The sequence below is a fragment of the Hydractinia symbiolongicarpus genome, chromosome 7 (assembly GCF_029227915.1).
Source record: "Hydractinia symbiolongicarpus strain clone_291-10 chromosome 7, HSymV2.1, whole genome shotgun sequence".
In the NCBI taxonomy this organism is placed as follows: Eukaryota; Metazoa; Cnidaria; class Hydrozoa; order Anthoathecata; family Hydractiniidae; genus Hydractinia; species Hydractinia symbiolongicarpus.
Genome location: NC_079881.1, coordinates 7,241,367 through 7,370,086, shown reverse-complemented (window position 1 = coordinate 7,370,086; position 128,720 = coordinate 7,241,367). Strand labels below are relative to the sequence as shown.

At 33.0% G+C, this 128,720-nt stretch overlaps 3 protein-coding genes across 3 annotated transcripts; 1 reads left to right on the top strand and 2 right to left on the bottom strand.

Annotated features, from left to right (window-relative positions):
• The first annotated feature begins 77,141 nt into the window (after positions 1 to 77,141).
• On the top strand, positions 77,142 to 85,487 carry LOC130649541 (myosin-9-like). Its single transcript, XM_057455835.1, has 12 exons — positions 77,142 to 77,282; positions 78,593 to 78,841; positions 79,254 to 79,340; positions 79,772 to 80,018; positions 80,410 to 80,501; positions 80,830 to 80,991; positions 81,424 to 81,594; positions 82,223 to 82,384; positions 82,861 to 83,019; positions 83,699 to 83,878; positions 84,211 to 84,380; positions 84,926 to 85,487. Exons 1-12 carry the CDS (start codon positions 77,256 to 77,258, stop codon positions 84,996 to 84,998), a joined length of 1,779 nt encoding a protein of 592 aa, XP_057311818.1. The 5' UTR covers positions 77,142 to 77,255; the 3' UTR covers positions 84,999 to 85,487.
• Positions 85,488 to 87,610: 2,123 nt separating this feature from the next.
• LOC130649540 (putative sodium-coupled neutral amino acid transporter 10) lies at positions 87,611 to 98,771 on the bottom strand. Its single transcript, XM_057455834.1, has 12 exons — positions 98,013 to 98,771; positions 97,703 to 97,820; positions 95,686 to 95,731; positions 94,991 to 95,084; positions 94,668 to 94,805; positions 93,971 to 94,092; positions 93,679 to 93,781; positions 92,542 to 92,641; positions 91,760 to 91,851; positions 90,389 to 90,506; positions 89,975 to 90,090; positions 87,611 to 89,498 (listed from the first exon to the last, which is right to left on the bottom strand). Exons 1-12 carry the CDS (start codon positions 98,094 to 98,096, stop codon positions 88,518 to 88,520), a joined length of 2,112 nt encoding a protein of 703 aa, XP_057311817.1. The 5' UTR covers positions 98,097 to 98,771; the 3' UTR covers positions 87,611 to 88,517.
• Positions 98,772 to 112,768: 13,997 nt separating this feature from the next.
• Positions 112,769 to 126,921, bottom strand: LOC130649144 (uncharacterized). Its single transcript, XM_057455370.1, has 13 exons — positions 126,785 to 126,921; positions 126,092 to 126,334; positions 123,097 to 123,386; positions 122,014 to 122,183; positions 121,149 to 121,329; positions 119,954 to 120,146; positions 119,133 to 119,483; positions 118,319 to 118,397; positions 117,806 to 117,852; positions 116,123 to 116,377; positions 114,407 to 114,459; positions 114,305 to 114,332; positions 112,769 to 113,478 (listed from the first exon to the last, which is right to left on the bottom strand). Exons 1-13 carry the CDS (start codon positions 126,846 to 126,848, stop codon positions 113,354 to 113,356), a joined length of 2,079 nt encoding a protein of 692 aa, XP_057311353.1. The 5' UTR covers positions 126,849 to 126,921; the 3' UTR covers positions 112,769 to 113,353.
• Between the last annotated feature and the right edge of the window lie 1,799 nt (positions 126,922 to 128,720).

Genomic DNA, 128,720 nt, shown 5'->3' with positions numbered 1-128,720 from the left:
TTGGCAACTGGCAATTTTTATAATTAAAAACAATTGTTTAATGTTACCGCGCAATTGACCTTGTTGTAACATAAAAACACATGGAGAAATGACGTTATAGTGGGTCTTATTATTATTACTTGCTTGTTGCATGTTACGTTACCCAAATTTTTGGTTGATAAATGAAAAACTTATATGTAAGGAAACATTGTACTGACTGTGACCCCATTTGCGTGGCTTGTGACCACACAATTAGGATGATGTATATCTATTTCTTTTCAAACTCAAAGATCAAAATCAAACGACCCTTCCCCAAGTTTCTTTTGTCAAGATACATGTAGTCGTAATTAAGTAAAAAAAAACACAGTATTTAATTTTTTATCACAATGTTTTATAATATCCTATGTAAAAATTATTTGATTATACAATAGTGTGATGCAAAAAAATACGCAAACAACTTGGTGGTGGAAAAGTTTATGATCACTGAGGTCAAAAGTAAGAACTTAAATCATCTGAAATATCAATAAAAATAACTGAAATTTGCAGAAAAGTTCCATACACATAATGAAGATTCATGATTTATTCGATATGAGTAGTTACCGTGATTTTAACTTAACCCTATTCGGTCCGGAGATTTTCGAGCATACTATGACCGGCGGAATTCCCCCCCCCCAATAACTTTTTATAGGGTTGTTTAAAATGAATCAAAATTAGCACACTTATAGTACGTCATAAAAGGAACAAAATGGCAGCAATAAATATTTGCTTGCGTCAGCAAATTTTCTGTGACATCATCAGAGGCTTGAAATTTGTTAATAACTGCCACTACTGCGTAAAATTTAACAAATTTTGTTCCGAAGCGGATTTTTGCATTCTGTTTGAAGTTTCTGAAAGCTAAATAAAAGTTACTTAACATATTTTCCGGTTTTTACGTGGTTCGCATCAAAAAGTGCCAAAAATTGCCCGAAAACCCGGTTATTTCCTATTTTTAAGTAAAATCCGACAAAATCGGGAAATCGGATTAATCACGTGTCCAAATTATGCAAAATGATTCTTCTTAATAAAGCAAAGTTGTGTTGCAAGTTTGAAGTTTTAAAGATAATCCTAGCAGGAGTTATTGAATTTTCCCCATTATAAGGATTTCATAGAGATTTTTAGGGGTAGTTTCGAGTAATGCACAATATCAGGGCCTCTGAAAGGTATGGGACCTAAAAACTTCACATTCAGGTGTCTAATAGATAAATATTGAAACTAAGTAAGTTTCATAGCCATATAACAAAGCAATAAGTAGTAATTACAAAAAACAGCAAAATATAGCAGTTTTTAACAAACGCAGCTGCTCGTGTTGTCTCTGTTCCTTTGTCAAAACAAACTTTCGATTTACTGATATTTAATATATTTTACAGAGCTCATTTTCAGAATAGTTAACATTTCCTTTCATTAGAAAATGAAAATAAAAAAGTAGCAAATTCTTCATAAAAAACTAACTATTCAAAAACAGGTTGTCAAGACGTCTATGTAGTTCTGAAGTGTGTATAACACTTTGTACCTTTTTGAGTACTACGTTAAATACACGCTTTTCTTCGTAAATTGCGTGGATTGAGCTTATTAAATTGCTTCGTAGCCCCTTTACAGGAGCTTTACATTTATTCACCATGTTTTATTGCTCTCGACATATTTACCGTAAAGTTGTAAAATGAAAAGCACATATTAAATATACCCGAATTTTTTTTTTATGTACCCCTGCTATATCTCAACTTTGTCAAACAAAATGAATGTGTTTTTTAAAATCCTCTCATGAGAAAAATTTAAATAACCTGGTGAAACAGTGCTGTCCTAACTTTGTATTACTTGACCTTTGCTTAAACAGTACAAGTCCTAAATTTCCGAAAACGTCACCATAACATTACAAAAACAACTACCAAAACAACATTTTCACATGTCAAATTTACTTGAAATTTTATACATACACCAACTCAACGATGCTGAATATGATCCTAAAGTCAAAACATCAAAATTCTAAAATTTTAAAAAACATTCAATTCGGGAAACATGTATTGGTCACAACGAAGAACTAACTGGGCAAAATTCGAATGGCAGGTAATGGCAGTATGGTGTAATAAGGAGCTAGGCCAGACTAAAACGTTCCCAAAGTATTCTCAAGCCATGTTTAAAAAGCATTGGATATGTAAACGTTTGCTGAGTGGACGGAAACGTAAAAGTAAAGCGATTACGCGCAATTTTGATTTGAAAATTTTTGAAATGTTTTTGGCCCGCTACTTAATTAGTCTTACCTGTAAAAAAAAGAATAAGAAATAAGTCGTCTGCCTTTACAAAGACAAACCGTTTAAGGATATACTGCGGGATGTACTTTGTTTTTCTGATTCAGTTGCAAACCCTGCACAGTGAATTACTTTTTTTTAGAAACACAGGAAGGAAAACTATCCCAAATATATCATTTGATCGAATATCCTACCGCTAACGACTGCTTTATCAATATTTGTCCCTTGTTCGTGTGATTAACTTTACTTTGACTTAAAAATGAACTATACATTAACAAATGATGTGCTTATTCGTCGGTGTCTTTGAATCCCACACACCAAGTTAAATGATTGGATAGTGTGTTTTTTTTAAAAAAGTCCTAATGTTGCATAACCTTCAGAAAGGCTCTTTATTTTAACAGTCTGATTAATTTATCTCCTAATCGGTCAATTAATAAGTCATTCTGTTTTGAACACAAGAATTACTTATTTGTAAACTAAAAAGTCACGCGAAATTGTTCACTCGCTTCAAATAAAATGTCAAATGTTAAATGTTAAAACCAAACAACAAGATGGTAGAAATAGGCTACTATTAATTACGAAAAAAATAAAACGAGTTTAAAAAAGTTGAAATATTTACGAGTAAAGCTTTTTTGTTGATACCTAACTGGTTACGCCAGCAAGAACTTCCAAAATTACAAATTCAGCTAACTTATTGTCAAAAAAAAAATAAATAAAAATTACGAATTCTTAAACATACTGATTATTTTACCGGGATTGGAGTTCACGTATTAATAACTCGGAAGGCTAGAAAAAAAGTCATTTGTTCCTTTAAGGGACAGAAACACTCATAAATCACTGGCAATTAAGGAGGGAATTTGTTCTTCTAAAGAAAAGTATGTTAGCGAAACCAAACCTAATGAGAGTTTTGAAAAGCATGAAAAGCTACAGGGGGAATTTGATCCGGCGGGGTACACCGTGATTAAATCTGCTCATGTTTTTTCTTGAAGAATGTCCATCTAAGAACAGGAAACGTTAAATATTAGAGACATTTTGAATTAGACAGTTCATACCTACAATCAATGATTAATTAGATATTAGGTTTCTGCGCTTATTGAAGTGATGTAAGATAAGTTCGTTTGTGGTTTTCTCCACACCTTTTTATCTGTACATATGTGAATTTGATTTAAGTTGCTTATATAGTCTGATGTACTTAATGTACGAGAAGTCTCACTAATAAATATTTTAACTTTTTAAACCCGTTTTATTTGTTTCATCAACAATAAAATTTTATTAGAAAGATCGAATACTGAAAAGTTATGACTATTGAAATATAATTTTGCAAGAACAAGGGCCGTTTTAATCACTTTACAATAAAAGCACGAAAAAAGGGACGCATCGGCAATTTAATTTTTGGACAGTATTTCAATAGGTTCCATGGTGTTTTTTCAATGCACGATTTCTGACGCAATTAACGAAACTTTATATTAACAACTGTGCAGAGGACATATGTTAGTTTGCTCATCAACAAGTATGTATTTCCAAACGCAGGATACACGTAGTTTAGAAATATAAGTTTAAAAATATTTTCTTGGACGTACAAAAGGAAAATTATTTGAGTATGAAAATAATATTTTAAACATTTTATGATAATTTTAGACATTTCACATAACCGAAACGTGTATTTCTTACACTGATATAATGGTCTTGGATTTCGAATGTTACGATAAAAGGAAATGCCTTATTTTCATAAATATGGAAATTAAAAATATTTAATCGTTTTAGGAATTCCATATCAGCTTAAAAACTAGATACCGTAATGATCTAAAGAAAAGTATGTTAGCGAAACCAAACCTAATGAGAGTTTTGAAAAGCATGAAAAGCTACAGGGGGAATTTGATCCGGCGGGGTACACCGTGATTAAATCTGCTCATGTTTTTTCTTGAAGAATGTCCATCTAAGAACAGGAAACGTTAAATATTAGAGACATTTTGAATTAGACAGTTCATACCTACAATCAATGATTAATTAGATATTAGGTTTCTGCGCTTATTGAAGTGATGTAAGATAAGTTCGTTTGTGGTTTTCTCCACACCTTTTTATCTGTACATATGTGAATTTGATTTAAGTTGCTTATATAGTCTGATGTACTTAATGTACGAGAAGTCTCACTAATAAATATTTTAACTTTTTAAACCCGTTTTATTTGTTTCATCAACAATAAAATTTTATTAGAAAGATCGAATACTGAAAAGTTATGACTATTGAAATATAATTTTGCAAGAACAAGGGCCGTTTTAATCACTTTACAATAAAAGCACGAAAAAAGGGACGCATCGGCAATTTAATTTTTGGACAGTATTTCAATAGGTTCCATGGTGTTTTTTCAATGCACGATTTCTGACGCAATTAACGAAACTTTATATTAACAACTGTGCAGAGGACATATGTTAGTTTGCTCATCAACAAGTATGTATTTCCAAACGCAGGATACACGTAGTTTAGAAATATAAGTTTAAAAATATTTTCTTGGACGTACAAAAGGAAAATTATTTGAGTATGAAAATAATATTTTAAACATTTTATGATAATTTTAGACATTTCACATAACCGAAACGTGTATTTCTTACACTGATATAATGGTCTTGGATTTCGAATGTTACGATAAAAGGAAATGCCTTATTTTCATAAATATGGAAATTAAAAATATTTAATCGTTTTAGGAATTCCATATCAGCTTAAAAACTAGATACCGTAATGATCTAAAGAAAAGTATGTTAGCGAAACCAAACCTAATGAGAGTTTTGAAAAGCATGAAAAGCTACAGGGGGAATTTGATCCGGCGGGGTACACCGTGATTAAATCTGCTCATGTTTTTTCTTGAAAAATGTCCATCTAAGAACAGGAAACTTTAAATATTAGAGACATTTTGAATTATACAGTTCATACCTACAATCAATGATTAATTAGATATTAGGTTTCTGCGCTTATTGAAGTGATGTAAGATAAGTTCGTTTGTGGTTTTCTCCAAACCTTTTTTTTGTACATATGTGAATTTGATTTAAGTTGCTTATATAGTCTGATGTATTTAATGTACGAGAAGTCTCACTAATAAATATTTTAACTTTTTAAACCCGTTTTATTTGTTTCATCAACAATAAAATTTTATTAGAAAGATCGAATACTGAAAAGTTATGACCATTAAAATATAATTTCGCAAGAACAAGGGCCGTTTTAATCACTTTACAATAAAAGCACGAAAAAAGGGACGCATCGGCAATTTAATTTTTTGACAGTATTTCAATAGGTTCCATGGTGTTTTTTCAATGCACGATTTCTGGCGTAATTAACGAAACTTTCTATTAACAACTGTGCAGAGGACATATGTTAGTTTGCTCATCAACATGTATGTATTTCCAAACGCAGGATACACGTAGTTTAGAAATATAAGTTTAAAAATATTTTCTTGGACGTACAAAAGGAAAATTATTTGAGTATGAAAATAATATTTTAAACATTTTATGATAATTTTAGACATTTCACATAACCGATTTCTTACACTGATATAAAGGTCTTGGATTTCGAATGTTACGATAAAAGGAAATGCCTTATTTTCATAAATATGGAAATTAAAAATATTTAATCGTTTTAGGAATTCCATATGAGCTTAAAAACTAGATTCCGTAGTGATCTAATTAAGCGCCCAGCATTTCTTAAGGCCCCCTCCCCCTGCAATAAGCGCCTAGGTAATTCCCTCAAAGTTCAATAAGCACCTAGCACTTATTAGGCGTCCCCTTGAATAAGCGCCCACCTGACAAAAGGAAGTGCTTAATCGAAAACTACCTTGCGAAACTGGGCGCTCATTTACAAATTTTACTTTCTTGAATTGAGAACACTAGAAAGACTAAAGGTTATATTGTTACATCTTTTGTTCACTTTTATTTTACATGAATAAATAACACATTGGAAAATACCGTTGCCTTTAATTAGTACAACATTAGGAAAAATTTATTAGCGCCCAGCATTTTTGCAGCGCCCCTCGATTAAGCGCTCATGCAAATAATCCAAAAATTTAATAAGTGCTCAGGGCACTTGTTGGGGTCATTACAGTATATGACCATAAAACTATTTTGTTATGTAAACAGTTACGCATAATACCTGTTTAAAAATGCATCACCTGCAATTTGTTTTTTTTCCTGGAAGAATATATAACACTAGTCTGTAGCCCGTGGAAAAATCCACGGGTTCGCCAGTCCTTTTAATATCTCATTGCGTGCGTCTCGCAACTTGCGGTACCATTTTCCGTGACAGAAAGACAGACGTATACAGGTATTATAACATAGACTAGCCGGGAGTAACATATGTATTCAAGATTTTTTATTGGAAATACCAATTTAGCTACAGAGATAAAAATGCAACATGGTATACCAATGTTCACAATTGGCCAAAATCATGCCTAGATTTTTTAAACATGTCCTAAACCGTGTTACACATAAGTAATACGCGCAATACCATTTTCCAAAAAAACATCTAAACGGTTTAAATAAAATCACAGGAAACAGCCCGTCGTTAACACCAGACAGAGCACTAAACAGATAAGCCGTGTCATATATGAGCATAGGGTAATACTATTGGCCGAAAATCTTTATCGGTTCGGTTTTAACCTGACCGTATTTAGAATTCTCTAATTATTATTGTAGGAATATTATTGTTAGCCAAACTACATTTGCCTACTTTAACTGTTAGTTAGAGGTGGCTAAAGAGCTATAGTTATATACCCACAACAACAAATACAAATGAATAATAGTATACCAAACTAAATGAAACTTCAAAACAACACGAATAAGTAAAGCTAATTATAACTGGTTGGCTTACGAAGAGTGTATTTAAGATTTGTACGTGGCTTAAAAAACGTAAAAATATATACCTTGCATTAACATGTGAAAACAGAAAGAAAAGAAATAGAGAAGATAAAAAGGTCAAATTGAACTGCAAACTTGACCACATTACTTCCAAAAATGGAATAGTCTCCGTAGCATGTTGTTTATTTATCCGGTTCTGGCGTGATTCCGAAATTATTCCGAAATGAAGCGGCGTCCAACCGAAAAACAGATGTCCGTAAAAATTGAGCTCTGCACTATTATTCCGAAAAAGCTGGGCGCAACTATTTAGAACAGACACAATACAACCATTATTAAAGAGACATAACAATCTTACTTCTCTTGAATGGACTTTTGCCAGCCGTTATGTGAAAAAAATTTGACAAATCCAGACGGATTGTGCGCCAAGATGGAATGGTAGAAATGGAGTTGAAAATATCCCACATTTCCTACTTCTTTTTCATCAACAAATTTGTGTCTTTAAATACGATTTCTGGGCACCTCTCCCTTTAACGTTTGTAAACCGGAGCACTACCGGATGGAATATTTAATTCTGTGTTATATTGACATGTCAAAGTTGAGATTTGGCCCTGGTGTTATGTCACCCTAGCTGCTGACAAAATTGGTTTAAATGGAAGGGTCGCATCTCAATGGACAGTTAAAGCAATGCTTAGGCGACATATTGGAGATATTGCGTACTAATACACAACAGTCCTTCAAACGTGACAACATACGCTATTTCTGTGTTACATTGACGCATTTTGAACTTGTCCATGTTGACGTGGCGATATTCAATAGCAGACTTCAAATTTAATTGATCGTGTTCATACTCTTGTAATGTGCTAATTCTTGCTAATGCCAACAAGATCAATTTTACCCGAACTGCTTATTTAAAACATGAAATAAAAAAACTGCTTTTGTTTCAATATACATTTTAACCATTGTAGATAGCCAGATAGCCTTCCTAGGAAAGTAACCAATTATAGAACATAGGAAGCTGTATCTTAATAATTCCAGGCAGTATAGCAATAGTTGGATTTACAATCTTAAAATGTCAAATGATTTGGCTGTTTCATGGATCGCCTTAAGAAAACTTTGTTGCTCATGTTTATTATTTTCATTGTTGTTAGTTTGCAATTTTAAAACCATTACAAACATATAAACAGACATGGTAAATGATATAACCCTTTCCTTGAAGCGGTACTTTATTTATTCTCCTTTAACGTCGTCAAATTGTACTCTTGATATAGCTGCAGCTAAAACACTATGAAGCCTACTTATCTCTTGAAAAAATTCATATCGGGAAGATTTTAGTTTCCATGTCAACAGTATCAAACATTCATTGTTACGATCTAAAACTTGTCATTTAGACGTCTATTTACAGCAATTACAGCGTAAGTACAATTATCATTAATTCATACAATCACTAATTCTCAGCTTAGTTTTCTACACCCTACTATTCTTTGTTATGACTTCATAATCTGCGGTTCTGACAAAACACGGCGCACTACGCGCTCTATGAACAAACGCCTTATTTTTATTAACTCTTCAGCAATAGCTGTATGTCCGTTTGTGTAAGAGAAAGTTTCGTGCTACGTAAACATTAAAACGCAATTGTTCACCATCAACTAGTCCTTTTATTACAGAACGTGTTCCTATAATATTTTATAGGCCTGTCCAAATCGTATCAAACTTGGCACACTTATAGTATGTACTTTAAGGAGCAAAACAACAGCAAATAAATTTTACTGAGACGTCATCAAAAATTTGAAATTTCTCCAAAAATACTAATAGCTGCGTAGAATTTAATTATTTTAGTTTTAAAACGAATAATAACATTTTGTTTAAAGTTTCTTACAACCAGATAAAAATTACTTCACATATTTTCCTTTTAAATAATTCAAATGAAACTATGTCAAAGGCTGCCTGAGAATCCAATCCTTCCCGATTGGACTAATTACATGTTCAATTTTTAATGAAAGATTCGCATTAATAAAATGGAGACGTGTTATGAATTTTAAGGATTAGGGTATAAGGATATAAAGCCAATATCTAGGAAGGCCAAGCGAGGTATGGGACCTACCATCTTGGAAAAAAATATTGAGAAAAGTCGATCAGTCACTCTGCAGTTGACAGGTTGCAAAGTCGCTAATTTTGCACCCAGTTAGGCCTGGTAGAAAGCCTTGAAAAGTTGGTTGGCACATTTTCTAACACGCCCACGGGGCAAAGTAACCCACGTCGGAGCCCACGAAGGCCTTAAAATTGATGAAAAATGACCTTGCTGACGTCAGCAACTATTAGCACATTGTAAGAACTTGCACATTACTAAAAATGCTGAAATTGCCATGTTAAGTGAAATCTTGAATCCTTTAAACCAAACGCAAAGATCGGAAAAAAGAACAACGGATGTTGGAGAACAAAAAACGATAAAAGCATCGTAACTTATAACTTTTTTCCCTTAAGATTATGCACTGCCTTGATATGGCACTAAAATACATATATGCAAATAAAAGACATCAATTCATTAGAAATTTGAGCTATTCATGACAAAATTTTGATGCTAGAATTATGATGGAGAAACCTAGGCTACCAGGTCCTTTTCTTGGTTTCTTACAAAATGTGTAATCGCTTTGTAGTCAACATTTTCACAATAGAGGACAATGACTTGCATTTTCGGGATGCAATAATGTTTATACTAAATCAAATCTAGTTTTCTAGGACGAGTGCAAGTCACAAAACACAAATGACGCAGTTAAACTGCCGGGAAAAATCGATGTACTCATTTTCTAATTGCTCGAACATTTGAATTTCGTCTTTTGATTGTATAGGATACATTCTTTCATCAGTTGGTAACCTTAACAACACAGCTATATTGCATTTTTTCATTAAAGATTAATAATAATATCATTCCATTTTCTCATATTTTTTTGCATCTTGCAGCGTGCAGATATTAGTGATCTGATCAGAATAAGAAAACAGTCCTTATTATTGCACTCCCTTTACAAATCATAAATTCTAATGCATTTGAAGATTATAATATTACAAATATTATAATATTTATATATAATATATATATTGATTTGTTTGTCTGATTTTTTGTGAAACAAATTTTGCGACTTAGCTAGTACAAAACAGATCTGGTTTTGGTTGCTGTTATTCATTATTAAGTAAAACATATAATGTTAGCAAGAAGAGGGAACAAATAAAGAACAATGACCGTTTAAACAAGATAAATATCATTATCAAAGAATATGAGGCATTTAATAAATATATTACATTTTAAATTCTCCCTTCCCTTTTTAAAGCCGCTACCTTCTCTCTTTTCAAATTCTTTCGAATGAAAAGAATCTCTTGGGCTTAAATGAGTGGAGATATCGTGGAAACGTAGGCCAGATAAATGCTTATTAACAAGGCATATCTTTTATTGATTACCATTGACGATAAGATTATTGCTAAAGCATAAACGGCAAGTGGCAAAGTTACATTATTTAATTTACAAAATCGTATCAAAAGCGTTGCATTTGTAACTGTGGATCAACTATTTGAACTGCATCTCTGGTTAATTGAATCAGTTATCGTTATATCAAAAAATAACAAACCGCAAGTTACCATTGCCTATGATTTTAGAGAGTACATTTTTTCTCTAGCGATTATGATATAGGCATCTTACAATTATGAGTTCACCTAATAACCATAGTGAGCACTTTTGTACCCACATTCCTTAGGCTTGTGGAAAATTAACTTACAACGGTATTGTGTAGGTTTAATAACTCAGTATAATAAACAAACTAACCTTACCTGGTATTGATCTTAGTTGATACCTCTCTATTAGATACCTGAACGAAAAATCGAACCTTTTATAGAGGCCCGTTACTAATCTTTCATAAACTTAGCAGATTAGCCACGATAAATGTTGCTTAGCTGTGTCGGATAGCCACCCATCGTGAGGCAAATTAGGTGTTTGCCAATTTTCTTGATCTCTGATAAACAATTGAATAACTTAAAAGCCTTTGATGTCTTGGTAGTTATAGCAGGATCCATAGAAACATAATAGAAACGAATGAAAGATAATATACTCTTGAAAAGTGTTCGTGTATAGATGTAGAGTTATTGATAACTGATAGTGAACCTCACAAATTAGCAAACAAGCATCCCATGTGTGGAAAACTCACCTGGAATTAGTGTGTCAGCAACAAATGCTTCAACTAAATCACACTAAAGGTAGATATTTTTGTGATCAGAAAATTTCGCGATCCTGGTGACTTTTAACAATTTGTGTAAAAATCACTAAAAATACAAGATTTCGTATTACCGAAGAGAAGCATCTAAAGAGTATTCGGAACTTCTATGCCTTTTTTTCATTTATAGCAGCTCAAAGTATTCTTTTCAACAGTAACCTTACAGCCTTTAGTTCCCTTGTAGACAAGAAAATGTGCTTTCCAAATAAACCACCTCCCCAAAAAACAACAAAGTAATCTCCAGTTGAAATCGCAAATTAGATAACAGTGAAAACTCCCTACCTAATTAATTTGTTTACATATAGAATTTGCTTTTTAATTTGCGTGGGTGTAAGTTACTTTACAATCTTACCGAATCTAATTTGTCAAATCCTGACTTTGATTTCCATATTTAGATAAAAGATCTGCCTACACACGTTCGTAATGGCTAACAGCTGGTACTGTTGACCCACGCAAAATCATCCTCGAAATACTTGCAAAGTAGTACCGGTTAAAATAGTATTAAGGGGACAAAACACTCGTAGTCATTTTAGTCAACATAGAATTTATGCCAACATGTTATTTGGTCGTATTTTAACGAACAGTGAAAACAAGAGGAACTAAAATATGGAAAAGAAGATTTAACCGAGGCGTAATCGTGCTTTTTGAGTGGTGGTATTTTTACTACCCTTATTCAATTCAAGGAAAGACAGATGTTGTGATTATGGAGTTGGGAACAGCAACTGACCAATAAAAGGAATGAATTAAGATTTACTTACTTACTTACATCATATTTTTTCTATTTTTTGGAATTTCTAATTTTTTATTTTTATTTCTCTGAATTTACTTTTATTATGTCAACGAATATATATTTAGATCAAAGGAGATATTTATAACAAAAAATATATTCCTTCTCAATAATTGAGGACTAGAATTTAAAAAAAACATTTTTCGGAGTTTTCCATCTTGCATTTGACGTGTCAAGGAGCAAGGATAAGTATTATAACAAGAGACCCAGTGGTGTCAACAATTTCTATGATCTGAAAGGATGTTTCTTTCTACAAATCTAAAATTATCAAAATTATTTTACCAGCCACGATAAAATGTAAAAATTACTACAGAAATAAAGCTTTTCACATCTGTTCGCAAAAAGAGAGGGCATAGGAAATTCCAGCTTGTTTCTAATCTGGGACAGGGATTCACCGGTCTACTTGGAAAGCAAAATAAAAAAAAACCCTGAAATATATTACTTAAACGTAATAACGAGATTGAGATCATTAAAATTTTCCTAATTTCAGGCATCTCACGATATGTTCTTTTTTCTGTGGAGAAGCTTAATCTAAAGTCATTATCTTTACAAACTTGTACATTGTATTGATTCACATTACTTTTGTGGATAACAAGGAGGTTCGCGCCTTCCAAATGAAGGGAGACATAATGTTTCCATAGGTTGTTTAATAAACTATGCAGCCTAATACCGTTAAAAATACAATTATAGGGACATTATAAAATTATGCAATGAAAATATACAGCATAGATAAACATTTTTTAAATGCCATTCGGATAAAGAAAATAACGCTTTAACTGGCTCGTTTCCATCGTTACAATCTTTGTTATGCTGTTGTTGAACATGCCGAGAGTCTCATTAGAATTATTTTGGACTTGGTTATTATTCCGAAACAAATATTTTTTACCGAATTGACTTAAAAAACTCTATGTATATTTGATTTTGCTTGATAAAAAAACGACCTGAAACGATAATGTTGACCTTTTTTCCAGCTCTTATTTCAGGTAACATTTAATACTGACACACTTCCTAATAACGTTTAAAATTTCGTTCGCGCATGCTCCTTACCTAGATTCTATAGGGTATTTTCTTATTACCTGTGACAATTGTGATATGGAAACCATCCCTTAACTTTATGGCAATCCATTGCATTCAATTTACGAGGTAAATATTTGCAGCAATAAGATCTTAGCTTTGAACTTGTAAACAAGTAGATAAAACCAGGGGATGTCCAACTAATGACCTATAACAAGATTTTCTTATCAACAAAACATCAAAATAAGGAAAGATTACATCTTAAGTGGATGTATCTTTTTTTGGATGTTCCAGTAGTTGAAATCCTGCAATGCACAATGTACTTTGTCGTACAAAGCAAAACATTATTAATTTTCTTATGTTACATAAGGCTCTTTCTGGATTAGACAAAATAATAGAAGCAACACGAATTGTGCAAACACCCAGTCTGAATATTCCGCATTTTTTTTTTTTTTGTTAACATCAGCTCAAAAGGATTTTTTTTATAAAACAAAACAATTTTCCAAATTACAAAAACATGTGTAGCTGGAGAAGCAAATTTCTAATCACGTGTGAGTTTAATGAACAACCTAAAAAAGCAATATTATGAATTTTATTGTGATAGCAACGGCTTAGTAACGGTTTGATTGTTTTGCACCAGCGTGTAGATGAGCATGTTTTGAAGCATTCTTTGGACAGATAACCTTCGAATTCAAGGCGGATATTTTTCACATTTTTAACTGGTTGCACTTTTTTGCAATTTTCGTCCAATAACTCTTTTAAATGTTTTTCCTTAATTATTTCGATTTTGTAGTACGTTTATGAAATACAACTTCAATTTTTTATCACCCCGTGTCTTAGATATTCTCAACCTGATATCAATAATCAGTTTCTAATTATAAAAGAAATATTTTTCAACTCGCTATTTGGAAATGATAATTTAAGAAACAAAAGGTGAATTCCTTTGCGGTTTTGCGGGGGAAAAAAACCCAGATCTTTTTTATCAATGGAAGTCGTGATAACAAATGTGTTTAAACATAACATATGTTTTTTAAAAACTTGTTAAAAGTGATCATCCGTGTTCTAGCAACTGTTTTTACCTGAATGTCCATTTAGAAGAAATTTGAAAAAATAAACATCGTTATCACTTGCAATATGAAGGGTGCATCCTGCAGTGAAACCACGGATATCGTCTTATGGATATATGAAACAACAGAGTTACGCTCTTTTTTTTTGATTAATCAGCCCTATGGAGATAAACCATATGTTGTTGTTTTGTTTACATAGATATTACTGAAAGGCTATAGTCACTTGACTGCTCTATCGATAAATGTTTAAATCATGAACTCAGCGTAAATTCAGTAAAGATCAGAAAGTTGATAATGTCTTAAGTAACACATCCATGGCCAAAAAGATACTATAGATAACTAGCTACATATCTTTTTTTTTATTTTCAAGCAGTGCAGATGTCTAAAAAAGGGAAGAAATAATGATTTTCAGTTTTTTTAGCTTGCTTGCCTTTTGAATTCCTTAACTGTTGGTAATTATTTTCTCCTAAAACTATGTCTAGCATTTTATCAAAATCGTACTAAATACTGTAAAATAATTTTCAACAGTTATTAATCACTGCTCTACTTTTTTAGTTTTGTTCTGCAGTTAGACATTCCTTTCCAGATGATCTTCTTTAGTGGAAAATCTGAAAATTTATACCATGCATTGTGCAATGCAAAACTTATGTGTGAACCACAACCTGTAATATAAAATATATTTTATATATATATTTTTTTATTTATTTATTAATTTATTTGTTTATTAACGAGCAAAATCTATATTTTTATTCTCCTTAGTTCTATGTGAAATACTGTACCTGCGTTGTATATCCTCAAAACTACAAATCTAACTAAAGCACTTGATGACCTTACATCACACATTTCTAACCTCTTGTAGAAATCCCTTTCAGTAATTGTTAACAAGATTGGATATGAATACTTTTCCCCAATAGAAGAAATGAGTTCAACTTTTAGACAGCGACCGTGGTCTTTTAAGGACTCCATCCACCTTCGCAATAGATATCCTGCTATTAAATCCCAAGATAAAACGACAATTGGATTTAAATGCTATGAATCTCGCATGTAACGTACTTCTATGTCTATCATCAACAATCATAAAAAATCTCTATTTGGCGCATCAAATTTGCAGCTAGCTTCTTTACACAAGTAAGGATTAAATGATGCACTTGTAGACTTTCAAATTTCTGAATGCTATAAAATCACCTTTGCTTGCGTTTAATTGCAACCCAATAATAGAAAATCATAAAGCCGGTGACCTATGAAGTTGCCCTAACACATATTTTGCTTGTGAAAAGTTTCGGCTCCTACACCAATTGTGTTATCGCCATCATAATAGAATATCAGAGCAGAGCCACATCATAGTTCAGAATCTATGACCCTTGTAGCACATTAGAAAAAAATTATTCCCACAAACTAAAGACCCCATTAACATTTATTCCCTTAAAGCGCTGCTCCAAATAGCTCCAAATCTAAGATAATGAACGAAAAGAAATTTCGAACTTAGAAAGGTGCAACTATCAACTGAGTCAAAAAACAATGACTCAACTGCTCATCAGAAACATCCGTGTTAGCCCCGTGAAGGTTTTCAGGTGACATACCTCCCTCTTGACAATCCACACCACTCCTTAGACTTTAATCGTTCTACAGAAACATGAAAGAATTTCATTTCGTTCACATTCATTTAGATAAGTGCAATTTATTCGCTGCTATTTGGTGTTGCTGCTATTTTGTGGTGTGTAGATTCGTATTTATGAACATTTTAAATTTGCATACATTGGTGAAAACTTCTTATATCGTGTTTTAAAATAAAATCATTTACCACGTTCCACAGCAATATCGTGACACATGTTTTTGAAGGTACTCATTCTACCGTTTCCTCAAAATAGTAAAACCTGTTTAAGTAATTTAGATACTGCTGGGTGTCTGTGTTTGATAACGGCTGATCGCAAAAAGAAAAAGAAGACTTTTAAGAAAATAAGGAGCAAAAGTGTAATTTTGATAGAGGTAAGTAGGTGCTAAGTTAAGCTATACAAATCATAAAAAAAAATGTTACGATGCGGAAGGTATATTTTATCATTATGCATGATCGTTACCTTGTCTCCCAAGCAAGAGAAAAAAATTGTCAGCCATTGTGCTGAACTCTACTGAGCCGTGGTTCAACCATTTGAGTTTCTGTGAATTGATAGCTAGCATTCCATTTTTGACGATTTTAAAGAATTTTTTAAAAATTTATAAAACATATAATCATAAAAAATGAGTATCTTACTTTTAAGTATCGAATAAATTAAAATATGTATCGAAAATAAGTAATTTTCGGGCGCTGATGGCAAACCAAAAGCATCGATATTTTAAGAGAAAACTTTTGTATGTCTTTTCAGTTAAATGACAGGTGACTGCAATGCCAAATTTTTTAGCTCTTCCCTCTAGGCTACTTCCCTTCAGACAAAACTTCAATTTTTTTACAAGCTAAATTAAACAAGCAAATGAGTTAAGTAAATTTCTCATCCCAACAAATTTCTCAATGTAGGGGTGAGGGTGTGACTGATCGCGATGGCAAAATCTATAAAACATTTCGCACTACAGTGAAATGTTACAGCAAAAGGAGCTAATAACATCCATAATGAAAACTGCAAATTCTGCCCAGAAAGTAACAAGTAAGTAAACTTTAGAAAAACTGTTTCTTCAATAAAACTCATGAAAATATTACTATCTTTTCAGTTCCCACCTTAAGTTAGCCTTGTGATTAATGATAAAATTTGTCGAATTCGATAAATTGAATTGGACAAAATGATTTTCAGGTTGCTAGCTAGCTAGCCAGCTATTCTATAGCTCAAGGGCAAATGGATATCGGATATCGGATAGGTAGCATTTTGACGTTTAAGCTATAAGAAACAATTACTCTTACCTGATGCAAACTAAACAATTTCTAACAAATAGTATTAAGTTCAGTTTCACGTTAAAGTGCTTTTCACCAAGGCGGTGTTTTGTCCATGAAATCTTCCGGCTACCTAGAAAATATGTTTTATTTTTTAGACAACTTTGTTTGTTGTGTGAAGTTGCTATGAAAGTTGCTATGCTATGCTATGCTAAATCGTGTTTAGCTTCTTGCTGTGTCGACAATGCTCATTGTCTAGTCAAAGTCCCCTGCAATTAGCAGCATAGTTGCCATGACAAAATTAGTACACATCCCTTAATGAAAGCTTAATTAGGCGGCACTTTTGGCATTAACTTGTACAAATACCCTCAATAAATGTGCTAATAAAAAATATCTCAATTAGACAGCACATTTAGTACTGATCTTTTTTTCATGGCAAATGCTTAGCAACAATAACCAAATCATACTGCTTGGTTGTTGTTCTGACAAAAGCACAGCTTGGAACCTCGACCTCCCACAATCAAAGCAAATCTTTTATTCTACTAATAAGAAGCTTGATTTGCACATTTGTAACACCCCTAATTTGTTTTTTAACTACTTATTGGGGAATGCAAGACTAGTTATTTCGACTACTACGCTACGAAATGGCTAAAAACATATTAACCAAGTTATATTTTTTGGTTATCTATTTTGCCGCTACGGAACCCCAAACCAAAATAACCACATTAGAGACCTAACTGTATATTGCAAATGTTTGATTTTTTAAAAGAAAGTGAATTTGCCCGATAACAGCACCAGGTATCACACACAACTATTGTTCTTACCACCCAACAGAAAGAAAATAATTTACAAAGAGGTGGCAAGCCATCGCAATGATGAACTCAACCTGTTAGGTCTTTAGAAATAAGCTAGAGGTTGTACTCCTCTAGAGAAAATGCCTCTAAAAGCACAATTCTCTCTTTTTACAAGGAATTAATTAAAAAATATAAAAAAATAAAAACACACATTTGAAAAAATGAACAGAACTTTAACCAAGGGCAGATGTAGGCAAAATGGTACCGGAGTAGCGAAAGTTTGGGTTACCGGCGTGTTTCTTACTAAATCAATAAAATCATGCGCTATTCTTTGCTTTGATTTTTGTTGATTCTTTTTAAACAATATGATACATGCTAAGCAACATTTTACGACAAGTTGAATGTTAAGAAAAAGCTTACCATGACGTTTTTGTCCTTTTTAACGGACTTTAAACACTTTTTCTCATTTCGTTCTTTAAATATCCGTAATATTTAAAGTGAGTAAATACTTATGGAAGTTTTGAGATTTTGAGAGATTTTAGCTTTTTGGTGCTTTCGATAATCTTAAAAATTATCATGGCTATCCAAATGTTATACTTCAACTGAGACAAAGAAAATAATAAGTTTTATATTTCCGTTTTATAGAATAAAAATTTCTTAGTGTTAAAAATTTATTTTTGTATTATTACGCTTATTTGAGATAACATTTAAAGATTAAAATGAAATGCATCAAAACACAAATTTTAGAAAATTAAGAAAGAGAGATCCTGCTTTAAAAGCATTTTTTTAAGGTTTGCACTTCAGCTAAAAAAGATGCTTTAAACTTAATAGTATTACTTTGTTAACATCTAGCCAATCCTTACGGTTGCTTAGCCATCTTTAAATAGACAAATACATTGGAAGAATTAGATTATAATGAGTTTCTAGGCGTGAACCATTGTAATATACTTTAAAACACCACGTCATTTCGGTACTTGTGAATATGCTACGTCATGATTATGAGATACAGAACAGCAAGCTGTAGTGATTCGATTAGTCTAATGACTCTTATTTTAAGTGGTAGAGGTTAAACCCTTTAAAGATCTCTATGCAAAGCAAGATCTCCCTTTTACAAGGATGGTCTGTACAACCAAGTTTCAAGACAGATCTGAAATAATAAAACGATATTAAAGCTTTTAAAGCATTTTGATTAAAATTATATTTCTTCTGTGATTACAATTGAATCACAGAGCTTAAGACTTAACCATTTATGTCACTCAATGTATTACCGACTTTCATACAGCGCGGTCTGGCAACAAGTAAAGCGCTTGTAGGGAAAAATTTTTTATTTTAGACTGTTTTTGTTTGACTCGATAGCCCGGTCAAGTTTCTCGGTCACTTTCTCACAAAGAATTATTTGTGTCATACGGAAAAGGCAGAAGTGTGTAACGTTCTTTTTTTAACTCTTTCCATTTTATACAACAGTTTTACTTTTACATAACGTGTTGATATGGTGCTTCTAGTCCTCTCTGTGGTATATTAAATTTATTAAAATGCTTAAAGTAAAAACAACTTACAGTGATTAACTTTAAAAAAGTTCAAAGTTGGATGATGGTAAAAAGGGTATTTTTAGCTAGCTAGCTTATGTGGCTGCAGAGACAGTGAGCATGGACTGAAGTACTTGTTAAAAGATACATGACACATCCTTTCCTTATAATCAACCTTTAATATAGCTAGATGGCTGAAACAACCAATGTAAAATGCTTGGCTATGGCTACCCTAGAACAAGGGCAGCCAAACATGAATTAGAGCTAGCTAATTGTAGTAAAAGTCATGATATGGATAATCATCAAAGACCATTGTCAAATTCGAACGAAAGGTTAATAAAAATGTCACACAACTGCATATGTAGCTTATATACACTGTCTTTAACTTCACCGACTACATAACTTTATGGTTTAGCATCTCGTAAAATAACTTTAAAAAAATTTTTATTGAATGGAAAGTCATTGGATGAAAAGCGAATTAGTAAAAACATTCAAACAACCATATAGCTACTATAATTTTGTTATTTTGATGCAGACAAAGACGTGAAAAAAAGACATATTGTCAGATAAAATACAAGAAAATAATCTACAGACAGTCAGGGAAATCCTCTTAATTAAGCTGTACAGCTCAATTTAGATGTCGGCGTAATTAGGATGTATGATGCAGTCTAATTAGGCGTTTTACAGCTTAGTTAAGATGTACAAAACTTTGATCGTCTAAAACACACATTTAATTGAATTTTAACATCTAACTAACTGAATAAATCCAATATTTACGTGCATATAAACATCTCCAATACATTAGTTTTTTCGTAGCACCCCAGAGATCCGCTAAATTTAAAGTTTTAAAAATATCCGCTTAAATAGGATGTATCTCTGTATTTATACATTATTAACTAAAAGATTATAAGTCAAATGTTGACAACACAGTAATGTTATTTACTGCGAAAAAAGAGATGTTTAACTTAGAAAGAGACTCGCTTTCAAAACAAAAGTAATAAAACTCTAAAAGAAAACTACAATAACAACTTGTTGTACACTGCTTATTTTTAGGAACTTTCTGTTTGACAAAAAAAAAATGATTTCTTTTGATATTTTTCCTACATAAAGTACGAAAATTAGTTATGTAAAATTAAGCTAGTCATTAATTAAAACATAAGGAAATTAAGTTAATTATAAAAGAAATAGTGTAGCATATTTTAATTTTTACAATCCGAAGTTAATTTTTGTCAGTATACACAAGTCTTTTGAACGAATTTTTGAACGAAATTTCAAAAGTAATGATTATTGGAAATGACACATAGAAAAGGCTAGAAGCATTTATAGTGCACTTATGAGATTTAATTATAATCACAGAAGAAAAAGAATTATAATTCAAATACTTTAGAAGCTTTATTATCATCTTATTGGTCTGGCTCTGTCTCGATACTTTTATATCAAGATGTCGTGGCATGTTTCACAAATACCGAAATGACGTGGGTTTTTAATGTTCATTAAAATGCATTACGCCTAGAAACTCATTATAAACTAATCATTCCAGTGTAAGCGTCTACTTGACGATGGGTAAACAAGCATAGGGAGTGCCTAGATGTTAACAAGGTAATACTATTAAGCTTAAAGCATCTTTTTCTTCTAGTGAAGCTCACTCCTTGAAAAAATAACGCTTTTAAATCTCTTTTTCTTAATTTTCTAAAACTTGTGTTTTAATACATTTTAATCCAACCTTTAAATAGTATCTCAAATAAGCGTAATAATCAAAAACAAATTTTATCAAGAACGCTAAGAAGTTTATATTCTCGATCTATAAAATATATATAAATATAACGAAAACATAAAAGTATTTTCTATTTTCTCAGTCTCAATTGTAAGAATAGTATATAGTAGTAACCATTTGGGTAACCACTATAATTTTTAAGACTCCTGTAGCGCTGCTACATTACCATCTTTCTACTTTACACAAGTTGTGGTCTAACATATACCATTATGTTTTATGAAGAATCAATAGGAATCAAAACTATGAATAAGGTACCATTACAAGCCGTTGCTAACGCAAACTTTCGCTACTCCAGTACCATTTTGGCTCACAGAATGTTGTCTATTAAAAAAAGATTAATGTGTAAGATCTCAGACACTGCCAATAATTAATTATTAGTTTTGTCTGATGCACACTTGTATATTGTTGATAGGCAAGTTTTGCTCCTTTTACAAAGACATGACATTTGCAACATACAGTTGGGTCGCTGATGTTTAAGGCTCCGTAGCAGCCTTAAATAGATCACCAAAAATATAAAACTTTGTTAATATTTTTTTAGCTATTTCGTAGATGCGTAGTAGTCGGAATAACTTGTCTTACATTCATCAATAGGTAGTTAATACACCAAACCATGGTGTCATATTCGGCGATTTTCGTTCTGCAAATTATGCAACATTTTGTCTCCGAAATTTTGACGGTAGGTAAACTTTGGAAACAGTTGATTTGACGTGGTGAAAAATGGCTGAACTTTTTTTATCTGGCTCTCGAAAACGAATTCGATCACGTTGTTATGCTGTGAAAGGTTCAAGTAGTGACTATTCATTAAGTAATGTAATATGAACTGATTATAAAAATAATTTCATCAATTTTCCACATTTTCACATCACCCGCCTATTCGAACCCAGCGTGGTCGAAACACTCCGGCACTGTACATGCAACCCTGAGAATGAAGTGCTTTAATAGATGTGGCTAATTCTTACGGAGAATAGACGATCGTTAATGCAAGCTCCGGTCGTAAGCCTTTCGGCACAAGCTTTATCTTCCCTAATATCTTAGATGATACGATTTATGCCAGCGAACCAACAATAAAATATGTAAATATAAATGGTAGAGAAATACTGCGCCGCTTGGTAATTTACTTGATATTTTAGCAAGTGAATTTTTATTAATTTTTCCGTGTTTTACATACCTTTACCTACCACGTTTTCCTACCGTGTTTCTTCAGCATGCGCAGTTGACACCTGGATATTCGTGTATTGTGAAACACGAAACAGGATGTATCTGCTACAACTCTCAAACAATTGTTCAAAACAAGCTTCTCAGTAGTAGAATAAAAGATTTGCTTTTATTGTGGGAGGTCGAGGGTTCAAGCTGTGGTTTCGTCAAAACAACAGCCAAACAATCTAATTTGATTATTGTTGCTTAGCATTCGCCATGAAAATAAGATCAGTGCCAAATGTGCCGTCTAATTGAGCATATTTCTTATTAGCACTTCCATTATGGGGATTTGTACGAGTTTTTTTCATGACAACTATGTGTGACGAGAGCACAAATTAAACAGATATATGTTTCTTTGCTAACCACAGGAAATCTTGACTAGACAATAAGCCATGTCGAGACAGTAAGGAGCTAAAAACCATTTAGCATAACATAAAAACTTTCACACAACAAACACTGTGGTCTAAAAAATAAACCAATTAAGATAGATTTTAGGCTTTGGGAATCGCCAAATTTTAATATCTTGTTTTATTTTAAACCAATCTAAATAGAGGTCGTATTGGGTCCTTTACGGTCTATTACGAATGAGGGGTATTCTTTTGGTAGCCAAAAAATAACATGTTCGAGACACCGCCTTGGCGAAAAGCACTTTTATGTGAACAAGAACTGGATACTATTTGCTAGAAATTGTTTAGTTTCACCATCAAAACGCATCAGGTAAAAGTAATTGTTTTCTATAGCTATCTAAAACGTGAAAATGCAACCTATCCTTCACCGATCTTCATTTGCTATAGAGCTACAGAATAGTTGGGTAGCTAGCTAGAATAGTTGGGTAGCTAGCTGGCCACTTGAAAATTATTTTGCTAGCCACCTAAAAATCATTTTATCATTAATTAGAGTTTTATGAATTAAACATATCGGAATTGAACATTCTGCCCCATCCACCTTTTCAATAACCCATAAAGGAAATGAAATGCAAAATTTCAAAGACGTTTAATTATATAGTTTCAGTCTACACGTTAATTTAGGGCTAACGTAACGTGTGGTCTGGAAAGGTAGTAATATTTTATGAGTTTTATTGGAGAAACCGTTTTTCTAATGTTTACTTATTTGTTATTTTCTGGCCAGAATTTCCAATTCTCAGTATGGATGTTATTAGCTCCTTTTGCTATAACGTTCTCCTTTAGTGCGTAATGGTTCAGCATCATATCATTCTCACTTGCTGTTTGTATGTCTATTGTCTATTCTAATGAAGAAACTTCTGTTCATATGAAATAATTGAATTAACTGATTACTGAGATCTTGATATTGCGCACCTAAGATGTTAACAATCTGATATCTGATATCTTACACAACTAGCCCCATATTAGGGGCTGGTTGTATAAGATAATATGGTCAAGGTCCAAAACTCGAAGGCATAGCAATTGCGAAAGTACATTTTTATTTTTACTTTTTGAAATAGATTAAAAACACTTTGTATTAAGGTTATGTCAATGTCTTTATATTTTTGCCACAATTGTTGCACGTTTGATTTTCACAGAATAGTTGTATTAACTGCTTCCTATGGTTACTCTAAATTACTGTGTTATCGCCCTCTTGTTCATATTGTTAATACTTGGATTTTGCCATCGCCATCAATCCCAGCCTCTCCAACAAATTTCGCTTGTAATAAAATTAAAGTTTTGTCTGAATGGAAGTAGCCTAAGGAAGAGAACTAAGAACAGTTTTGCATTGAAGTCACATGTCGTTTAACTGAAAAGACATACAAATATTTTCTCTTGAAATATCCATGTTTTCTATTTGCCTCCGTCTGAAAATTATATATTTTCAATACATATTTCCATTTTCTTCAATTGTTAGGATTATATATTTTTTAAAATAGGTAATGAGTTCATAAAAGTCGTCAAAAGCAGCATCTAAATAACTTAAAGGGGTTTTAGCCAGCTTTCCGACATTAATTATTGCTCTGAATCATCGCCAATTCCGAAGAATGGCGTCTAATACACAGATCACCCAAAAAAGCAAATTTTCAGAAAGTATACATGCCTTAAAACCCCATCTAGACCACTTGCTTATGAATAATCATTTTTGCATTACGGATTTTCTATTTGGAATAAAAATTTCCTGAAACTGAAAACACTGACTTTTTTTGTAGTGAGATATAATTATTCCGCAATGTATACGGTTGTCAGTAGAATCCAAAGTTTGTGTTGCTGAGCAAGTAAGTCAACACATGAACTTTTAACACAATGCTAATAATTCAATGAGAAGGTAAAATGAATACCTTTAATAAAATTTTAAATTCTCGGCTGGGTATATATGCCATACTCATGCCATATTTTTGCATGTTTAAAAAATTGAAAAAATATAGCTAACTAGTGGTCCAGACCAACAGAAACCCACAATTCTTTCGTAAGTACTTATTCTACATCATGTTTTATAGGTTCTTTCACATAAAAGGTTTACATAGCTTTCAACATTTCTTTTTATATTGTATTTTATCGTACATTAGTACATCGTCAAAAGTTTACATTCTTTATTTCATACTCTTTTGTGTTGAAATTCTGTCATGTTTCTGTAGAACAATTAAAATTTTATATCAGTTATTTAAGGAGGAAAGGCCTGTAAAGAGGAAGGTATGTCACCTGCAAACCTTCTCAGGGCTAAGGCAAATGTTCATATTGAGCAAAAATAAAAAGTAGAGTAGTGATTAGTGACTGTTAAAAATGATTTTACAGTAGTAAAATTTTGAAAAAATACTAAGAATAATTGCCGAAGGTTAAGGAATTGAAAAGACAAGCCAGCTAAGCAAACTGAAAATTCCCTTTTTAGACATCCGCACTTATTGAAAAAAAAGAGAGATGTAGCTAGTTATCTCTAATGTATAAAAAAGTTTTTGTTTTCCATGGTAGTAGCTTATCGCCCAAGAAGGTGTTACTTAAAACATTAACAACTTTTTCGTCTTTAATGAATTTAAGTTCGTATCCCATTTTCTTCACTCAATCAAAAAACGATTTATGATTTGAGAATTTATTTATATAGCATTCAAGTAACCAAAGCCTGCCAAAAGCAAATATCTTTCAGTAATATCTATGTAAACAAAACAACATATGGTTTACCAACAATCAAAGAAAAAGAGCGTAACTCTGATGTTTTATATACCAATAAAACGATATCCGCGGTTTCACTGCAGGATGCACCCTTTATATTTTGAGTAATAATGTTGTGCATTTCGAAATAGATGGTTGAGTAGCAAAACTATTAATTTTAAACGTTATCTCCTACGTCAACGATCATAAAAGAAAGAAATGAAACAGCATAAAACGGTGATTCTTTACAACGCTAATGATCACAAACTTCTTGCAACAGTTCTTGATTATTGTTTTTAAATGAAAGAATTTTTTTCTAAACAGACATACAAGTAAAAACGTTGTTAGGGCACCCGCGATCGTTTTAACACCACGATCACTTTCAATAATCTTTAAAGAGAATATCTTAAAGAAGTGCTGAAACACATTTGCTATCTTGACTTCAATTGTTAAAAAAAGATCTGGTTTTTCTCCTGCAAAACCGCAAAGGGATTAAACTTGTGTTTTTTAAATTATCATTTCCACATAACTAGTTGAAAATGATGTCTTTTACATAATTGAAAACATAAGATTGATATCGTGTTAAGCTATTTTTAAACTAAGATACACGGTAATTTAAAATATTTAAAAATGTTATTGGACAAAAATATAACAAAGTGAAATGCTATCAGTTGAAAATGCAAAAAATATCCGCCTTGAACTGGAAGGTTATCTGTCCAAACAATGCTTCAAAACATGCTCATCTACACGCTGGTGCAAATAAATTAAACCGTTACTAAGCAGTTGCTATCACAATAAAATTCATAATATTGCTTTTTTAGGTTGTTCATTAAACTCACACGTGATTAGAAATTTGCTTCTCCAGCTACACATGTTTTCGTTATTTTAAAATTTTTTTTGCTTTAAAAAAATTCTTTTTGAACAGATGTTAAAGGAATTTTTAGACTGGATATTTTCACAAGTGGTGTTGCTTCTACTATCTTGTTCAATCCAAACAGAGTCTTTTACGACATAACCAAATAATAATGTTTTGCTTGGTATGACAACGCGCATTGTATATTGCAGGATTTTAGTTACTGGCAAATACAAAAAAAAAAGATACATCCACTTAAGATGTAAACTTTCTTTTTTTATGTTTTGTTGATAAGAAAATCTTGTTATAGGTAATTAGTTGGACATCCTCTAGTCTTATCTACTTGTTTACAAGTTCAAAGCTAAGATCATTATTCAGTATTAAATGTTACCTGAAATAAGAGCTGGAAAAAAGGTCAACATTATCGTTTCAGGTCGTTTTTTTATCAAGCAAAATCAAATATACTCATAACAAAGATTGAAACGAGCCTTAAAACAGTTATAGCGTTATTTTTTGATTCGAATAACATTTAAAAAATGTTTATCTATGCTTTATATTTTCACTGCAAAATTTTATAATGTGTCTATAAATGTTAAACGGTATTAGGCTAAGCAGTTTATTAATCAACCTATGGAAACTAATGTCTCCCTTGAGTTGAATGGCGCGAACCTCTTTTTCAACTACGAAACTAATGTGAATCAATTTGATCTACAAGTTTAAAAAGGTGATGAATTTAGATTAAGCTTTTTCACAGAAAAAAGAACATATCGTGAGATGCCTGAAATTAGAAAAAAGTCTTAATGATCTCAATCACGTCATTACGTTTCAGCTTTTTTTTTTATTTTGCTTTCCAAGTAGACTCAAACTTCCCTGCTCTCACATACTCGTTTATTTCCGTGAATCCCTGTCCAAAATTAGAAACAAGCCGGAATTTTTTATGGCGTTTTTTTTCTTTCACGGACAGATATGAAAAGCTTTATTCCTGTTACTAAACAAATGAAGTATTTTTTACATTTCATCGTGGCTGGTGAAATAATTTTGATAATTTAGATTTGTAGACAAAAACATCACTTCAGATCATAGAAATTGTTGATGCCACTGGACTTTTTGTTATGCTTACCGTTGTTCCTTGACACCTTAAATTTTAAAAAGGTCATATGCTTGAAAATGTTTTTTTAATTCTAGTCCTCAATTATTAAGAAATAATATTTTTTTTGTTAAGTATCTTCTCTGATCTAAATATACGTTTCTGTGACATAATAAAAGTAAATTAGAAAATTATTAATTAAAAAATTAAAAAAAGATGATGTATAATTTTTGATTTCAATTTATTCCTTTTATTGGTTAGTTACTGTTCCAAACTCCATTATCATATCATTTGTCCTTTTCAGAATTGAATAGGGGTAGTAAAATTCGACCACTCCAAAACTACCACTACGCCTCCACCCTAAAATAGAGTTAAATCTTCGTTTCAATTTCTTAATCCCTCTTGTTTTCACTGTTCATTACAATACAAGCAACTGACACGTTGGCGTGAATTCTATGTTGGATATAATGAGTTACGAGGGTTTTGTCCCCTTACTATTATTTTAAGCTTGGTATTGCTTTGTTTTAATATGAGAAAGATTTGCGTGGTTCAGCAGTAGCTGCTGTTAGCAATTACAGAAAGTGCGTAGGTAGATGTTTTATCTATATATGGAAATCAAAGTCAGTATTTAACAAATTCGATCCGGTAAGATTATAAAGTATCTTACACCCACGCAACTTTGTAAGCAAAATCTATATACAAACAAATTGCGTAGGTGGGGTGTTTTCACGGTTTTCTAATTGGCGATTCCAACTGGAGATTACTTTTGCTGTTTTTTTGGCGTGTGGTTTCTTTAAAAAGCAGATTTTCCCGTCTACACAGGAACTAAAGGCTGTAAGGTTACTGCTGAAAAGAATACTTTGAGCTGTTATAAATGAGCGAAGTCATAGAAGTTCCTACTTTCTTTAAATGCTTTTTTTTGGTAATACGATTTCTTGTAATTTTAGCGATTTGTGCACAAATTGTTGAAAGTCACCAGGATCGCGAAATTTTCTGATCACGAAAATATCTACCTTTAGTTTGATTTAGCCGAAACATTTGTTGCTAACACACTAATGCCAGGTGAGTTTTCCACACATGGGATGCTTGTAATCAATAAGTATACATCTGTAAGCGAATACATTTAGGAGTATATTATCTTTCCTTCGTTTCTATTATGTTCCTATGGAAACCACTATAACAAACAACACATCAAAGGCAAGGCTCTTAAATTATTCAATTGTTCATCAGATTGGCTCACGATGGGTAGCTATCAGGCACAGCTAAGCAACATTTATTGTGGCTAATCTGCTAAGTTTATGAAAGATTAGTAACGGGCCTCTATAAAAGGTTCGATTTTTCGTTCAGGTTCTAATAGAGAGGTATCAACTAAGAACAATACCAGGTAAGGTTAATTTGTTTATTATACTGAGTTATTAAATCTACACAATACCGTTGTGAGGTAATTTTTCCCAAGCCTAAGGAATGTGGGTACATAAGTGCTTACTATGATTATTAGGTGAAATCGTAATTGTAAAAATGAAGCCTATATCATAATCGCTAGAGGGAAAATGTACTCTCTGAAATCCTTGGCAATGATAATTTGTGGTCTATTTCTTGATATAACGTCATATCTGATTCAAATTAGGGGATGCAGTTCAAATAGTTGATCCACAGTTACAAATACAACTCTTTTGATACGATTTTGTTATTTAAAGATAATTTTGCCTCTGTGAAAAAGTAAATATTTGCTGCAATCTATTCCAACGTTCATCCTGTAACAATAATCCTCTCGTCAATGGCAATCAATAAAAGACATGCGTTGTTAATAAGCATTTATCTAGTCAGCGTTTTCCACGATACTTGCAATAATTACTTAATTAAGCCCAAATCAGAAAGAAAGAAGGCAGCTGAAAAAGGGATGGGAGCATTTACAATATAATAGTTTTATTAAATGTCTCATATTCTCTGATAATGATGTTTTTTCTTGTAAACCGTCATTGTTCTTTGTTTGTTCTCTCTTCCTTGTTAATTTTATATGTTTTTCGTAGTAACGAATAACAACGAGAAAAACCAGATCTGCTTTGAGCTAGCTAACTTTAAATGTTTGTTTCGTAAAAAATCAAATTAATGACAATATTATAATCCCCAAGTGCATTAAACTTTATGATTTGTAAAGACAGTACAACAAGTAGGACTGTTTTCTTGTTCTGTCAGATCCCTAATTTCTGCACGCTGCAAGACGTAATAAAAATAAGAAAAAGGAACGATATTATCCTTATTATTAATCTTTAATGAAAAAATGCAATATAACTGTGTTGTTAAGGTTACCAACCTATGAAAGTATGTATCCTATATAATCAAAAGACGAGATTCAAATGTTCAAGCAATTAGAAAATGAGTATATCGAATTTTCCCAGCAGTTGAACTGCGCCCAGGGGCGGATCTAGCAAATTTTCTTAGTAGGTCATGACGCTGCGCCTCATGACCTACTAAGAAAATTTTAATATACAGCTGGGGGTCTTGGGGGCGCTGTAAGCTTTCACTAAAACGGGCTTTGCGAACCCTGAAATAGGTTTAAACGGGAACAAAAAACAACCTCGTATACAGACGTTTTAGACATTGATAACAGAAACAAAACATTCTCATAAATATTGCAGCCCCGTATAAACACTTCAAATAGAAAACAAAAAGCCCTGCGGCTTGAAGATTTCGTCATTAGCTCGGAAGATTCTAAAATTTGAAGTAGGCCTTGAAAACGGAGAATAATGGGGTAAACAAATCATTGAGTATCTAATTCTCAATTATTATTGTAACTAACCTGCAATGTTAAAATACAACTTAATATATAAAAAATTAAGAATAATAATTTTTACAAATATATAGTATTCTAAAATAATAGTAAAAACTTTAACTGGATATTTTCAATACTGATCTGGAAAATTCTGAAAATTCCAGGATACAAATTTTGTTATGTATGAACATGATTCGAATATATTAACTTTTAAACAAGTTTAATTTTAATGAATTATTATTCAATTAATTCAGCAATAAATACATATTAGCATTTGAATATTTCAGTTTTTATGCCTTCAAAATATACTCTCTTGTTAACGATTCTTTGAAAATGCTGATGGCGCATGGTTGGATAACAGCTGATCTAAAAAAGAAAGTAGTTTTAAAAATAAGAAACATGAATACAATTTTACCATAAACTGGATTAACACCAGGTTGTTTAATTATCTCTTTAACCTCTCTTTGCCTCTTTGATTTAAAGAGGGAATTAAAAAGACACAAATCAATGCCATGTGATGCACAAGTTATATTATGTATATAAATACATGTATATAAATTTAACCAAGCTGGCTTTTGATATCTTTATTAAACAGGTAACGTACTAAGCAGGCGATACATTACTGTAAAGTCTGTGGACGATAACAGGATGTATTTTGTCGAAATCGATTAATATTGAATTCAACAATATCATTTATTATCCAAATTGTTGAATTTGAATTTCTTCTTGGACAGTCTAATTAGAAAAGAATCCGTCATTGTTTTGTTTGACAAATCCAAAAATTTCAAATTAAAACAAAAAAAGGCAAACAAAAAATTAATAAAATTGTCAGATTTTTTACAAGATGTTTAATTATCTTGCATCGGCTAATTAGTTCACCCTGACTGTTTGGTGCAAGCAACAATGAACTTTTGTCATGCTTTGACAACTTTTCTGCAGAAAATATAAAAAAATCCTGTGACGCTTTCGTCTCTAACAAACTCTCATAAAAACACGATTTTCACCTCCTTTTTTACGATATTGTAAAACGATGGAAAGCCGTAGAAACGCATGTACAATTGAATTATCGTAAAGGTGTATTCTTACCTGATAAAATGCATGAGTTTAAAAAAAATAGCATTTAGCTCCCTAGCTAGCTACATAAGCTACTACGATATGGTGGTCATAGTAACAAAAACGCATGGCTAATATAGAAACAACAAAAAATAAACATAAACAACTCACTTCGATGTAATTGTCCAACTATCCTTCTCTCATTTCACATAGGCAGCAAGGGATACTCTCCATAGCAATTTCTTCGGATAAAACCATAAGTAAGTTGTTTTGCAACACTTAATTTAGCGTATATTTGAGGTAGCTCATCAAAATATACGTTTTTGAAAACTAACTTTACACGCTCTCTCATGCTCTTGCAAGCCATTTTGAGAACGGAAAGAATCTTCCATATGCCCTACTGATATTTATACCAAAGCGCCCTACAAGCCTTATTAATACATAGAAACTATTTTGACAGGTTTTTTCAGGACTGTCTGACTAAAAATAGGTCAGGCTGAAATAGGTTGATTCTTGTCCACGGGATAACCTAGAGCCAAGACTGGCTGACTTCAGAATTTTTGACTAAAAATAAGTCAGGCCCACATCGGTTGATTCTAGTGCACGGTGAAAGCCTAACGGGATAACCTAGAGCCAAGACTGACTGAGTTCAGAATTTCTGACTAAAAATAGGTCAGCCCCACATAGGTTGATCCTCAGTCAAAGGTAAAAGCCTCACGGGCCAAGACTGGCTAACACAGGTCAGGCCAACATAGGTTGATCCAATTCGCGTTATGAGATAGTAACGAAAAGTAGCAAAAACAAGGCGGAATATTTCGATCTTCAGATTCCGGGTAAGTTTGACAGAATTCCACTTCGATCCTCTGCATTTCTTACTACGTCGCGTGACAGGGTTGACCTAGTCTAAATCCGCGCCTGGCGCCATTTGTGTTTCTCATGCTGGTCATTTACACTGCTGTCATGAAACCAGATTTGATTTAGTATAAACAATTATTACCTCCCGGAAATGCAAATCATTGTTCTCTATTGTGAAAATGTTGCCTACAAAGCTATAACGCATTTTGTAAGGAACCAAGCAAAGGTCTCAGTAGCCTAGGTTTCTTCATCATAATCTTACCATCAACATTTTGTATGTGATACCTAAAGCATGACGGACATTTTCTGCGTATCTAAAAAGTCATGAACAGCTACAATTTTGTTGAACTTTTGTCTTTTTTCAAATTGTGTAGGAGAAATTGCCATGTCAATGCAGTGTATTATCCCAAGGTAAAAAATCGTTTCTTTTTTGCAAATTTTTGATAAAGATCTATGACAATTTTATTTCTTTTAAAAGGTCTGTGGTTGCAGTAGGAAATATGGGACATTTTAGATTCCGTTTCCACCATGCCATTAAGAGAAGTAAAATTGTTATTTATTATATATAGTTCCGGAAAATATGATAAATTGCAGGTTGTGCATATTTAAACAGGTGTTATGTATAACTGTTCGCATAAGAACCTGCATTATACATAATTTCTGAATGTATCACATTTCCCGTGACATATATATGTTCGATATACTTAACCTATTCGGTCCATGGGGGGGGGGGGGAAGGGGGGGGGGTGCGGATTCCGCCCCCGCTCACGGCTTTTTAAATAACTCCTTATTGCTATGTTATATAGCTATGAATTAACTGACTTTCAATATTTATCTATTAGACATTACTCGAAACTACCCCTGAATATCTCTATGAAATCCTTATATTGAGGAAAACTTAATAACTCCTGTTAGGACTATCCCTAGAACTTTAAACTTTCAACACAACTTTGTTTTATTAAGAAGAACCATTTTGCATAATTTGGACACGTGACTAATCTGATTTCCCGATTTTGGCGGATCTTTCCCGAAAATCGGAAAAAGCGGATTTTCGAGCAATTTTTGGCAATTGTTTACGCGATCCACGTAAAAGCCGGAAAATATGTTAAATAACTTTTATTTAGCTTACAGAAACTTCAAGAAGAATGCAAAAGTTCGCTCTGGAACATAAGTAATTATATTTTATGCAGGTAGTGGCATTTTTAACAAATTTCAACCTTCTAATGACGTCACAGAAAATGTGCTGACGCAAGCAAAAATTTATTGCTGCCATTTTGTTTCTTTTAATACGTACTATAAGTGTGCCAAGTTTGATTCAAATTGAACAACCCTATGAAAAGTTATTGAGGGGCGGAGGCGGATTCCGCCCCCTCCTGGCCATAGTATGTTCGAAAAACCCCGGACCGAATACGGTTAATACTGTGTCAACAACGTAACAATTATCACATAAGTAAAAATTTATAGGGATCCCCTCCCTGCCGATTGTTTATTTTTAACACTGCTTCCATTAGTAATTTATTACGAACAGCAAAGCAAGAATCAAGACCCATGTGATATTTAAGTCACATGTAATTTAACTGAAAGTATCTAACCTTGCTGTTTCTCTACCCAATAAATCCACACCCCACAACTAGTGATTTCAGATTCATTTCGCTCTACTTATTTCACCTCCCCTTTCCTCCTGCTTTTGTCCTACTATAAATCAATAAGTTTGTGCCAGACTTTTTGTATCTACCATGGAGAAGCGTTGCTGGGATTATCAAGCTCAGGGTTCGATTTTAATCACTCTCCACTCCTGCTTATTTTGTGGTATCATAGCATTAAAATATTTTATATTTTATTATAATATTTTCGTGCTTTTATTGTAAAGTGATTAAAACGGCCCTTGTTCTTGCGAAATTATATTTTAATGGTCATAACTTTTCAGTATTCGATCATCAGACAATATAAGCAACTTAAATCAAATTTACATATGTGCAGATAAGAACTTATGTTACATCACTTCTCAACAACCGCAGAAACCTAATAGCTAGTTAATCATTGATTGTAGGTAAGAACGGTCTAATAGAAAATGTTTCTAATACTTAACGTTTCCTGTTCTTAGATGGACATTCTTTTAAAAAAAACATGTACAGATTTAATCACAGTGTACCTCGTTGGATCAGATTTTCCCTGAAGTTTTTCATGCTCGTTCTATCCAACACACAAATTAGGTTTGGTTTCGCTAATATACTTTTCTTCAGAAGAACTCATAAATTGCTAGTGATTAATGAGTGCTTATGTCTTTTAAAGAAACAAATTACTTTTGTTCTTGTCTTCCAAGTTATAAATACATGAGATCCAATGCCGGTACAATAATCAGTATTTTTAAGAATTTGTAACATGTTTTCGCTTTGGGACAATAAGGTAGGTTTTTCCTGGAGTAACCAGGTAGGTATCAACAATTTTCTTAATGTACAAAAAGCTTTAATAATAAAAATTTGAACTTTTTTAAACTCGTTTTATAATTTTCGTAATTAATATTAAAGCTGTTATTTTTACCTTTTCATTGTTTGGGCTTCAACATTATATGTCACGCCATTGAACAATTTCGCATACCTTTTTAATTTACGAATAAGTAATTCTTGTTTTCGAAACAGAATGACTAATTAATTGACCAATTAGGAGTCGATTAGATGAATTAATAAGATTGTTAAAATTTTCTGCAGATAAATTTGAAGTAGGTTTACCTTTCTAAATTCGGTTATGCAACATTAGTACTTCGTTAAAAAACACTCTAACCAATAAGTTCCCTTGGTGTGTAGGATTTAACGATAAAACTTTTGGCTGTACTTCAAAAACACCCACGAATAAGCACATCATTTGTTAGTGTATAGTTCATTGTTAAGTCAAAGTAAAGTTTATCACACGAACAAGGGACAAATATTCATAAACAGTCGTTGGCGGTAGAAAATTCGTCCAAATCATATATTTAGGATAGCTTTAATTCTTGCGTTTCTAAAAAAAGTAGTTATCGACTGTGCAGGGTTTGTAACAGATTCAGAAAAATATACCGTCCTGACCATTTTGTACGTCCCGCAGAATATCCTTACAACAGTTTGATTTTTAGACATACTAATAATAAATATACTTTGTACAGGCAGACGACCTATCCCAATTTTTTGAAGTTTATAAAACTAATTTAGTATCAAGCCAAATATGTTTCGCAGACAGAAAGTTTGTCAATTAGAACTCCTTAAATCAAAATAGCGCAAAATTCCCACCCCTTTACAATCATATTCAGCATCATTGAATCGGCGTGTGTATAAATTCTCAACTTGATTTGACACGCCAAAATGTTGTTATGATGTGTTACTGTTACGGTGAAAGTCTTTTCTACTTGTACTGTTTCAAGCGGAGGTAAATTAATACAAAATTAAAAACCTGTTATAACAGGTTATTTGTTTGCTGTATGAATCTAAAGGTTTCACATTTTATCGAGTTTCCCGTGAGGATTTTAAAAATCATATTTATTTTGTTTGAAAGTGGTTGAGAAGTAGCCGAAAGCACACCAAAAAGAAAACTATACTTTTATGCTTTTCATTTTTCGACTTCTCTGCAAGTATATCAAGACCTGCAGTATTTAGAAAAGCCAAACTATAAAAAACATAGTGAATAAATGTAAATCTCCTTCAAAGGGGCTACGAAACGATTTAATAAGCTCAATCCCAGTAATTTACGAGGAATAGTGTGTAATAAACGAACTACTTAAAAGGTCAAGGTTCAAGTAATATACAAACAAAGACGTCTAAACAACCTGTTTATTTTTTGAATAGTTAGTTTTGTTATGAAGAATTAGCTACCGTTTTATTTATTTTTTCTAAAAAAAAAACTTTTTCCTTAAGTAAGGCGGTAAAATAAGCTACGGTCTGTAAACTATATTTAATAACAGGAAATCTAAAGTTTGGTCTGACGAGGGAAGAGAGTCAACACGCAGAGCTTTATTTGGTAAAAATGCTATCGTAATAACTTTAAGAAGGTAATTAATACCTCTTAAAATATTATAAAGTCATTTTTGTTGTTTAAATTGGCTTTATGTACAATAGATTTATATGTTTTTATGCAAAATTTCGAAGGATGTAGCTGGCTAACTAGTTCAAAAGGTTTAAAGTTTATTTTATAAGAATGTACAAATTAAAATCATGGTAACTACAAAAATTAAATAAATCATGAATATCCAGTATATGTAGGGAACTTTTCTGTCATTTACAGTTAAATTTGCATGCCCAACATGATAATAAAGAAGATTTACGTTGTTACTTTTGTCCTTAGTGATCATAAACGTTTTCATCGCCACCAGCTCAACTTACGTATAAGTCACTAATAACAAAATAAAAAGGTAAAAATAATTTAAGTTCATTTTACAGTAAAATTACACTAAAAACGTTTAGTGAAATCGTATTTTATATCTATCCTTTCCTAGGAGATTATTGTTCATAAGGTAATCATATTTTTGTAAAAATATTCATTCCAATTTTTTTTGCATCACGCTATTGTATAATCATAAAATTTCTACATAGGATATTATAAAACAGTGTGATAAAAAAATAAATGTTGTATTTCTTTTTTGCTTAGTTACGCCAACATATATGTTGACATAAGAAACTTAGGGAAGTGTCATTGATTTATGATCATTTGGTTAGATAAAAATAAATATACATTATCCTAACTGTGTGGCCACAAGCCACGCAAGTGGGGTCACATTCAGTACAATGTTTCCTTACATAGAAGTCTCTCATTTAATATTATAGTCAATTCTGTGGTAACATTAAACACTGGTTTGCAATCATAACATTGCCTGTTGCCAAAGAACATTTAGAGTTTTATAATCATGGGGAAAGCATTTATGATAGAGCTATACTTTTTAACTTTATTATTGATAATACACTATGAAATATAAAGAACGAATACATTTTTGTTCACACACTCACAGGTCACTTTTCATGTTGTAGAGTTTTATCAAAATCGTCTGTTAATTTTGATTAGACACAAGCTATTAAAGAAGAATTTATAGAAATATAACAAATAATATTGGCTTTGTTTGAATTTTTTATGTGTAGATATATAAACTGGCATGTTTAAATTATCAATATCTTTACAAGGTCATGAGAAAATCTACGTTGTAATTTGAATTCTTTTAGGATTTGTATGAAAGTAATGTCCAACCTCCATAATATATTACTGATACAGTCCAATATCAGAAGCTTTCAAACTCAAAAAATTGACCATTTATAATAGGTATATCAAATAATGAATATTGCCACATTTCTATGAAGTTAAACCATGATTATTTTTTAAGTAAAATGTTTTGAACTAACAAAGTTTTTAATCACAATTGTACAATTATCTATTAAATTTTAATTAAGTTTGAAATTTATAATATAATATCAGGTGGAATATGTCCAAGTCGAAACAATTTCAAATCAATGAAGTTTCGATACTAGCAACTTCCATATGAGATTTGATAAAATGCCATAAAAGAGATGTTTTCTAACAAAAACACACGCACACAAAGGTAGAAACATACGCAATTACACACAAAGGCACGCAATCGAAAGTAAATAGCTGTAAAGAAGTAACTACGTTTTTTTATATATTGTATATTTGACTTTAAAAGGTTCTTTGTTTCAATACCACAACTACAGGTTAACCCATGCAATGTGAAGGACCCACGTTAATAAGTGCTTCCACCACTGAAGAGGCTATATCCTGTATAAATATTCGTAATAATAATGATAATGTGCAGATGTAACAACAATGCACAATATATTGTGATTTCAAAGGTGGAAAAACTGTTGGAATCAAATCGGTTTGATTTGAAAAAACTAGCAGGAGGTCCCTATTGAATAAATTTCAAATGAATTGAGTATGTTCTTTGTGTTCTGAGTATGTCTTTTGTTTCGTACACATTAAAGTACTATCAGATGAAGGGTGTGATTTATTTTTATCCTTTTCTAACATAATTGTACACAATGAATTGTACAATATTACATACAATACATTGTCACAGATACTTTTGCAGCTTTTACGATATTAGACAAAATACATATGGAATTTTCAATTACCCTCTTCCCTTAATATTTTATAACCAAGATTATACCTATATATATATATATTTTTTTTTTTTTTAACTTTCCATATCCTCTCATCAAATTATAATTAGGGAACTAGAAAATTTTCGTTCTCGCTTTCTTCTAAGAAGCGTCATAAGTAGAAGTTTAAACTGATTGCGCTAATCAGGGAAAATAAAATTGGTGATTGCTAAAGTTCACAAAGGTTAGAAGGATTTGCCATGCTCATTTTATCACGTATGTATCTTTTGACGCCTTAGTAGCAATTTTCTTTCTATTTTTAGGCCCTACCTTTGTGTTTCCTAAAATTTCGCTTAATTAATTCTTCTCACAGCTTTTCTGATTCCCACGATACTGCAAATCAGGATTGCATTTGTGATTTTCCTAAACTCACAACTGTCATCTACAAGTCTTGTAGCATATCTCGAGTTGTTTATCGGCTCAATAAGCCCTTACCCAAATCAATTGTGCGCTTAGTGGTTAAGCTGGCATTGAACCTCTCTTGTTATTTTTTTTTACAAATTGCAAAGCCGGGGCATAGCTTTATATCCTGTTTCTAGCGTGTTTTTTATCATGTCTTCATTATCTTCCGATAATGGTTGCCTACACTAATATATAGGATGATTAATTGGTTCTTAATGTTTACCTTCCCGATGATTAAAAAGAAAACAATCAAGATCGTATCTATTGTCATCTGGACATTCCTTTGTATCACAAATGATATAAATAGGCTCAAATATAATATTTTAGTTAAATCACTTTAAAGCGTCAAACAGCAGCTATCACGATTTATTCTTGCATTTATTCTTGATGAGATTTGCTTGGTGTCACGCAATGTATTTGAAAATAATATTGGTCTCTGTTGTAATTGGAATTGTGGGTTGTTTAGGTGAGTATAAATCTTTCTTTTTTTTATACAAATTTTTTCTTTTCTTTATTGTACCAAATTTTAATTGACACAAACTACGTATTCCTAATGCTGCTGAATGACAACTTTTCGATAAATAACGTGTTTCTTCGGATAAACATATCGTTTAGTATATGCTGCAATATGTTCAGAAAGCTGTTTTGAGCGTCGCTAACAAACACCACCCTTTTGATAAACGCCACTCCTAACAACATTGTATTTTAAAATTTTGCGTTTGTAAAAATTCTTTTCTTGTGTACAACAACAGAAGGAAGATCGACTTCAAGGAAACAAAGATAGTAAAAGGGGTAGATTATTTACGACCAACTGCGTTGTGCACTTTGTGAGTTGACCTTCATTAAGATAATTACGTTTTCATTACACAGGCATCCTCTTTATAAAATTAGTGCATCTATCTCCATTGGTGATAAATCTAGCGGCGGTTATTAGAGAAATATGATTTAAAATATTGTCTTTAAAGAGGCATTTAATTAAACGCTATAGGTAATCCCCTCTTTGCTTTTTCTCCCAGGACATTTGTTAATTTAAAATTGAAGGGATATTACCATAATTTCACCAATAAACAAACAGAAATGAAATACGCACAAGATTGGACAATTAATAGTAAGAAACACTTAGGCCAACTTTTATTTTTAAGGTTGATTGTCAAACGTTGAGTTAGCTAACAAAAAAGGTTAAAACAAACATTCTAAAAACTGGGATGGTGTGGCAAAAAGGAAAGTGGAGTGGTGAAGGATGAAATTTAAGAAGGTTCACATTATATAATTCACATTGCTTGCTTTTCACTCTATTTCACAAATCGCTTTTTCTTTGCTGTTTCGTCGCTAACTATTATGAACACTCGGTAACCTGACATAAGGCTTTGCACAAAAAATTAACAAAAACCTTCTATAAGAGCTGTTAGGCACATCGGAAACTACATTATCCACATATATATGGCATCAGTTTGGTTATCTTTCTCTTAGTGCATGCGCTAAGAATAACATACTATAAGTATTGAGTATATACATCAAAAAGTGTAAAAAACAATAAAGGTCCTTTATTGAACATGACAGACAACCTGGAATATTTAATCTGGCATATACATTTAGCCTTGGTTTTCTATCGAAGGAAGAGTTTTCTGAGTGAGAGGAAGTTCATCTGTAATATTATATTACTCGTATTTTGTCTTGATTGGATAGTAGTGCCGCGGACAAAATGCTATATAAAACGTACGGGAGAACCCGTGGATTTCTCCAAAGGGCGCCGACTAGCAATTTTAACTTCACAACAATTCCTATGGGTTTTCCAAGACATTAGTAAAGACTAAGGAAAAAAGGATTTCGATCAGCGTAGGTGCATTGCACACATTGTGGTCATAATCTATCAAAACAACAAAAAGTTATGACTCATGTCTTTTTTTATCTTATTAATAGCAAGATATTGGCAGCACTGTAATTTAAATGGAGATTTGACGCATTTCTAACAATGTTGTCAGGAAAGGTTTTATTGCATTTCGAATTGATCTTATCATATTATAGTGATTAGGTCCTAAAAATAAAATATTAGCTGCTTTAAAAAACAAGCCTTGATGAAAGAATAGTTAATCAACACATTCTAGGAAGAAAACCAACAAATAAAGAAAAAAATACCAAACAAATAAACAAACAAGCAAACCAGTCATACAATTAAACTAACAATTCGAAAATCTTAAATTTAAAATTAACTTCTGATTGCCACGTTCTCTAAAAACAATGGATACTATATAAAAGTAAAAAGGATATATTCATTTTTGTTTCGGTTGTACTACATCATTAAACGAAGATTGAATAGTTTTCCGTTTAACTCCTTCTGTTATTAATTGTGGTTTTTAATGATTAAGTTTGATTAGTTTTGTTAACAGTTTTAGTGAAGGCGATTTCTGAAGTCAAGAAAAATATATATACAATTCCTAAGAGCAAAAGCTGAAAATTCAATATTGGGAAAATTTGAAAAAATTCACCAATAACTGAACAATCACTTAGGAACTAACCAATTACACGAGGCTTAATATAAATCCTATATTAAATTAAAAATTTAATAACCATGGATATTAAGTGGGTGGATGGAGTCCATAGTAATACCATAATATATGATGTCAGAGTTAAACGATATGAAAACATTTTGTTCCGTGGTTTAATGCACGAATAACAGCTACAGTCATCTTCCGCAACAAGAACTGATTATATGTTTTCTATTTAAAGTAATCAAGTTTGGCTGAATGTTTTTTAACTATTATCTGTCCCTTTGTGCTAATTACATTTTTTTGTGTCAAATTAATTTCTCCTACATCTCACTGATTAGGTCGACATTGTAAAATTCCCACCCTAGTGAAAGTAACAGCTATAAGCCTTACGTTATTAAACACAAAAATTTTAGTTTAATTTATTTTTAGGTGACGAAAAGAGCGTTGCTAATTCTTGCCGAAAAGTAAACAGAGGAAAAGGTAATAGTTGAATTATGAAGTTTTTGTGTGATTGTATAAACATCCGTTAGTTTAAATAGTGTAATATTTCCTGTTTTGTTCGTATTTTGGCAATAATATAAAATCTATAACATACCATCCCTTCATTCCGTTTGTACTGGGGTAGCTGCATTTGCAAGCGCTCTGTTGTCACTAGTTAAAAGCCTAAAACCATTAGGAGATATTTAAAATAGAATTCCTAAAAATTCTTTTCTTAAAATAAAAAACTGACAACAATATGGGCTAAATTATGGATGTAATGAAACGTCTTGTAGCATCTATCTTGCTATGACAGGCAAAGTCAATTATATTTTCAACAATTTTCTTTAGAAGTGCCTGTAAAATATCTCCTACAAAACTGTATTTTTTATGAAGCTACAGTTTCCTTTTTCAATTGGCTTCAAAAATACAAGTGATAAAATTTAAATAATATTATTATTTAGAAAAGATGTTGACATAGTGAAACTATCACTACTGATTCCCTTGATTAGCCAATAATAACGAGTGCAGGACTTCTTGAAGGATTATTTTTTGACAAAAAAATGTGGCTAAACTTCAATCGACATGAAAGCATGAAAATTATATCAAGCATGAAAATATTTTTCATGCTTGATACTATTTAAAAAAAAAATCGTCCTGCACAAAATTTATTGCAAACGCCATGGATAAATTTTGTTGTTGTTGTTAGCATTTATTATGCAAATCGCTTGGTGGCAATTAAAGCGGTTTTGGACCAAAAAACATTAAATGGTTTATTTGCTTTTCTGCTATTGTATAAAATTTGCAATTTTCACGACCAAACAACTACTCTTTTATACCAATATAGCGTAACTACTTACTTATTAATTAGTGTAAAGGCAAATTTACAGGCAATTTTGTTGAAAACGTCAACACGCAATTTTCGACGCAATTTAGGACATTTGTGCCGCAACGTGGATTATTTCGTTGCGCATTAGCGCTAGAGAATTCCGCTAGAAAATGTTAACCGTACCGAGGAAGAGGCATAATATCCCATTTGACTATACACCTTTATTATTCCATTTTAGGCTACTTCTCTGGAAAAACTAACATATTGAAAGATATTAATATTCACACCCGAACAAAATTAAAGGGAAAAAAAGACGAGTTTTCTTCTTCGAGGCATTTTAGAAAAAATAGGACGTGCGTCACACAAAGAAGACTTCTTCAAGCTATTATTGTTGACTTCCAGTCGGATGAAATCCTGCCATTGCCAAATCTTGTTGTTGAAAACGTTAACACTCGATTTGTTAATAGGTACTGTTTCGTTCGTGCCAAAGACAAAACTACTTTGGAACGACTAATTGTCACCTTAGGTATTCTGAAGTATTACACGCCAGGTAAGTACATGACGTTGTCCAATGTCAGATTTAAATTGGAAATAAATAGAGATATAATAGCTATGCAAGCAAGTGGAGTGTACAACCTCTGTGGCACAAGATTTCTTTATAGAATTACGCCAGAAAATAAGAATATTGCTGTCATGCATGCTGTATCAGACGAACAAATTACAATGGAAAACATTGAAATCTCGCATCCTTTAAACGAATTTCCATTAAAAAAGTATGGCATTGTGGAAAGTATACTAACAAATAAATTTAAAGTAATCACAACATTGTTTATAAAACATCCGGTTTGGAGCGTTGTATGGAGTAAAGGAAACAGATTATCCGCCTTTAAAGGACAAGGCTGCGTACAGTTTGACAATGAATCTAAGGATATACATCTGGAGCTAATGATTGATGCAGATATTAAATTCTGGCTGATGCGGTTAAGTTTGCGTCTAAGTATATTTGAAATAATGAATATCACAAAACATGCATTTCCTTTATTGAAAGTAATACCACTTTTAAAAGATGGATGGGAGCAACAAGTTGAAGTATCAGAGGTACTTTACCATCTCTATAGAAATTACCCTATTTTGTCTGTCGACTAAAACCAGAATCTACAAATAACAATTGTGTCATATTTCAATAAGTGGTTATATGATTTAAATGATATTAAGAAAGTCCTAAATAAGAGAAATTGTTAGTCTATTAGAAACCATATTTCCTTCCATAGTCTGGCAGTTGACTGATTCTATTTATACTTCTTTCAGGTTGAAGTTGTAACAGCAACTGATCAAGTTATCATACCTGCGACAAAGTATTTACTTCAAAATTATGTGTTAGCAAAGTACTATGTTGACGGAAAAATTCAACACGGATTCTCCTTAAACTTTAAAGGAACTACTCGTAAACTACCAAACGAAGAATCAAAAATACCGTTAGTTAATGCGGAAACGAAGTTTGAAGCCATGATTGACATTCTTGATAACTCAGTGACGCAGTTTGAAATAAGTTTTAAGCATCCATCACTTTGTCCTACAAGCAATGTGAGTACTTAAACAATTTTTTAATGCAGTTTCATTTTAGTTATATAACGTTATGAGTACATCTAAGTGGTTCAAGTTTAAAGTACTAACTGCCAAAAGATTCTATGTCATATAATAAAAGTTTATGTGAAACCCTTATGTTTTTACTTCTTATGTTTAGCAAGTAACGCAGCAATGGCGAGAGATTAAAAAAATGTTTCATATACAAAAGGCGATTTCGAAAAATCAAAACAGTCGAGTGGCAACGAAAATGTCAAAGTGTTTGTACTGTTGCAATACAAATTCTGAAACATTGGTATCGTTAAAAGGACGATTTTATCAGGAAAGTGTTAAAAGCAAATATGCAAAATATGGAATTGAGCCAGAAATTCACTACTTTTACGATCTTGATACATATGTATCAAAAAGGGAAGAATTACGAAATTATCGTCTGCGGAGGGTACCATTGAAAATAAACGATTTCTGATATCAGTGTCCGATAAGTTTTCAACAAGCACTAAGTAATGTAAATTTATTTTAAAACTGTAATTATCTAAGCAACAATGCACAAATAGGCAATAACCAAGCAGTAAGATGCAACATATTTGTAGATTATGAATATGTCCTTTGTTCTTGTAAATACATGTATTTGACGGAGAATTGGAGAATTAAAAAATATTGAATTGTTCGGTAGTTTTTAATCAGTGAGAAGAATGTTGGCACATGGCTGTAAATTTTAAATTCCGTTGCCACAAGAAGTAATTTTTTATTAGATTCACACAACTTGAGTTTGTCAAACTTCACTTGTCTACCCTTAGCTCTGCTAATTGTTGCTAACGTAAACGTGATTCTCTTTTGTGATATTTTGACACTTCGTCAGAACTGTCGTGAATTATTTCGACATCCTAGAAAGTGTGACTAGCCTATTTCAAAAACGCTGCGTAGCATACCTTTGGATCAGCTTCCTCTGCGCATTGAGAGATCTCCAAATCATCGAGAGCCCCGCAACTATCCCAAAATAATAGAGTTAAAGATAGCGATGGTTTTACTCCGAAAATTATATAAAAAAGCATTAAAAACTCATAACTATTAAAGTCTTCATAATTTAGGTGCAACGTTTCTGTTCTGCGACATAGACAGCTTGTTGTGAAGAAAACAAGGTAGCTGACATCAGTATGATCCATTTTCTCAAATTTGTGGTTTTTTGTGATGTAACATTCGCACTACTAAGTCTAATTTATAAAGAGAAGACTTTAGGCAAAAAAATTTAAAATAGGTTCAACAAAATCGTAGAAAGGTATTAGCTAGGTGTCTATTTGCTAGGAATATAGGTCTTAAATGTGGAAAGAGGGATGTTGGGATGGAGTGGGGAATAATTAAACAAATTTACTGTACCGAAAAAGAACGATTATGTAAATTATGTTAGACAACATTAATGGGATAACATTTCGTTTGGATTAGATTTCACGGATATAGCGGATTTCGCGGATTTGGGTATTTTCGAAAATTGGGAAATAGGCCATCCCTAAAACGTTTTTCCTCGGAAAATTTAAAATATTTTGTTTTCTTTTGTTTTCAAAGTCTAAGGCTACGTTTTTTTGTAGGCCTAAGTTTTCAGCCAAGTACTGAAGATGAAAAGATAAGAGAAAAATGAAAAGAAATTTTTATAAGTAGCTAGTTTAGCAGGTATATTTTCTTATGATTCTAAAAAAGAACGAGTTTAAAAACTACTTAATCAAGTACAATAGATAAAATTTCAACTGGCTTTGCTTGTTTATTTCGACTGTTTTCACGCGTAGGTCCAGTTCTCGCAGCAGCGTTTAAAAACCTTATTCTGGTTTCACCATCTCTTTGCGGTTTCTTGAATGATATGGCAGGCGAATGTTTATTCTTTTTCTTTTTTGTCGCATTTTGCAGGGAACCTGCATCGCAAGATTTAACCAAAAATAATCTAAGAATTACTTCCTCTTCCGTAAAAAGCTTCATGAAACTGTCGATTAGCATATGATTCCTCACAGTTCCAGGCATCTTGAAAGTCACCTTGCAAGCTATTTCAAGGCCGCCTTGAACTGACGGAGAACGTCTATAGTTTGTTGTTGTAAGTGTGGCTTTTATCGATGCTCCACGATCCAGTAAAAAATTCTGGATACTTCCCCAAATAAATGTCCCTCGATGTCTCCGTTGTTGTTTATGACTTTTTTTATACATGTAAAAACATTAACAAATTTATGCAAACACCTTTAAACTTCTCCATCTTGAGGGTTACAGATCTGTTATAATGTTATAATGGAATCATCTTATTATTGCAGCAGTGAATTCAGAAACCTTTTCGGTGTTAGTCATTTTAAGTGCCTGTTATTCTAACCACTGATTTGCTTAAGCATTCTAATTCGAGTCCTATTTTTCTCTATATAAATCCATTTTTATCAACAAGAGCAGTGATTTAAACCATAACTTTAAGGCGTTGTGTCTAAAGTGAGGTCAGTCAAGTAAATTACTGGAACATACAGTTTTATTATGGTTGGTTCTAGAATAATTCCACTTATCATCCCGTTCTTTGTTGTTAGTTGATCCAAGTTATCTTTACGTAGTGAATTAGTGTATTATACTCTTTATTAATATACCACCACACTTCTTCTGAAGATTATTGATGGCTTCATTATAGTTTAGTATCGTGATACTTATACTTATATACCTAACACTTATAACAGTCTTAAAGAATTAAGGAGTAACAGTGGTATAGTTTTATTTACCGCAGACAAAGAATCGTGTGCCGTTGTTATGAAAAAGTTAGATTATATTAACAAGATAGATCACATGACAAACGAAGGAATAGAGAAAGGAGTATATGTCCCAGCCCAAACATGATTTTTATATAAAGCACTTAATAGTTATCACGCAAATACTAAATTGACTATCGATGATCAAGAAGAACCCAAGGGAATTTCTTGATACACATTATTAGAAAAGGTAATACATTTTTTTTTGAAAAAGTAGACTAAACAAGTCCTGCAAAAGAAATATATGTATGCCGGAACGACACAGCGTGGTAACTGACTTAGATTTATAAGCCTCCCGTTTTGAATTGGAACCACAAGCTGTCGTCGATTCTGTAGTGAAGAAGAAGTCAGTTACTTGCAAACTTGTCTCACTGTCCTGAGCAATCGCGCGGTAACTCATAATTCCTAATAACATTTTTATTTTGAGTAGATAAAGATTTAAAATTGCTGCGAGGTACATGTGACACACTAAATCGTCTCCCACCACAGACCCTTTTGGGCCAAACTCTGAATTTTGCTCGAAGGTCATATAAAATGTATTTAAAAAACACTCAAAAGGTCTCTAATTTCTCCTTATTGAGGTACTGTGTGCGTTTAGCTCTCTAAGAATGATCTCATTCTTTTAAAATAATGTTGTATTAGCCTAGTTTTACTTGAGTATTTGATAAAAGATGTCGAAAGAGTCTTAATGAAAATCTCGTGTCGTTTTACTTTATCTAGTGTCTTTCGTTGTTTTGTTTAAACGAACAAATAACTATGATGCACATTGCTTGTATTTGTTTTAAAAAGTATGCTTTGTACTGTTATCAATTACGTAGCATGCATCATTGTTTTGATGTTATTACGTTCAAGGTATTTTTCACGAGTTTTTTGATATTACAACGTGTAAGTGACTGAAAGCTTATACCGCAATACAAAGAGGAAATTTTAGATCTATGTCATTAAATTGATCAACATGTTGATTATCTTTTGTCCCATCATTACAAATGGCGTCAAATTGTAATTACACAACTTTTATATTTAATTTGACAACAAACGTTTATATTTAACTTTACCTACCAATATTGTTCCATAAATTTCTCTTAAGCTGAAGGTCTAACCTAACTGCGAAAGTAACTTTTATGTGTTTTTTATAAATAGACAACCTAAGACGCGCTCGTCCAGAACAAATGATTAAAGCCCATGTGGATGCTAAATTGATTAACATATCACCAAGCGTTTTCTGTATCTTATATATTAATTCCCTTGCGTGAGTAAAACTGTGAGTCCACGACACGGAAATCACGGGTCACTTTCTTATGACGTGGCTGTACGCTAAAATTTAACTAAAAAGATTAGGGATGTACTTCATAGAAATCGCACATAAGGCGTAAATTATAACCCGCTGCCAATAACGATATAAATATATATACCCTTATGCCAAAAAACTCTATGTTAGCATATATATATAGGTATCGCTACATATGAAACGGTATTAGATATTCACAAAGCATACGGACTGTTAAATGAAGTTCCTAGCATAAAACGGAAATTGTGTTTACGAAAAAGATGGCTGTTCTTTTTGAGTATTCTCTACTCTTTCATTCAAAATAAATCTTTAAAAAAACATTTGAAGAAGAGCATGGTTTTATAAATTAATCATAGCAAGGTTCTGTAAGGTTTTTTCATGTTTTATTTTCAGTTTTGATTATATTATTGTTGCCAGACATGTTTTATAGCTAGCATCATAAAAAGCCAACCATTACCAACAACTAGCTCGCTAGCTAGGAATATATATATATATATGTAGCCATGTTCTTTATACCTAGCTAAGTCTCCAGTTTATATTTAAGTGACTAGCTATTAGCTGCTGTAGCTAGCTAATGCTAGCTTTAAACTAAAGATTCCCAGTATATATATTCCCACAAAACACATCAAACGTTATTAACCCTGAAAATTTTAAACATTTTCCTGTGTTTTTTTTGGTTTGCGAAGTTCTTTTCCTCCAAATATTCTGAAAATAAAGTTCAGAAATTACTTATTTTTAAAATGTAAATTTAATTTGTTTCAAATTGTGGGCAAAAACCTTAATCAGCATGCTAAAAGAACTGACTTTTCTTAATTTAAAATTACTAAACACAACCATTTTCTTACATTTAGTGTAAACTTTTGTGCGTATGGCTTATATTTAATACACCAAAAGAGCTACTTTGTTGATTTCAATTTTATACCCTTTGTAAGCTATTTTTTTCTTCTTTTTGACATTTCTGTTTTACCACTCAATTTTTACATTTTATAAGTTATTTGGAACAGAATGGTATATATGAAATAGACCAAAATACCTGATCTTAGTTGTTTTTAATTTACAGGCTGTGTCTGTGAAACTTTAAGGGGAACATTTGGTGGAAGACAATGGCATGACATATACTGATAGAACTGATTTTTGTTGTGTTAGATGTTATATCTGAACCTTTTTGACATTTTATGTTAATTTTGTGAGGAAGGACCATATATATATACACAGAAGAAGAATTCAATTTTACACCTTGCAAGCTTTGTTTTTCTATATTTTGTATAAATTCTTACTGGGGAGGACTCCGTGCAATATATCGAAATGACTGTTCCTTCTCAATTTAAATTTGATGTGTTCTAAATCGTATATAGTTTTGGAAATTTTGTGTAAGATTTAATGGGTAAGGGCTAGATGCAATATGTCAAAAAAACTTTTTTTGTTGAATCAGAAGCACTCCCTACAACCATTCTTTTTTTTACAGTTTGTGAAGCTTTTGTGAGGAAAGAGTGTATGCAATATTATCGAAATAACTGATTTTTGTTGCAAACTGTTTTTCTTTGGCATTTTGGATTAAAATATTTTTTTAGAGGGCATATGCAGTAGATATATGTACTGAAATAATTAAATTTTGCAAACTTTGATTTTGTCGTTACCTCTCATTTTTTACATTTTGATTAAACTTTTGTGGGAGACCGTCGGTATGCGAAGGACCAAAATAAGAGATTTTAGTATTATTTAGAATTTGTATTTTGTGTTGCAAAATTGGTGCAAAAATTGACATAAAATGAACTTATATACAGATTGATTGCTGTTGTTTAACATGACTCATTATGACTTATATATATATTTTATGAAAATTTGTGACAGAATACTATGTGAGATTTGAAATTTTGTTTACTTTATTGATGGTAAAACAGCATGAAAATTGCTAAAAGGACTTTATTAATTTTAGATTTAAACACCGTTATTTTGTTGGCATTTTGTCTAAAGTTAGGTGAGGAAGGACTGTATGCAATATATTAAATAATGTTTTATTGCATTATAATTTGTCCTTGCAAATCCCTTTTTTTACACCTTAGATAAAAAATTCTGTCAGAGGCACAATTTATTGTTTATTTTTCACATTGTGTGTCAACCTTTGGCAGGGTTTGCAATAAACTAACTGATTTTAACATATACAATGAGAGAGATTTGTGTTTGACATTGATCAGCTTTTTTGTATATATGTGGCGTTTTGAGTGATTTAAATTTTATGAGTGAGATGTATGTTGAAATGCTTTTGGAAACTTCTTTCCGAATAATTTTCGCATTTGTCAGATGGTCAGAGCAAGTAATTTTAGTAGATTTAGATTTTAAATGTCACATAAATACTGCAGTTGTTGAAAACCTTTAATTTTTTTGGTCATTTATATAATAATGCAGATGTAAGATGCGCACTGCTGTATTGTTGGTTTTTTGATGGACATATATCTGCTACATAAATTAAATGGAATACAGTGAATTCTTCCACGGGAAACAGCTAGTAGAAGAGATTAATTCGTTCCGAATCAGTACAATATTTTCGCATGAACAAAAGAACTTTATCCCACGTGATTGTTACCTCACAAAAGTAAATAGAAAGCAGGCAAATTCGAAATCAATAATCAGACTTATTGCTTACGATAAGATTTTCCAAATAGGGTATAGGTACTGCTCATAATAAAAAGGACCGCATGTTTTAAGAAGAGGAAAGGAAAATTGTTACGCATGCTTTATGCCTGTCACATTGTTTCGCTCCAACTAATACGAAAAAAATCTTTGAGTACGCCTATAAATTCGCGAGGAAAGGAGCTTGCTATGTATATACAGAAACGAAGATTAAATAAAATCGTTCAAACTAAAATTACTGATTAAAAAATGCCAATACGATGCAGATATTATTTGTTTTATCTCTTATTCTTTTAGCCTTGATAATGGTAAGCAAAAGCAAAGTTGAACCGATTCACACATCATTCTATTTTTCTTGGTAAATGAATAGCATAATTACAGCAATACAAAAAAATTAAGGTCCATTTGACAAAAAAATATCCTCGATAACCAAGAAAGTTTTTGGGACATATTTTTCTTTGTAAATGTTTTAAGTTTCATTTAGATAAAGAATTTTTAATTTGGCTATTGGAGTATTCTCGGGAAGCCAGATCCGTTTTTATCTGTCTTGGTAAATCTGTTAATATGACCAAGAAGAGTTTTAATTTATGGCTAGCCAAAAAAAAAAAAAAAATTAAATTATTGATGCAAATGTAAAATATGTCCCCAGAATTTGTGTTTAAAGTTAATTAAAATTTAGTAATTTCAAGTTACATCTAGCTACAATCCTGGCCAATATATAATGGAATTCCTTCTTGTTGGACTGAAGAAACCTGCCCCCTCCCCCCCTTAAACAGTGTTGACTTTGGCTTTGGCTGTTCCTTGAATGCTCAAAATTTAACACAAATCAACATTGTGTATGGGGGTAGGGGGGAAGGACAGCTAAATTCCAATAGTTTTGGCCAGTATTGTCTGCATATTCTTGCTGTTGAGACTTAGTTTTTTTTTGAAGGTATTAACACAAAATCTTATTTTTATGTTTTGGTCTGTATATATCTTTTTCACAGACATGGACTGTCAGCATATAAACAGTATTATTTCTTATATTCGACGGTTCACGGGCGTCAATCGTGAAATTTTAAAGAAGTATATTCAATAATTCTTTTTTAGAAATTGACTGTTCACGAGCATGAACCGTCAAATAATAAAAATTATATTTTTATATGTCTTTCTTATATTCGACCTTTTTTAGAAATTGACGGTTCACGGGCGTGAACCGTCAAAATTATAGAAAATATATTTGATAATTCTTTTTTAAAATTCAACGGTTCACGGGCGTGAACCGTCAAATAATAAAAAATAGATTTTTATATGTGTTTTTGGTGCAGCCAGCCTGTTTTTTTGGTTTGTTTACATTTTGACATGGAAATGAGGCTGCGATTTTGAAAAAGAGGCTGCACATGTTTCAGATCAAAAAATGGTGGCTAACAAGGCTGGCTGATGTGCTGTGGTAGCTCTGTGCTTGGTAGATGTCTTATTTTGAAAATGTACACCCCCTACTGAACTGTATATAATTCATATTTCTCTCAGACAATCCTGGCCAATATATAATGGAATTCCTTCTTGTTGGACTGAAGAAACCTGCCCCCTCCCCCCCTTAAACAGTGTTGACTTTGGCTTTGGCTGTTCCTTGAATGCTCAAAATTTAACACAAATCAACATTGTGTATGGGGGTAGGGGGGAAGGACAGCTAAATTCCAATAGTTTTGGCCAGTATTGTCTGCATATTCTTGCTGTTGAGACTTAGTTTTTTTTTGAAGGTATTAACACAAAATCTTATTTTTATGTTTTGGTCTGTATATATCTTTTTCACAGACATGGACTGTCAGCATATAAACAGTATTATTTCTTATATTCGACGGTTCACGGGCGTCAATCGTGAAATTTTAAAGAAGTATATTCAATAATTCTTTTTTAGAAATTGACTGTTCACGAGCATGAACCGTCAAATAATAAAAATTATATTTTTATATGTCTTTCTTATATTCGACCTTTTTTAGAAATTGACGGTTCACGGGCGTGAACCGTCAAAATTATAGAAAATATATTTGATAATTCTTTTTAAAATTCAACGGAAATAATAAAAAATAGATTTTTATATGTGTTTTTGGTGCAGCCAGCCTGTTTTTTTGGTTTGTTTACATTTTGACATGGAAATGAGGCTGCGATTTTGAAAAAGAGGCTGCACGTGTTTCAGATCAAAAAATGGTGGCTAACAAGGCTGGCTGATGTGCTGTGGTAGCTCTGTGCTTGGTAGATGTCTTATTTTGAAAATGTACACCCCCTACTGAACTGTATATAATTCATATTTCTCTCAGACAATCCTGGCCAATATATAATGGAATTCCTTCTTGTTGGACTGAAGAAACCTGCCCCCTCCCCCCCTTAAACAGTGTTGACTTTGGCTTTGGCTGTTCCTTGAATGCTCAAAATTTAACACAAATCAACATTGTGTATGGGGGTAGGGGGGAAGGACAGCCAAATTCCAATAGTTTTGGCCAGTATTGTCTGCATATTCTTGCTGTTGAGACTTAGTTTTTTTTTGAAGGTATTAACACAAAATCTTATTTTTATGTTTTGGTCTGTATATATCTTTTTCACAGACATGGACTGTCAGCATATAAACAGTATTATTTCTTATATTCGACGGTTCACGGGCGTCAATCGTGAAATTTTAAAGAAGTATATTCAATAATTCTTTTTTAGAAATTGACTGTTCACGAGCATGAACCGTCAAATAATAAAAATTATATTTTTATATGTCTTTCTTATATTCGACCTTTTTTAGAAATTGACGGTTCACGGGCGTGAACCGTCAAAATTATAGAAAATATATTTGATAATTCTTTTTTAAAATTCAACGGTTCACGGGCGTGAACCGTCAAATAATAAAAAATAGATTTTTATATGTGTTTTTGGTGCAGCCAGCCTGTTTTTTTGGTTTGTTTACATTTTGACATGGAAATGAGGCTGCGATTTTGAAAAAGAGGCTGCACGTGTTTCAGATCAAAAAATGGTGGCTAACAAGGCTGGCTGATGTGCTGTGGTAGCTCTGTGCTTGGTAGATGTCTTATTTTGAAAATGTACACCCCCTACTGAACTGTATATAATTCATATTTCTCTCAGACAATCCTGGCCAATATATAATGGAATTCCTTCTTGTTGGACTGAAGAAACCTGCCCCCTCCCCCCCTTAAACAGTGTTGACTTTGGCTTTGGCTGTTCCTTGAATGCTCAAAATTTAACACAAATCAACATTGTGTATGGGGGTAGGGGGGAAGGACAGCCAAATTCCAATAGTTTTGGCCAGTATTGTCTGCATATTCTTGCTGTTGAGACTTAGTTTTTTTTTGAAGGTATTAACACAAAATCTTATTTTTATGTTTTGGTCTGTATATATCTTTTTCACAGACATGGACTGTCAGCATATAAACAGTATTATTTCTTATATTCGACGGTTCACGGGCGTCAATCGTGAAATTTTAAAGAAGTATATTCAATAATTCTTTTTTAGAAATTGACTGTTCACGAGCATGAACCGTCAAATAATAAAAATTATATTTTTATATGTCTTTCTTATATTCGACCTTTTTTAGAAATTGACGGTTCACGGGCGTGAACCGTCAAAATTATAGAAAATATATTTGATAATTCTTTTTTAAAATTCAACGGTTCACGGGCGTGAACCGTCAAGTAATAAAAAATAGATTTTTATATGTGTTTTTGGTGCAGCCAGCCTGTTTTTTTGGTTTGTTTACATTTTGACATGGAAATGAGGCTGCGATTTTGAAAAAGAGGCTGCACGTGTTTCAGATCAAAAAATGGTGGCTAACAAGGCTGGCTGATGTGCTGTGGTAGCTCTGTGCTTGGTAGATGTCTTATTTTGAAAATGTACACCCCCTACTGAACTGTATATAATTCATATTTCTCTCAGACAATCCTGGCCAATATATAATGGAATTCCTTCTTGTTGGACTGAAGAAACCTGCCCCCTCCCCCCCTTAAACAGTGTTGACTTTGGCTTTGGCTGTTCCTTGAATGCTCAAAATTTAACACAAATCAACATTGTGTATGGGGGTAGGGGGGAAGGACAGCCAAATTCCAATAGTTTTGGCCAGTATTGTCTGCATATTCTTGCTGTTGAGACTTAGTTTTTTTTTGAAGGTATTAACACAAAATCTTATTTTTATGTTTTGGTCTGTATATATCTTTTTCACAGACATGGACTGTCAGCATATAAACAGTATTATTTCTTATATTCGACGGTTCACGGGCGTCAATCGTGAAATTTTAAAGAAGTATATTCAATAATTCTTTTTTAGAAATTGACTGTTCACGAGCATGAACCGTCAAATAATAAAAATTATATTTTTATATGTCTTTCTTATATTCGACCTTTTTTAGAAATTGACGGTTCACGGGCGTGAACCGTCAAAATTATAGAAAATATATTTGATAATTCTTTTTTAAAATTCAACGGTTCACGGGCGTGAACCGTCAAATAATAAAAAATAGATTTTTATATGTGTTTTTGGTGCAGCCAGCCTGTTTTTTTGGTTTGTTTACATTTTGACATGGAAATGAGGCTGCGATTTTGAAAAAGAGGCTGCACGTGTTTCAGATCAAAAAATGGTGGCTAACAAGGCTGGCTGATGTGCTGTGGTAGCTCTGTGCTTGGTAGATGTCTTATTTTGAAAATGTACACCCCCTACTGAACTGTATATAATTCATATTTCTCTCAGACAATCCTGGCCAATATATAATGGAATTCCTTCTTGTTGGACTGAAGAAACCTGCCCCCTCCCCCCCTTAAACAGTGTTGACTTTGGCTTTGGCTGTTCCTTGAATGCTCAAAATTTAACACAAATCAACATTGTGTATGGGGGTAGGGGGGAAGGACAGCCAAATTCCAATAGTTTTGGCCAGTATTGTCTGCATATTCTTGCTGTTGAGACTTAGTTTTTTTTTGAAGGTATTAACACAAAATCTTATTTTTATGTTTTGGTCTGTATATATCTTTTTCACAGACATGGACTGTCAGCATATAAACAGTATTATTTCTTATATTCGACGGTTCACGGGCGTCAATCGTGAAATTTTAAAGAAGTATATTCAATAATTCTTTTTTAGAAATTGACTGTTCACGAGCATGAACCGTCAAATAATAAAAATTATATTTTTATATGTCTTTCTTATATTCGACCTTTTTTAGAAATTGACGGTTCACGGGCGTGAACCGTCAAAATTATAGAAAATATATTTGATAATTCTTTTTTAAAATTCAACGGTTCACGGGCGTGAACCGTCAAATAATAAAAAATAGATTTTTATATGTGTTTTTGGTGCAGCCAGCCTGTTTTTTTGGTTTGTTTACATTTTGACATGGAAATGAGGCTGCGATTTTGAAAAAGAGGCTGCACGTGTTTCAGATCAAAAAATGGTGGCTAACAAGGCTGGCTGATGTGCTGTGGTAGCTCTGTGCTTGGTAGATGTCTTATTTTGAAAATGTACACCCCCTACTGAACTGTATATAATTCATATTTCTCTCAGACAATCCTGGCCAATATATAATGGAATTCCTTCTTGTTGGACTGAAGAAACCTGCCCCCTCCCCCCCTTAAACAGTGTTGACTTTGGCTTTGGCTGTTCCTTGAATGCTCAAAATTTAACACAAATCAACATTGTGTATGGGGGTAGGGGGGGAAGGACAGCCAAATTCCAATAGTTTTGGCCAGTATTGTCTGCATATTCTTGCTGTTGAGACTTAGTTTTTTTTTGAAGGTATTAACACAAAATCTTATTTTTATGTTTTGGTCTGTATATATCTTTTTCACAGACATGGACTGTCAGCATATAAACAGTATTATTTCTTATATTCGACGGTTCACGGGCGTCAATCGTGAAATTTTAAAGAAGTATATTCAATAATTCTTTTTTAGAAATTGACTGTTCACGAGCATGAACCGTCAAATAATAAAAATTATATTTTTATATGTCTTTCTTATATTCGACCTTTTTTAGAAATTGACGGTTCACGGGCGTGAACCGTCAAAATTATAGAAAATATATTTGATAATTCTTTTTTAAAATTCAACGGTTCACGGGCGTGAACCGTCAAATAATAAAAAATAGATTTTTATATGTGTTTTTGGTGCAGCCAGCCTGTTTTTTTGGTTTGTTTACATTTTGACATGGAAATGAGGCTGCGATTTTGAAAAAGAGGCTGCACATGTTTCAGATCAAAAAATGGTGGCTAACAAGGCTGGCTGATGTGCTGTGGTAGCTCTGTGCTTGGTAGATGTCTTATTTTGAAAATGTACACCCCCTACTGAACTGTATATAATTCATATTTCTCTCAGACAATCCTGGCCAATATATAATGGAATTCCTTCTTGTTGGACTGAAGAAACCTGCCCCCTCCCCCCCTTAAACAGTGTTGACTTTGGCTTTGGCTGTTCCTTGAATGCTCAAAATTTAACACAAATCAACATTGTGTATGGGGGTAGGGGGGAAGGACAGCCAAATTCCAATAGTTTTGGCCAGTATTGTCTGCATATTCTTGCTGTTGAGACTTAGTTTTTTTTTGAAGGTATTAACACAAAATCTTATTTTTATGTTTTGGTCTGTATATATCTTTTTCACAGACATGGACTGTCAGCATATAAACAGTATTATTTCTTATATTCGACGGTTCACGGGCGTCAATCGTGAAATTTTAAAGAAGTATATTCAATAATTCTTTTTTAGAAATTGACTGTTCACGAGCATGAACCGTCAAATAATAAAAATTATATTTTTATATGTCTTTCTTATATTCGACCTTTTTTAGAAATTGACGGTTCACGGGCGTGAACCGTCAAAATTATAGAAAATATATTTGATAATTCTTTTTTAAAATTCAACGGTTCACGGGCGTGAACCGTCAAATAATAAAAAATAGATTTTTATATGTGTTTTTGGTGCAGCCAGCCTGTTTTTTTGGTTTGTTTACATTTTGACATGGAAATGAGGCTGCGATTTTGAAAAAGAGGCTGTACATGTTTCAGATCAAAAAATGGTGGCTAACAAGGCTGGCTGATGTGCTGTGGTAGCTCTGTGCTTGGTAGATGTCTTATTTTGAAAATGTACACCCCCTACTGAACTGTATATAATTCATATTTCTCTCAGACAATCCTGGCCAATATATAATGGAATTCCTTCTTGTTGGACTGAAGAAACCTGCCCCCTCCCCCCCTTAAACAGTGTTGACTTTGGCTTTGGCTGTTCCTTGAATGCTCAAAATTTAACACAAATCAACATTGTGTATGGGGGTAGGGGGGAAGGACAGCCAAATTCCAATAGTTTTGGCCAGTATTGTCTGCATATTCTTGCTGTTGAGACTTAGTTTTTTTTTGAAGGTATTAACACAAAATCTTATTTTTATGTTTTGGTCTGTATATATCTTTTTCACAGACATGGACTGTCAGCATATAAACAGTGTTATTTCTTATATTCGACGGTTCACGGGCGTCAATCGTGAAATTTTAAAGAAGTATATTCAATAATTCTTTTTTAGAAATTGACTGTTCACGAGCATGAACCGTCAAATAATAAAAATTATATTTTTATATGTCTTTCTTATATTCGACCTTTTTTAGAAATTGACGGTTCACGGGCGTGAACCGTCAAAATTATAGAAAATATATTTGATAATTCTTTTTTAAAATTCAACGGTTCACGGGCGTGAACCGTCAAATAATAAAAAATAGATTTTTATATGTGTTTTTGGTGCAGCCAGCCTGTTTTTTTGGTTTGTTTACATTTTGACATGGAAATGAGGCTGCGATTTTGAAAAAGAGGCTGCACGTGTTTCAGATCAAAAAATGGTGGCTAACAAGGCTGGCTGATGTGCTGTGGTAGCTCTGTGCTTGGTAGATGTCTTATTTTGAAAATGTACACCCCCTACTGAACTGTATATAATTCATATTTCTCTCAGACAATCCTGGCCAATATATAATGGAATTCCTTCTTGTTGGACTGAAGAAACCTGCCCCCTCCCCCCCTTAAACAGTGTTGACTTTGGCTTTGGCTGTTCCTTGAATGCTCAAAATTTAACACAAATCAACATTGTGTATGGGGGTAGGGGGGAAGGACAGCCAAATTCCAATAGTTTTGGCCAGTATTGTCTGCATATTCTTGCTGTTGAGACTTAGTTTTTTTTTGAAGGTATTAACACAAAATCTTATTTTTATGTTTTGGTCTGTATATATCTTTTTCACAGACATGGACTGTCAGCATATAAACAGTATTATTTCTTATATTCGACGGTTCACGGGCGTCAATCGTGAAATTTTAAAGAAGTATATTCAATAATTCTTTTTTAGAAATTGACTGTTCACGAGCATGAACCGTCAAATAATAAAAATTATATTTTTATATGTCTTTCTTATATTCGACCTTTTTTAGAAATTGACGGTTCACGGGCGTGAACCGTCAAGATTATAGAAAATATATTTGATAATTCTTTTTTAAAATTCAACGGTTCACGGGCGTGAACCGTCAAATAATAAAAAATAGATTTTTATATGTGTTTTTGGTGCAGCCAGCCTGTTTTTTTGGTTTGTTTACATTTTGACATGGAAATGAGGCTGCGATTTTGAAAAAGAGGCTGCACGTGTTTCAGATCAAAAAATGGTGGCTAACAAGGCTGGCTGATGTGCTGTGGTAGCTCTGTGCTTGGTAGATGTCTTATTTTGAAAATGTACACCCCCTACTGAACTGTATATAATTCATATTTCTCTCAGACAATCCTGGCCAATATATAATGGAATTCCTTCTTGTTGGACTGAAGAAACCTGCCCCCTCCCCCCCTTAAACAGTGTTGACTTTGGCTTTGGCTGTTCCTTGAATGCTCAAAATTTAACACAAATCAACATTGTGTATGGGGGTAGGGGGGAAGGACAGCCAAATTCCAATAGTTTTGGCCAGTATTGTCTGCATATTCTTGCTGTTGAGACTTAGTTTTTTTTTGAAGGTATTAACACAAAATCTTATTTTTATGTTTTGGTCTGTATATATCTTTTTCACAGACATGGACTGTCAGCATATAAACAGTATTATTTCTTATATTCGACGGTTCACGGGCGTCAATCGTGAAATTTTAAAGAAGTATATTCAATAATTCTTTTTTAGAAATTGACTGTTCACGAGCATGAACCGTCAAATAATAAAAATTATATTTTTATATGTCTTTCTTATATTCGACCTTTTTTAGAAATTGACGGTTCACGGGCGTGAACCGTCAAAATTATAGAAAATATATTTGATAATTCTTTTTTAAAATTCAACGGTTCACGGGCGTGAACCGTCAAATAATAAAAAATAGATTTTTATATGTGTTTTTGGTGCAGCCAGCCTGTTTTTTTGGTTTGTTTACATTTTGACATGGAAATGAGGCTGCGATTTTGAAAAAGAGGCTGCACGTGTTTCAGATCAAAAAATGGTGGCTAACAAGGCTGGCTGATGTGCTGTGGTAGCTCTGTGCTTGGTAGATGTCTTATTTTGAAAATGTACACCCCCTACTGAACTGTATATAATTCATATTTCTCTCAGACAATCCTGGCCAATATATAATGGAATTCCTTCTTGTTGGACTGAAGAAACCTGCCCCCTCCCCCCCTTAAACAGTGTTGACTTTGGCTTTGGCTGTTCCTTGAATGCTCAAAATTTAACACAAATCAACATTGTGTATGGGGGTAAGGGGGAAGGACAGCCAAATTCCAATAGTTTTGGCCAGTATTGTCTGCATATTCTTGCTGTTGAGACTTAGTTTTTTTTTGAAGGTATTAACACAAAATCTTATTTTTATGTTTTGGTCTGTATATATCTTTTTCACAGACATGGACTGTCAGCATATAAACAGTATTATTTCTTATATTCGACGGTTCACGGGCGTCAATCGTGAAATTTTAAAGAAGTATATTCAATAATTCTTTTTTAGAAATTGACTGTTCACGAGCATGAACCGTCAAATAATAAAAATTATATTTTTATATGTCTTTCTTATATTCGACCTTTTTTAGAAATTGACGGTTCACGGGCGTGAACCGTCAAAATTATAGAAAATATATTTGATAATTCTTTTTTAAAATTCAACGGTTCACGGGCGTGAACCGTCAAATAATAAAAAATAGATTTTTATATGTGTTTTTGGTGCAGCCAGCCTGTTTTTTTGGTTTGTTTACATTTTGACATGGAAATGAGGCTGCGATTTTGAAAAAGAGGCTGCACATGTTTCAGATCAAAAAATGGTGGCTAACAAGGCTGGCTGATGTGCTGTGGTAGCTCTGTGCTTGGTAGATGTCTTATTTTGAAAATGTACACCCCCTACTGAACTGTATATAATTCATATTTCTCTCAGACAATCCTGGCCAATATATAATGGAATTCCTTCTTGTTGGACTGAAGAAACCTGCCCCCTCCCCCCCTTAAACAGTGTTGACTTTGGCTTTGGCTGTTCCTTGAATGCTCAAAATTTAACACAAATCAACATTGTGTATGGGGGTAGGGGGGAAGGACAGCTAAATTCCAAAAGTTTTGGCCAGTATTGTAGACGGATAAGCAATTAAGGACTAACCGTAACAGTCGAAGTATTGGTGGAATTTTGGAAGAAACACATCTGGCAATGAGTAATTCTTATGTAAAAACATGAAAAGCTAATGTAAATTTTACAATAAAACATGAATTCTTCATACACAGTTATCATTATTTAGAGACCTCATATAGCAATCATTGGTAAGATGGCAGCCACAGATACTAATGTTAATTCTATGCCTAAAAATTAAAAGGGGACAGTTCTTGGAGAAGCAACATCTGCAGCAGCAACTACGAAATGTTTGCCTAGATTTATTTGCTTTGGCAAAGCTACAAAAAAGAAGAAGGAAACGTCTCAATTTCATGGTAAGTGTTCTATAAATTTTTTTTTTTCTTAGAAGGCATAATCATATAATTCTTACTCTCTCACGAAATTTATGCCATATTCTTGATATTCCTCATTTTAATTTTAAATTATGTGTCAGTTCTAAAGTCAAAGAGGCTTCTATTTTCCCTATTGTTGATTAAAACAGCATGTGAAAGCTTATAGTGTTTCTCTAATTCGTTAAACCAGTTTTTAAAGGCATCATCTCAAGTTATATGTAAGTGAAGAGAAACGAAGAGAAGTTTTTTATTAGCCATAATAGTTAAAATTATTAGCACATCTGTCTAAAAACGGAAAGATTATCTGTCATTAAGTAAATTTTCTGTAAAAAACTGGAAGATGGATACGCTTTTTCGCTCTTACATTTTGATATGTAATATGTAATATTATCATGCACCTCAGGCGGGAGCGTCTGGCAGAATATTTTTTGATATTCGTGCAGTCGTTGGCCGAGAGTTGAATATCTCAGCGGATTTCCGATATCGAATATCTGCTCGAGATAGTCGATAGTCTCTCTAGCACTTATGTTTCCTTTACATATGTAGTTCCTTTGAAAATTACATGCAGGTCAATCAGATGGAGAGTTAAAACTAATTAAAAGTAAAAAAGTTATTAAACAAAGGTTGTATTATATCTCACACCATCTTTTATTGTTCTCGATAGTAGTACACAAAGGATAAGCAATCAGCTGGAGAGCTGAAAATAACTGAAGCGCGAACGTTGGTTTTAAAATAACAAGAACCAAGAACAACAAAAAGACAGAAAGAAAACAAAATAAAATAAAATAAAATAAAATATGGTGCATGATAAAACAGATATTCAGCGCGGTAAAATCGGTTTTCGTAATTGATAAGTATTGCTTTGTTGATATTCGACTCCGTTGCGCGTCTTCGAATATCACAAATTACACTGAGTAATTACGGGTATACGATTTTACCTTGATGAATATCTCCTTGTTATTTTAAATAAACAGTTCATTTTTTAGAAATCAGAGAAAGTCATCTACATATTCAAGGGGTTATTCCTATAAATTTCTAGGAGGCTGTTCTTGGTGAAGTAACCGCGTCACCACTTACCTCCAAATGTACGGCAGATTTTATTTGTTTTGGCGGTGCCAAGTTCAAAACCCTTTAACGTGGAGGAAAAAAGGTTTTCCAATAAGGTAAATTGCACTGGCTAGGTGGAAAGAAGTTGTTTTTAATTGTTTTGTATATTGAGTGAACAATTTTCCTTGTCAATTTACTTGTCATTACCGTGAAAAATGTATTTTTAAGATGCAGGCCTAAGGGTCCTAAGTAGCTACGTTGAAGAACCGAACACCTTTATGTTATTTTACAGAGAAAACACCTAATTTTGAAAGCATTAGATACACCCTCAGTGAGAGGATACCAACATCATCATTGTTGGAAAGACTTGATAATAGCACAGGCAATTTTAAAAGACAATAAAAAAGTAAATTCTTTGTCATTTATAATACTCTCAATGTTTGCTTACTTTTGAGAATGGTGTGCTTAAGAACTCCAGATTGAACACATTGCCATCCGCAAGTGCCATACTCAGGAGGTTAAGATGTATGCTTTATTCAATCAACGGATCTAAACAATTGGGGCTAGGACAGCAGGAACTTTTGACAGATGGCAATACGAGTTTATTCTAAATGTTGACTAGATGCTTGGGTATTTCTGATTTCTGTTCTTAAATTTTGTATCTCCTCCACATTGTGTTTCAGTTCAGTTCCGCAATTTCTGAACTTCCAGGTACATATTCTGTCCAATTTTCAGCTATGTATCAGTCTTAAACAAACCAATATTAAGATTTTAGCTACAAACGTAGATTGTGAGGCAGCGGCGCATAGCCAGCTGGCTACAATTGCTTACAGAAAATTGACACAACGGCAGCTTTTTGGGCAGTTTTGAAAATTTGCAAAAACCAACTTGTCAACAGTCAGGACAGTTTTGTATGCGCTATATTTGCAATTTTTTTAAATGCTGTAATTCTGGAATAATCCATGTCAGGCGATACTGTGTGCTGAAAGAAGGGATAGTGCTGACGTCAGCAATATTAGGGGTCCTTAGGACGTTACGCTAGACTTCAAAATTTGCGGTCACGTGGCAACATTTTTTCTGACTGATTGTAACTAACCAACTTTCTCTGTAACTAACCAACTTCCTCTGTTATTTATATTTTTATACAGTTTTGGTGCCTTTTACTTATTTCTTTTTTTGTGCTATCTTCACCAGTCTGAAAGCGGCGGTAAATACAGGTTGGTAGCTACACATTTTATCTTCTCGTTTGCATATTATGGAACTATTATGCGAGAGCAATGTACTACACTAAGAACGAGAACACGTGTGATAACTTATTTATCATAAGTCATAAGTAATAGCATAAATCATTGTAATTGATGTACTTTGTAGATTATTGTTCGATTTCAGTCATGGTTCATTAAGTTTTCTTTCTTCAATCGCGAATTGAGTGAAGAGCATTGGTTTTTAATGACTTCTTATTGTTGATACACAATTTAATTGTGAGAATTTTTGTTCGTTTTATTAAAAAATTATTTTATTTTAGAAACATTTTTGCAATAATTTTTCCTATTTCAGCAAGTCAGAGGAAAAATATATACTTTTGCAATGTAGAATTGAAAAATAAGTAAAAATTGCAATTATTTCTCGGTAATAAGTAAAAATATTGCAGCTATTTTGTGTAGATCAGTCGATAAAATTGCGAGAAAAACTCAACTATGTGATTTTTTGGTTCTACAAACGGAGATTGTGAGCAACCTCGATCGTAGTCTTTTTTTCTTTTTTGCCACCCCATTTTAAAAGAGACAAAGAGCCCAGGGTCGGGATTGAAATGCGAGTTTTGAAAATTGAAGTTACGGTGTTGTATGTTTTTGTTTGGTATCCCTTGCTTCGGTTTAATGAGAGATTCAGTGGATTCTCCCACGTGTATTTAAATAGTAAGGGAATTAATACTGTTTTGCTTGGTAGAACAACGCACATTGTATATTGCATGATTTCAGGTATTGGCACATGCAAAAGAAAAAGTCATATCTACTAATATATCTATGAACTGATTGAACGCACCCTGAAGGATGTTTTTTTAGTTGTTGAAAAAGTTTATTAGCAATTGGAGATCCCCCATTCTGAAATACTTGTTTACAAGTTCAACAATTATTGCTACAAAACTTTTACCTCATAAATTGAATGAAATTGTGTTGTCATGAAGGTAAAGGATGGTTCCCATACCAAAGGTGTCACAGATAACAAAAACACCCTATAAAATAAAGGTAAGGAGCATGTGGAAGTTGCGCGAACGAAATATTAAATATTATCAAAAAGTGTGTCTATATTAAATGTTGCCTGAAATAAAAGCTGAAAAAAAGTCAACATATATTTTTAAGTCGTTTTTTTTACCATAAAGTTTTTCAAGTCAATTCAGTAAAAAATATTTGTTTTTGAAAAATAAGTTAATTTTGCCGATTTTCTGGAAAAAGCAAGTTGCAAACTGGCACTTGTCCCCCACTCGGGTGCAAAGCAGAAATTTTTCAGCCTTTTGCTGCGTAGAACTGACTGAAATTTGTCGTTGTCGTTTTTAAGAGTGTAGTTTGAAAATCCAGACGGCCGTCTCTTTATTCTTCAATTATCCTTTCTGTTGTTTTATCATATTTAGTGAGGTTATTCTTGCAATGAACGATATGTGTATAAGCAACAGTAATAGATTTAAAACATTATTAAGCAAAGATGTTTAATTTGGAAATAGACTCCCTTTCAAAACAAAAGTAATAAAATCCTAAAAGAAAACTACAATAACAACTTTTTTTTTAAATTTTTTTTACAAAAAGTTGATTTCTTTTGATATTTTTCCTTCTTACATAAAATACGATAATTACTTGAATAAAATTAGGCTCCCACCAAAATCCTAAGTTACTTTTAATAAAATCTTGTAGCATGTTTTAGTTTTTGCAATCCTAAGTTGATTTGTTGGTAGCTATATACATTTTAAAACAAATTTTATGTTCAATGAAAGGTTCCAGTTACCAAGAATTGCAGCAGGCATTAGATTTCCTAATCAGTTGTTGTATAGAAGACATCAAGTAAATGTACTTCTATACCAACTAGTTCCATTATGAAATTACCGACTTTCATACAACGCGGTCTGGGCACTAGTAAAGCGCTTGTAGGGACAAATTTTTTCATCACTGTAACTACTTTTGTTATATTATCATTATGTTAGCTGTTAGTTACATCTACTTTAACTCTAAATTTACAAAAAAAATTAAAATCTATTATCAACAGAAATTTCTACAACAAGGTTTTTCATTTCTTGTCTGCAATAAAGTTTTTGTTATTTGACAATACTGATATTTACCATATCTTCAATGTTTATACAAAAATCTTCATCAACAATAATAGTTATGTCGTCATCATCAAGATTTTTTATTTAAGCAAAAACCTTAGATCTAAGACTACTTTGAGATCAACAAGGGAAAAATGTGTGAATCTAATAAAAAAATAGCTTGGATGACGATTGTTACTTACTGTTTTTACTCAACACATTTTAACCAACATTTAAGCGTTGAAAAGTTAGCACTTTCAAAAATTTAAGACAAACTTACTACGAATATTGTAACTTGCAACGTCACTTATTGACTTCGTTGTTAAATTATTCTTGCAACACTGGGAGGGAAAATAAATTTACAAAAAATATACTTGGTATAGTCTTGATGGAAGGTTTTTTCAAAAAACGAGCGGTATTTGTGCAAGATATATTTTTTTCAAGATATATTCATTAAATCGATATAAAGTTAATTTGGTAATCCAATTTCTGTCAAAAGATTTTTGTTGTTATTTAACGGAAAACTGCCTCTAGCATCTTTATACGTGAAGCCAACTCTGCTGACTTCGTTGGGAGACATAGAAAAAAGACAATAATAATGAGTAAAAATATTATAAATGTGATATATCATTTACGTCGAAAAGACATTGTAAAACTTGTACTCAGTACCATACTTTAAAAGTACTATTGGTATGGACGATAAAAAAACTATTGGAAAACAACAGTAGTGACGGGTGGTAGAGGATCAGATTTGTCAAATTCGATAAATTGGATTCGATAAAATGGTTGGTTATTGCCTGTTTAAATAAAAATAAAATTAGATTCGATCTTAAGGGAAAAAACAGACATAAGCAGCGTTTGTATAGTTTATATTTCTAAAAAAGAATAGTTAGTGTCCCTGCTTTCATTTACTGCGGATGTTAAGGTAGAATTTTAAGGTTAAATTTTTCTGCATCAAGGTAAATATATTTCAGAGACCTTGCCATATCAAAATAAAGATTAAGATTAGAACTTTACAACCAAAAATCTGATGTCTGATTCACTTATTAGGTAGAGATTAGCTTTGTTTTCCACAAAGGTTAGCGATGTCAGACAATATAAAACTACTGATCTTTCTAAGTACCCAGTTAATCAGCAAACCGAGTGAATGCGATATTGCAGTTCGTGAGTTGCTGACTGTTAGTATTCCCATTATTTTGGGTATTTTTGTAAGAATACTAAAATTCTAACCAGGCTGGTCATTATTCTTATTTCCTTATTGCTCTAAACAACAAACCTACAAACAAACTTGGAATCTCAGCCTGTTATTTTTATGCGCTTTATAGCAACACTTTACTCACGATATAGAAAAGAGGGTAGTTAAATTATCAGCAAGAAGAGCTTTTCGTTCCCACAGTTGCTAAAGAAGAAAATTCTCTTCTAATATCCAATCAATGTAAAATATGTGTCAACCCTGTCATCTTCTTGTGTATTTAGGCCAGCTTGGCTTATTAACATTGTTATCAAAATCCTTGATATGCTCAGTACTCTGTGGTTATTTGCTCCACACCAGCTAAATTCTCCTCAAAGAAATAATTCACGGTTAACACATTGAAGTTTTACTTAAAGTTCCATATCGGCCTGCTTTAACGACGTGGTAAAGTTGACGTTTTTAAGTATATATATTCCCCACTTCTTTTAGAATATTAATAAGGCCAAACCATTTTAATCAACTAATGCATTCGTATATGTTATTCCTCGTGATTTTGAAAGCTACATCGAATATATTGGGGGAGTAAGGGTTTCTTACTTCTTCAATATCCAATCAAATTTTACTTCAATAGTAGCTCTATTTAGGATTTCTCGCTTCACAATGTACCTACATCCCTAATTATAATATAGCCGTTTTTTAATATTTCTTAAAAATTTTAAACAGCATCCATCTGTATCTTGTAGGCTGCAAAGGTTTCACTAAAAGAGATGTGTAGAACAAGTAACTGCCAACTTGGTCAAACAGCGTGAAAAGCTCAACAAATCTGAGTTAATATTAAACGTATGAGGAAGCCTCCATATCTTATAGTATCTCTCATGAGAAATGTTTATCAAAGGAACAGCTTGAAAAACGCATATCCAAAGAAAAAGTGGTCTTACAAAAACGTGGTCCCACAAAAAGAGATTGATTCGATTAAAAAGACAACATTACGACTCCGATGTGCTTCTCATCCTTGAAGAGGTAACACGTTTTTAAATGATAAGAAAAAATCAATATAAATAAAGAGCGTTTCCATTGGCACGTATATCACAAATCTTAAACGCAAGTTTTGGATAATTAAACAACAAGCGCATCTTGATGACAAACTGATAACCTCGTTATCCAAATAATCGCCTCATCGTCGTAATGATGGATGTTTCAGTTCTTAGAAGATGTTCCATTGTGACACCAGGGACTTTAATGCCCGATATTTGCCAGTCAAATTTTATCACGGAAATCAGAATGTGGCAGTAAAATAGATTTCTATTAAAACTTCTTTTTTCCTTTGTACCGCATTTTTAGATATAATCGTTCTGCTGGATTGATGTAACCATGACACAATTAGTTCCCCAATATGAATATATTTCGCCCATGCCTTCTTGTTCAGACTTAGGAAGTGATTGCACAAAGAATTTGAGCATCGGCTGAAATATGTTTTGCTATTGACACAGCCATAAATATTGTAGAAAACACTATTTGTAATAAGCTAGCTCATAAATGTAATGACATAGATTACAAAAACCAGAAAATTCAGCTGTTGGGCAGGAAATGTAAATTTAAATGCAAAATCTCCTCACTATCGATTTTGCATTTAAACTTTTTACTTTTTTTACCTTTTTTGTTGCTGTTGTACAATGTCAGGATTTTCTAACTGGATGACTGAATTGATTGCTCTATAATCTGAGTGTGGAAAGGCTCCTCGTTGGAAGCTGTTCTATAAAACTTGATTGAGCATTCCGTTCCGTTGACTCAAACATCTCTCCAGCCGGTGTACTTGGAGTGTATCCTTCAGCAAACTGATTATCAATTGGCGATTTGACTGAAGTAAATTATTTGCTTCTAGAATATCCAGTCAATTCATAACTTTTCTCGCATCTTAAACAGTCGACACCCTTTTTCTTTTAAGTTGACACCTTCACTTCTTAAAAAGCTATATTTGTATGCGAAATGAATTCACCAATATTATTATCATTAGTATCATTTTTAATATTCCTCTTCGCTTTGACATATACTTCTGCATATACTTCTGCATCTCAGTTGTCGAAACGAAAGTTGTTAACCACCAGGCTTTGGAAATAGTTGCAGATTTTGTCTTCAAGCTCACAAGTCAATCAACAGGTTAGACATCGTTCTTTATCGTTATCTGGGTGACTTAAGATAGCATCAACCCATTATTGAAAATATTCACCCACTGAAGCTTTACATAACTCTGTAGCTTAACTTTCGGGTAATCATTACTTACAATTGTTTAGCAAAAGTTTCGACTGGGAGTACTGCAGCTATGAAATGCTCTTGAAAATATATTTTCCAGCCGTGGGTTGTTTGACGACATATTTTTGATAGTAACGTCACAACATTAAATAAGCCAAGTCTACATATTATTTTATAGGCTCAGATGTTACCTGTCAGAGATTTCATTGGCATGAAAACTCTTTGATCGATCACTTAAGCTCTTCACGCTTTTTTCTGCAACATCCAGAATTCTCTATCGTTGCAACTTTCCACAGTCTTAATTAAATTTTTATATTTTGTAACTGATCTTAAATATGGTTTAAGATTATTTAAGAGAAAAACTCTATGCAATATCAACCATTTCATAGAGTGCGATAAAATCAACTGGAGATGATATATCATATGTTATTTAAGACCTATGAAATTCAAATAGGACATTAAGCGCACTTCTATACATAGCATAACAAAATTATACGCAATTTCGTCAGTTGATTGTACCATGTTGGTTGCGTTGCAACAATGCTAAGTGGCATTATGCTAATCAACATGGGTTTCTATGAAAGATTCTAATCCGTTCAGGGTCTTAGTTTGAGTCAACTAACATTTCTGAAGGTTAAGCAAGGTGTCGCGTAACTAATTACTGAATTTATTATTTCCACCTTATCATATCCACCCATTTTTGCCTCCTCCAATTGCGATATAATCCCTACAAAAGTAAGACTATCCTTTTTTCCTAGCTCGAGTATCTGACGTTAATTTTAGGTTCTTTCCTGAGAAAGCCTTCTCAGGCTAATGTCCCCAAGTAGATCATCGTTCGTATCCTTTTCATCAAAAATTCTTGTTGATTCACCAGTGGTTGCTGCAACTTTTTCTTCCTGTGCTGTGGTAGCTTCAGGTGGCTTTTTTTTCCTGTCTAACACTTTCAGAATGTGTCCAGCCTTTTATAGTTTCTTTATCTTTCAAAATAGCGTCCACTTAATGTGTGATTAACCTTTTCATTGTTACCTAGTTAGATTTCGTAGCAGCTTCGCGAGCAATTGATTTAATCAATCTATTGCTTCCATCTGGGTCCGTAAATAGGTTAACTACTTTAATTGCTTTGATCGATTGGTTGATTTCAAGTATCTAATTATCTCCTCAACTAATAAATAGCCAAAAATAATCACGATCATTGCCCGTCGATGACAGCTGTTGAAACGTAGCCTAGATTAAACTCGCTCGTTCATGACATGATAATATCTATATTATTCAATGATTGTAAGCAATGTTAAAATATCTTGCTGCCTCCTTCAGTTTCCTGAACTGCAACATGCAAATACAGTCTACTCTTGATATATGGAAGCCCGGATAAGTGGAACTTTCGTTTAGTGGAACCACATTTCCTCGGTCCCTTGGATTTGCATTAACAAACCTCTTTTATTTTATTCGGATAATTGATACCCTCGATAAGTGGAACTTTCGATAAGTGGTACCATTTTTTTTTGTCTTTTGAGCAATATTTATTTATACTAGTCGATGGCCCGTGGAAAAATCCACGGGTCCGCCTATCCTTTTTATACCACTTAAGCGCGTCTCGCGTTTGGCTTACCCCGGTGTCAAAACGCCGGGGTAAGCCAAAGTCAAGGTGTGACCTGACGTTGAACACTCTGTGGAGCGCTTAATAAGAGCCGTAAACTGTGCCACACGATCAGGTGGGGCGCTTTAGTACAGGTATACAGTATGTTGTAAATTAAGTGAAGCGCATACACCATTATAGTCTTGCGACTGTATCATATTTTTCAAAAAATATTCCCCGCAACGAAAGCTGAAATAAAAACGCAGTTTACAAACAACAGTCGGTACCCCATCATAGCAAAAACAATCAGTCAATGTTATTTTATTTTGCGGAATAAGTTTTTGTGAAAGTTAAATAATTTATCGTTATACTCTCACGTCTAGCCAAAGATAGGAGCTAGCTAAATGGCTACAGTCTCAACACAAAAATAAATGGTGGGTAGGATAAAAAGCTCTTATACCATACAGAACAGTAATAAGTAAGGTTCTAGCTAGCTAGCCACCAAAATCTTCGTTCCTAGCCAAAAATCCTAAAACTGGTGCGTTTAAGATCTGTACGTGACTAAAAACATGACAATATATTTATCTTAACATTTTAGAACATACAAAAAACCAAAATTACGAAAATAAAAAGCTTATAGAAGACAAAAAGGTGAAACAGACTTACAACAGCACTGAAGTGACCTTCTTCTAAAAACTAAAATGGCCATCATGTTTCGGTCCTTATGTTTCTTCGTCGGCATGCCCAGGCCGCGAAAGTCTTGGATTGGTTTTTCAAACAATCAAGCGTTTTGATTGGTGTATTATGTACGAGCGGTCAAAACAAAGTCAGTAAAACTATCAGTAAACTGTCCCATTTGTTTTCTGTAGCTCCTGAGCGAAAACGGCGATTAAGGTCACGGGGGTAATTATTATTAAAAAAACGTATTAAAATAAAGCATTCTTTTATTTTATTCGGATAATTGATACCCTCGATAAGTGGAACTTTCGATAAGTGGTACCATTTTTTTGTCGTTCGAGCAATATTTTTTTATATAAGTGAAATTTTTCCGAAAGAAAAGTCATCTGCAGTTCGAATCATTTTAATCAAAACATTCTTTTTTCAAATGCAAAAAAAACAAAAACAAAAAAAAATCATCATGTGGGACATAAATATCCATACAGCATTTTCTTTTGTTTCTCCCCCTGTTTTTGATTATTCCTAAATTTCTCAGTCTCCTGAGATTTCAGATAAGAGAGAAGTTCGATAAGTGGAACTTTTTTTCGGTTTCATAGAGGTTCCACTTAACGAGCAATTCGGATAAGTGGAACCATTTTTTTCGGTCCCGAGTAGGTTCCAGTTATCAAGAGTAGACTGTGTAACCAAAAATATCTGTTCGAGCATATAACTTGATGGTAAATATTATAACCAGAAGCTTAAACATTATTAAAAAAGAAACAGAGTCAAAAAAGTTTCTTTCAAAATCGATATTTCGACCTTACATACAACGGGCATCATCAGCATGACAATATACCTTTGACTTGAAGCATTAACTCTTTAAGCGTCGCAGCAGCTCTTTTGTTTCTTTGTGTTCTACATAAGAATTCTTACATAAGCGTATTGTTAATACAGTTAATGCTTAATAGTTGTGTGGACAATCCCTGCAATCATTTGTTTGCTAATTATTTTAAATTTAAAGAGAACAATAGAATGTTGTCAAAAAGTTGAACTGAGGAAGAAATCAAGATGGCGTTAAAATTCTCCTAAGAAAGCCATCACGTGCAAGATATAAAATCAAAATAAATATTCTCCTAATGTAAAACAAACATTCGATGGGACACTCCGTTAAACGACATAATAAGTGCAGTTAAAATGTTTTACACATCCAGGTGCGGCTTTTATTAAAGGTATACGGTGTGTCGCAAGTGGAGCGCTTACAGCGATAAAGCCTTTTGGATATCAAGTTTATAAAAATGCTATAGAGGCTAGCTAAATCAATTTGGCCATGTATTATTATTTTGACCCTAGTTCTGATAAAAAAAAGTTCTTACACCAAACTGAATTAAAAGGCTAGCTAGCTTTTAAGCATGCTTCTTCAAATGTACGTTTGTAAACAAATGTTAAAATTGATTAGTTTAAGAGTTTTACACAGCTAAAAAAACTTGTCAAAATATAATTTTTAACATATATCACAATTAAATATTTTCACAGTAAAAACCATTTAGAACGGAAACCAGAAAGGGGCGCTCTAACTTCGCACTCTCGAAAATCTCCCAATCAGCTAGAACTCCATGCTGTAATCATGATCAGAATTCGCAAATAATATCACGGAGGTTACTATTCATAAAAGCGTATAAAATAATGATGTGTTCGATTCAACAACCTCCTAGTTCTTAAAATTTTTCAGAAAGACCAAAAGAGTACATAGGTAAATATTTATCATAGCACATCTGCATTGCATTCTTAACAGAGAATGCTTCACCCCGGTCAGACCTCTGAACATGACGGGCGAGTATAATGCGTGTAAGTCATATTGTAGAAGAACTACTTTGTTCATCACTAACATACTGCCTGGCAGTGACCGGGATCAGTAATATTAATATAAAAAGTCGTTAGTTAGCTCGTGGAAAAATCCAACGGATATTTACCGCATCCGTATTTTGTGCATCCTTATTACTTTACGGTAGGTAAATGCCCTCAACATGATCCCACTTATAGGCACTTAAGTATTAAACAAGACAGGTTTTTTCTTTTCATTAGAACGTAGTTCATCGGAAAACATTGGCTGACATTTGGCTAAAATTAAAGAACACGTTAAGACAATACCAAACCGCATTTTTAAATTATTTTTACGATATAATTACGAAAAAAAATCAACCGCTTTCTCATAAAATACATTTTTTAACAAAAATTAGCGCATTTTGTACCACATGGTTTGAGTTAAGAAAGAGGATTCTCTTGCAAATAACTTTTAGAAAGCAATTTTATATTTCGTGAACATGAAAACAATCTTTTTCTATTATAAATTTAAATTAATTTCAATCAAAAAGGCAGGAATAAAATTGTCAACAAACAAAAAATCCACTTACAAAAGCTCCTTAAAATTTATTGCTCTTCTTATCATAAAATTTGTTCTTGCTAATTTCTTTAAAAAGGCGCGAATAATAAAGAACTTTTCCATGAAATAGACAATGCAATGTTAATTGTCCGTAACTTTACCCGTGTACTTATTTTTTAACCAGAAAATACATCGAGGAAACAATAAAAATTAATTACCCGTGACGTTGTATAAAAAACCTTTTGTCAAACCACTCAAAATAAAAATAAAAATAAAAGCGCAGTGGAAAGGTCAAAGAGTCCAGACAGCGGTGCAACCATTTTGAACACACATGCAAAATACGGCTTTTTGAAAAAGAGGTGACCTTATGCAATGTTCATTATTTTACGCATATTTGGTTTTACATGATCCGACTAGATAATAAGTATCCAGGTTGAGACACAAACTTATAACTTGTTCAAGCAGCGTATAAATCTCAAAAGTCTTGTGTCTTATATATTGATGCTCGTAAGTCTTTGATAAATTAGTATTACTATAATTTTAAAAATAACCCAAAAAGAAGGCTGTTGTCTCACCACTTCACGTGGTCTCTTTTGCCAAGCGAATCAACAACTCCTCCATAAACTACGCTTACTTTCCTTGATATCCTGATGATGTAAAATCCTACAACAGGGCCAGAACGGTCGAACAGATCGGATAAGCAGAGGGGGTGCTGGCGTTACCAAAGCATGAAAAGCATTTTTTAAATTAAATATAGTAACTTATCGGTAACAAAGTCGGTAAAATTTGAGCAAGTCAATATTTTTACGACTTTACTTTTCAAGGATTTTCGCTTTACATTTTTGTTACATTAAAATTCACAATATGGGTACCATGACTTTCTGCTTATATTTTGAGTTAAAATTGCAATGTGAAAACATAATGATGGTAAACAGAGTCTAGTGGATCAACCCGATATGGCCGATTATTTTATGAACTTTTCCGACGGGGGTTCCCGGAGTGTGAGAGCATAAGATAAAATGCCTGCAAGACAGGAAGATTACCTATCAGGTGGCGGCGTTGATTTGATTTTGCAGTTGATTGACGAAGATAATACAAAAACTGAGCCAGAAATTAGCGATGAAGTCACTAAAAACATCGAGAGTACGCCTACAGAAGCTTAAACCGGTTTTTCATGTCAACACTGTCATAAAATATGCCTCACAAAAAAGAGGGCTTTCGCGACATACCAACTCTCAACACTAAGAGAAAGTAATGGCACCTGGAACCAAAGAAAAAAAGACGAAACGGCAGAAGAAAGTATATAGAAAGGGGTGTTACTAAACTGGCATGGGATGAATGTACCGACAATCCGTCATGAGTGAATTTCAGTCTTTCACAATTGGTACTATATTGATGTGACAACTGGTATGACAATTGGTATGACTATGATCAAAAATAGACTTTTTAACTTTTTTTTTTCTAAAATGGGAAAAAAGTGAGTAGGTTAAATTTACCGACCGTCTTTTTTGACGATTGCTTTTTTAACGACAAACTATTGAATATGGGTACGCACTATATTTTCATGGATTTTTAATACCAATGTGTTCCTTAAGCTCGCCTTTATGTGAAGAAAACTAATAAGTAGTTGACTAAATAAAATGCAGTGGCGAGACATTTTTTATGCTTGACTGCATTTATATCGGATGTATGCAATAAGAACGCTCAATTGTTTTGTAAAAATACATCAACGCTATTAAAAAACAAGGACTTGCGCTTAACTAAAAAATAAGAAAGAGTCAAACTTGTTGAGATAATTTCATAATTTGTGTTATAATTCTCTCAGAAAGTTTGAAAGAAATTGCAGTATACGTTGTTGAGAAAATGAGAACAGCTGGAAAGTTGGTAATAGTACAGTACGCAATCAGCAGCAGAGTTTGCAAAGCATACACCGCATCGCGTGTACATGCATGCAATTAACGCATGGTTTATACGTAGGACAGTTGCTAAACGAACCATGCACGAATGATCTCTTATTGGCTTAGATCTAATCTTTTCTTTCATGAAACTTTAAGTTAAATGGGCTATTAAACGGCTTAAGAAAGATCTTCATTGAGGTAACCCTCCATCCTTGCACTCTGATTAACATTGTTCACTAGACCAGATCAAGGTACAAAAAAATATACCCACTGAACTGCAACTGGCTTTGCAATAATTTTGTATCTTTCTGTGCAGAATAAAGAAGAAAATAGCTATCTAGCCAGACCAAAAAACTTCAGTTTCTTTTGCCAGAAAATCTGATTTAAAGAAAAGGTAAGTGTTTATGTAAAATAAAGTAAGGATATTGAATATTTGTAAGGTACTTTTCTGTCGTTTTCACTTATATTTGGGCGTCATTATGATATCTAAGAGATTTAAAATGTTGTTATCGTTCTCATTTGCTCATAAACGTTTCCCCTGCTATTAACTCGACTTTCATGTAAGTCACTAGAGTCACATATCAAGAGCTCATAATGTAGCCTCTTTAATAGCATTTATATTTGTCTTGTTTACCCAAAAAGAGTTTACCTTTGCATACAAAACACAGCGCAGTACATAACCTTTTAATGTCCCGCCCTAAAAAGTTTTTTCCTTGAAGTAATTAACACATTTTAAAAGCTTTTGTATAATCTTAAATATGTCCTCACTCAAGACCAATATATATCCACAAAACAATTATTTAATAATCTACATACTTTTATAGTCAGTAAGGTCTTCTGAATACATGAATTGCTAGTTTTTTTACAAAACCGAGTAAGGTGAGAGGAAGAAAAGGGAAAAGTGGCTTAATAAAATCTTTGCTGCATTATATTACCATCCTAATACATTCAAGAAGGACCAATGTAGATGTGTTTGTGACTTGAATCACTCTGCATCATGGCTGCGCAAAACAATTATGTCAATTAAGCCTAACATTTCTTCATTATGCAGGCTAATATAGCCCCTCTATAGCCATAGATATAAACTGAGCTAGCTAGGTACATAAATCACATTTGTGTAGTTACTGATAAGCTAATAAAATAGACTTAGAAATACAATTAGAAAGAAGATTATATTGTAACTACAGAGACTTTAATTATCTTTATATCTGTCCAATTTACTGCTGCATAAAGGAAGGATAATATTTCCCTGCCCATCAATAATAGAGAATGAAATAAGACTCATGGTACAAAGTAAACATATCAATTAGTGTCTTAAATTTTGTTTACGTATATCCAATCTTTCTTAGAGATGGCAGCGCAAGTGTCGAAAAGAAAGGTAGATTTGTTGTTTATTCGCTTGTTTGGTTATAAATAAATTTCTTATTTTTTTTTGTTTGTCGTTTTATGTAATTGGACACGTAATAACAAAACACAGGAATTCGCACATTTGTATTTAAGGCTATGAGCTATACTAAATGTACTTAAACAATATGCTAAATCAACTGGACAAATTATATTCAGATGAGTCAAGAAAGATAAATCTTATTTGAAGGAGATTTTAGCTAAGAGTATATCTATGCTAAGAGTACGATTTTGTAGGAGTTGAAAATTCGGAAAATTTACCTCTCATTGGTTTTCAGCTTTATGTAAGAATAATTTAGTTAAGTTTCAGTCACGGGTTTTGTTGTTGTTATCGTTTTTTTTTGTTTATTTTCTGTGTTTAAGGTAACAAGTATTTGAAGTAAAATATTATTGTCATTTTATTATTTTTACCGGTTTCTTAAGTCTTACTACTAATCGGAAAGTTTTTCTGCTTCTGCCAGCGTAAAAATCGCAGTTTAAAGTTATTTTGGTCAGCCACTTTTTTAGAACAGATATCTGACTTGACATGCAGCTGGGTAGATGGAAGGAAAGGGATAGTCGTATATGCAATTTCCAAAGATATCATTTATTATTTCAAAGACGCGTTTAACTTATCAGGCTTAATTTAATTTTGACGTTGCCATGGTTGCTGAAACTAAAAATTAAAAATCATTTTTATTGCTTTTTAATTGTCATTATTATTGATGTTACGGATGCAAATCAGTTAGAAAAACATTTATAGGAATAAAACTAAAATCGTGAACAAAAGTTGCAACGCAGTTCTTTCGCCATTTTTCTGAACTAACGACAAGGATCGAAAGATCAATACTCTGCAGCCTGCAAGCTGCAAAGTCGTTATTTTTACTCACACACAGACCAGGTAGATTTTAAAGTATTCTAGTGCCATTTTATAGCTCTCCCGCGCAACAAATAATAAGGATAGACGAAGGTCGCAAAATTAGAGAAAAGAGGTCTGCAGACGTCAATAACAATTACCATACTTCAAGAGTATTGATTCAACAAAATAAAAGCCTTAAGTCCGCTGTGTTGGACTTTATAGAAAATGTCTATGTAATAACTTGTGGCGTCGAATTTCGAAATCAGCTGCCTCGGTTTGTTATACTTAGTTTATGATTGTAGCTATATATGTCAATCCCCGAGAAAATGTATCTACTTGAACAGTAAGCATTCCGAGTGTGTACTTCACACCACTGGACTTGGATTTTCCATTTCAATAGGAGTAATTACAGGTTATCAACGATTCTAGTACTTGCGATATTTCAGGTCGACGCTTTCCGACGTGACGTTGAAAATTTACGTCAAGAGCTTGAAGAAGCCGAAGAAGTGAACTTGAAACAAAAACGTGAGCTTAATGATCTTCGCAACAGTCATGATAGTCTTCAAAGCGAGGTTACAAAATTGCAAAAAAGTAAAAGAAGACTTCAAAACGAGGTCGATCAAATAAACGCCATATTTGATGCTGAGAAGAACGAAATTGCCGAAGCAGAAGCAAAAATTAAGAAATTAAACAAAGTAAGAGAATTTTGTATGCTAGTTTTTTGTTTTGTTTTGAAAAACACGAAGATTTACTGTTTCATGTATATATTACAATGTGTTTTCGATGTTTTTAAGAAGTGCTTCCCTCGAATAAGCATCCCTTCTCACATCTTTGTTCCCAGTGCCTGTGGTCTCTTTTCTATACTGGGTACAGCAGATGTCAGAAAAGATACAGGATGCCCTGGGGACGAGGTTGCTCTTCCTTAAAATCTTAAAAGTAAAATCTTCCACGTAAATACAGTATACGGTATTATTCACCGCTTGACACCAAAAAAATGAAAATAAAGCTTTCAGAAAAAGAAAAAACATATGAATAAATTGCTTTATTCGTGAGTGGTTGAGAAAGATGACTATGATCATAGATAATTCCATTTGGACTGGTCTTTAGGTGATCGCCGAAGAACGTCGTCTTCGAGCCGATGTAGAAGAAGATTTTCGTGAACTGCAGAAGAAAAATAAAGCCATTGAAATAAAAGTAGGATTTTTTAGTTTTTAATCTGTAAAATATTAGCATTAACTCAGTGATGAAGTTTGTTGCTAGCCCAAGCCTAGTACCGTTTTTTTTTTTTATGTTTGGGTGCATTAGTAAATTTTGTTTTTCTTTAACCACTAAAAATCGAACCAATTAATTAATATTTAGTCAGGAAAATAAATTAAATACTGCAAAAATGGGTTACTATATTTTTTAAAAGTTTTGTGGCTTTGGTATTAGCTAGTTAGGCAGTAAATTGATACATTAACGTCTAATTCACTTTCTGAAATTAAATGAATCATCTTATAACACTCTTATTTTTTATTTATTTTCACATGCTTTTAAGAAAGGGTTATATGAAATATAACATGCGAAATAGCACGCGCGCAAAGAACACATTATTAAAAAACAATTTAATTGTCCTTTTGATTTAGCTCGAATCAGTACAAACCACAAATAAAGAAAATGACAGAAAAGTTGCTGAATTAGAACTCGCCAAAAAGAGCTTGAAAATTGCATTAGAGTCTGCCACCGAGAGCAGAGACGGGTTGAAGAGAATTAATAGCCTCCTTGATCAAGAAAAGAGACAAGCTGAAGTTATGTGTCACGAAGCAAGACGAACGATTGATGAATTAGAATCGCAACTTAATACAACTGAGCAAAATTTGTTAAACGCCCAAGGTAACCGCGCCACGTGCTTATTTGTTTGTTTTTTATTTACTCTCATGCATTACACGTTGATTTATAAGAAACCAAACAAGCGGTCGACTAGCAGAAGTTTCTTAAATTCTGAGAACATTTTACTAGAAAGGGTTTTATAACCAAAGAAAATGATTTTGACAGAAAAAAGAGACTTTCATCAAGATATATGCATGTAAAAATGGAATCTAAAATGTAGTCCGCTTCGTTGAAATTGAAAATTTTTACGCAGTCTTTAAATTTATCAGTATAGGTTCTCGATATTCGTCCAATTCTTGATATTTCAGGTCATAATACGAGAATGTTTTTAGTACAATTGTAGTTGCTGATATGGTGCATCTTTCTCACTTAAACTTTTTAAACCAACGCCTAGGAACTTTGCAGACAGCTAAAGAACAATACACAAAAGAAAGCGCAAGAAAGGAAGAGAAATTAGAAGAAGAGAAAAGAAAAACCGAAAAATTGGTTTGTTGTTATTTTTGTTGTTATTTTTATTGTTCTTGTTAGTTATGTTATTATTATTGCATACACGTTTTTTTATTAGACATAATTTCTAAGAACCGAGGCTGTGTATCGTTAAGAATATATATAGACAAAAAAAGAAATATGGCAAGATTATAATGTCTTTTCCTTTTTTCCTTAAAGAAAAGATGCCACAAACATTTTAAGGAAAATTTTTCTGAGCAAATTTAGCGCATGCTCAAAATTTAAGAACAAAAGAGCATCTTAGGGTGCCGTTAAATTACAAGATCCTTTTTTTAAAAAATAAAATGCAACATATATTCACTTTTAGGAACGAGACATCAAAAACATAGTGGAGGATGAGAAGAAAAAGCGTGACCAGATAGCTTCAGCTAAAAGGACTTTAGAAAGTAACATGGAAGGCTTAATGAACGAATTGGATGAAGCAAACAGAACTATTGAGGATCAGCAGAAAATGATACGCAAACAACAGGTGTGTCTACAATCTTCAGGAAACGCGTGATTTGAGGTCAACATCGACCATTTACCAATAAAGAACCTTCTAAGGGGTTGAAATTTGTTGAATTCTAGTCATTTTTAGTTAAATTCAGGACAGTTAAAAAAGTTTTAGTGTGACGTCTACTGTTATGGTGATTCATCGGTGGTCGGAAAAAAAAATCGCCCCCAAATTTTTTTTTATTGAAATCAACACTTACAAACTCATATTTTAGCCTTTGTATGCTTGTAAAAACGATTAAAACAGAATCTAAACAAATCTCGAAAAACAACTAGAAGCGTCATGAAATTGACACAAAGCAACGACGTAATGGACACAGTTCACAACACAAACAGAAGGACGACGTCATGAAGACATCACCAAATTATTGTTTATCAAAATTAGCTAATACACTCTTTTTTTATTTAGAATCAACTGACACAGTTGAAAGATGTTCAATCTGAACTTGCTGAAGTAAACGATATAAAAACGTCTCTGCTGCGAGAAATCAAAGACATTGAAAAACGCGTTAAAAATGCAGACAGTGAAAACGATATTTTACGTGATCAAATATCGGCTGCTGAGCGTGGTCGCAGACAGGTAAGTAAAAGCGTGATTAGAAAGCACGAAATCTATTCCACATTTTTAAGACTTTAGAAAATGAAAGTTTTTTGTGCTACTACAATCCTCTTTAAATAAATGCTTATTTTCCGATATCATACCCACAAGCAATGATTTACGGTCTTTTCATTTTCATTGAACGTAATATAGCTCACTTGCCGATGTCTGAGCTCTTAGGATGTTTGTTTAGATTCGAAACTTTATGCTATGATAATTCTTGCGTAAGACAACATTGCAAATTTTCGCAATTTCTAAGATGTTCGTGGGACGACGTTAATTGTTCCATAATGTGAATATCGCAGAAAATGCGATTACCTAAAAATTTGTCAGCACAGTACTTTTGGCTTCAGAGCATTCGTCAGGCGATGCATTTCGAAAGATTGCCAAAAAAACTGAAGTAGCCTAAAAAACTGCTGTTTTCAAAAAAAATTATGAACTGGATTGGAACTTGAGTGCAATGAGAAGGAAGGGTTTAGTGTATACATTAGCTACTCCCTTAGAAATTAACCAACTTAATAAGGTAGATGAACGCAACGCACTCATGTTTTGGTTGTTTGGTTGTTACTTACTGGTTTTATGAACGAAAACTCCATACCTTTCTTTTCAGGCTGAAGAGGAAGCACACGAGTTTAAAGAAGAATGCGATTCAGCAAAAAGCCTACTCAGAACGGCTGCAGTAGAAGAAAAGAGAGTGATGGAGGCAAAGTTTGACGACTTGCTAGAGGATTTGCAAGAAGAAAAAGCTAGAGGTGATGAATTAGAAGCTAAGGTAATACTTATACACCTTATCGACTGAACAGTAGCAGTCCTAAATAATAAAAATAGTCAGATGTGAAATAAATCAAGCTATCCACAAAATACATCTTCACGAAAAAATGACTTATGCAGACAGTGACAAAAATAAAGGCTGACAAAAAAGATAGTATTGACAAAGTATGTCATTTTTAATGCAAATTGTTAAGTCGAAGTGAATGAATCTTGGACTGGTATGAATATACCTTGTTATTAAAGATATAATTGAATTGGTAATTTTATTAATAATAGTTGCACTGATTTTAAAAATCATACTCTTTAATAACCGCTGTAATCATTGAAGGAAAAGATAAGAAAGGAAGTTAGTTAACCATCATCTAATAGACACTTCATGTTCTCAGATGTGGTGTTGGCGTTTTACGGAAAAGGAAGTTTTTTTTGTTTTCTTTTTGGTTGCAGCGATTTAGTATATCATTTGCTTCTTTATCTTAGTTGCGGAAGGCGTTGAAGGAAGTCGAAGCAGCAAACGGAAAATATACTTCAGAGAAAGAAAATAGAAACAACATGGAAATTCAAAAAAACAGGCTAGATAAACAAAACCGTGATTTGGAAGATCAAGTTTCTAAGTTAGATACGACTTTGAAAACAAAGGTAAGGTCAGGTTTGTATACCTGCAGCCTTCTACATATATATCTATTTTAGCTGCTGCGGTATTAGGCTCTTTACACACGGCGCTAAGCATTTCAATCGATGAAAGAGGGAACTCCTGTGACTCAATAACAAAGGTCGGCCCAAACTTGGATAGCAATGTAAGAATGCAAGATCACAATTAATATAAGTTCATACCATACAATACCTGTCAGTCTAAAACAGTGGTCTTTACTTATTTTACAAAAGTTAACAAAAGTTTGCGAATTTTTGTATATGAGCGCGCATTCTGCTTTGTAAACAGCAGACAACAAATCCAACGAGTACTGAAATTATACATGTCCTTTTACATTTTTTTGGATAAATTTATTCACTAACTGAGGCCTAATGTTTATATTTGAGACTTACCAATTACTATTACTTACTATTAGAAGAGGTGCTTCTGTAATTGCATCAATTTCGTTAAGGTATATCTTAGGAAGTGAACTTTGAAGGCAACATCCTCATTAACTGTCACGTGACTTCCTCAAGCAACTTGTTATTTATGTATTGATTTTTTTAATGATGAAAGAAAGTGGTACAGAAAATTAATGAAATACGCGTACGTTTTGCAAGAGAAAGATTCACAAAATAATTATCAAAATCACATTAATAAAAATCAAAATTCATCTTTTCCTCTCAGGTTAAAGAAACCAGTGAGATACTTGAACGGCGCGTGCAGCAGATGGAAATCACCTTAGAAGGAGAGGTGAAGGAGAGAGAAAGCTTAGCAAAGCAATTAAAGAGAGCTGAGAAAGCACTAAATGATGCAGCCGCGGAATTGGCTGATGCTCAGGAAAGCGAAGATGCTTTAAAAACTCAGGTAGGTGTTTGCGTTCTACAGAATTTACTGAAAAGAAGAAGGAATTTGTTAACTCAGATAACGTCGAATATTAGTGAGGACAACAACAACAAAAAACAGCTGCGACCGCAAATCGCTTTAACAAAAACAACAACAACAACAGTGCAAAATCAGCGTCCACAACGGTGGGCATAATCTTGGTTTTTATTGCATTATTTTGCACGAAAAGGCAAGTATGTGCATTAACTTTGGTTAGTGTGTCTAGCAGTGAGGAAATTTTAAAAATACGTGATATTGAAAACAAACAAAAAATAGAATATACTCAGGTAATTAATGAAAGCTTTTTAAAACAGGTTGACAAGCTAACAAAGAAATGTGATACACTTAAACGTGAGTTATCAAACTTAGAAGACGATAAACGTCGACTAGCGTCATCAAAGTCAGCATTGGAAGGAGATCTAGAGGACAAGACAGAACAATGTGAGCAACTCAAGAAAGAAATTAATCGCAATAGAACAAACGGGTAGGTTTCTTACATCAACTCTGTTTTCATGTAAGGTGGCTTTGTGGTTGAGCATTCGCCTCCAGTGCAAAAGATCTTAGGTTCAAACCCCGATCGAGACAGGCTAGAGACTCGTATAAAAGTGCCAATCGATCGTTTTTGCTTAATATTCATTCATTAGAATAGGATTAACATCTTCGGTTGTCTAGTGTTCATAGCTTAACATTTATATGCATTAGAACCCCTTTGCAGGTCCCTTATTAAGGACAGTACCATTAGTAAATAAAGAGACTCTACTGGGAAAATTATTTCCTATACAACAAATATTATCGCGTTTAGTGAGGTCTCGAAAAAGGAGTTTGGAGTTTTGTGTGAGTTATATTCAAACTTTCGCTCAAGGTGTGTTCTGGAGTTGTTATAAAGGGGTGAGTAACAAAAATACCCTTGAAACAAGATTAGGAAAATTTCTCGATAAAAAAGGACTAGACGTACAAGGGAAGTAACAACAGACTTTGCGCAGGTTTCAAAATCGAAGATTTTTTGCTAAAATTTGTTCATTTATTTAGCTTACCGTCAAGAGCAACGTCACGTTCAAGAAGTAGGATGGAGCAAATATCAGACGACGAATTGGAAGATTAAAAAGAACGCAAATGAAGATAGACCCAAACTTGTTATTAATTTTTTTTAGCTGTCTGCTTTTTCTTTTTAATTAAGATAGGAAACATTGATAAACAAATTAGTTAAATAGGTAGAAAAGGTTGATCGACACATTGCGATACATTATTGATCGATACATTACGATATTTTATTAATCGATACATTGCGGTATTTTATTAATCGATACATTGCGGTATTTTATTGATCGATACATAGCCATATTTTATTGATCGATACATTGCGGTATTTTATTGATCGATACATTGCGATATTTTATTGATCAATGCGTTACGGTGCATCGAGAAATGTCATAGAGGGAAGAAGGAAAATCAGATTTTAAGACGGAGTACTCAGGAAACATGAAACTATAAATGTACATTTTTTCTTATACTTATTCTGTAATTTTGAGATTAGCTGTAAAAATAATGATATATTCATTTTCAAACATTTTTATTTCACGATATAAAATCATCGGCTGGTAGTTTTTCTTGTAACACAGCTTTGTATCAGATATTTTGCACGAGTTTTCTGGATTTTAGATTTTACTCGCTGCCATAAAGTATGCTTTTTAGGTCTTGTACTACCACTATTTATCCCGCTTGTGCGCGATAAAAGAAGCATGCATTGGTTATATAACCTGGCTGTTGGTTAAGAGCATCGTACGGATAAAAAGGCGGCTTCAGCTCTGTATCTAAGGCAAGTTTCTGTTCTATAGAAGTGTAGTACTTCCCAAAACACTCTCGAATTTCAGGCATTAAAAGCATTTTAAAAATATTTATTACTATGAAGAACTCCAATTAAAAGCAGTGGGGTAGTTATTGAGAAATACTATATTGTCCATCCAAGTGTCGAGAATAATGAATGTAGCTCGTGAACATGGCGTGAACCAGCCGATACAGAAATATACCAACCTTTTCAAAATGAAAATTTGAAGAATACAGACATACATTTATCACATGAAAGAAAATTCAGTACATTACAGTTAAGAACATTAAAAGTTCACAAGAAAGGAGTTAAATTTAAACGGTTTGAAAATGTCCCACTGCTGTTACCGCCACAACAAAGAAATGTCAAGCAGCTGTCGGTAAGGTGGGATATTTTCTACTTAGTTCGATTTCAGAAGAATCCTTGTTACAATAGCAGTAAGTTAAAAACACGTTTTTCAAAAAAAAAAAAACCAATGGATTTAGTAGTTTCTGTCTACCTTCCAACAAACAATAGTTATAATCAAGAACCATCAAACAATTTCTACTCTGATTTTAAACACACTTTAAATGACGCCCTTGTTCATAACACGAATGCGGGAAGTAAGTGCAATGTCACGTAAAATAATCCTGCAGCAAGAAAGCAAATGAAAATAGCACAAAGCTTCTGGATTGAAATCTCTTTATAGCAAAGACAAATTAAAATTAATAAAAAAGAGAAAAAAGAAAGGATAGATAAAGGTATTTAAGGCTTCAAGCTGAAAAAAATAAGCACATCCAGCTAGACAAAATTTTGGCGTTCTTGCAACGAATAAGATCGCGTTAACTCGTGTCGTCACTATTTGTTCATAAGAATCTACGGAAAGAGTTTATAAAGAATAACAATGTGTGATTATTTGAGAACAACAGGATTCGGGGATATAAAAAATTATCCCCCAAAGACAACGTATAATTATTATCAAGAACATACTATGTCCTGCCATGTAACTTCTTTCCTGCTGTTTTTTCTCTGCGTATACTTTTAATCGGCCTACGCGCAGTAGTTTTTCCTTCCGTGAACGACACCAACATGTGTATGTTTTATCACGAAATTTAAAACTTCAAATGACTCCCTTAAATGCAGGAGATGTGTTAGGACGTTGACACGTACAACAATTTAGGTAATTTTCGGATAATTTGAATTACTGAAAGTGTAACTTAGAATCATAAGAATCAAATTTCATTTTCGCATCAACTGATGCAGAAAATAAATATTCTAGACATATATTATACAAACGTGAATGCATTATAAAAATCGAGTTTCACAAATCCCTAAAAAATTAATAGATTTTAGTTCTCACAAAAAAAAGATATCATCTGTCAGGATTTTCTTTGGATTTTTAGACTGCGTTGGAGGTAGATATTACTTGCACTTTGAGAACTGTCGGATTTATTGGCCCTATATATTACTGTACCAAAATTATGCTCCAAGGCTATTTAACTTTGCTATGATATATGATTGATCGATCGGAGAGTTTCTCTGCAATTTACGTTTTATCTGTCTCGTGATAATCTTGTGATAATAGCCACAAACTTGTGCAACAGGTAACATTCCATCACAACAAAGAAAGACTTGGTATATAATTACTGAATACAAAAATGCTGCCACAGTGTTGTCGTGGAATATAAAAAGTTTCTGAGTAAAAAGGTTTCTCTGCTACCAGTAACATTTATTTTTTACTCGCAGATTTTTTTTGTTATCAGTAACAAGACACAACATCAAATCAATTTGATTTCGCATTTTGTTAACGAAAACAAAATTATTATTGTGAGCATGATATTTTTTAGGCAATTGTAACTAACATAGTATTGTTACTATCGCCTAAAAGAATTGTTTCGTGTCCCCGTGGCTAAATTTTGATTTTGTTTAATTTAAAAAGTAGTCAACATATTGTACAATTTATTTTGCATAAAAATAATAACGTAATATATTAAATGAAAATTTTCGTAAATTTAGAAACATAAATCAAATTCAAATGTATATTTAACATTCTACGAATTACTAAATTTAATCTCAATGAATAAAAAGCTTATTTTAAATACGTAATAACACAGGAAGAATTCCATACTATGAGAATACTGTTTATTCAGCTTTTCTCGCTATCCTGTGCAAACAAACAAACAAACAAAGAAACAAACAGACAAAGAAACAAAAACATTGACTTCACAGGTGGTTACAAATAATCTTTCCTTTGAACTACAGGGAAATAATTTTCGCGAATTTCGTGAGTTTTTGTCAATTTTGGAACGCGGCACCTCGCCTTGCACGTTGCAAAAGTAAACACACGTGACATCATGAATACGTCGAGTCACAAAACTTTTAAGTACGCTAAACAAAATCCAGGTCAGAAAATTTTCATTCGGATTTTTTATTTTCAAAACAGAATAATTTTTTTTTTTAAAGACTTTTATCCATTTTCTAAGGCAATTTCCAGACTTCGTTGTTTAGTTGGCTGTCTACCCAATACTATAGATTTACTTAGATAAAATAAATCAATACAGTATAGTATATACAAGAAAAAATAAAAAAAAACATAAATATTGCTTTCACAACTAGTGCATAAATTTTTCCAACGCGAACGTTTATTCGAACGATTCGTTTTACTTTCGGTACCTGACTTATGTGGTTTTCGGCACCTGGCCTGTTTAAGTTTCGGCACCTGGCATGTTTAGGTTTTCCCGCTGCCGTCGTTTTTCACACCAAACATCATTCCCCTTCTCCTCACAATTCACAACCATGATAAAAATAATTTATGCCCTACGAACTCAAAATATCTCTGCCAGGTCTTGGTTTTCGATCTATAACTTTCGACATGTTCAAGCTATCTTTTTTTTCCAGTTCGGTGGGACTGCGTTCTATAATCTCTTTCGTAACAAGACTATCTTCCGAAACTTTAATGTTCTTTAATTCTTTCTTTATTAAAACTTGATTGTCGTTCGAAACTTGGCTATTTTTCGAAATTTCGTTATTCTTTCCTGCATCGTTAGGTCCCAATATACTTTCGGTATCGCCACCGTTTTTTAGAGTGTCGTTGAGTGGTGATTTTGTTTCGCTGATATGCTCCTCTTCTTTTACTTTCAATTCCTCTGTCTTCAATGCTTTATTGTTAACACTGTTTACAGAATCTGTTTTTTTTATGTCTTCAGTTTTCTCGCCATTGGACAATTGATGTCGAATCTGCACTTTATTAGCTATATTTTCAGCCAGCACATCCGGTTTCTGATTAAGCGAGTTTTCAACGTCTCGATTAACAATTTCGTGTGATTTACTATCAGCTATTTTCAAATCTGATTTGTCTAGATCCTCTTTTTTGTCTGCGTGAGTATCTTGAACATTTTCTACTATAGCTTTCTTTTCCATCCTCGACTCATTTTCCTTTACCTGTGGCTCCAGAGGTTTTGCACCATCATGATTTTGATCAGCTGAAAGCTTTGGCGCCGACGTATCGACTTGTTGCACGGCGACGTTAACTTCATTTTCGTCTTTCACATGACCAAATTGATGCACGCCTTTATTCTTGATTTCCTCCACATTTACTCTACTCTTAACTGCATCAGTCGCTTTAACGACAGCGTCTAAAGCGGCATTGTTTAGATGGGCGTTGTCACCCCCAACTTGTTGCATAGGAGCGGCAGCATCATGTACTTTATGTGCAGGGCGTGGTTGGTTATGCTGAACACCTGACAGGACAGACATGGTGCTCAATACCATAGCAATGGTACTTGCTACCAAGATAAACTAAAACCATTAGATATTTATTTTTTTCGGGTCACTTAACGTGGAAAAGTAGTGCATTGCGAGGAACGCGTAGAAATTGATAAATATGTTAATAAATTCATTATAAAATCTTATACACTCAAAATTTCTGACATTATTTTCCTGGCATTTTTAGGTAAAAATTCTTATATTTTCAAATTTTCTTCCCAACTTTTTCCTCTAGCTGTGACTGATGATGACTGACAAGCTAACTGTTTAAGGAAGAAGAAAATGTGCAATATACATGAAGAAGAAAAAAAGATTGAAACATATACAAGCTGAAGATAAAAACTGTCATTGAAAAACGTTATATTAGAATAAGAAGCATATGCAATACGTGGACTTAGTGGGAAGTTTAAAATTTCTGTCAATTTTTCCTAACATTTTGCCTATAACTTCAAGCTTTCTGACAATTTCTAAAAGAGCGAGAATCCCGTTGTAAAATATCATTGACCTACCTGCGCAAGCCTTTTCATGTGGTCTTTAGCGCCTGACATTAGAAACAATGCGGAAGGGAAAACAAAACAGAGAAACGTCCCAACGAGTGCACCGGTTATCGACAATACAGTTTCAACTAGAATGAAAATCGATAGATGCTGATACTTGCTAAATAAATTAAAAATGGATTGCCATCCATGGCACAGATAAGTCGTCTTAATTGTAAAATTTTTAACTATTTTTAAATTTTTTCATTTCTACTCCCTTTTTCCCTATTTATATCGAACGAAGCAGATAAACAGGCATACACACCGCAAAATGACACAAGATGAAACGTACCGAAAAAACAGTGTCAATAAAAGATATTTTTTAATCAGTAGAAAACATTTCTCCTCAGACTTCTATAACAAAACACACCAATCAAAAGTACTTACTGTTTGGAATTAATATCCCAATCACTAGCGTACTGGTAACTAAACCAACAGTAATATAGGTGAACTGATCGGGTGCGATGTAATCTGATGCGCTAGAAATAACATCATGTAGTACGCCCTAAAACAAAAGCGATATTTTAAAGTTGAATTATTATTTCACGACATTTAAAGATATACAGATTACTATCTGAAGGCTTGGCACTCTTTTTTATAGAGTCAACTTTGAGGAGATAAATTCAAGGACTTTCAACCTTTTTTGAGATGGTTTAATTTTTTTAAAGCAAAGCTGAGGAGCCTTAAGGAGATTTAACGACATCAGGAAACTGAAAATATTTCAGGATATTTTAAAAGTAAAACCACGTTTGAAGAACAAATTATTTTGTGTAACATTTCTATTTATTTTGAAAATAAAAACATGTGACAAACTATATAGTTTTGTGATGAAAAATTAAAGAGATTTAAGGATAAAAAGTCTACATTTAATGGAGTTTTAAAAAGACTTTTTAATATTGGGGATGATTGAGAACTTTCCAAACATTAAGGAGGAAATTACCAGTACAAGCATAATTATATAAACATAATTTATTATGCCTGTTGCAGGATTAAACATATAATCAATTTGTTGTCATAAAAAAAAACAGAATAAAAAAAATTTACAATATAAAAAAACGTAATTGTCACCATGAACAAGTTTAGGAGATTTTAGGAAGAATCCATTTTTTAAGTTATTTTAGGTGTGGCTATCTTGAAACATACTTGAAAATGAATTTGCTTATAAGCAAATCAAATATGTACATGGTTTCTCTAAACTGCCAACATTTGAGAATAGAAAGAATAGAAATTGTTGTTGTTTTTTATTACATTCTAACTTTTAAATATTTTTTTTATATTTTTGTTATATTTTATTTCTCTCTCTGAGCATGCTGTGAAGGGTAACAGTTTTTGATCGATTATTTAAATTGATCTCTTCACTACATTAAGTATCCATGTGGTATGTCCGTAACAGGAGCCAATTGTTATAAGGACACCCAAAGTATCGCAGGCCTAAATAACAAATGCGATACTTAGCTATCTACCTGCAAGCCTTCTCCCAAAAAAGTAAAACACGTTATAGTAAAAATGCACGATAAAAAGGATGCGGGAAATTTTCGCGATAAATATATTCAGTAATTAAGGGTTTGAAAATCAAGAATTTCGCGAAGGAAATTTTCGCGTATCGTGAACTATTGATAAATATGGCGGAATATATTCTCATAAATTGCTTCCGGCAAAACAAACATGCACTTTAGACTTGCACACCTACAAACAGGAAATTCAAAACAACCTAAAACTTTAGGCTTTGCAGTAGAGGCAAAAAATGATTGTTCATACCTGTCTTTTGTTTGCAAAGAGTAACGAATTGATGGCAGCACGGACGGGAAAAACAATGAGTGGAAAGCTGAGAATAACAGAAAGCCAGAAACCTATTGAAAGTAAAATAAGGTTATTTTAAAACCACCAAAACAACAACGAACAGAAATTCATTTTTGTGATAGCTACTTCCAGAGCAGTAAATCAGTATAACTATAGCTTCTTCCTGCAATAAGTTTTATCATTAAACTCAAAACTGCTATATGGGAATTAAATCTGAATTTGCTAAGTTCATGTCCATGTACCACATAGCTTTGTGGCTGAATGTTTCAGGTGTGATAGGAAAGCTAGTTAGGAAACAGATTACTGAATAACAACCAGCTAGCTGATGAAATGCGAACTAGTGGGGGAATAAAATAACAAAAAAAAGACACTAATCATGAAATAAGGAAGTGTGAATATTAAACTAACAGAAATTTGTAACGTTCTAATATAAATACTTATTCAAACAGACAAATTGTTCAAAAAACCGGTGATTATAGGCTCATACACTTCTTCAAAACAGCAGTAGAAATACTTCTCTGTAACTTTTCGGTTAGAGCTGAATCATGACGGTTCGAGACAGTTAGTTTTTACAATGTTAAACTTTTTGAAGTCCCAAAAAAATTATACAGTCATTTACCAAAATATTGTGTTTAAAAGACAAATACTACTCCTGCTACGATGTGAAAATCGCTTTTCACCATCTTACGAAAGGTTGACAACGATAAACAGAATTGTTTTAACGTATACGATACACTCACCAAATTTTATTCCATCTGTGAAAAACCCATGTGGAAAATTCTCCAAAATATCTCCATGTATACCATCTTGGAAAAATGAAATGTAGCCGAACGTCCCAACCTAGACAAACAGAAACCGACCGAGTTAACAATAAAACTGAAAGGTGCCACGTATGTGTATACTCTTATTCAAGAAAATTAACGAGGAACAAAATTAACGCGAATTTTAAAAATTCACGTTAAATTAAAATGGCCCATATTAAAGTGTAACGTTTAACACATTCAATACTTATTTAAAACCTAAAGTATAAAAAATCATTTTTCTAGTAATTGCAATACAAAGCTTACACGCATGCGCACTTTGTTCTCCTTGTTTGATTGACGCAAAAACAGAAATAGTATGGTCCTGATACGGTCCACTCACTCGGTGCAATTAAAGTTTGTTGAAAGCCAGTTGACATTGCAAATGTTTTGAAGCAAAAAAACAAACTGGTTGTCCATAAACCCATTCTCAAATGAAAGATAAACATTTTTACATCGAATTTCGTTTATTTTCTAATGCGTTTTTTTAACGCCTTTTTATTTTTTATAAGTTTTTATCCTTATTGTTACTTTTGTGCCTTGTCAGTTTCCTGGAACAAGGTTCTCAAAAGTCACTAATACTTTAAAGATTAGAAAATTAGCCTGATTTTTAGACAATGTTAGGTAAAACACAAAAGAAATTCCGGGAGACTAGTGTAAAATCTTAAACCGCTGTTAATTACAGAAATGGCATCCACGAGACCTCCAGATCGGATTTCTGTTACTTATTATTTTTCAAAGAATAATACTAGCAGAAATTAATAGTCTAAATGTAATGGTTAGAAGAAGGAAAAAATTTCAGCTTCTGCACAACACAGAACTATTAAGTACCCTAATTAGCTATAATTATCAGCTTGTTCCTGATTGGTTAATTTTTATGAATTTTGGTCCTCTGCAATTATATAAATACAGCCTCCACATCATTCCACTTTCCCTGATGATGGGAGAATGATCTCCCGAAAAGTCACCTACTAAACTATCACGTTCAAGAAATGATAAACTTTCCACATTAATATGAATACTGAACAGACAAACCAAAATAATATCTTCAACAGAGCATGACATTAGACAACCCACCGTAATATATATCCCTGCCACAAGATTGATGGCTTTGTTAATGATTTCTGTCATGACTTTCATGTTAGGATCTGGTAGTGCACTGTACATGACTAAAACTTGCCTAAAACAACATTGCAGAATTACAACAATATATTAAACTCAACAAGTAAAAGGAATCACTGGGCAGAGTAAGAGACTGAAAAAATTAGGCTGAAAATATTCATGCGAAAGCTGCGGTTCCTATTTAAAGAACCAAACCCAGAACTTTATTTTTTAATAATGAAATCCATGCATTACGAAAAGTGCTTACGCTTGGCATGTGAAAGAAATTGAAATAATCGGTAAGCACTGAAAGAATGCAGAAAAATTCCAGAAGTTGACTTTGTTCCACCAATCTTTTAGATATATACTTGGTAATGCAAAACAAACAATCTAGATAAGATAATAATATAGTAATAATGCAGAAATCCCATATTTGTCTACATTATCGGGTATTCGTCCACACTTTTTAGTATTATTTACTCCCAACAACACACTTTTCTTCACCGTTGTAATTTTTAGAAAATCAAATTTTAAACCTTAAATAATTCTTAATGTGATTCTTTAAAAAATTGTTCTTTGATTAAAAACACTTTGATTAAAAGTTTGAAAAAATTTCATATATATTTCACGAGAAACACTTTCGCGATATCTAAAACTCTAAGCTTCTACAAAATAAATTTTCGCGATTCGTTTTCAAATTTCTTATTGAGAAAAAAGCTAAGGTCTGAAACGAATGTCTTAAAGAGGATAGATATTTTTTCTTCCTTTTTTACCAGAAGATCAGATGACAAATAAAGTGTCCTAAATTGTCAATGACGGAAAATTAATAAAAAGAAAATTAATTAAAAAAAATATTAACTGGATGTTTTGCATAGTTTCCACTTAGGGTTAGTGTTATTATGCATAATACCTGGAGAACATGCATAGTTTCCAATTCATCATATTTCTTGTAACAAAATACATACCACGAATATAAAAAACATGTAAAATGCCATTGATATTGCATTCAAACTTGCTAAACTGGACACATTTCGCATCAAGCTAATTGGAATAATCAGACCGCAGGATGCTATCATCACAATTGTTCTCAGTGCCCATGATTCCTAAAAATAAAAACACAGTTACAGAAAACCCAGTTTATCTAACTTTATAAGACTCTTCATCAAAAGCCAAATTCACAATAAATATATAACACAATTTCTGCCTCCTAACAGAAATAAATTTTACAGTCATTTTTTTTTTCGATTAAAATAATAGACCTGATAGATTTTGAAATCTTATTTCATACCTGCAAACCAAATGTGTTATGTATTATTGCTGGAGCGAGATCACCTATCACAACTTGGAATGCAACAAGCGTACCAAGTAAAAGACCAATTATACTGAAAATAATAAAAAAAAAAATACAAAGAGTGAAAACGACAAGAAACACACAGAAGTTAACTTTTCCCAAATAAACCTCCAAATACACTCCAAAGATTAAGATTATAGAATTTTTTTTGCACTGTATCCCATCCAACTTTTTGAGCATAGCAACAAAATCAATTAAACTGGGAGGAAAACTTTGGTCTTAATAAAAACATTGAAAATGAATAAAAAATAGTTTATGAAAAAATAGTTTAAGAAAAATAGTTTATAAAGACCAAAGCTATGGTTTTATGCCTAGATTTGGAGTATTCTGCAAGCATAATTTGACCATATTTTTGCTGTTCAACTGCACACAGCTAACTGTAGAAAATAAATAAATATTGCTGAGTCTTATATAGATTGTATTTTGACGAAAGGGATATATTATTTATTACAGAGAATTAAACGTATGACTTTTTAGAAGTCAACAACCTTCATGGTTTACAACGCAAGATTGTAATATATATAATCAATCATGAGACTGTAATGTAGATTAGCTCTCACTTGTATCGATCAATACAGTCTTAATATGATACCCCATCTTTAAAATATATATACAAAAATAATAGCACATACCTGATTTCAGTAACAAGCTTCCCAAGGCGTCCATAAATATGATAAGCTAAATAACAAAGTTTCTTTTCTTATAAAAAAATACAGAATACAATTGACTAAAATATATTTTTTCAGCATGTCAAGATAATCTAGTATAAACAAGAAAGTTGCAAACTTTCAAATATGCTACTTAAGCATATTAAAAAAGTATGGCAACTTTTATAGTCAGGAAGTTAGGTAGCTGGAAAGTTAGTAGTTGCTATTGCTGATGACCAATTAAAAATCTGGCCCTCCATCGTAGCTGTCTGGTATTAGGCCATAAAAAAGAATAAGCTTTTTGATTATACTTTCTACATAATACTTTTTTCTTTCATCTGCCAGCAAGATTTCTGTTTATCTTCTTTAGTCAATTTAGTCAACAAAGTAAAAGTGGTTTAATGTTTTGTGTTTAGCTAACTCTGGGTTCAAATTTCTTGAAAAACCGTACGCCAAATGTGCCATAGTTCAGCAAACCAAAATTTTTCTTTCTCTCGACTCACATTTACACATTGATATATTTATAAACGGACCTTAAAATAGAGGAGAGCTTGGTAAACCCTCTGTGGCGGTTTAGAAGCAGTTGAAAAAGCAATTCTATCAGATTGTTTTTTATTTTTTTTTTGAATAATTCAAAAAGCAAAAAAGATTTGGAAATAAAAATTAATACAAACTAAAAAACCCAAGCTATTTTGATGACCGCATACTTTGTGGATGACCTAACGTAATGTGGCTATTTCGAGGGAGGTTTGTTTTCGGTTTTAACTTTTAACTCACTGATTTAGGAGTGATGTGACTTCTTAAATGTCCATTTTCAAATTTTTTTATGTAGTGAAATCAATGCTCCCCCCCCCCCCAGCCTAACATTTCTCCCAACAGAACAGTTTCCCCTAAGACAGATACAAAATTGTTATTTCCCCAGGCTTCAATTATAACCAGATTCATGCCCTTATTTATTGCTACCTTTTGCTGAAATAGACAGATTTACTGCTGTAAGCATGACAGATTATATACCTGCACTAAAGCCTCCAAACAGGATGTGCAACAAGGGGTACCTACAAAAGTGCTTAACCTGGCATTTAACGCTCAATTACTAGTGGCTTAACCCAACGCTTTAATGTCAGGTCTCCAGGCTAGCCATTATTATAATACTAACTGTTTCCAGTACTGTTAGCAGTTAAAAATTTGCCTTCTTTAGTAGTAAAATTACAAAAAAAAATTAAAAATGTCAAGAAAATGCAGGAATTAGCTTTTCCAAGCTCCACCCTGGATGACATGCCAAGAACACTGATAAGTTTTGTTGGATATTGTTTGCAGTACTAAAAAAGGTTGCTCTAATCAGAAAAAACATGGTTAAGCTTGCCACAACTTGTTTATCAGAGAACTATATTCAGGCATTTGACGAATGCTTTGGGTGTTACAGCTGGAAATTCGCATTTGGAATGATTAGCCCTGACTGGGTCAAATCCAGAGGCAAATTTTGAAATTGTATAGTATCAGATGATTAAAAAAAATGCTCCTAATTGATTTTCGTAATTTTATTCTAAATGTATGCTTTATTCTTGCGTGATCAAAGAAAAATATAGATGCTTTATTAGAAAAGTCAACAAGTATTTTTAATTGGGAGTTGTCGTTATCACTGCAATGATCAGACACAAGTGAAGTCATGCTTCATTCTCATAACAGAGCTTGAATTAGCATGTCACCATTTGCATTAACAAGGGGTCAATGGCAAGTGGCCTACAGTCCACCCTGACCACAGCTGCAAGGAGGTTTTCTCTACGATCAGTCGGTTCTTGGAAACCGACTTTATATTTCTTATTCAAACCCTGTATAAAGCAGGTCATAAAAGTAGTGGCAGAACATTTGCTAAATTCTAAATCTTTTAGGTAACAAAATACTACCATACCATATTTTGCATATTGTCACTATTTTTTACACAAATGTTATAAAAATAATACACATGTCATCAAGAAAATTGGCAATATTTTTATTACTTTACCAATTTGCTCAAATGTTGTTCTTCTGGTGTAACTAGCTGATCTTAGTAAGAATTCGCATGTGCATTTTGTCAGTGTTGCAGCAGATAAAATCATCAATGAAGCCAGTAATATTCCACACTAAAACAGAAAAGTGCAAAATTGTGCAATGAAACAGAAATTAAAACATAAGTCAAAGAATCCACAGGTTCACCAGTCAGTAAATTATGAAAGACTCAGAATAAAGCTGCTCACAGTCATTTTGAACACAAAATACACTATTAGTATACTGCAAAGAAATGATGGCCTAATGTGACAAAATATAAAACTTACCTGATAAAAGCAATATGGCATTGCCAAAACACCAACACCAACCACTGAATTGGCAAAATTAATCACCCATGACAAACTACCCATACTGACGATTGAATTTGTATTTACATCATAACTCTAAAAACTTTTAAAAATAATAAATCCTGTATCATTCAGTTTTTTGTGATAATTCTGGAGTTGGTAGGAAAACATAATGACTTCAAGTATTTTATTCTGCTCAAGTATTACAGAGAAAGAATACACCAATCACAAATTTTTAAATCATTTTCTATGCTTTAACTAGGTGGTCAACGTTCAGTGATTGCCAAAATTGGACAATTAACCATCAGGATAAAAAAACAAAAGAACAATTGACCGGCAACCAATCGTGCCTTTTATGAGCGAAAAGACTCTCTACTCTACTTGTTCATGCAATGAAAATAACACATTGTTTATCAACGGCATTCCTATACAGAAAAGAATAAAGTGTAATAATCATAAAACTCTAAATAAATAAACAATCGATATTTACACTGAATAGTTTCACTTAGGGGTAAATTAAATTGTTGAAAAAAATAGCAATTTTTGTTTTATTAATATGCCATGAAATGTTTTTTACAAAGTAAGGGTACTTTTATTTATTACAGATTCGCGAAAAGTTGATATTATTAAACAAACTATAAAATTTGGGAGTAGCCAAAGTATAAAAACTTTAGATAGTGCTAAGGAAAATGTCTGCAAACATCTTAAATTTACAAAAAAATTGGAAATAATACATTTTGACATTTATATAATCAAAATCATGGCAAATTAAACACTTATAACTAGATATTTTACACCTTAAAGAATTGTAGATGCAAATTTTCCCAATAATAATATATGTAGTAATAGTCGTTAACCTGTGGAAAAATCTACAGGTTCGCCCATTCTTTTTATACCACATCACGTGTGTCTCGCTACCTGCGCAGCTAAGATACCATTTTGCACGACAGACGGACAGACGTATACGGGCATTATAATATAGATTATATATTATTGGCAAAACGTGTGCACATTTTTTCGCATGGAATTTTTTTATTGTTAAAATACATTTTTGTCCCATATAGGTAGTTACAAAGTTTAATTAAAGACTCGCTTTACTATACACTGATTTTTTTGATTGCCAAATAAATGGACTTGACCAGCCACGAGATTTATATCCACCTTAACACATGAAATATTTAATTTTAAGTTTAAGATGCATTTAATTTTTGTGCACTAAGGTTTAGCTGACAAATTTTTGCAACCTCCACAGGTAGAAGCTATTTGCAGAGTTTTTAAAAATAAAAATTAAAAAAAGGTTTTCTTTTCTTTTACTTATACAAAGAACTTCACAAATAGCAGAAAATTTGATTCTTTTGCATTATATTGTATTGATATCTCACATGCAATATATACTTTTACTTTTTTAAAAACAGATGGTGGTTTTTTTTAAAAAAGGACCTCTGAAGAACTTAATAAAATATTAAAGCATGAAGCATTAAAAAAAGCTTTGGCATTTAACGTCAAAACTTTATAGGGATAAGAAAATAAAAGTATAAAATAAAGCCTGTACAAACCCTATTTAGGATATCTAAATCCCCAGAACCAACTAAAGTAACACCTTATTGCTTGTAGGCATTAGTCAGTACAGTTAAAAAAATTGGTAATATAGGTAGTTTTTTTAAATCACACGCATAGCACATCGAAATTTTTTGAGGTGGTGATACACTGCGTACCTAAAATCTTACAAATGCTCCAAAAATGACATAAGAAACTCTCAAATTTCACCTATTTTCTTATGCTATGAAAATTTTTATTATTGTCATCCAATGATTAAAATTTATCGGGATTAATGACTATGGATATTCTCGTTTTTACAATTTTTAAATTTTAAAAGATTTTCATTGCAATGAAACAATTAGGAAAGGGTTTTCACTTCAATAACATTTTTATAATAAGATTGTGGCAAATTTAAAAAAAAATGTTTCAACTTAATAAGAAACTGTTTTAAGACAAATTACTATGTAACTGAAATAAATATTTTTGAAACAGTCACACCATTGACAAATGACGATTCCATAAAACATGATATTTCATACGCTTTTATTTGCTAAATATTGGAGTGGTAATACGGGCTATTTACAATTTGTGATAGACACATGATTGTTTTCAAAGTCAATAAACTATATATATATTAAAACTACTTACAATAACCATTGCTTTGACAACATTAAGAAAACAGTTTTTTAAAAAATATAAGATCAATAGAAAATTGAATATTTTTCCGGCTATTTAAGGTGATTTAGTTAAGAACAAGAGGGTCACTATCTGAAACAATTGAAAATTGTGGTGACAAAAGTACAGTTTTTTTAGCACTCGTGGTTAGTATACATTAGGTTTCTCTTCGTCATTTGACACCTTACACTGCACTAGTTCCTCAAATGTACCTTAAGCTTACAGTTAACCACCCACCCACCCTTTTTACATTGAATTTCCTTCACCTATATATATTTTATTTATTTATTTTATGTCATCAACACTTCCACAAATGGTGGTTATGAGATAACAATTCAATTATATAATCATTGTGGTGCAATGAAATGAAGACATCAACAAACTCTTATGGACATCTCCTATGTCGGTAGCTTGTAATTTATTTTTTAAATATGCTGTTCTGAGTTGCGTACTTGGAAACAAACTTGATACTCATTGAGATCCGCCTAACACTCAGGGCATCTTAATAAGCAGCACTTAAAACAAGAACCTGATGCTCTGGACATGAAGAATACACTTTGGTTCAAAAAATTTCTACACATGGATATTCAAATGTTTTGTTTTCTTTTTGTACATCTATATAAAAAAAATGTAAAAAAAGCTTCTATTCAAGGGGGCGTCTATTAAATTTTTTACACTTCGTCTCTTTTGCAGTTTTTATATATCTTCACAACAGAAAATAAAAGATATTCACATGTTTTAGAGAATGAACCTCAAAAACGAAAAGCTAAATTTTCAACCTTAAACCTAATATTTAGAAAAAAAGTAAGTAAGTAAGAAGCATACTTTTACTATCTCCTCATATAAACTCCCCTTATGAGGGAGGGGCGTCTATTCAAGGGGGGGGGGCGTCTATTCGAGGGGGCGTCTATTTAAAAAATGACTGAAAAGGAGGGGCATCTATTCGAGGCGGGCGTTTAATAGAAGGGGGAGTTTATTCGAAGCATTACGGTATTTGAAAAATTGATACATTTTCTTCTCTTTTTCAAAACCTTGTTCTTACAAACTTTTCACAAGTAAATCTTTAAAAAATAATCCTGGTTTCTAAAATTCCAAACAAAATAGCAATCAGTTAATATACAATATAAACTGTTTTATCCATCTCTTCAAAAAAATATTACCTCCGTTTGTATCGACCTCGCAAGCTCAGTCTTAATTTTTGACCTCAGGTAATACTTCTTGGTATATATAGACAGACAAAACAGTTTATATTGTCTTATTAATATACCAGTTCAAACTAAGCTTGGCTGTCATAAATGGGTTCTGGTCTTCGTATTCAGAATGCCTGATCGACATTGGTTACAATAAATAATCTATGTAAAACTCTATGTGAATGAATTCTATGTGTCATGTTTGTCAAGTTTGATGTTTTGATTGATTACTTCAAATATATATATCAACCAAAGTGGATTTGGTATTCCAATGTTTACATTTTCTGCTGTAAGCTTTCTCAAGTTTGGCATTTACATGGCAGGAAAAAAGATGGGGGTTCCAAGTAAAGCAAAGTAATTATCAGTTCATTTCGTTACACAAAGGCATTCTTAGGACTTTAAATGAATTCAAATAAATCAGAAGGCATCAATCTACATTTGATAATAATTTATAAACCTCAACAATGCAATATTTTCCAGATAAGAAATCCACAGGATAAGACCTCTTTTCACTGAATACAAAACAAACTGAAAAGAACCTCACTTCACCTAGCGCCTGCATCTTTTTGCCCTGCCACGCAATTGTTAAAGCCAAAAGGGCATACCGCAGAATATGTAAACATTTAAAAAGGTATAGAGAAAAAATAGGACCAAATTTTTAGCTTAAATCAGGTTAGCTAGCTAGCTAGCTATACAAGACAACAAAAAATACGATTATTAAGATCATCGTATTTAATGATAAAATATAGTAACACAATAAGAACAACTTTAGGCACCAAATAAATAAAATTAGAGTAGATAGCTATACCTCTTTAGGTAAGTTATAAGGGGCTGAGAAGAAAAAACTGGCAAAATACATACAACAAAAGTCGTGAAAGAAGATATAGCTAGCTATACTGGAGAACGTGCTTGAGAATTTTAGGAGAAAATACCAGATTACAGAATTGGACCATAGAAATATTACATTAAAGAATTACGAAGGTAATTAAGAAAAGGCAATGTCATGTTAATGTCATGGTAATGTCTGTCTTTGTCATCAAAATAAAACCACGTTTTCTCTGTCCTTTTTAAAAACATTATACGTGTGGTATTCTAACCCACGGTAACCGGATTCCCAAAAACGTAAGGGCTGGGAACGAAATTAGCACATCCGTCGTCTTCCCAACCTTAATCTCAGGCTCCGACACGTTTTTTGCAGTGAATGTAGTCTCATCGTCCAGGGCGCTAGTTATGTTTTTGTATTGAGGGAGGGAGCTATCTTTAATTTTTTTTGGTTTTTCTTTGAGAAGTTGTGTTAATTTTTTAAAAAAAATACTGCACACAATACTTTTACACAATACAGATGGTTCTTTTTTCGTGCTATTGGCACGTTTTTGAAACGATTTAGCTTCTCTTCTTATTCCTCCCATTGCTGTGTAAGCATTAAAAGATACGAGTTAAACAGAAATTGGATTAAACCGCGGGAGATTTCCAGAATTACGAAATATATCATTGATCGAGCGAGGGGCAATAGTGGCACTTGAACTTGCATCTTTACTTTTTTGTAAACGATGACTTTGTCAAAAATAATTATAATCTAAATAAGGATTTTAGTTCTTTCTTCTAAATTACTTAATTTTTTGAGGTATTGTATGGCCTTGACTTTAGGAATACTTTACTATGTATACTTAGCTTGTTCAGCTATTATCTATTGTATGAAACTAAAGAAATAGTAACGTATGTTACAATTTTAATATAAATGCTAACGTATCTCATCCTCGATAGCATGAACTTCGTGATCCGTATCACTTTACAAATTTAGCCATGGTTTTATTCACCTACTAAGTCACGAATAGCAGGGTTTCTAGGTCTAAAATTGCATACCGAGATTTTGTGTGGTATGAATGGAAAACATCGCCTTAAATGCGTAACATTGCGTTATCGTTGGAAAAAAGGACTGATATTCTTTCTATAATCATTCGATCTTCTTTTTTTCGTGTTTGCAAACTGTTTTAAATGTAATTTACAATATTGCCACAAATATTTTGCGCTACCGTATTAAAGTAACGTATGTTACATAAAATTTCACCAGTTTAAACTACTTGTTTAGGCTAAAATGTGAGCAATGTTGCTTTTGTTTCGTTTTTCATATATTAAAAAGATGTCTTCACGTTTTAGAACGACAATGGTGAAATCAAACGCTCAAAAACAAAAGGATGACAGGGAACGGAAAAAGCTGGAAGACCCTAAGTTTCTTGAGAAGGAGTGCAAAAAACAAAAAGCAAGGCGAGGCATACAGAAAACGAAAACGACTAAGCGATGACCGGCTACACAAAAGGATAAGGAAATTGGAAAATAAAAAGAAAGATTTGAAGAAGACGTGCAATTCTCTTCAAAAACAAATCGCTCGATCGCGCGGAAAAAAGGATACACCGAACTGTAAAACGAATAAAATTATGAGAACTGCGGGGATTAATCCTAAGAATGCAGCAGAAATAAAAAAAAAGTACTGTTTGCAGAAACTTTATCCGGTGAGATACGCAAAGCTGGAAAAGAGAGAAAGAACTCCAGGAAAGGCATTCGTTCAATAATCAGTGGCGAAATTTTGAAGAAATATAGACTTCTGCGTTATACCGAAACGAAAGCTGCAACCGACCGAAGAAAGTTATCGATAGTACAAAATAAGTTGATAAGTCCAACCAAATCGAAAAGAGGATTTTAGCCTAAGGTTTATGCTGCCGTAATAAACTTTTATAACCGTGACGAAGTTTTCACAGCACTCCCTGGAAAATGTGACGCCAGAAAAGTAAAAACAGGAAAACCCCGTATCCAAAAGCGAGTACTCAATGACTATTTGAATAATCTCCATCAAAGGTTCGTAGCTGAGCATATAAAAATGTCATGTTCGTTTGCATCTTTTGCTCGGATGAGACCCAAAAACTTCGTTCTTGCCAACTTTGGCAATAGAAGAACTTGCTTGTGCACGCAACATCAAAACTATGCTTTGAAGATAAAAATGCTAAGAAAATTCACACCAGTTCCAACAACCCTAACGGAAGCTTTCGTCTAGAACAGCGACGCAAAAATCTCTTTATTAATTCACAATACAAAAGAAAATGACTTCACATATGACGTTTGGAAAAAAGTTGAAGTGACTTATAAGGGGAAAGCATCAAAGAAAAGAAAATTGATCACACAAACGATCAGTCATGCTCAATTCGAAGCTGTTTTACACAAGGATACACTTACATTCCGTAGCCATATCAGCAGGATTGCTGCTCAATTCAGGGGACAGAAATATCTCAAAGAAAGTTTGACCCCAAACCATGTGTACATTTACGTGGATTTTGCGGAAGACTATAGGTGCAGATCTCAAAACGAGATTCAATCTGCCTACTGAAGTCCAACTCAGGGGACAATTCATCCTGTCGCAATGTATTACAAACAACCGGGCTCACAAGAAAGCACTCACGATGGCACCTTTATCTATACACTAATTGGTAAATTAGTCCCACTGCTAAAACAAGTTGTTCCAAATTTGCAAATGGTGCACTACTGGACCGATTCTCCGACAAACAAGTATACAAACAAGACAATTTTCAAAATACTTAGCTGTCACGAGGAGTATTTTGGCGTGATGGCATCGTGGAATTACATGGAGGCTGGCCATGGGAAAGGCCCCTCTGATCCAATCGGAGGAGTGGCAAAGAGAAAAGCAGACCAAGCTGTCAATAATGGAAAGTATGTCATACAAGATGCGACCAATTTCTATGAATGGGCAAAGCAGGATGCAAGTGCCATAGTCTATTCATATCTTTTCACGGAAGATTATGAAAATCCCGCAAATTTTCTCAAAGTTGCTTGCAAAAACGTAGAAACCATGAAGGTTCATGGCGTTTCTTCTTTGAAGGTAAATTCTATTTGGGTACGTGATAAATTATGTTTCTGCAGAAAGTGTTTTAATGGAACATTCCAAAAAGACTCGTGCTGTAAAGGTTCGCGAGAATGTTCACTAACATCATCGACCGATAAAAACAAAAAAGAAATCATTTCAAAACGAGAATGTATGTGCACAGGAGGTATCAGGAGATAGTGATGAATTGACAAGGGTCGTTCCTGAGCCAAGCAACTACGTTGCCGCACTGTACTCTGGTAAACCATACATAAGACAGGTCCAGGAAATTGACGAGGAAGACGAAGAGGCCCATATTAGTTTCCTAGAACACAAAGGAAACTTGCAACGGCAAACCAAATTCAAGAGGCATCAAAAGAAGGATAAAATATGGATTCCGTTAAAAGATATAATTTGTATAGTTACTGAACCGTCTTCTAAAATAAGGTCACTTGAGATCTTGCCTGAAGTTCTGGATAACGTGTTGGATAAACTTATGTGTAAGCAAGCCTTAACTATATTATTTAAGCAAACCTTAACTTCATTTGTTAGCTTTGTTCCCCCTTGTTCAACTTTTAACTAGTGCGTATTAAGTACTGCATTTTTGTAACATACGTTACAGCTTATCTTTGAGACATAACTCTTTCTCCAAAAACATTTTTACTACGTTTGCTACGTTATGATGTAACTTCTAACTGTTCTGATAATAGAAAACAATATTAGATTTACCTTTATGGGGCAAATAAACTTCAATCTAGATACAAAAACATCGTAACATACGTGACTATTTCTTTTCTCTTGAAACATTTTTGTTAATTACGTCTGAAAATTACTTTGATTTTTGACATGTTATTTTTATTTAAACTTTCATGTCCAGTTTAAACCGATTTTAGTATTTCTTAGTTAAGTTAAGTACATTTGAGAAATTATGGAAATAACTATAATAATTAATTGTAATTTTTAGCCAATAGATTCAAGCTAACAATGCAATTTAAGATTTACTTCGAAAGTTTGTGTTATTTTTCGTTATGAAATAACTTCAGAGCGTTCCAATGATTGTGAACAACCACGGATCAAATAGACTTTAATCTAGATTCAAAAAATTGTAAAATACGTGACTATTTTGTTCTATTCTCTCTTGGATTATTTTTGTTAGTTATGTCTAAAAACCACTTTGATTTTTGATATCTTACATTCTTTTAAATTTTCATGTCCTATTTTAACAAGTTTTGAGTACTCGTTTAGTTAGTTAGGTAGATTAACATATTATAGAAATAACTAAAAAATTTTCTTGTAATTTTTAGCTTTGACATTCCAAAGATAATTTGTATTCCACATTCATTTTGTAAGTTTGTGTTCTTTTATTGTCTTATTGTGAACACCTAAACTCTCCACTTCGGGTTTAAGATAAGATTGTTCGTTCATGACCAATTTAAAAAATCAGAAGGGAAATATATGTTATAGGTTACACTCACTGATTCGATCATTTTGATTATCGGCATAGAAAATGTGAAAATTCAAATATTTTGTACTGCTAACCATGAAATTCCTTTCGTAAAGACTTTCGTGAAGAAGAAAAATATATTGAAATCTGACACATTAAATTTCCATCTTGACTACTGTCAAATGTCGCACTTTTTTGAGAATGGCTCTCCAGCCTAAATAAAGCCATTATAAAAAATTACCATTGGTACAAAGCAGCTTGGAAATAAAGATAAAAGATATCGGTTAAAACAGGAGTTCATTTTAAACCGATCTGTTTTGGAACGATACTGTGAACTAGCAGCATCCACTGTATGTTGAATGAGAAGAAAATCCTTGGTTTATTCTTATTATAGAAGATAGTGAACATTTTAAACGCGAAAAAGATGATGCTGTGGTAATACCGCTAATACCACCAATTAGGAGGAAAAAGAGTTGCATTACGGAAACTCCAGTGATTTCAAGGGACATAAGAAATTTTTTCACAAAGGAAAGAAATATTAAATTTCGCGTCTAAAGCACTAATAAAGTAATTCAAATTAATTAAATGTAAAGCAGATTTCAGGGGCGGATCCAGACTTTTTCAAGACTCAGTCAAAACTGAGTCTTGAATTTAGCAGCTGTGGGCTAAATTTTAAGCTTTGCGGGTACAAAAATCGCCGAAAAATTGTCTTCCGATTTATCTAGTTATTAATAAAATTGACCAAAAGAAACGCTAAGCTATAACAAAATCTCCTAAGAACATTTTTTATAAGAATCAACTCTCCGTCTTACACGTCTTATTTTAGATAGATAAAACCACTAAAATTAACAGGGATTAACTACAATAAAGTGAGACAATTGTGAATATATTTCAATATTTATAAACTCTTGCTGTTTCTGCCAATATCAGGCTTCATCAGCATGACTAGGTGAATCAAATGATCACACCAGCCATGGACAGCAAAATAAAACACAATAATAACAAAAACAATAAGAATATGGAAAGATCAGGATAATGAAAATGAAATATACATACATGTGATATGATACAAACACACCTCAACCCATGTATTTGTTCAGATATGTTTGTTTATTCATACGGCTAAACTCAAGTTTCGTTTGAACTTTAAAAGAAGAATTAAGAAGGGCTTTTTACCGCTTTTTGCATGCTGAAATAGGAAAATGCAACTTTCAGTTAAGAAAGTTGCAACCTGGAAAAAGGGGAACGTAATGATTTGGCTTGAAGTCTACACCACTTAACAATATCTTCATAACAAAATAAAATTTTTAACTGATCTTCATCAGGTAAAATAGATGGGTGTGGCGATATACACTGTGTAAAGAAAGTTGTAACAATGTGTTAATTTTTCTCTTTATTACTGTTGACAAGGCAAGTGTTGATAGAAAAGGAAACCATGTCTTGGGGGTACAGTTGTTGATTGCTTCTGCTTTAACTGCCTCCTCAGGAGAAAGAGTCACAAACAATATGGGAAAGGGAAAATCTGAATAAACTTTTCTCAGATATAAAAATATTTGCCTTTTGGTTTTTAAAAGCAAATTGAAAACAAGGATGATTGGAATAAAAGGAAGGATGCAAGAAAAGTTCTATGGATGTCAGGATTCTCAAAACATCAACAAGAGAATTATCACCTATACCTATACCAACGATGCTGAGCTGTATAGACAGTCTCCTGATGGATTAGATCTAAAAATAATATATTTTACCATGACCTTTTACTCAACAAACTTTGTTTCTTAATAGTCATTCGAAGAGTTGTTTTTTTTCATCACCAACCTTACTTATCCAGATGTCAAGTTCTTGCTTCTAATAACAACACAATATTAATTGAGAAAGAATTCCTCCGCAATGCTGAAAATTCTGTTCAAAGCTCATATTACAAAAACAATACACCTTTATGATAATTCAATTGTACATGCGTTCCTACGGCTCTCCATCGTTTTACAATATCGGAAAAAAGGAGGTAAAACTCGTGTTTTTATGAGAGTTTGTTAGATACGAAAGCGTGTTTTCTCCAGTTTTTTAACTTCTGTCGTATCAATTTCTTTCAAATTTTTAGGAAACGTTAATAATAATAAGATACAACTTATGTGTACTTTTCATTAAAAACAAAACGTGGCAAGAAAAGTTATCACGAAAAAACGTGTTTTCTCCATAATAAACTCTTATAAAAGTGTAATGTTTACCTCCTCTGATTGCAAAATAAGCTGCGATGGAGTGTTATTTTTTCCGAATTATCGTAAAGGTGTATTAGCCGTGTTCTGCCCGGATAATGAACATTGGCCTGATTAAGTACGGCAGCTTGCCCCGGTTAAGAACAGGGCAGAAAATACATAATCAGGGCAACATAATCGGGACAGGCCGGCTTATTACTCAAAAAATATTATTTGGCACTTATAAAAGGAACATAATCAGGGCAGTTTATATACGACAGTGTAATATTATTTCTCACTTATTATAGAACGAACATAATCGGGGCAGGCCGACTTATGTATGACAGTCAAATATTATTCGACAATTATAGGACTTAAATAACACAAATATAATTGGGGCTGACTGCTTTTATATCATTCGTGGCAAATACTAAATTTTGGAATTCGCAAGTTTGATAACTTTTCACCAAAATTAATTCCCGCAAAAAGAATAATTTAGGTTCCGTGAAATTTAGTTGCTTCAAAGTATATTATGTTGAAATGTATTTACTACAAGGGTAGTTTATACTAAGAATTACGTCGACACTTTTTTATTTCGCCATGTCTAGTTTTTAGGGGTGTTCTATCTTCCAGAGAATGTTTAATTTACAAAAGCTTGAAGAAAATGCCAATCACAGCCAGCCAAAAACATAATCGGATCGTGCGTACATAATCCGGCTGTCCCGGTTGTAAACAGGTCGTTTTCGCAATCTGGGCAGAACAGCCCTAGCTATTAGCTAATTAAATCTTTTTGTATTTGGTTTTAATAGTCTGTTGTATAAAGCTCTCCCCAACTAGCTTTTCGTAGTAGATATACTGAAAACCTTTAAATAAATGCAAGGTGTGTTGGATAGTAAAAAACATACTTCTCACCTTAAAGCAATAATTCCTTTATCTTCACACCTCGCCTCAGATGGAAGGTATATATCTGGACCTAAATTCCGATGAAGACTTTTACCAACCAAGGGATAAATATCCCCAGACAACAAAAATGCTCGAGAATAAACACTTTCTAAAAGTTCTTTTTGCATTTTACGAACAGATTCAAAATTATCACACTTTAAATCAGTAAGCACCCGCGCCAACATATCTGCTGCAGCCATAATCAATAATAGTACGGAAAGAATCCAAGCCAAAAGGCGTGAGTCTTCGACTAATCCTGACGGATGAGAGTTAAAACTATAGCCTAACAGGTTATCAGTAACCACGCAGTACGGAACCTAAATTTCCTTCGCCGGCTGCGGGCCACATATTGTGGGACTACGCATAGAGTGTGAAAATTACGTCACGATTTTGACGTCACAGGCCCCTTAGGTGAGATGGGGAGGGTTGCGGGCCATAGCTATTTGATTTTTGACTGACTGAGTGACTGATTAGTCAAGATGAATCAGTCAAAATCTGTAAGCTATAATTTGCAACCCTCTCAGTCTATATGGTAGCGACGTCACAACTTTGACGTCAACATCGCTATAGGCGAATTGGAGAGGGCTGTGAACCATGGCTTTTCGCCGTAAAAAAATTACAATTTTTAACGCCCTCCGTTTGCAACGCCTGGATCGTCGACATCTTCGCTTGGCTAACATTTTTCGTCAAACTTACACTTAGTCACACGACTTATCTGACTAACCCTGGATCCGCACCTGGATTTTGTTTTGAAAATACATGCTTATAAGACTTAAAGTGAACCTTTTCATTTAATTAGTCTTTCCTTTAATTACATATTCGATTACTTTTTTGAAAAAATTCTGCGTATAGTGAAATTCGAAAAACTTTGCGTGGATTTATTTTCGCAAAAAGTCCAAAAATTCATGGAATCGGGAAAATTAATCCGCGCAAAAATTAATCAACGTAAGGTAGTGAATATATTTTCTGAACTTTAAAAACAAAAAGTTCTCGGTAACTTTCGCAGCGCAGAACATAAATCAGATCGCTTTGTTCCAAAGCCGCTTAGAGTTAAAATACGACAACACCCATCACCATTTATATCAGAGGGGTTGTTGCCGCTTTTAATAACACGGTTCTTTTTAATCAGTATTGAGCCATTCTTTTTTTAATTTTATCTAATTATCTACGTTTGTGGTGTCCGGCAGCAGAATATCAATTGAGGGAATTTTTTTGCACAGGTGTTCCTGCCTTATGGTTTCTTTGCTGAGTCGGTGGAGATTAAACATTCTGCATGTTTCAGCGTATGACCTATGGCTCACGTGCAGTAATTCGCGGATGTTTCTACCTTTCTATAGTTTAAACCGTTAGACTTCGTCGTGATCTTTGGTTTCGAAGGTACGAAGTGGTTTCTGCAACAGAAGTGTTGGCATCACGATGTTTTTTTTGAAAGACGATGGGTTTTAAAGGTGTTTTTTCAAGCCATCCTGTTTGTAAGTCGCGTTATTTTACGGATGATTTCACTTTGCTCATACGCAAATTTCATGATGAATTATAGTAATTGAGTATAAACACCTTCTACGGAGCTTTCGTCTTTACTTATAGATTTTCTGCATTCCAAATGTTTTATGTAAGACCCGTTCGCACTAAATGTTTTTGATAGTACCAAAATTTCATTTACTTGTGTTTCTAAAATCTCTAATTTCAATTTATAACACTGATTCTGTTAATTTTGGTTTATGCCTTGTCACAGGACAGCAGTGTGGTGTTTCTGCTGAAATTTCGGTGCTTTGAAATGGTGAGAAATTAACATTTTTCATGAAGGGGGAAATGTCAAGAAAGGGAAAAATGATGATTTGTTTTGCCGCTTTTTTATTAAAGAAAGCGAGAACACTTTAGGCATGGCAATCTGATTGGTAAAAATGTTGGAGTTTAAGATAAGGTTTTCGATTAGTGACTTTTTCTAAGCAAGTTTATGGTTTGTTTATGGGTGTTGCCGTATTCAAAAAAACACAATCAAAATCAATGAGCAATACAACTGGTTATATGTGATAAAACAAAATAAAGCAGATACACCAGAAACTTTTGTAAGTGGAATGTTTTTGTAAGCGGCATAATATATTCCATATTATTTCTATTTATTATTCAAATCTTACGCAAAAAAACTTCTCATGCAGAAATACTGACTTGTCAGAAGTTTGTTTCGCCTATCGAATGTCAGGATTTCCTTCAAGCACACTAGAGATTTTATTTGCAAAAGACAACCTTTTTTACATCACCGCCCCGTAGTAGTCTAGGGAAAGGAAAGAGGGGTCACAACCTCCCAAGATATTGTCGATCATGCTCAATATGTCAGAAACTTGTGCATTTTTATCCAATTTATAAGGTATAAATCTCAAAATCCCCCCCCCCCCCCGCCACCTGGCCATCTTAAAATTTGCGCTTCAGCACCGACAGTGTAAATGTACTTCTTTTTAAATTGCGTGTTTTAATAATCCAAATTCTTTGTTTAAAAAGATATTGGCGATTGACGATTCACTAGTTGACCCACGCAGAAAAGATGAGCAAATTTTAAAACAGTTCTAATTCAGAATATCAGGGTTAAGTACGTAGGTAGTTTTTTTAGCTTCCTTCTTAGTCGTCGTAGACAAATTATTACACAAAAAGGAGATATTCGATGTGTGATATTCAATCTGCATACTGACGGAATTATGAAAGACATCATAAACTATAAAAAACAGATAATGTTTGCACAAGTAATTGAAGGACACTAGTTGTTAGCCCGTGGAAAAATCCACGGGTTCTTCAGTCGCAGCTAAGCTACCATTTTGCGCGACAGACAGACAGACGGACGGACAGACGTATACGGCTTACTTCGCGAGGAAATAAATTGTGACTGATAATTTTGGGAACAAAAATGTTATTACTCTTTTAAGAAAACATATTAGTTACAGCGTAGTATAACTTCTTGCTCCGTTTTTGACAACATCTTTTTGCAAAGAAATATAACCGTTAGGAAACAATGATTTTAACGAGATCACAATAGCAATATATCGTCCATTGATCGAATGATAGGGTAATTCCCCAATCCACTATCTATTTTTTTCACCAACATAACACAGCTCTTTAGTATGACATCACGTCCATTTATGGTCCGTCCATAATGTTTAAATTTAAATACTAATTTTAAATTTAAATAATAAAGAGGTTTAAAGAGAGTCATAATGTTAAAATTAATCCCAATCCCAAACACACAGTTCACATATTGACGTGTTTAAATTAGGTATATTTGCAGCAGATATTTAGCCATAATTGTGTTTTGGTGCACAGAACACATTGAGTAAAAATAAAAAGTCCTACTAAAACAAAGATATTGAAATATATCGTCAATTTATGAATAATTCCTCTTTCTAACGTAACTTAGTCCTTTTGATAAGGATTGCAGAAAAACGGTGCAATTTTTTCGTGTTCTGTGATCTTCAATTTTTTTAGTCGTCTGACATGGTGCAAAGTTTCTGTTGCGAACCAATCCAATAAGTTCCGTTTTCAGCAGTAGGGCAATATTCTTTAAGCTCTGCACAAGATGAAAATGCTAGCACTTCTGATGATCCAACTAAAAATATTACGATATAAAGTGACAGTATGTTAAAAAAGGTATTTTTTTCTACTTTTAGTAATTCTGTAGGCCATAGATCGCATATCTGATATTTAAAACAGATTGAATTACTTTGAAATTATTTAAAAACCAGATATATTTTCACTAGTCAAAATTTACTTCAATATACAGTTATTTTTTTAAAACAAATTACATCCGAAAGGCTTTATCGCTGTAAGCATTTCACTGCATTTGCGTCATATCATATATCGTTACTAAAAGTCGCACCCGGATGGACGAGACCGTTTACCTGCACTTAAGCCCTTAACATGGCATTCAACGCGAAGACATAACAGTTACATATAGCTTTAACCCGACGTTTCGACACAAGGTCTCCCGGCTGTCTCCCTTATTCATACTCGTATTTTGTCCAAATGGTCGTTGAATCGTCACTTTGTATTAAATATACACAAAGGGATTCGTACGAAAGGCGATAATCCAAGGATCGAAATATGTACGACAGGCCAAACGGTGGATCTCTGTTAAAAATATCATGATTCTGTCTGTGCATGAGAAAAAAGTCGTGTTACAAAGACACGAAATATTTATCAACGAAGTAGCAAATGCGACATATGTACGACGGGCAAATGTCCGTAAATTTTTCCACGTGCTATTATAGCCGCATTTTGTCTGTCTGCAAGAAACGTGCTGTGCAACAGCCACACGAAATAGCGTATAATTTGAAGACGGACGACCCCCTGGATCTTTCCACGGGTTAACGACTAGTCTATATTATGATTCCTGACATTTTGTCTAAAAGCCAAAACTGGTAGCTGTTACCTACCTACAGATTTGCAGTCGCCGTTTGGATACTAAATAAAAGGTATATTTATTAGATATACTAAATTGGCAAAAAAACAAATACGAAAATAAAATTATTTCGTACCCAAACTATTATGTGTTGTTGTTCAGCATCGTGGTACAATCCAAGTGGTGTTACTAAAAAAATGGTCACAATTAATAGTAATAACCTATTATACCTAATATTCTTTGGCTCTTGTAATTCCCGGGGCATCTTTCTTTCAATTTATCGATTAAATTGACATTTCCAATAGAATGAAGTTACAAGGAATTTGGAGACTTGCCCATCTCGAAGCAAACAACGGTAAAAGATTTTTATAAAAAGTTGTAGTAAAGTTGTAATAAAGTTATATTAGCATAAAACCTTTAAATGTTTATTAAAATTCTTGTTTTTTCTGAACTTCCGATAATCCGAACATTCGTTAATTCGAACAAATAATTTAGTCCTTAGCGTGTTCGAATTAACGGATGTGTACTGTATTACTACTAAGAAGAAGAAGCAGTTGTGCGGACAGAAAGAAAACCTTTAAAAGTAGCGTTTTTCGCTGTGCAACCGAAGAAATCGCACCACACACAAACAGATTTCATGATGAAATCGTAACAGAATTATTGACGTCAGCAAATTTTTCTGTTACCAATCAATTTCTTTTAGTCTATGCTGTAGTCATACCGAGTTTAAACAAAATAGCTTCTGAAACCATTAAAAGGTTACTTGAGGTGGTTTAATAAACCTCATCTCCTACACAAAAGTCTAGTTTCAAGAATTGAGAACATATCTTCTTTAAAACAAAGAAAAAGCAACAATAACATTTATCAAAGCATTCGAAAGTTGTCAATTCCATGATCGAATCACATTCGAAAATCTTTTAGGAACGCAAAACAGTTAGACAGTAGACCCAGCACAATGTTTCTTAACACCAGGAAATCGGAATAGGTAAGGTGGGGAAAATTACTCTGGGTTTCAAACGATTTTATTGCGATCAGAATACTAAAGGCGCTTTTTGATTGCTTAATTCTATTGTTTTTGCTCACGTGGTCAATATCGAAAAATCGTTTATTTTAGGCGCAAATGGCCTCACTCACCTGAACAAATATAATTGATTTTTTAAATTGTTTAAAAGGGTAAGACGTGACCACGTCGACTTAGTGCTGGTTGAATAATTGTGATTCGGGGCTTGCTTTGAGGAGGATTTGAATTTTTGGGATTTGCTCTGACATTTGTTTGCGTGTTAGCTTTTGTTTAAGAGAACTAAATTTGATATACTCGAAGAAAGCTTATTTAATTTGACTTTAAAACAGTGGAAAGTTTTTAAACATCAGCGTAAAACCAGGAAATAACGGGAAATTTTAAAAAAAACCTATCAACGACGTAAAACAAATATCACGTAACCGCATGATTATACGCTGCTTAAATGATTAATTTTAGGTGTTCAAAGAAAGACGTAAATATGTTTCCCATTGTTATATAATGGAAGATGATAAAATATGATATAATGACAAGCTGGACTTTAGATAATCAACCTCCGTAGTTAAACTCTTGGTTTCCTTCTACTCCTTTTTTTTTGAATTGATGTTAATTACAGTAAGTTTTTGTACCCCTTGTTAATTCTGAGTTTTTAGAGCCTGGAAAACTCGAAGTGGTCAAGAAGATTGGTACAAAACTTGTTATAACATGTTTGTTACCTCATTGGTATGGTATACATTTGTGATATAAAAAATGAACACGTAAATTATTACATCTAGATGTAAAAATGCAAACTCGACAAAAAAAATCTTACAAATCAAAGTTTAAAATTCATACCTGTGTACACGTCACTTCCAACTTCAAATTTTTCTTCTTCAGTCCTGCTTACATTTAAAAGACTTCTGTTAAATGATTTAGCTAGCACAAGGTTTTCAGTGCCTTCCAATTTTGACCAATAATTTGGCGACAAGTAAAATGACTTGTATTTGCCCTTTGCACGAAACCCAACATAACGGCGTTCCTTGCTGAAACCAATGGTTATCCTTCTTTTCTTGTCGTAACCCAGTACGCTAGCAAACAATGGTGGCAAAGCTAAATACAAATAAAAGTGGTGTTCAATGCTCAAATTTTTCTTTTAATACTATGGAATTAATTGAAGTGTATAGCACTTGTCCCTTTACTCACAACTGTATAAACAGGGAAATCATATCTTTCCGCAGACAAATGTATTAGACTATCCAGAGAATATATACAAGTGTTACATTAGCTTCTCCTGGTAGCTTAGAGGCTGTTTTTATGGAAGCTGATTTAACCCGCTTGCAGGACTACTTCAAGAGCAGAAATTTTCGCGATTTTCACAATTTTGGCCCCTTTTCGCGAAAATTGCTGCCCGGTAAGAAATTTATCCTGAAATTTTTCTAAGAATCGTGAACGTTTTTTCCAAGCCGAAAACTCTTAAATAACGAGAGCTCCAAGGACAAAGGTAGAAATAATAGAATTAAAACGAAAAAAATAATCAGCCCGAAAAATGGCTCTAAAACTCTAACTCAAAAAATGGCTCTAAAGCCCGACTCAATATAGGGAGATCATTCAAAAATCGAAAAACGGAAGAGTTTAAATATCTTCGTATCAGAAGTTTTAAAATTCAAGACAAAAAACGAAGAGAAGAGTGAGACAATAATTTTGGTGAGTTTTTTCCATATAATATTTCATTGTTTTGTTCCCAAAAATGAAGATTTTGTAAAATTCGCGAAAGTTTTTTCTGTAAAATTTCTTCCAGAAGTAAAATTCGTGAAAATGAACTTCGCGAAATTTTGCGATTTTTATCGTCGCGAAAATTTCTTACCCTTAAAGTAGCCCGTTCGCCTTGATCACGCTTTAGGCGTGATCATGCTATTTTTAAAGAAATTTAAAATTTTGTTTACATGAAGAGGCGAGCTGGCCCGCTTGCTGAGATCCATACTAAAATCTAGCCGAATTCACCCGAGATCTCGGCAAGGCGGCTTGATGAAACTTCACATAACAGTAAGAAAGCTGACCTACCTAGGCGAGATGGTTTGTTATTCTCTCGTAATTAAATTGTTTTGTTATGTAACTTATTTTCTTTGTTCTGTATTATTTAATGTTTTCATTGTTCAGAGTCAGCTCGCCTAACTGAGGAAGTCTTTTCGCATACACAAGTTAAAAGCTAGCCCGGCAAGTGAGCCGGCTCGGCTTGCCGATCCAGCCCGCCTTTGTATAAACAGCCCTTAAATAACCAATTTGACGATGAAATGGATAATGACGAAAGTATTTTAAAAAGAATTGCCACAACTCTTAGGAAGATGAAGATGCATGCCAAAGTCCCAAGTCCCAATGGTTTTGAATAGTCTTGTATGCAACTACAAAGTTTTTTTAAAATGCAACATTGCTGATGTGAACTCTAAAATATGTCTTCTGCAGATCTGACTTCCTTGTACAAAACGTGTCAAACAATTATTTTTTATTCCGTGTTGTTATTATGACTTATATTTCACTTACGCGTCACTCGATAGATTTCCTTCTTGTATATGATGCATCGATAAAACCTAAAATTAGAAAAGATAAGCATATATTGGTTTTCCATGCCTTCTAAACCCTCGGCCCCCTGTATCCCCCCTTCTCCCTATTCTTCCTTCTCCTTTTAGTAGTTTTTTCAAAAATTCTGCGCAGTTTTCATTTTACAACCAGTCGCAATTTTATATTTTTTAATATTCCCAGAAATGCTACATTTGTACAGCAATAATTTTTTTTTCTTTTCTTAAAATCTTAATATTCTGTTGTTGTTGTTTTAAAAAAAAGTTTGGCTACCTCAAGGCGATTTAATTATGAGACACTTATTTTTTTTTTACTGGAAATTAGGGATCAAGTGAAAATTAAATGCAGATTTGTATATACTTTAGAACAGGCCTTTGTAAATAAATTCTGTGTTAAAAAACATGCTTTTTTATTTTAAGAACCAATATCCCCCTCTCTCTCTATCAACACAAAGTGAATGGCAACAAGAAATAATACCTATGATTGACGTAATTACACACGAAAACGTCGTGGCCATTCCACAATAGAGATACATCGTCAATTAGCGAGTTCCTGTCTAAAAAATCGGACGTAGTTCGTGTTTAGACATTACAATTAAACGTTACAAAAGTAAACTATTAGCTGTTGGAGAGCATGTGCGCCTTGAGAAATTTCCTGTGATGTGCGCTTAAATGAAACTACTCAAATCTTAATCAGTGCAAGAAATTGTTGTCCATATTTTTCTTTTTTTCAGTACCATAAATTAAACGTATGACTAAACACCGTTTTTTGTTTGTTCGGTAATCTGTTCGACAACAATAAGTTTTATTGCTTGCCTGTTTTGATTGACAGACACAACTTTGCGCAGTCAGGCATGCGCAAAACTACAAAGTTCTCACACAATGTTAATACTTTACTAATATCGATAAAAAGTGAACTTTGCTGGGTAAGTATCTCAAAACATAAGGCGTATCGGATATGAACCAAGCAAATTCGTTTGTTGATATTACTTGGTAAAAAAGAACTTTTAGAATACGGAACGCTTTCGCAGAGCTATTCAATAACCCATTCAGTCTTTAGTTAAGACGACAGCAGAGGTATATGAGCAAAGAAAATTTGTGTAAAAACGAAATAAACTCAAGTGTATTCAAGGTATTTAAGCTTCTACTGCTTTGAAAGAGTCTTCTTAGTGCATTTAGTGGTAGTTTTTGTTTTGTTTTGTTAAGGATTAACTCTAAAGGTAAGTATAAATTTAAGCAAAGCACTGAAAAGCATAAACCAGCCAATCATATTTCAATAATATTTGTCATACCTATAAATTTTTTTACGTTGTGTTTTACCCCAAAACTTTTTATGTGTTGTCTCAGGAACGGAACTTCGACGTTAGAAGACCCAACTTTCGCTTCTTCACTACCTGCTAAATTTACATAAGTTCCATCGTCCAGCCAACGCAGGGCTGTTGTCTCTCCAGACAAACGTTTCGTCTGATTACAATATCCCTCTTTTGTTAAAGCTGAGGAGAATTTGTAGGAGCATAATCCAAAAAGAGACTGTATATTGTAGGGTATATGCTTAAAGACGGCACACTGTTCTTTTCGCAAGGACAAATCTTGAAAGTAATAACTTGCACATAACTCCTGATTTGCTGTCCAAAGAAGAAAACCTAAACGTAAAAAGGACAACCTACTTGTCGGTTAAGGTTAGGATTATGGTTACTCTCTTTGGACAGTACCAAAGATACCAGCGATGTTAAATGTGATATATAAAAATGAAGCAGCAAAAGAAAGAACTGTGATTTTATGATAATTTTTATATATAGTTTAAAATTAAAGAAATAAACACGGAGTTAGTTTAGGACTGATAATGGCTGAAAAAACCTTCGCCTGATTTGCGATAACGAAAAAGATAATCGTAATCAGTGAATATTTGTGATTAAAGCTCTTGCTGACCTTGAACGACTAGACTGGAAGCTTTATCAAAATCTCATTAAAACGAGAGTTTATAAAACACTTTATGAGACAAGCAAGAAAAACATCAGAAATTCTTATATTTATTACAAGTTTAACAAATAATTTTGGATTTTATGAAATACTGTAGTTGGCGAATGTGTACGTGAAACTGGATCCATCTTACCATTGACATTTTTCGAAAGATATGTTCTGTATTCCCGATGAAATGAATAAGTCATGCTCAAGTTGTCTTTAAAACCAGTATAGAAAATATCAGCCAATACAGTAGTTCTCTTTGAGCCTCCACCCATGTTCACACCACTGTGACGATACCGCACCCGAATGCATATCTGTCTATACATGAACAGCCTCCAATACTAAAAATATGTTTTGTATTTTTTCAAATTATGTAAGGACAAACAAGAATTAAATTTTGCATCCTGTTGGAATAAGCCTTTCCTTGTGTATCAATATATAATACATATCCAGTAACTGAGAGGAAAGATCTCATAAAACCACATAGGTTATAAACTGTTTTTCCGGTCATTGTGGGATATAGTACGAGATTGTGGCGTAATAGACCGAATTCAGAGAGGTCGACGTAAATTAGCAAGGTTGCTGTTTTCTTATGTTTTGACGGTTTTAATGCCAATTAATATATAGTAGAAAAAAAACAATAATGAGCTAAGTATTCGGACATGTTTGTACAGAATCCGTGTCTTTTGACAACAGCAAAGAATTAAAAAAGCGTTGGAAAAGATTTTTTCAATTTCTTTCTAAAGCCGCATGTGTGTCAATGTTTACGGAAAGGCTTACGAAATAGCTGGTGTTCATACATTCTCTTGTATTACGTTAAATTTTTACGTAGATGTGACTTGTTGAACAAAAAGTATGTAATCTCTTATGGAGTTTCGTAAGTGCTTAGGTTTATTTTCTTCAAACAAAAATTTTATTTGTAAGCCAAAAGAATAAAAAAATTCGCAATAGCATTCGATTCTAAATTCGAAGGTCTGCAATTTTAAAATTTCAATCAAAACAAACACAAAATGTCTTCGTCTGTCGATAACTTTAAAATACTGATGATTCTCTACTAGTTACTGAAAACAACTACTGGTTCCTTAATAACTACTTCATAATACTGTTGGTTCGCTGGTGGTTATTTCAAAATACTACTGGTTAGTGTTGGTTTCTACTTTTAGTTTAAGCGTGCTTTAGAACACGATGTTTGTTGATGGTTGTCATGTTGTAAAAATTTACCAAGAAGTATAAAATTATCTCTAGATTTGATGCGCTCGTAAAAAATTTTAATTCTCTATGTGCATTTACCAGTGTTTAAGTTTCATAAAAGTTTTTAACGCAACAGTGAAAATAATAAATACCTTAACTTGGATGTAAGTTGCTTTTATTTCCAAACTCGTTTCTGGTATGCATGTATTCGTATGCTGAGTTTCTACTTCGTATGGCTCTAAGTAAACCTCATTGTAAAGCGAAATCGACACATCTTCCACATTTTTGTTGCATCCTGACTTGGTAGTAAGTTCTATGTCAACCACGAAATCTCTGTGTAAGCAAATACATAAAGAAACATAGAATTGAAATTACCCTCCCTCCGCACAGGCGTGAACTTTCATCATTAACGCAACCGTGTCCATTAAAATACCAAATTAGAATACACCAAGAACTATTTGAAATATGCTCATGTACAAAATTTGCATGTTTCAAATCACTCACCAAAAGAAACTACAACAATTCCGAAATTTGCATTTCTCAAAAGGATAGTAAATGAAACGTCTGGTCACATTACAAATTCTAATGTTTGGTAATAAACAAACTGACGCGTTTCAGCAAAAAAACCGACTCAGGTTGTAATCAAGGGTCCCGGTGAATTGTTTTTGTGATAGACTTTGCCAAATTGAGTTAAGCTTGGCAATCAAACTAAGTCCATTTAATCAGACACCGCATACCCTTCTTCCACCATCTGTTTTTTTTGCAACTTTAAAGTACTCTTGATTGGATTTAGATAGGTTGCAATTCGAAAACCATAAAGCGTAACCTTAACACTATCCGTGTGAAAGTACTTTCAATGTTTATATGTTGCTTATTTTTACAAGAAAAAAATTTTGGTACAAGTAAGTCTCGAGTTTCTTACCTTTTGCTTTCCTCACGCCATACCATTAACTTGTAAATCACTTTAATGTGGCTTAATATTTTCAAAACATACTTGTATAGAACATAAAAACATACCCTGAATCCGTGTCGAGTTTCCCATCGCTTACGAGGATGTTAACGAGGCAAGATGCAGCTGGGCGTGTTATGTTATACTGAAAATTTGTATCAACGACAACCATGGCGTCGTTTTCCCTTATTGTAGCTATCCAGAATGAGTTGCTGCTATGATTATCATTATCAACGATCTTTAAAACAAAATAGAATGTGAGAAGTAGAAAATGTTGGAATCAATTGGCTTAATTAAAGGGTCCTACAACATTTCGTTAGGTGTGGCCAAACAACTAAATTGGGCTCTTAAATGAATATGGTTTATAACGGGCACCCTTTTCACGACATCATTAAATTATTTGTCACTACGGCAAACCCTTTAATTCTCAGTCAACCACAGGATGGGTGGTCTTTGTTATCATTTTGAAAAGAGTGGATTACTTGTTTTTCGAAAATGAACAAATTTCCGACGCATGAAAGGTTAAAAAATCGGCATATTTTACATGTTAGCTTGTTAACATGAGTTTATAAAATCTCACGCGTTTTCGTAACTTTGAATTAATGAAAGTAGCAGTGATGGCCTACGAAGTCAAAAGCCATTTTGATCGACAAAACGCCTAAAATGTCACGAAACGGGCTAAACAAAATATGCGACTTGATGAGTTTAAAAATTTCCACAAATAACTTTTTTAAAATTTTGTGGCGACCTATAAAAAATGTTATAATAAAACATCCGCAATAGAAACATGGCTTGCAATGTCGAATCTCTCGGCTGCTCAAGGCATACATTGAAAATCATAGAATAGTGAAAATATATTGTTTTTTAACCAAGTGTTTTATTAATTATTGATACTTATTTATGGCTGATGACTTACACATAGAATATTATAAATAAAACATAAATTCAACAAACAGAATTTATTTTGATGAATAATTTACCGTTTAAAACACTGTGAAAATTTAATATATAAAAAATAAACGGGTCGCATATTACCGATGTACAAGTAGAGTGTTGCCGATAAATTTTACTGCCCATGAAAATTCTTTTTTTTTTTGAGAATTAGTCTAGCCATTTCTTTCACATTTCTTCAGCTTTCTAAGTAATCTTACCTGGATGTCACTGTGGTAATGTGGATTCAACATTTCAACATTTGTTTCTCCAATTTCTTCTAAGATTTTGTACGTTTGCTTGGTTGCTGGATGTTTAATTTCAGTTTTTGTTGCGGTTTTGGAGTAAAGGAATGTTACCGATCGTGACGCATTATAAGGTGCATTCATATCTTCAAACGCAAAATAAACAATTTTATCGTTTCCTCTCTTTCGTAGGAAGGCAGACACGAAAATTGAGAGCGATCCTCCAAGTCTTGCATTACTGCTTACTGAACCATATACAGGTATATCTAAAAGAAATGTTTTTGCTCAAAAAGCTACGCAATAGATTTTTTTTTCTCCAGCGATCAGTTCTACTTCACAATTAGATGTACACGAGAGCTTTGAAAGACAGTTCTGTTAATTTATTCATTTTTTTAATATTTTTTACCATTATGTTTCCATTTGTTAAAGTTTACACACTTCAGAACTTTAAAAATAGACTTCTTGCTACACCTGTTAAATCTTAGTAGCCGTCTTCAATTCAGATTTTAAATACTAATTTAAATTATAACATTTCTCTGTATGAATTAATAAAAACTTTAACTTGCTACAACGGCACTAGTTTTTATAATATTTCAGTTCAGAAATATCGAATAAGTTTATACTTCAGCGAAAAATATTCCACGCGTCGCTAGAAAAAAATTATTTGGGCTTTCACAGTTTCTTACGTCACAAGGCTCAGGTTTAACCCTACTTAAGTCGGACTTTGGAGGAGGGTCCCTAAAAAACTGGGTGAAGGAAGGGGTAGGAGTAAATCGTCCCCGCTCTTCAAAAGTGACAAAGAAAACATTGCATTGACAAAAAACTTGGGTCAAATTTTGTTAGCACATTGGAGGAAATTTAGAATAGTTTAGATGACGTCCTTCAGTCCAATATGTCGTCATTATATATTTCCGAAGCTTATAAGACTAAAAACGATTGAACAAAAATGGCATACAAAAAGTCTTGCAACTAATCTCAAAGTGTAAAATTGATTGATAAAAACTTAGACTCAAGAATCGTTTAGGAATACTTGACATAGATAGTTGGAGAAGAATAAAAATAGCTGCCCTTTCTTTCCAACCACCTTGTAACTGGTCACTCACCATGACACAAGCAGGATGTGAGACCAAAAATATTTTAAGACTACCCTTAAGGGATGACAAACGGGTGTTACAGGATTTACCACCCAACCCAACATGGTTAAGTCAGACTAACGGATGGTGGTATAAGTTTTATGGAATTGGTAGTATTAGACGGTGACGAATTATCTCACAATGAAAACATACATGTAATAGAAAAAATACGGCGAAAAATACCTGTTTAGAAAAAATTGTTTCTCAGGTAACTCGAGGCTCATATTACTTTACTTTTAAGTTTTGAATAAACAGACTGAGTACGTACTTTTTTATGTAATTCCTAATGTATCAATGGGGGTTCCGTGAAGTGCATTTAAATCTCCTATTTGAGCTATGAAAGGCATATAAGCACAGCAGCCATGTTAAGGTTAATATTTCACCACGTTTGCTAGCCATGCATAAATCTTAAAACAAACCAATTTTAAGTTTTTGGCTAGCTACGAAACGTAGATTTTGAGGCAACTGGCTATAGCTATTTTTTCTTATTTCTTCCTATTCTTTTTATTCAGTTTGGTATGTTGTTTTTTATTTTTATGTTGAAGTTGGGTCTACCTAGCTAGCTCCTTTTAGCAACCTCTGGCTAAAAAGGGAAAATAGCCAAATGCAGTTTGGCTGCAAGTGAATAGTAGCCAAATGCAGTCACAATTCTTATGCTAAATGCAATTATTACTGTTTTAAAAATTTAATCTGCAAATTAAAATTGCTGAGTAATTTTTTAAACTGAACCGGGTTTTTAATGCCAGGCTGTTCACTGATTTCTTTTAAAACCGAAGCGACAAGGATTTTTGGAAAATGGTATTACCCCTATGCTTATGTATGACACGATTCACATGTTGGGCGCCAAGTGTTAACGACAGGCTGTTTCCTGTGTTTTTATTTATTTCGTTGTGGAAAAGTTTTTTTACCTGCAATAAACGTGTTCAATCTGGTGTTAACAACAGGGTGTTTTGTGTGTTTTTTATTTAAATTAAAGGTGCGATAAATTTTTTTGGAAAAACCTTATATGGCTTTAACGCATGTGTGACACCGTGCTCTGTCCGGTGTCATGATTAAATTCTTAAGGTTTACTGAAACTTATTTCGCAAAATAAAATAATATTGATTAATTTTTTTTTGTGATAACTGGGTAACAACAGCTTGTAAACTGTGTTTTTTATTTCGGCTAAAGTTGCAGTAAAGTTATATATATATATATATATATTTAAAAAAATATGTTACAACCGAAACACTATAATGTTGTGTGAGCTTTACTCGATTCACGACATATTTTGCATACCTGTACTAAAGCGCTCCAATTATGGAATTTTTTATCTGAATGGGGTAACGACTGAATTTTTCCTGTTTTTTAACATAAACCGAAGTTGCAGTAAATTTTTTTTGAAAAGGGTTTCTTGCGTTCTCGGCCCGCTGTTATGATAAAGTTTTTCACAGAAACTTTCACTTTTACAGAAACTTATTCTGCAAAATAAAATAATATTGACCGATTGTTTTTGCTATGACGGAGTAACAGCAGTTTGTAAACTCTGTTTTTATTCAGCTTTTGTTGCGGGAAAGTTTTATTTTTGAAAAATATGTTACAGTCGCAACACTACAATGGTGTGTGCGCTCCACATCACCGTGTCGCACAGTTTGCAGTTCTTATTAAACGCTCCTCAAGGCGCTCAACAACCGTTACTTGTGGCGGGTCTTCCGGCTAGTTAATTAATAATTACCGAAATAAAATTGTAACATCGATTACCCGGAATCTTAAAATTAAGAATTCCACTGTTTTGGAACGCAAAATAAGTCGATGGTTATTGTCTAATATCTAACAACAAAACATTATTTTCCACTTACAATTAAAAATATTATTTAGACAGCAACTAGTATCAAACGATGTCAAGATGTTGCGTCCACACCAGCAATAATTATTCTTATCATTAAATGTGGCACTGTTTACCGCGAACGATACACCAAACTTTTGATTATAACACATTTTAACACATTGCAGTCTGCTTGTATAGCCAGAAGTTGTGAGAGTTTGAAGGTTTGAATGGCTACCATATCCCGTTGGGAAACCGATATAACTTTGTACATCACCTGTAAAAAAAATTATTATTACTACTACTACTACTGCCTTAACACAAAAAGTAGTTTCACGATAGTGTTAAAAAAAATAAAAAACAGACATATTTTGCCACAAAATATGTCTGTTTTTAAAAAAGCAAAGTTAAGGTAGACGGTAAAGCCTTTAGTCAAAGGGAAGTATTAAAATAAAGGCCGCAGAGGGTATAGGAGGCTTGTTTTGCGTTAAAGGCACATCTTTGTCTTTGATGTAAGTGTTCCATTTGACAATATTTTCGTTATTTTATTAGACAAATTTTACGGTGAAAACATTTTGTTTTGTTAGTACACAAACAGCAAGCCATTACGTAAATTTGTTCTTCAAACTTAGCAAAGTCAACAAAGGTTTATATATTTTAGCAGTAAAGTAGGTAAAAAAATTAGAAATCGGTAAAGAAAAACACATTTAAAACGCTTGAAACTTACCAAATATTTTGAACGGTCTTCCAATTAACACACACAAAAAAAACTTGACTCCAACTGTAATCATTTTTATTTTAAACAAAAATATTTCTACATTTAAATAATAATTTTATCAGCCGTCTCAAAAATCAATTGATAGTTCACAGATGATAATTTTTTATTTTATTTGATCAATATTTTATAGTAGCAATTGAATAATTTTTAAAAATGGACTGGGTCATTCTAATGCTCTTAATATTTCAACAGGTGAACTGAATGTCGCTGATTGAAAACAATATACATTAATGTCGTTAAGTGAACCTCTAAGCTCGTTGCCAGCTCGCTCCCAGTTTCTCAAATATTCTGATTTCTTGACGGCGCGAAGAAATGACCTGGCCCAGACTTATTCACCCCAATCCCAGGACATGTTGTCTCTTTTTGCATATCGGACGGCAGGACGAACATGGCCCTGGGTGGAGGCTGGTCAAAAATCTTTAATTTTCGCTGGTTTTTAATTAAAGCACTTGTGTCTCGTTTATGCGGAATTTTATCCTTCCTAGTCCTCGGTAAGCGAGATTCAATTTAATTACCAGGGTGTGGATTATATCGTGTCGATGGAAATAAAACTTTTTAGTGAATACTTAGTTGTGGGGATATAAAGTATATGTTGTTGTTTTAAAGCGAGTATGATGCGTTTTTGAATATACTGAAACCAAAGGAAATAATATGTTTCAAGGTTTTGTTAAAGGCAGTTTAACCTTTGGCTTTGTAAAATCAATTATTTTTTATTATAATTTTTCATTATATTACTTGGTCATCACCTCTAACTTCCTTTATAAATGAACAGGTAAAATAATTATTGGAAATGTTAATCTGCTGCTGTGTTGAACTTTAAATAGGTGGAGTTTGAGGCAGACGAGAACTTGTTTTGAAGCAGTGATGCAGTAAAGGAATATTATCAATAAACGCAGCGCCATTGAGAGACAAAAAGCCGTGGCAAAGAGGTTGTAGACTTACCTGTTTTGCTATTTGATTGGTTCTTAAGATGTTCACATGTATATCTTTAAAAGAGTGTTTGTAAGTAGTTAAGACACAGCGTCGCAAAGGTACAGAATGAATTTATTTCCAACATTTCCGTTTCTTATTCCCTTTTTCATGAAATAATTTCTCTCACACAAAAGCCAATGATATAAGACAATTAAAACATTAGTAAATTAATAGCGTTTGTAAAACATCGTATATCCAAAATGCAATAACTTAAGTACAAGAAAAGAGATTATTGACGTGAAAATTTGATGTAAGATGCTTTAAAAACATTAACATAAAAAGTAGTTTCGCATTACCTATTTTATTTCAAGAATTTAGGCCTTTTAGGCGGAAAAGACTTTTCAAAGAAAGTATTTTAACTAACTAAAAAGAAATAAGTACAATTAATATAGCATTATAATTTCTTTAAAGCCACTACATTTGCTAAGAAGGGTCCAGATTAAATGAGGTTTTTATTTTTAAAGCCAAGTGTTATATAAGCCCAACCCAGCATATTTTCAAATTCCACGACAATATGAATACGGTTAGGATCTGGCATTATAAATCATCATTCACTTCATTGTGATTATTACTTTATATAGGACATTTGTGATAGTCCGTTATAGTTAAAGGTTTTGCAATATCAGTTTTCATTAGATACTTTATATGCTCAAAAAAAAAATGCGACCGCAAAATATTTCCAGCTTTTATTGGAATAAAAACAAAGGCTGTCATGTTGGATATATTTTTGGCATTTCATTATATCCTCAAGTTCATTATATCCTCAAAAATTTCCCTAGCAACATTTACTAAAAGCATTAAAATCACACTTCTGAGGATTCCGTGACTTGTTCTCTCGGTAGTGAAAGCTATACTTTCTCCAGTTTAGGACACTGTCTATCATTATTTTGATAGCCGTTGGTAGAGTTTCTAT

Excerpts from the sequence above, each read along its gene's own strand:
- LOC130649541 (XM_057455835.1), top strand. The coding sequence starts at position 77,256 with ATGGCAGCGCAAGTGTCGAAAAGAAAG. Across the intron at positions 81,595-82,222 it reads CTGAGCGTGGTCGCAGACAG|GCTGAAGAGGAAGCACACGA; the intron begins GTAAGTAAAAGC and ends CTTTCTTTTCAG. Across the intron at positions 82,385-82,860 it reads GTGATGAATTAGAAGCTAAG|TTGCGGAAGGCGTTGAAGGA; the intron begins GTAATACTTATA and ends TCTTTATCTTAG.
- LOC130649540 (XM_057455834.1), bottom strand. The coding sequence starts at position 98,096 with ATGGGTAGTTTGTCATGGGTGATTAATTTTGCCAATTCAGTGGTTGGT. Across the intron at positions 94,806-94,990 it reads ATAACACATTTGGTTTGCAG|GAATCATGGGCACTGAGAAC; the intron begins GTATGAAATAAG and ends TTTTATTTTTAG. Across the intron at positions 90,091-90,388 it reads TGGGATATTAATTCCAAACA|TTGAAACTGTATTGTCGATA; the intron begins GTAAGTACTTTT and ends TTTTCATTCTAG.
- LOC130649144 (XM_057455370.1), bottom strand. The coding sequence starts at position 126,848 with ATGATTACAGTTGGAGTCAAGTTTTTTTTGTGTGTGTTAATTGGAAGA. Across the intron at positions 123,387-126,091 it reads TCTAAATAATATTTTTAATT|ATATACCTGTATATGGTTCA; the intron begins GTAAGTGGAAAA and ends CATTTCTTTTAG. Across the intron at positions 118,398-119,132 it reads CAACGTAAAAAAATTTATAG|ACAGGAACTCGCTAATTGAC; the intron begins GTATGACAAATA and ends CCGATTTTTTAG.